This window comes from Malus domestica, chromosome 02 (genome assembly GCF_042453785.1).
Source record: "Malus domestica chromosome 02, GDT2T_hap1".
Lineage (NCBI taxonomy): Eukaryota > Viridiplantae > Streptophyta > Magnoliopsida > Rosales > Rosaceae > Malus > Malus domestica.
Genome location: NC_091662.1, coordinates 29,375,338 through 29,517,742, shown reverse-complemented (window position 1 = coordinate 29,517,742; position 142,405 = coordinate 29,375,338). Strand labels below are relative to the sequence as shown.

The 142,405-nt window shown below is 37.9% G+C and overlaps 10 protein-coding genes, 2 long non-coding RNA genes and 1 pseudogene across 18 annotated transcripts; 6 read left to right on the top strand and 7 right to left on the bottom strand.

Moving 5' to 3' along the window:
• Window positions 1–28,948: 28,948 nt before the first annotated feature.
• LOC103408282 (protein ROOT PRIMORDIUM DEFECTIVE 1-like) lies at window positions 28,949–43,252 on the bottom strand. 4 transcript variants are annotated; one of them, XM_070808973.1, is made up of 5 exons: window positions 43,123–43,252; window positions 40,898–42,446; window positions 31,186–31,423; window positions 30,727–30,896; window positions 28,949–30,637 (listed from the first exon to the last, which is right to left on the bottom strand). In XM_070808973.1, exon 2 carries the CDS (start codon window positions 42,362–42,364, stop codon window positions 41,102–41,104), a length of 1,263 nt encoding a protein of 420 aa, XP_070665074.1. In that variant the 5' UTR covers window positions 42,365–42,446; window positions 43,123–43,252; the 3' UTR covers window positions 28,949–30,637; window positions 30,727–30,896; window positions 31,186–31,423; window positions 40,898–41,101. The 4 variants fall into 4 exon arrangements, with proteins under 4 accessions (XP_070665074.1, XP_028949879.1, XP_070665076.1 ...); XM_029094046.2 differs by having other exon boundaries at window positions 28,949–30,896; XM_070808975.1 differs by lacking the exon at window positions 31,186–31,423 and having other exon boundaries at window positions 28,949–30,896.
• Window positions 29,112–31,040, top strand: LOC103418463 (probable CoA ligase CCL5). The gene is made up of 3 exons (XM_070808980.1): window positions 29,112–30,589; window positions 30,698–30,803; window positions 30,889–31,040. The coding sequence occupies exons 1-3, from the start codon at window positions 29,112–29,114 to the stop codon at window positions 31,015–31,017; spliced, it is 1,713 nt and encodes a 570-aa protein (XP_070665081.1). The 3' UTR covers window positions 31,018–31,040.
• Window positions 43,253–45,358: 2,106 nt separating the features above from the next.
• On the bottom strand, window positions 45,359–47,257 carry LOC103408291 (UPF0548 protein At2g17695). Its single transcript, XM_008347151.4, has 5 exons — window positions 46,928–47,257; window positions 46,315–46,375; window positions 46,040–46,216; window positions 45,755–45,953; window positions 45,359–45,601 (listed from the first exon to the last, which is right to left on the bottom strand). Exons 2-5 carry the CDS (start codon window positions 46,371–46,373, stop codon window positions 45,413–45,415), a joined length of 624 nt encoding a protein of 207 aa, XP_008345373.1. The 5' UTR covers window positions 46,374–46,375; window positions 46,928–47,257; the 3' UTR covers window positions 45,359–45,412.
• Window positions 47,258–49,147: 1,890 nt separating this feature from the next.
• LOC139190557 (uncharacterized) lies at window positions 49,148–51,579 on the top strand. 2 transcript variants are annotated; one of them, XR_011574862.1, is made up of 4 exons: window positions 49,148–49,266; window positions 49,401–49,530; window positions 50,294–50,352; window positions 51,189–51,579. It is a non-coding gene; the product is annotated as an uncharacterized lncRNA (long non-coding RNA). The 2 variants fall into 2 exon arrangements; XR_011574860.1 differs by lacking the exon at window positions 49,148–49,266 and having other exon boundaries at window positions 49,278–49,530.
• Window positions 51,580–53,197: 1,618 nt separating this feature from the next.
• On the top strand, window positions 53,198–55,684 carry LOC139191690 (uncharacterized). Its single transcript, XM_070812687.1, has 6 exons — window positions 53,198–53,357; window positions 54,034–54,152; window positions 54,504–54,551; window positions 54,664–54,839; window positions 55,045–55,177; window positions 55,283–55,684. The coding sequence occupies exons 1-6, from the start codon at window positions 53,198–53,200 to the stop codon at window positions 55,682–55,684; spliced, it is 1,038 nt and encodes a 345-aa protein (XP_070668788.1).
• Window positions 55,685–56,073: 389 nt separating this feature from the next.
• LOC139190556 (uncharacterized) lies at window positions 56,074–58,247 on the top strand. The gene is made up of 3 exons (XR_011574859.1): window positions 56,074–56,351; window positions 57,104–57,162; window positions 58,003–58,247. It is a non-coding gene; the product is annotated as an uncharacterized lncRNA (long non-coding RNA).
• Window positions 58,248–62,119: 3,872 nt separating this feature from the next.
• Window positions 62,120–76,238, bottom strand: LOC103418462 (acyl-CoA-binding domain-containing protein 4-like). Of its 3 annotated transcripts, none has more exons than XM_029094034.2 (15): window positions 75,862–76,238; window positions 66,474–66,599; window positions 66,224–66,301; window positions 66,032–66,145; window positions 65,812–65,878; window positions 65,635–65,696; window positions 65,259–65,398; window positions 65,042–65,168; window positions 63,990–64,104; window positions 63,769–63,857; window positions 63,374–63,457; window positions 62,944–63,261; window positions 62,805–62,864; window positions 62,504–62,690; window positions 62,120–62,407 (listed from the first exon to the last, which is right to left on the bottom strand). In XM_029094034.2, exons 2-14 carry the CDS (start codon window positions 66,588–66,590, stop codon window positions 62,514–62,516), a joined length of 1,548 nt encoding a protein of 515 aa, XP_028949867.1. In that variant the 5' UTR covers window positions 66,591–66,599; window positions 75,862–76,238; the 3' UTR covers window positions 62,120–62,407; window positions 62,504–62,513. The 3 variants fall into 3 exon arrangements, with proteins under 3 accessions (XP_028949867.1, XP_028949866.1, XP_028949860.1); XM_029094033.2 differs by adding an exon at window positions 67,020–67,073 and having other exon boundaries at window positions 62,120–62,690; window positions 75,862–76,122; XM_029094027.2 differs by having other exon boundaries at window positions 62,120–62,690.
• A 782-nt stretch (window positions 76,239–77,020) lies between these two features.
• On the top strand, window positions 77,021–79,835 carry LOC103408264 (glucosidase 2 subunit beta). The gene is made up of 6 exons (XM_008347124.4): window positions 77,021–77,214; window positions 77,359–77,472; window positions 78,014–78,109; window positions 78,924–79,106; window positions 79,187–79,292; window positions 79,396–79,835. Exons 1-5 carry the CDS (start codon window positions 77,106–77,108, stop codon window positions 79,282–79,284), a joined length of 600 nt encoding a protein of 199 aa, XP_008345346.2. The 5' UTR covers window positions 77,021–77,105; the 3' UTR covers window positions 79,285–79,292; window positions 79,396–79,835.
• Window positions 79,836–80,897: 1,062 nt separating this feature from the next.
• LOC139191685 (uncharacterized) lies at window positions 80,898–88,601 on the bottom strand. The gene is made up of 5 exons (XM_070812681.1): window positions 88,512–88,601; window positions 88,315–88,419; window positions 88,118–88,228; window positions 82,151–82,328; window positions 80,898–81,235 (listed from the first exon to the last, which is right to left on the bottom strand). Exons 1-5 carry the CDS (start codon window positions 88,599–88,601, stop codon window positions 80,898–80,900), a joined length of 822 nt encoding a protein of 273 aa, XP_070668782.1.
• Window positions 88,054–90,270, bottom strand: LOC103407347 (uncharacterized). The gene is made up of 6 exons (XM_070812677.1): window positions 90,129–90,270; window positions 89,860–90,064; window positions 89,485–89,575; window positions 88,512–89,219; window positions 88,315–88,419; window positions 88,054–88,228 (listed from the first exon to the last, which is right to left on the bottom strand). Exons 1-4 carry the CDS (start codon window positions 90,268–90,270, stop codon window positions 88,869–88,871), a joined length of 789 nt encoding a protein of 262 aa, XP_070668778.1. The 3' UTR covers window positions 88,054–88,228; window positions 88,315–88,419; window positions 88,512–88,868.
• A 12,010-nt stretch (window positions 90,271–102,280) lies between these two features.
• On the bottom strand, window positions 102,281–106,049 carry LOC103408273 (uncharacterized). The gene is made up of 9 exons (XM_008347132.4): window positions 105,776–106,049; window positions 105,468–105,672; window positions 104,890–104,980; window positions 104,460–104,605; window positions 103,987–104,230; window positions 103,786–103,890; window positions 103,519–103,701; window positions 103,154–103,355; window positions 102,281–102,860 (listed from the first exon to the last, which is right to left on the bottom strand). The coding sequence occupies exons 1-9, from the start codon at window positions 105,915–105,917 to the stop codon at window positions 102,391–102,393; spliced, it is 1,788 nt and encodes a 595-aa protein (XP_008345354.2). The 5' UTR covers window positions 105,918–106,049; the 3' UTR covers window positions 102,281–102,390.
• Window positions 106,050–110,347: 4,298 nt separating this feature from the next.
• Window positions 110,348–113,318, top strand: LOC139191679 (uncharacterized). Its single transcript, XM_070812672.1, has 6 exons — window positions 110,348–110,546; window positions 110,695–111,203; window positions 111,474–111,768; window positions 112,340–112,449; window positions 112,575–112,696; window positions 112,847–113,318. Exons 1-6 carry the CDS (start codon window positions 110,348–110,350, stop codon window positions 113,316–113,318), a joined length of 1,707 nt encoding a protein of 568 aa, XP_070668773.1.
• An 8,005-nt stretch (window positions 113,319–121,323) lies between these two features.
• LOC103426942 (uncharacterized) lies at window positions 121,324–125,607 on the bottom strand (annotated as a pseudogene).
• Between the last annotated feature and the right edge of the window lie 16,798 nt (window positions 125,608–142,405).

Sequence of the window (142,405 nt, the reverse complement as noted above, 5' to 3'; positions counted from 1 at the left end):
GGACACCCCGAGGGGGTGACTTTGACATAATCAAAGATCAAGGACTTAACCACAAGACAACTGTGATGCCTCAGGTCAAAGGACTACTTTGCATTATCCCAACCATGAGTTCTCATGTGACATGGAATATAAGAACTCTTCATTGATCACGTTCAGTGAACTCATTCTCTATTGAGCACCTACGTACTTGTCTTGATGTCACACACACCAATGACTCGAGACTAATCACTCTCCCTGAGAGAAGACATAATACGTACTGATCTTAACGGACTGTCAACGCCCAATTGGCAATCCTATGATCAGGAACGTTTAGGATGTGTCTACGAAAGAATGGTCTCATGAATCTAACTTCATTAGATTACATTCTCCCAATCACATATTCCTTGGACTTTATCGTTTAAGCATATAACATTTATATGAGACGGCTCAAACAATAATGTATGCCCTTTATATGTAAAACTAGATTAGTTTAACATGTGAAATGTCCGTAAAGTATCATCACATGATTGGCTTTAGGGCACATTTCCAACAATAACTCACCAAGATATTGTCCTCATCCACGAAGTGCAACATAACTCTGTAGACGGATCAAATTGAGAGGAAGGGGTTGCATCTAGAGCAGTAGAAGAAGTCATAGATCTCAGAGGAGGGCCATGACTAGGCAAGGAGGCAGATGCGCCAGCCTAGAAAAACAAAATAGAAGGGGAGAAAAGACTTAGCCATTAGGTCCATAAATTGGAGAGTTATCCAAGAAGTAGAAAGGGAGAAAAAGTACCTCAGCAGGATTGGTCTGGGAGGGGGAAATACTTGTCTTTCGGGCAAATTGTGGAGAAGCCTCGGGCGAAGAGAGCATTTCCTTTCTTGCAGCCTGAGTCAGAGTAATCAGATTTAGAGTTATATGAAAGTAAGAAGTGTACAAAAATATAACATATAAGTCATACCTCGAGTTCTCTAAGGGCGGTGTTTTGCAATTCTTCGGCCTTTTTAAGCATAGAAACTCTTAGTGGTTCCTCCTTAGAAGCAAGGATTGGCCTTTTAGATGCTTGAGGTCCTGTTGATCGATAGAAGAGATAATTAGATAAAGGAGAAAGGTATCAGTTTGATATAGAAAAATAGAAACTCACTTAAAGATTGTTGCTTCTTTCTGCCTGCCTCAGGAACTGGAGCAGATGGGATTGATGACTTAGGAGGAATAGTAATCCTTGCCCTCTTACTCTTTCTAGTGAGAGTTGGTCGTGTGGTTGTCGGAAGTGGTGCAGGATCAGGATTTGAAGTTTTAGTCATAGCCGCTTTCTTTCGCTTGGGTGCTTTAGTGATTGCCTCGGGCGTTTCTTCAGCTCCTGAATCCCCAATGGATTCTGAAACGTCCGTCCCTTCCCCGGCTTCTCGTCTCTCAGCCTGTGCGGCATCTCCATGAAGAACTGCATCATCGGCGGAATCATCCTATGATTCAATGGCTTCTGATTCAATATCCACTAGAGCTGCAGAGTCAAGCAAAAGTAAGGGAAGATGGACATCAGAAGAGAAACAAAATCAGATTGAAAGAGAAGTACCTATTAGAAGTGACCGGTTTTTCTCTTGGATCATCTCTTTCCAATTTTCAAGCTCGCCAGAGCCAGGATATGATTTAAGAGAAAACTGGTTGAAGAGGCGATCGGGAGTCTCTTTCAAATCTCCTCCATACTTCCTGGTCCATTTGTCTTCCCACCAAGAAGAAAAAAGCGAAGTACATTCAAAATTGAGAATGATGGAATTTCGGGCTGCTTGACTCATTACATCAAGACTGCGTCGGGCGGCTCGGAATGTCACTTCAGGTGGAGTTGGTAACCGGAATGAGGTGCCACAATGGATAGAGTCGAAGAACGGGACATGTATGGCTTGCCTAAATCCTAATTGTCTGCTGCAGAAGTTAGGATGGTACACTTCCAAGCCTCGATCATATCTATTGCCCCAGACTCCCCAGGCCAAGTCTCTCGGTTGAATGCAGCTAATAAATTTCTCCCTGCAAAAGGGGGTAGCATCCTTATCAAGGGCATCTTGGAAGACTTGGTCAGAGAACCAAGGATATCTCCTCAAGACTGACGCACCCCATTCTAAATCTGATCGAGTCTTGCAGACTCTGAAAAAGTAAAAGCAGGCAAAGGTGGAATGGTCTATAGGGGCAGCTTCAGCCAGGATTCGGGCAGGGGCCACACCCTCCGGGAACTCCAGATTAGCAGCCCGAAATTCTGGAAAATACCATTGAAGCAAGGTTTGTATCATCCAGATAGGCCCATTCAGGTTGGTCTCAAATGGCTCGTCTCGAGTCATTTAAAAAAGAAGATGATAGAGATGGGAAAGAAGGAATGAACCTGTGGCTACATCATCAAAATTGTGAAGAACCTCTACTAAGGGAATCTATTCAACCCTCACCCCTTTAGACTTGTTGGGGAAGATGTGCTTGTTGAGCCAATATAAAAGGAAATATATGTGCTCTTGATCTTTATCAGCCCGAGGAGAGCCCGCCCCAAAATTCTCCTTTACAAAGGGAATGAATCCTTTGAAGGAGGTCCCATAACTCTTGAAAGTTGCAGAGTTATAGTTCAGAGAAAGGAAGGAGGTAGATGAACTTGAGCTTCCGGTGGTAGAAGACGGAACCCAGTCTTGAGTAACGTCCACTATCCTGCCAGATGGCCTTAACCCAAAGACCTGGGCCATGTCAAGAATGGTGGGAGACATGGGGCCCATACGGAAATCCAAAGTATTTGTTCCCGAATTCCAAAAGAGGAGGGCAGAAGTAAGCAATTCGGGCTTGGGAATAACGGAAGTCTTCGAAAGCATGATTAGTTCATAAATACCGCTGCTCATCCATTTCTTCTTAAAGGTAGGCTCTAATTCGTCAATCCACTGAGCCCAGGTAGGATCGTTCATCACAGGAAAACCTCGACGATATGATGACCATTTGGAAGAAGAGATGCCCGACCTAGCCGAATAGGGATTTGGGGAAAACCAGTTTTCCCTAGGCATGTTGCTTTCCACCACTGAGGGGACCCGAGAGATCCAGGCGGGACCCAATGACTGTACCCCATGCGTCTCAAAGAATAGCTCGGAATGTAAACCTGCCCGCGGGCGATGCAACCCGTTGAGTAGACGGCGCAGAGTGGCGATTCCTTCACCGGACTCGTAAGATGGTTGGGTTTGGCTGGATCTCGAAGCCATTTGGTGAAGATCGAGAAGGAAAAACAAGGAAGATGACGAGGGTGCAACCTTGTCGGGCAATAGAGAGGAATGACTGGGAGAATTAGGAAAGTTTTTAATCGCAGAGGGATTTCTTGCTACGAAACACGGAGGATTGGGAAGTTCAACCGCGAGGGATTCGTGGGTTTAATAAGGAGTTTCTTTCAATTAATATTGGCGCCTGGAATCCTAGGTTTAATATCAATTGAATGGGGCACTGTTTGGATTAAAACTTGACTTTGGGCTCAAGAAAGGAGCTGGCCCAAAAGGAGGCCTGAAGGGATAAATAATCAAGGCTCGGCCGAGGCCTAGGAAGGCAGAAAAGGGCCTGCCCAAGGACCAAGTGGTATAGACTGACCAGCTACACAGCCCATAAAGCACTTTATGGTGGCATTACATGTAAATAGCTGATGAGTCATCACCCTTAAACCGCATTCGGGCAAGGCTGCTGCTACAAGAGGCCAAACCGAGTTGTCTATAAAAGGAGAAAGAGAAGACAGGAATAAGGACACTCAATCAAACAAACAAATGCAAGCACAAACTCTGCTCAAAGCCAGATTTGCCTTCAAAACGAAGCTGTAGTTAGCCCAAGCCTTCATCCCATTCGGGACAAGCCTTTATCCCCCGCGGGATAACCTTTTCTTCAAACCTTTGTAATAGCTTTGCTACCTTGTTCGAACTTGTTGTAGTATCGATTCACTTTTTGTATCTCCCTCTCCCCCTCTCTCCCTCTAAGCTTTCAGACCTTTGACAAAACTACAAAGATAGGGACCTGCAAGAAGATCAGCCTTAACTGATAAGGTTTAACCTTGCCCGACCTTCTTTGCTTTGTCTTTGTCTTTTCATTCTTTAAGCCTAGCAATATGTTGTATACTTCCAATTATATGCAAGTTATTTCTAGCAAAATAATGATGAAAAGGCTTTCTCAGTATTTGGATCCGATTTGAATATATCTTCAGTGTTCAAACCAGATCCAAGTCCTAAGCCCTCGGGCATGTAAATCTGATCAGTTTAAAAGTCATTGGCCTCAAGGCATAAAAAAGAACTTTATGTGGACTTAACCCATCCATGACAGTCCTTGATAAACGAGAAGTCCGAAGTTACTTGGGGCGCAAGTAATCGACCTACGTCTTGGTTTTGTTTCTATTATATTATGATTATCATAGAACACTCAAGTATGGAATGGATTTTGATAGGAAGCCTCAAGGCCTACACTTAAGGCCCTACAAAGACACCTATTTGGATTCATTCCGTTCTACGATCTAGACTGTTCGAGTATAAAAACGAACTCTAATGGGAAGCCTCAAGGCCTACACCTAAGGCCCCACAAAGGCACCTATTTGGGTTTGCTCTACCTCTCGGACTCGGGTAATTAGAAGTATAACAGTTAGAAGACTCCTGCAATCATGAGATCAAATATGATGTGTTCGAGCACTGGTTTAGTTTGATAGGAAGCCTCAAGGCCTACACCTAAGGCCCCACAAAGGCACCTGTCATGTCTAACACGGTTTCTCGGGCATATACATATTTACAACTAAAATCGACATCCATTCTACGTCTGCCATACTGAAGATGGCAGTGGCACGCCTGAGCACCTCAAAGTTAATCTTGATTGTGAGCCTCAAGGCCTGTACCTAAGGCCCCACAAAGGCACCTTTCAAATTAACTCTGTCCTTCTCTTTCAGCCTTGCCCGACGAGCCTTGCCCGAAGAGTCTTGCCCTTTAAGACTTGCCCGACGAGACTCGCCCGACAAAGCCCGATAGGAAAGCAGAAGCCCGACAGCAGCCCTCAACCGGCGCCAACCTCCCGGGGAGCTGTGTGCTCATTGGCCAGGAAAACATCCCCGACGAAAATTCCTGCCACGAACATAGGTTGTTAATACCCATCATGTTTTGCGTGAAACTATTATGTTACAAATCACTTAGTGTCCGTCCGGTAATGTTTCACAAAATGTTTTCTGAAAAACTATTTTGTAAAATATAAACGACAAACATGATTTTGAATTTTTGTAATCTGAGAATGTGTCTGGTAGTTTAATTTGATAATATTAGAGTGAAAACATTGAAAAAGCATTTGATATCAAATGTCAAAAAATAAAAAATAATTTGTGTTTCGTAGTAATGGTGGTGGTGGTAAGGATAATGGTTGAGACGTGAGTTGAATTGGTTGTTGTAGAAGTGATAGTAGTTGTGACAATAAAGGTGTTACTACAAAAAAAAGGGCCATTTGGAACAGTCAAAACGTGTCGAGAAAGCATCTAAAAGCGTCACAATAGCCCTTTTATGATGGGCTTGCAACGGCCAATAACGCGTCACAACAAAGTGGTGTCGTAAATGTTTGGTCTATTATATGCGATGCTTTGAGCATGTCGCAAGTGCTATTTACTATGGGCTTGCAACAGCTACCTACGTGTCGCAAATAAGTGGCCTCGGGTTTTAAAAAAAAATCGGGCGTCAAATGGGACGCCACAATGACATTATTTTAACAACTTCACTAAAATTATTTTATGTGAAATTTACTATAGGTTCCAAATTAAAATAAATTATGTAAATTTCTATAAACTACATACGAATTGTTATTAATAATGAACTATAAATTAGGTCAATTATAATACAATGTATTATCATATAGAAGTACCAACAAAAATATGAAATCAACACTGCACTTGTACTTAAAGTTAGTTGAATGGTCATATCGATTATAGTATTATACACCAACGACATCATGTAGTCTTTATCTAGAACCTGCAACAAGTGACATTTTTGAAACAGATTGCGAAGCTCTTGACACATATGAACACACATCGCTAGAAGTAGATTGCGAAGCTCCTGACACATATGAACACACAACGCTAGAAATAGATCGCGAAGCTCCTAAAACATATGAACACACAACTTAAGTAAAATTATACATGTCTAACTTGTAGGGAAGACGAAGTTGACACTCATATCACCTACTTTGAATATTTCAGCTTTCCATGGAATTCATTGTAATCTCCCTCTTTAAGTACCCTCAAACAACTGAATTTTTACAAGAGGAAACACAACATTTTCTAAGATACTTAAACACTAACATATATTACGATTTCTTCACTTATATGGGACATTCCTATTGCAAATAGTATATCAGATATATCAGGAAAACTGCTACTAGTAGAATTAAACTAGCAAGAAAAATGGCTAACCAGAATGTCAAACATGTCCATTGCATATAAATCCTTGGCAATCCAAATCCAGAACATGCATACAACCAGTTTGCTGCTATGACCCAATCAAACCTTTATATGGTTTCCTCTGCCTCATAGCATTTTCCAATGTGGGTGTGGATAAACGATATGTTGATTGAGTCTCTTCCACCTACAAACTTCTGGAACCAAAATCCATAGTACTCAAGGGCCTTACTCCAGTTTCCCTCATGCTCTAAGGTAATGATTTGAGAGCTCAACCTTCAATACCATCACCACAACACAAGAAAAAAAAACATATCCAAATATAAGAATATTCATATGTTTTGAATATAATTTATCTTTGGGACCTTGGACAGTACTATACAGAGCCATGCTTACAAATAATAGTGTTTACCTACACAGGGACATACTCAAAGCAGAGTGATTAACCAAACTCTCCACCATAACCTGAATGAATTGGAAACCTAGTTGAAATTACACATTTCATCTAACTCTGGGACCAAAAATTGATTATATTTTCACAATGAAGTAAAGAGCATTCTACCCAAGCACTAATTAAATGGAGAATTGAATTTTCCCCGAACTTTTTTCTGGTCCAAATGTTCTTGAATCGAGGTTAACCCAAAGTTTCCGATGATTCCCCAAAATCTCTGATTGAATAGATTAGGCCTCTTATTTTTCAGTCGAATAGGAAAGTGGAAAAGGTGCAGGAAGAGAAGGATGATTCTAGAGAATGAAAATGAAGGCGTGCTGGATTGTTTTCATCTGAAAATAAAGCGCCTAATTGAAAAATTAAAAAATTTAGGCGCTAAATTTTATTTTGTCATTTAGGGTGTCTTGTGCACTGGGTACGACCTTTTTTATTTAGGGTGTCGCAGACTTTACTCAACATCGCTTATATTGTTATTTAAGACATTATTTGCGACGTTACTTATACAAGAGTCGGAAGTACTTTTGAGCTAACATTTAGCGTTCAAATTTTCTTTTATTTGCGACGGCCATGTTATCTGTCGCAAAAGGGCATTTTTCTTGTATAGGCAATGGCAATAGCGGGGTGGAGAACAATGCTGAAGAGATTGATGGTGTGGTGGTGGTGGTTAATGTGATGGTGGTAGAGAATGGTTGTGTTAACATTGGATATGGGAGATGGGTGTGAAATGGTGGTTGAGAGGTGAGGATGATGGTGTCGAAGATGGTGGAGGTGGTGGTGGCCATGGTGAGGGTAGTAAGATGGAAAATGGTGATGGTGGCAGTGGCAATGGTGGTGTGAGATGGTGGTGTCAAAGATGGTAGCCACAATGGCGATGATGGTGAGACAGTGGAGAACATGGTGATGGTGGTGGCAACATTGGTGACAATAGTGGTGGCATATATGTTTTTAGGGACACTTTGGATGCAGTCCCTAACTATTAATATCCTTTGATTGAAACCTTGTTAGTTTTTAGTTTTTGATTGAGGTCCCTAATATTAATGTAATAATGTAAGATACTATATTTTTTTAATTAAAAATTAAAAATTGAAATTTGTAATTGTTTATATTAATGAGATTTTAAATAAAACCCATAATTATGGGATTAAAAATAATAAAATATAAATTATTCTCTCTATTATATTGTGTGTGTGTATATATACATATATGTATGGGTACATTAACCAAAATTAACAAAAAAAGTTATTGTACCAAAACATGGATACATTCTCAAATCAACGAAAAAGAATGTACCCATATAAGTTTAAACATGGATTAAAAAATTTGAATGGATTTTATATTAAAAAAGGGTACATTTTACATATAACAAATTGATATATTTGAGAATGGGTACATTTAAGATTAAAAAAATTGAAAAATTATATGAATGGGTACATTTAAGATTAAAAAATTGAGAATATTTTTATATATAAAAAAAAACTAATAGGTACAAACTTAATTTAATTTAATTTTTTATTATTTTGGAAATGTTTGAATTGAAAATTAATTAGAAGTTTAATAGAGGTGTGAGTATTAAGTTCTAAATTAATTACTAATTTGTATATTAAAAAAATTATATAATAAACATGTAAATTCATTATCACATTAATGCTAGGGACTTGAATCAAAATTTGAGAACTAATAAGGTGTTAGTCAATGAACAATAAAAACTAGGGACCGGATACTAATTTTTCCATGTTTTTATTTTATTTATTAAATGTCTTTGTTTTATAATGTATCTTTTATTTTGAAAAACAAAGAAAACATCAATTTGATGTTCTACAAAACTTAGGCTAAATACTATTTTCTGAATTTATTTCACAAAACAGTCTACTGAACACATTTTTCTATCGTTGAAAACGGAAAACTATTTTGTAAAATATTAACAAACAGAAGCTCAGCTTCTTTGGGACATCAGAAGTTGAATACAAGTATTTGGTAATTTTCGTTTTAACCTTCCAATTGGTTGGAATTCAGTAAAAATGACACCAAAAAGAACATCAATTTTGCAGTAGCATTCCAACAACCAAAGTCCAAGATTTTGGCATCAACTAGTGATGTGGCTCCTACAGTAGAATTTTCCTCTAGTCTTTATATTTGGTTAATTCAGTGTATGGTCAGAATTTCATGAACGTAAACAAAGTGGAGAATTGGACGCAAAAGAAAGGAAAAAGGGTGCATAAACCCAAAGGGGTCTCTCTCTCTCTCTCTCTCTCTCTCTCAGTACCACCACTACTTGTGTGGCTTGTGTTTTCGACATCCCACACTGCACTGTCTCTCTCTCTCAGTACCACCACTACTTGTGTGGCTTGTGTTTTCGACATCCCACACTGCACCAAGACAAGACTATCACCATAACGTTTTAAAATTGATGTTCTAAAGCCATGGATTTCACAAAGGCTACTAATAATAGAAATAGGAAGAATCCACATATGGTTGCACCACTACACATTAAACACTTTGTGCGACAAGGGAGTATTTGTCGCGCAAATTATTTCCAGGTCGCACAAATTATTTCCAGGCCGCGCAAAACCTATGGCGACGCAGAAATCGTCATGCAAAGAGGTCGTGAAGAAAGACCTTGCGCAATGCTTTACTACTCATCTCAAGAAAGGTATACAAACAAAGGTTTTTGTCGCACGATATAAGAGGGTACAAGTGTGCTTTGTGAGGACAAATTCTGGGAACGTCTACGGTTCGTCTCGAAAATGTTTGCACGACGAAACATGGAAGGTGCGCGTGGTTTTGCACGACGACATATCTTCGTTGTACAAGTGTAATTTTTAATAAAAAAAAGAATTTAATGAATAGTATAAATAGAATGTTATTAAAAAATATATTTCATACAATTGACAAAAAAAGAAAACAAATTAATGAATACAAAAACAATTTATTTATAATATAAATAAAAATGTACGTACAAATTAAAAGTTTAATAAGAAAGTGGGAAAAAAAAGCTACGAAAAAAATGAGGCATAATCTATGGGCAAGTCATTTGGAGGTGCTTGGTAATCTTGTTGCTGGAAGGGGGGTTGGGGAAGAGGTCGGAGGTGGACGGGGTCGGAGTTCAATGGGTCTGATTGCTGTGTACGCTCAGTGTGGAGGGGCTCTGACGGCGGTGGTGTAGAAAAATCGAGGAGACGGATCCTGAAGGAACTGAGAGCCTATACAATTAAGGACATCTGAGTCTTGTAGGATGTGAGCTCACTCCTCAACCCAGCGACTTCCTGCATCAAAGCCGTAACCTCGCCCTTCGATTGCGAGGATGAAGTGGCTTCACTTTCTCATCGCCTGGCATTTCCCATCCCCGACAATATGTCCCTAGCCTTCGACCGAAAGTCTGGTCCAACATCTTTGTAAGGATGTGAAACCTCGCATCTTTTGGGGGATCCACAGACTTGATCGGCATGTCCGGGGGAAGCTGGGAGACAGACTTCTGAAGGACCGACTGACCCTTCTCCACCATAGTCGCCTGTGAAATAAAACATGGAATATTAATAGCAAACAATTTGAAATAATTAGTATAAATCTTTAATGCATAAGAAATTAATTACATGAAGGACTCGGTCAACTCATCCTTGGGCCAAACATAAATGTCAACAAAGACGTCGATCTTTGGGAATTTTGAACCCCCCTTGGAATAGAAAAAGATAAGGAAAATGTTAGTACGGAAACAAAAAGAAAATGAAAATTAGTAGCGACATTTTAAAATTGGAAATGAAAGCTTTAATATATACCTTCTGCCGCGCCTCCATCCTATTTGAGAAAGGCCTCGAACCCGAATGGTGGAGAAGAGTCTTATTCTCTCGATTGATCTTATTCGCCTTCGCCTTCTTCTGTTATACACAAAATAAACGTATTAGTTGTAATATTTAAAGAAAATAAAAAAAAAGTATTAAACATTAGTAAAAATTTTAAAAAGTAAAATGAAAGAAGTCCTATTTAAAAACGCACCACATAGCCTGGCTCCTGAAAATGACTGTAGAGCCAAACCCAACTATCTTCTCGATCCTCAAACTCTTTCGAGCAACCCTCCTTGAGAGCGACATGCGGATCATCAAACATCTCAAAATACTGGTGCATGTCACTCTTCCACTGCTTGTAACGTCCGGAGAAGAGCCGATTGGGGTACGGCAACATGTCTTCGTTGATGCTATTGAAATTGTAGTTTGTCTGCAATTTAACAAATATTACGAAAGTATTAGTAATAAAAGACATTAATAAATATAAATATATATAAATTTTACATGAAAAGCTTCAAAAAGGCGATGATACTTACTGACAAATGATTGCGCACCGTGTTCTTCACCTCCTCCAGCATCGCCTTCCAATACCTCTACCGCATAGGGCAAAAGGTCCACACAACGTGCCCAATGTCATGGACCAATGCACTATGCTGCTATGTCGTTGGTGCAGCTCGATGTCGCTCATCGTATCCGATTATGATAGTACCGTTGGTCACTCGGGTGACCTTCGCTGTCTTTAATTGCCGACAAGGTCCCTGGGTGTTTTTCTTCACTGCAAAGAAATGAAAAATTAACGTTAACCCAAAACTAATAACAAATCCTACCAAAATTTCGGCAGAACCTCCCCATAATTAAAACATTTCCCAAAACCTTGAAAATAACATAAAAAATATATGTATCCAACACAATGATCACAACTGTTTAATAATGGCTTTGGAACGATGACAACAATATATATATATATATATATATATATATATATATATATATATATATATACTTTTTAATCCTTAAATGACATAACTTAACAAACTGAACCTAAAATAACAAAACTAAGTTAACATAGGAATTAGAGAGTTAATTAGGATAATATACCTGGCTATGGACCCGAGGCATCGGTTGTAGATCCCGATGACGACATCTGCTCTGGGGTGTAGGGGTGCCGATGAGCACATCGGGCGCTAATAGGTAGCGCCACCGAAGAAGTTGAAGATGCTGACGCCTGTGGAATTGGAGGACCAACTAGGTCAACCAGAATGTCAAGCATGTCCATTGCATATAAATCCTTGGCAATCCATGGCAATACAAATCCAGAACATGCATACAACCAGTTTGCTGCAATGACCCAATCAAACCATTATATGGTTTCCTTTGCCTCATTGCATTTTCCAATGTGGGTGTGGATAAACGATATGTTGATTGAGTCTCTTCCACCGACAAACTTCTGGAACCAAAATCCATAGTACTCAAGGGCCTTACTCCAGTTTCCCTCATGCTCTAAGGTGATGATTTGAGAGCTCAACTTTCAATACCATCACCACAGCTTTCTTCATTTTTTTCCTACCACAAAAATTTAAAACATAATGGCCTATTAAAACAATAATTTCAACCATATCAAATGTAAAACAATTAATTCAACAATAATTTTTTTTTTACCTTTCCCTTCACGAGAGCCTTCTCCCTCCCAACTTTTCGTTGAATCTGAAACCGAATCGGCCATCGTTTGAAACAAAACCTTTGCAAAATAGGGTTTTGAAACTGTGTTTATATAAAACTTGACACACTTTGTGTGATGAATCCTTGGTTGCACAAAGTGTGTTATAAATGCGCGCTATAAATGGGAGCGTTTAATGTGTGGCTGACCGTTTTCAGCAACACTTTGCGCAACGAATATGTAGAAAAACTCGTTGCGCAAACTTATGATGCCAAATTTTATTTACCCGTCTTTTCTTGCACGATGAACAGTAGTAATCGTTGTGTTAAGTCCTTTTGCGCGACAAAATTGTTCATCGCGGAAATTTTTATTTTTATTTTTTGAATTCTTTTGATGTTTGCGTGACGTAAGTATGTTTCCGTTGCGTAAGGTACACTTATGCGACAAAATCTTCTTCGTCGAGCAAGCTGTTTTTTCTACTAGTGTTGATATGTGAAGAAATCTAAAAAACCAGAAAAATTAGTATTTGGCCCCTGGCTACTAATGTTCTTTAACTAAGACCTTATTGATTTTTGGATATTATTCGAAGTCCTTGACATTAATGGATTAATGAATTTACTTTTCAATTACATAAATATTTTTTAAATTATTATTATTAATGTAAAGAAATCTAAAAAACTAATAGTCAGAATTTGGATGACAATAAACTCCTGCACACTACTTTAGTCAACTACTATAATCTGACGCAAGTGGCCCTCTACCATATTGGCGGAGAGGAGTGATGCCCTTGTACCATGAAGTGGGTTCGAACCCCCCGACTCCCTAATCTAACATCTAATATAACAAATCTATCATTTGAAAAAAAAAAAAAACTACAATAATCTAACTCCTACAAGTTTGGATTACAATAAACCTATAAGACCAACTGCAATGGTTGGGTTAAAATTCAAATTTTAAGTTTTAAACCCGCCCAAAGTTCTCCAATCATTAGGCTAAAAAATGTTTTGGGTTAAAATTTATTATTGGGCCAAATTTAACCCAGAAAATGAGATAAGGTTAGTGGCTGAGTCCTAGTTGCTGATGATGTAGGCCTCTTGGGGAAAGACCAAAGACTATCTTCTTTATCAAACGGCCCAAGTGGTGGGACCGTCGGTTGAACCAATGGTTCATGTTCAATTTTTTTTTAAAATCAAATTTATAAATACATTAAATCTAACGATTGAGATCGAATATAAGCAAATCTAACCATAAAAAGAAGGTCTATAAACCCAAAATAAATCCAACGGCTAAAACAATTAAAACAAATATTTAAATCAAAACTCACCAAAAAACTCTATAAATACCTATGTATTTGTTCAAACATCCACACAAATCCACTTTCGTCAAACAATTCTTTTTTTTTTTCTTTCTATCCACCTATATATTATTGTGTTTAAGAATGAGTTGTGTAGTTTCCATGTTGTTTCATGTGTCGTATATATGTAAGAATGTGGTAAATATAATGATTTTTCATTATGTATCGGAAAATTTTCATAAAAATAAATTAGGATAATCTACATAAATTTTAATTTTTTTTAAAAGTTACTAAAAAAAATTTGACTAAAATTATTTTTTAATAATTTCGGGCTAAAAATTTAAGCCAAAACCATTAGAGAATAAAAGCTAGGGGTGGGCAAACGGGCCCTAGGCCTGCTGGGTGGGCCAGTTCCATGAGTTCGGGATGGGTACGGGGCAGGTCTAAAATTTGTAAAGACAAAACGGGGCGGGTCGAGGCAGGTTCACAAAATTATCGGGATGGGACGGGTGCAAAAGCCTTAGGAAATGGGGCCCCGGTTGGACCCGTTTCTCCCAATTCTCATAAAATTATCAGAATATTTGACACACCCACCTCAAAAGGAGCTACTTTTCTCTGTCTCCTTTCTTTGTCTCCTTTCTCTGTCTCCACAAACCTCAAAATGAGCTCCTTTTCTTTCTTCATTGGCTCTCTATTCCCTTCTTTTTCCTTGCACTTTCCCCGTCACTTTTCAATTTTGCTTGCTTTTTCTCCCTCCATAGAAAGGTGCAACTCTAGCCACTGAAGGGTCCAATGAAGAGGATGAGGACGAGATTGACTTCGATTCTAATGATTTTGAAGGTGATTCTCTTTCCTTATAGCCTATGTAGTCTTATGTTGATGAGACCAAAATCAGTCAAATCACTGAATTTTGTTATGAAGGAAATGCTTTGTTTTCACAATTTGATGAAGAAACCATCTTGTCTTATGGTTAATGGCAGATGATGAAGACAATATGTTGGAACACTATTTGGCTGAGAAGTCGGACTCATCAACCCACTCTTCGAAGAGAGTCACCAACTAGATCTAAAAACAACTGAATGAGAGCACCGTCTGATGAATAGATGGGTTATTGGAGGATTTACTCAAGACGTCGGCGAAGACGTTGGGGAGGGGAACGAATAGGATGACGAAGACCAGACTTAGGCATGAGTGAAGATTTGGACCCGTCGGAACCGGTCCATTTCAACAGGCCAGGTTAGGTCCATATCCTATTTTGAAAAATCCAAAACTCACTCTGTCTTGTCCCATTTTATTTACAAACGGATCCGGTCCGGTTCCTTCAATTTTGGGCCCGGCCCGGCCCTTGCCCACTCCTAATAAAAGCTTTCTAGGTTAGAACCTAAATTTGGAGTTGATTAAGATTGATGCTTTTTATTCTGGGCTAAAAAATTAGGTTTTAACCTCAACCATTGGAGTTGGTCCTCAGGAAGGAAAATATCTACATAATCAAAATATCAATCTCAAATCAACTCCTAATTTGGTGGAATGTAATTGACGTCTCAACACTTTTCTCGAGTTGGAGAGTGAATATCAAGAACTCTCAACTTATGTAATATAACTAAGAAAACAAAATTCCTACGTTTCTGTGAACAAATTTGCTAGTTGGTGTGGTGAAGCAACGTACTTGTACCATCCAACAATCTTGCACGCTATCTCTAATGATCTAAAAATCAATCTCTATATGTCTAGTTTTTTGTCATTGAAAACGGGATTAGCAACAATATTTAAAGCTGCTTGGTTATCACAATTCCATGTCGCAGACCAAGGATGTGGCAAGTTCAAATTCTTCAAAAGATATCGAAGCCAAGACAATTCACACGAAGCGCCTGTCATGCACAGTTGCACTCGGTAACTACCAGGGTTTAATGCATATCACAAACTCACTAAGCTATCCATAGGACAACTGTGATGTGAATGATGCTTCAAGTCAAATGACTAACTCTGCATGATTACAGCGGTCAAAATCTTATTAACATGAGTATGTATCTAGTGTACACACAAAAAAGTTTGTGTTTGATCACGTGTAGTGAACTTAACTATTTGAGCACTTACGTATTTGTTTTAGTCTCACTATACAATGACACGAGATAAATTATCATGTACCCGATACATACTGGTCTTTGCAGATAGCCAACACCAAATTGACATTCCTATGACTATAAATAATGAAGAAATATATGTCATATGGGGTTTGTCTCAGCAACCTAAATATATTGGTTTGCAATCTGAAACGAATAACAAACAATAATCTTTGCTCGTTACTTTAAAAATAAACAGTTCTCTAATGCATGGAGTAATTTCATAAACTAATTACATTTAATTGGTTTTATGAGCATATTAATTTCTACTTAATTCTTGTATCAGCCTAAACGGCTATAAAGGAAAGAAGTATTTACTAGGACTGAAGATCCTGGGAATGGAGGGGAAGTCCTCCCCTGCATGAAACTCCCAAGCTCTAGAGGCCTCGAATGTCTACTTCTTCCAATCCTTGATGGAATTGGGAAGCGCTTCGCCAGCATGTCCCCACTTCTTGCCTGAACTTGGACATGACTGCCCTGCTTCCAAACCTCGTAAACTTGGAACACCTCTGTCAAGTTACAACTCCTGGCCTGTAGTTGGACATGACTATTTGACACTCATTTTGTAGGGTCGAGTTCGCAACTTTTTTTATTAATTATTCAAACCTTTATTTTTTTAATATATTTTTTGAAAGATCATGTCTATAAAAAATTGCCCACATTTGAAACCATATGATTTTTGGATTAAACGATAATCACCTTAGTGTCTCTTTGCAAACCCGTATTCGTCCAGTTTTGTATTTGTCTAATTTTTTGTAATGATGATTTATGGATGATGAATTGAAATATAGACGATTCAGATCATTAAAAAAAGTTACATATAAAATACGTGTCAAATTAGGTGATAAAGAACACTAGGTTTTTTCAAACAGCAGCAATTATTCGAAAGAAACGAAACGAAATTAAGAGGATAAAGGACAATAATGGGTTTTGGTGGAATGTGGGTGAAGGACGTGAACAAGTTTTTGCCCGGGAATTTAAACTGTGTTTTTCTTATGATTATCCTCCTTCACCCGTGGATATTTCTTCTTGTGCTAAAATTATTACCCCTTGCATTGATAATAGTCAAAATGAAATGCTTCTTAAACCTGTGGAGGACGTTGAGGTTTGGGAGGTAGTGAAAAGCATTGGTGCGGTAAAGGCACCAAGGCCTGATGGTATTGGTGCAAGTTTCTACCATGAATGCTGGGATATCATTAAAGATTCAGTTAGTGCAATGGTCAAGGATTTTTTCTTTAATAAGTCCAGTCTAAGATTGATTAATCATACCAACATAGCTCTTATTCCCAAAGTGAAGAATCCAGAGGTGGTAAGTAACTATAGACCAATTAGCCTTTGTAATGTTAGTTACAAAATTATTATGAAAATCATTATCAAAAGGTTAAGACCTTTGCCCGATTTGTGAATATCTAACTGCCAAGGGGCTTTTGCCCCAGGACGTTCTATTCATGATAATATATTGATAGCTCATGAGATGTTTTCTAGCTTTAAAGTAAAAAAAAAGGAAGGATTGGAGCAATGGGAATTAAATTAGATCTTGAAAAGGCCTATGATTTCCTTAATTGGGATTATATTGAGTATGTGCTTTGGAGATTTGGTTTTGCGGTAAGGTGGGTAAACTCAGTTATGTAGTGTACTAAGTCCTCTTCATTCTCGGTTTTAATAAATGGCTCTACCCATGGTTATTTCTACCCAAAGAGGGGGATTAGCTAAGGGGACCCTTTATCACCTTATATTTTTATTCTTTGCATGTAACATGTAATTAGACATTTTAACAGTATGACCAATAACCCTAAGTCTCATATTGGTATTTTATCCTCTCCCGGGGGATTTAGAATTTCTAATCTAGTGTTTGCGGATGACTGTCTTTTGTTTGCCAAAGCAACTACTAAGGGTGTGCGGAATGTCCTCCAAATTCTTAATATGTTTGCTAAAGCATCTGGTCAGCATGTAAATTTTCATAAATCATCTTTATACTATTCAAACAATACTAGTGCTCAAACTAGAAATGCAATTGTCAATATCCTACATAATTAACACAAAACAACAATTGGTAAGTACTTGGGTATTCATAACATTGTGTTCTGGAAAGATCCAGTTAATGAACAAGAATTATTAAGAAGAGTGAAACTTTTAGTGGAAGGCGAATACTCTTTCTAAAGCAGGTAGATTAACTCTTATTAAGTCTAATCTAATTGTTATGCCTAACCATATAGGGATTTCTTGCTTTAAGTGTCCCCCTCGTGTAACAAAGAATGTAAACAAGGAATGTAGGGATTTCTTATGGGGAAGAGATAGGAAACTTTATCCTTTAGCTTGGAATAAAGTTTGCATGGCTAAAGAACAAAAGGGGGGGGGGGGGGTTAGGAATTAGAAGAGTGGATCATTTCAATAATGCTTGCCTGGCTAAGTTAGGTTGGATAGTTCTAAAAAATGAGAACAATTGATGGGCGCAAGTGGTTAGAAGGAAATATTTAAGGAATAATGATTTTTTAAGTTGTAAGGTTAGACAAAACTATTCTATAGCCTATAAAGGAATTTAAAATAGTAGATGTGTTATCCAAGTGGGAATGACATGGGTGGTGGGTAATGGTAGGGACATCTTTTTTTGGACCCATTGTTGGTTTTTTCCTTATCCGCTTGTCCACCTCATTCCAGTTAATCAGCTTCAAAATATTAATTGGGAAGCTAAAGTTTGTGACTTAATTTATAATGGGAACTGGGACAAAGTCCGGCTTTCTCAAGTATTAGGTTCAGATATTGTGAAGAAAAAAAATCTGTTTGGTAACTGTTCCCTTGCAAAATAAGGAAGATTACTTCATTTGGGATCATTCATCAACTGGTGAGTTCTCAATTAAATCAGCTACTTGGATTTAGAGTAATCATAACCATGAAGTGATGAGACAAAAGCTCCTTAAGAGGATGTGGAGGTTAATCATGCCACCTAAGGTGAAAAAATTTGCATGGTTGCTTATTCAAGAAAAATTGCATACTAAGGTAAGATTGATTAAATTCATTCAAAATGCTAACAAAGATTGTCCGTTATGTGGCAAGGAGGAAGAAACACAAAATCATCTTTTATTGAATTGTGATTTTACAAAAGAAGTCTGGAACCGATCGCCATTAAATAAACAATTGAGTAATGTTGGTTATACAAATGATTTTTTAGATTGGTTAGAATCAATTAACAATGATGAATGCAGTGGTCTGAGTAAGGTTTTTCTAAATTGTTGGCAAATTTAGAATAATAGGAATAATAAAGTTTTCAAAAGCATAAGTCCTCATCCTGTTAGATTGCCCCTAGAGAGGGTTTATCTTATTTTGAGGCCAATTGCAAAAGAACTAACAAAAGCAACCTTTGTAATCAAGAAAACATTCGTTGAAAGCCTCCGCCTTAAGGTTTTGTAAAGTTAAATTTTGATGGCTTGGTTTGTTTAAATAAAACGGCTGCTGGGTTTGTTTTAAGGAACGAGGTTGGACAACCTGTTGGAGCTGGTACTTTCAATCTTGATGGGGCCATCATCTCGCTCGCGAAAGCCACTGCTTTAAAGGATGGTCCTTCTTTTGCTAGGCGCAAAGGAGTGAGAAAGCTTGTGGTGGATGAGGATTCCAAACACATCATTCAGGTGGTGCAGGGGGCATGGAAACCCCCATGGCATCTTATACTGATCATTGAGGACATCAAGTAGCTAGCGTCGGGATTTCTGTGCATTAGATGACATCATATTTTTAGGGAAGCAAATTTTGTCATAGACAAATTAGCTCACATGGGCCTTTCATTGACGAATCCATTGTTGACATGTGGCTCAATATAAATCTTGGTCAATTACCTTGTATTAGTTATCCTTATTTTTCTCTTCATCACAAACTTGTTTATGGCTTTACGTATTAGAAGGCAAACCATTTGTTTTGTAATAAAGGAGCTCACGTAGAAATAATTTGAGTGAGCCAATTTGTGAGATTCTTCTTTGTACATTTGTTATCTCAGTCAGTTAATAAATTGAGAGTTATTTCTTTCATTTTATTTGTTCCATTTGGTGCTCAAGCACAACAATTGGTAGTCACTAGGCTCATCCGTATCAAAGTTTGTATTTGAAACCTACTTGACAAAAATGGGTGATCAATCGGAATCAGGAGACACGCATCCTTTGTCGAAATCACACGCTTCGCGTTTGGCAAAAAAGACAGTTCAAAATGCAAAGTTTAAAGTTGAAAAGTTCGATAGAACAAATAACTTTGGTATGTGGCAATGTGAGGTTAAAGATGTGTTGGCTTAACAAGATTTGGATATGATGTTAGAAGACAAGCTGGAGGATATGGAAGAAGTTGAGTGGAACAAGTTAAATCGAATGGTTTGTTCTACATTTCGCTTATGTCTTGCAAAACCTTAAAAGTATTTTGTCATGCGAGAAATATAAGCTAAGTCGCTATGACAAAAATTGGAGGACAAGTACATGACAAAGAGCATCGAAAATCGCCTCCATTTGAAAAAGTAGTTATACCGATTCCAATACAAAGAAGATACGAAAATGATTACACACCTTGATTCATTTAACAAATTAATCATTGATTTGTTAATTTTAGATGAAGATGTCAAGGATGAAGATAAAGCCTTGATTTTGTTAAATTCATTACCTGAGGTGTATGATCATTTAGCTACTACTTTAATTTATGGTAAAGACACCATAAATTTTGAAGATGTGTCTAATGCATTGATGAACCATGTAGTTAGACATAAAGATAAGCAAGTCCAGAATACAGCATCAGATGCTTTGTTTATTAGAGACAGAATGAATGAAAGACGGAGATTCAATAATAGAAGAAGATCTCAATCTCGACCACAAGGTAATTCACAAAATAGAAAAATATTAGACAAAGATGAATGTGCATTTTGTCATACAAAGGGACATTGGATAAAGGATTGCCCTAAGTTGCAGAAGAATAACAGAAACACCAATGCTAATGTTGCACTTAGTGATGATGAATTTGATTATGCTTTGGTTGTTACTTCTGCTTGTGATTCTGATGTATGGATTTTGGATTCTTGTTCTCATCATATATGTCCAAATCGAGATTGGTTTACTAATCTAGAAGTTGTAAGGGCGGGAATTGTTTTATTGGGTAATGATTATGCATGTGATAAAAAGGGAGTAGGAACAATTAAGTTGAAACACCATGATGGCATCGTTAGAGAGTTGTCCAATGTGTGGTATGTTCCTGCTTTGAAGAAAATTTTAATTTATTTGGGTGCCTTGGAAAGCAATGGGTTTAATGTAAAAATGTCAGATAGTGTTCTAAAAGTTACTAAAGGTGCTTTGGTTACGATGAAGGGAATCTGAAAGCAGAATATATATTTCCTGCAGGGGAAAACAGTTTTAGGTGGTGCAACCACAATTTTTGAAAAACCAGATACTGACGACACCAAGTTATGGCATATGAGACTTGGACATACTGGTGAAAAAACTCTTCAAGCCCTTGTGAAATAGGGACTGCTGAAAGGAGCCAAAACTTGCAAGCTTGACTTTTGCGAGCATTGTGTCTTGGGTAAGCAAACCAGAGTTAAATTTGGTACTGTTGTGCATCAAACTAAAGGAATCCTAGATTATGTGCATTCAGATGTTTACGGTCGTACCAAGACTACATCATTGAGTGGTAAGCATTGGTTTGTAACTTTTGTTGATGACTACTCTAGAAGAGCTTAGGTTTATACAATGAAACACAAAGATGAGGTGTTAAATATTTTCTTAAACTAGAAGAAAATGGTTGAAAACCAAACTGGTAAGAAAATTAAAGTTTTGAGGTCAGATAATGGTGGTGAATACACATCTGATTCATTTTTCAAAGTTTGTAGAGAAGAAGGTATAATAAGGCATTTCACTATTTGTGGTACTCCCCAACAAAATGAAGTTGCTGAAAGGTTAAACAGAACGTTACTCGAAAAGGTTAGATGCATGTTGGCTCAATCTGGTTTAAGTATGGCATTTTAGGCAGAGGCAATTACGTATGCTTGTCACATTATCAATCGTTTACCTTCGTTTGCAATTGAAGGTAAACTACCTATTGAGAAGTGGACTGGAAAACGAGCTTCTGATTATGATTTTCTTCATATTTTGGTTGTCCGTTTATTTCCATGTGACTCAAAGTAAACTTGATCCAAGAGCCAAGAAGGCTATTTTTGTGGGCTTTAACAACGGCGTCAAAGGTTACCGTTTGTGGTGTCCAGATTTGAAGAAACTTGTAATCAGCAGAGATGTGACTTTTGACGAAACTTCTATGTTACAAAGTAACTCAAAGACAAGCATTTGAAAAGATTGCTACCACTACTCCACTGCCTGTTTTGATTGAACAAGAAGTAAATGAAGGTCAAGAAGATGAAGATGTCTTTTCCCAAGATGAAGAAGAGGCTCATACCCAATAGCCTCAAGTTATAGAGTGCATTGCTACAAGCTAAGGCAAAAGAAACACAAAGAGACCAACAAGATATAGTGATTATGTTGCTTATGCTCTTCCTATTATTAATGCAGAAATCCCAGCAAGTTATAAAGAAGCTATGAACAACTCTAAAAATACAGAGTGGGGTAAGGCTATGGATGAAGAAATGAATTCTCTTGTGAAGAACAACACTTGGGAGTTAGTTCAATTGCCTCCCAGTAAGAGAGCTATTGGCTGCAAGTGGATATATACTAAAAAAGAAAGTTGTCCAGGAGAAGACAATGTAAGATTCAAAGCACAAGTGATAGCAAAAGGATATGCACAAAAGGAAGGTATTGACTAATGCAGTATTTTCTCCTGTTGTGAAGCATTCATCTATTCGTATTATGTTAGCTTTCGTTGCACAATTTGATCTTGAACTAGTGCAACTTGATGCTAAGACGACTTTCTTACAAGGAGATCTTGATGAAGAAATTTACATATCTCAACCTGATGGGTATCAAGTAATTAGAAAAGAGAAATGTGTTTGTAAATTGAATAAGTCTTTGTATGAATTGAATCAATCTCCAAGACAGTGGTATTTGAAGTTTGATGAATTCATGAGAGGTCAACACTATTTAAGAAGTCAATATGATCATTGTGTTTATTTCAAAAAGTTGCAAGATGGGTCCTTCATTTATTTATTATTGTATGTTGATGATATGTTAATTGCATCGAATAATGTTAAGGAGATTGAAAAGTTGAAAGCATAGATGAAGAACAAGTTTGAGATGAAAGATGTTGGTGAAGCGAAAAATGTACTCGATATGGAAATTACTCGTAACCGAGAAAAATGCTTGGTGTATCTTACACAAAAGCAATATTTGTGTAAATTGCTTCAATGTTTTGGTATTAATGATGCCGCCAAACCTATAAGTACTCCAATGGCTCTTCACTTTAAGTTGAGTGCTTTGTTATCTCCAAAAAACAATGAAGAGAAGTTGTAGATGAAGAATATTCCATATTCTAATTTGGTTGGTGGCTTGATGTATACTATGGTATGTTCTCGACCAGATATGCTCATATCGTTGGTTTGCTATATGCACAATCTAGGAAAAGAACATTGACAAACAGCTAAGTGGATTCTAAGATACCTACATGGGACTAGAGATGTCAGCTTATGTTTTCAGCAAAGTGATAGTAGTTTTGAGAATTTTGTGGTTGGATATGTTGATTCTGACTATGCTGGAGATTTGGATAAAAGAAGATTGACTACTGGCTACTTATTTACCATGGCCAAAGGGCCAGTTGTTGGAGGTCTACACTACAATCCACAGTCACTTTGTCAACAACGGAGGCCGAATATATGGCTATTGCAGAAACTGTAAAGGAAGCCATTTGGATACATGGACTGATAAAGAATCTAGGAATTTATCAAAAGCAAGTGGAGCTACAATGTGATAGTCAAAGTGCTATTCACTTGTCTAAATACCAAGTTTATCATTCGAGGACAAAGCATATCGATGTTCGGTTTCATTTTATTCGTGAGATTTTGTCCAAAAGAAAGATTATTCTTCAGAAAGTTCCAACTGCAGACAGCCCAGCTGATATGTTAACTAAAGTTCCAACTGTAGACAACCCAGCTGATATGTTAACTAATGTGCTCGGACCTACCAAGTTTGAGCATTGTTTGAACATAGCTCATATACTATGTGCCTGAATATGTTTGTGATTACGAATCTCGCCAAGGTGGAGATTGTTGACATGTGGCTCGATATAAATCTTGGTCAATTACTTTGTATTGGTTATCCTTGTTTTTCTCTCAATCACAAACTTGTTTATGACATTACGTATTAGAAGGCAAACCATTTGTTTTGTAATAAAAGGAGCTCACATAGAAATAATTTGAGTGAGCCAATTTGTGAGATTATTCTTTGTACATTTGTTATCTCAATCAGTTAATAAATTGAGAGTTATTTCTTTCATTTTATTTGTTTCATTTGGTGCTCAAGCACAACATCTATATTTTTGAGATTATTGTCTACCTGCTTCGGCCTTGTATGTTTCTAGATTTGATTGTTTGGGAATCGGTTGTACTAGAAACATTTCTGTTTAATGAAATCTTTTTTTTTCCTATCAAAAAAAAAAAGTGTCAAATTGTGTGTTCGATGTCCCCCCGATTCTATATATATATATATATATTATTCATTTAAAAGGGTTTTCAATTAATTATGTTTTTTGTTTGTTTGCGTGAATCCATAGATAAGCAAGTCCAGAATACAGCATCAAATGCTTTGTTTGTTGGAGACAGAATGAATGAAAGACGGAGATTTAATAACAGAAGAAGATCTCAATCTCGACCACGAGGTAACTCACAAAATAGAAAAATATTAGACAAGGATGAATGTGCATTTTGTCATACAAAGGGACATTGGATAAATGATTGCCCTAAGCTGCAGAAGAATAATAGAAACACCAATGCTAACGTTGCACTTAGTGGCGATGAATCTGATTATGCTTTGGCTATTCTTCTGCTTGTGATTCTGATGTATGGATTTTGGATTCTTGTTGTTCTCATCATATGTGTCCAAATCGAAATTGGTTTACTAATCTAGAAGTTGTAAAGGCGGGAACTGTTTTATTGGGTAATGATTATGCATGTGATAAAAATAGAGTATGAACAATTAAGTTGAAATACCATGATGGCATCGTTAGAGAGTTGTCCAATGTGTGGTATGTTCTTGCTTTGAAGAAAATTTTAATTTCTTTGGATGCCTTGGAAAGCAATGGGTTTAATGTAAATATGTCAGATAGTATTCTAAAAGTTTCTAAAGGTGCTTTGGTTACGATGAAGGGAATCCGAAAGCAGAATATATATTTCCTGCAGGGGAAAACATTTTTAGGTGGTGCAGCCATAATTTCTGAAAAACCAGATACTGACAACACCAAGTTATGGCATATGAAACTTGGACATACTGGTGAAAAAGCTCTTCAAGCCCTTCTGAAACAAGGACTGCTGAAAGGAGCCAAAACTTGCAAGCTCGACTTTTGCGAGCATTTTGTCTTGGGTAAGCAAACCAGAGTTAAATTTGGTATTGTTGTGCATCAAACTAAAGGAATCATAGATTATGTGCATTCAGATGTTTGGGGTCCCACCAAGACTACATCATTGAGTGGTAAGCACTGGTTTGTAACTTTTGTTGATGACTACTCTAGAAGAGCTTGGGTTTATACAATGGAACACAAAGATGAGGTGTTAAATATTTTCTTAAACTAGAAGAAAATGGTTGAAAACCAAACTGGTAAGAAAATTAAATTTTTGAGGTTAGATAATGGTGGTGAATACACCTCTGATTCATTTTTCAAAGTTTGTAGAGAAGAAGGTATAATAAGGCATTTCACTGTTCTTGGTACTCCCCAACAAAATGGAGTTGCTGAAAGGTTAAACAGAACGTTACTCAAAAAAGTTAGATGCATGTTGGCTCAATCTGGTTTAAGTAAGGCATTTTGGGCAAAGACAATTACATATGCTTGTCACATTATCAATCGTTTACCTTCGTTTGCAATTGAATTTAAAACACCTATTGAGAAGTGGACTGGAAAACGAGCTTCTGATTATGATTTTCTTCATATTTTTGGTTGTTCGTTTATTTCCATGTGACTCAAAGTAAGCTTGATCCAAGAGCCAAGAAGGCTATTTTGTGGGCTTTAACAGCGGCGTCAAAGGTTACCATTTGTGGTGTCCAGATTTGAAGAAACTTGTAATCAGCAGAGATGTGACTTTTGACGAAACTTCTATGTTACAAAGCAACTCAAAGACAAGTGTTTGAAAAGATTGCTACCACTACTCCACTGCCTGTTTTGATTGAACAAAAAGTAAATGAAGGTCAAGAAGATAAAGATGTCTCTTCCCATGATGAAGAAGAGGCTTATACCCAATAGCCTCCAGTTATAGAGTGCATTGCTACAAGCAAAGGCAAGAGAAACACAAAGAGACCAGTAAGATATAGTGATTATGTTGCTTATGCTCTTCCTATTATTAATGCAGAAATCCCAGAAAGTTATAAGGAAGCTATGAACCGCTTTAAAAATACAGAATGGGGTAAGGCTATGGATGAAGAAATGAATTCTCTTGTGAAGAACAACACTTGGGAGTTAGTTCAATTGCCTCCCAGTAAGAGAGTTATTGGCTGCAAGTGGGTGTATACTAAAAAGGAAAGTCGTCCAGGAGAAGACAATGTAAGATTCAAAGCACGAGTGGTAGCAAAAGGATATGCACAAAATGAAGGTATTGATTATAATGAAGTATTTTCTCCTGTTGTGAAGCATTCATCTATTCGTATTATGTTAGCCTTTGTTGCACAATTTGATCTTGAACTAGTGCAACTTGATGCTAAGACGACTTTCTTACAAGAAGATCTTGATGAAGAAATTTACATGTCTCAGCCTGATCGGTATCAGGTAACTGGAAAAGAGAAATGTGTTTGTAAACTGAATAAGTCTTTGTATGAATTGAAGCAATCTCCAAGACAGTGGTATTTGAAGTTTGATGAATTCATGAAAGGTCAACACTATTTAAGAAGTCAATATGATCATTGTGTTTATTTCAAAAAGTTGCAAGATGGATCCTTCATTTATTTATTATTGTATGTTGATGATATGTTAATTGCATCAAAGAATGTTAAGGAGATTGAAAAGTTGAAAGCACAGATGAAGAACAAGTTTGAGATGAAAGATCTTGGTGAAGCGAAAAAGGTACTCGGTATGGAAATTATTCGTAACCGAGAAAAATGCTTGGTGTATCTTACACAAAAGCAATATTTGTGTAAATTGCTTCAATGTTTTGGTATTAATGATGCCACCAGACATGTAAGTACTCTAATGGCTCTTCACTTTAAGTTGAGTGCTTTGTTATCTCCAAAAAAACAATGAAGAGAAGCTGCAGATGAAGAATATTCCATATTCTAATTTGGTTGGTGGCTTGATGTATATTATGGTATATTCTCGACCAGATATTGCTCATGTCGTTGGTTTGGTTAGTCGCTATATGCACAATCTAGGAAAAAAACATTGGCAAGCAGCTAAGTGGATTCTAAGATACCTACATGGGATTAGAGATGTCAGCTTATGTTTTCAGCAAAGTGATAGTAGTTTTGAGAATTTTGTGGTTGGATATGTTGATTCTGACTATGCTGGAGATTTGGATAAAAGAAGATTGACTACTGGCTACTTATTTACCATGGCCAAATGGCCAGTTGTTGGAGGTCCACACTACAATCCACAATCTCTTTGTCAACAACGGAGGCCGAATATATGGCTATTGCAGAAGCTGTAAAGGAGGTCATTTGGATACATGGACTAACAAAGAATCTAGGAATTTATCAAAAGCAAGTGGAGCTACATTGTGATAGTCAAAGTGCTATTCACTTGTCTAAATACCAAGTTTATCATTCGAGGACAAAGCATATCGATGTTCGGTTTCATTTTATTCGTGAGATTTTGTCCAAAAGAAAGATTATTCTTCAGAAAGTTCCAACTGCAAATAATCCAGCTGATATGTTAACTAAACCGCTCGGACCTACCAAGTTTGAGCATTGTTTGAACATAGCTCATATACTATGTGCCTGAATATGTTCGTGATTACGAATCTCGCCGAGGTGGAGATTGTTGACATGTGACTCGATATAAATCTTGGTCAATTACTTTGTATTGGTTATCCTTATTTTTCTCTCAATCACAAACTTGTTTATGGCTTTACATATTAGAATGCAAACCATTTGTTTTGTAATAAAAGGAGCTCACGTAGAAATAATTTGAGTGAGCCAATTTGTGAGATTATTCTTTGTACATTTGTTATCTCAATCAGTTAATAAATTGAGAGTTATTTCTTTCATTTTATTTGTTTCATTTGGTGCTCAAGCACAACATCCATATTTTTGGGATTATTGTCTACCTGCTTTGGCCTTGGATGTTTTTAGATTTGATTGTTTGGGAATCGGTTGTACTAGAAACTTTTCTGTTTAATGAAATCTTTTTTTTCCTATCAAAAAAAAAAAGTGTCAAATTGTGTGTTCGATGTCCCCCCGATTATATATATATATATATATATATATATATATATATATATATATATATATATATATATATATATATATATATCTATCTATATATTATTCATTTAAAAAGGTTTTCAATTAATTATGTTTTTTGTTTGTTTGCGTGAATCCATAGAGAAGAAGACATACAAACGAGTGGTGGATTGCGTATTGGATGAAGCCTTTGTCTTTAAACTCATATGTTCATAATTTAAGTTGTTTACAAAAGCATTATTATCAACTCACTACGCAAGTTCAACGACTTTTTAATATCTTCCTTAAATTTTGAAATGCCAGCTGCAACCTTAAAACTTATTCCTCTGCACAGTGCTAATGCCAGCTTGATTTCCAAACAACTTTCTTATGGATTCAGGCTGCTGCCGAATGCCATCACAATCTCCAAAAACTCAAATCATCAATATCTTGTTTATCGGACTTAGTCTTAGCTCAATTGACTACATCCGCATATTCCCCTTCTCGCCGCACCCAAGTTCGAAATGACTAGAGCCGTCTACTTTCCCGACTGCACCCAAGTTCAAAACCCCCTTCCTGTAATTTAGGGTTTACAACGCGGATTATGATTCATCAACCCTTTTAATACATTTCTTTTGTTTTTGTTTTTTTTTTCTTTCTGTACGGCCGATATATGAAATCTATGAATGTTTTAAGGCAAAAAATAAAACATAGATTTATTCAGTGAATATTCCGTTGAATTGTTCTGCCGGCCACTGAGAACATATGAATGTTTGAAGCAATTAACGATAATCCAACTTTCATTGACGTTTTTGACAATGTTAAACCTCGAATGTCATACTCAAACAACAATAATATAACCCAAAATCCTGTCCTATATATCTGCATTATGTTGCACCAAACTTTAACACAACACATTCGCCACATATCAGTTTCAAAAGCATAATGTCTCTCCAAGAGTTCTCCGGCGGGGATGATCGAGTCCACATTGCCGGAAGTACTACAAATGGTTTCGATCCAAAAACCGGAATATATCACTCCCCTCTCAACCTTGGTCCCCGTTACAAAATCCCCGCCAAGCATAACCTCGACACGGCCACATTTGTTTTGTCGCAGTTTCCGCCCCATCATGAGGCCGAGTCGCGAGTTGCACTCATTGACTCGGCCACCAACGAACGAGTCACCTATGAACAGCTTCTTCATTCAATTCATGCTCTTGCTTCAGGCTTGTACCAGGCACTTGGTGTTAGAAAAGGGGATGTGGTTTTTCTCTTGTCACCTAACTCACTTTTGTACCCAACCATATGCCTGGCAGTGTTGTCAATTGGTGCAATTTTAACCACGGCAAATCCAATCAACACCGAGTCAGAAATCGGCAAGCAAGTTCGCGATTCGGGCGCCAAGCTTGCTATTTCATCTCCTGAGGAGCTTCACAAATTGGTCCCAACTGGGGTGCCTACAATATTAACATCAAGGCCGTTGAGTGGTGATGACTCACTCACCATTGAACAGTTGATTGAAGGTTATGATCCCATTCCAACCGAGTTAATGCAAGCCCGTCCGACTCAGTCAGACACTGCTGCTATTTTGTACTCCTCAGGGACTACTGGGACAAGTAAAGGTGTAGTTCTAACACATGCAAATTTCATTGCCATTATCACAATGCTCAGATGGACGGTGGACAAAACATCAGCACAGGACGATGTGTTTTTGTGCTTCATTCCTATGTTCCACATCTATGGGCTTGCTTTCTTCGGCCTTGGATTGTTTTGCGCAGGAACCACCACTGTTTTGATGCAAAGGTTTGAGTTCAACACCATGTTGGATGCTATAAAAACTCACAAAGTGAGCAACATACCAGCTGTGCCTCCGGTGATTCTTGGACTAGTAAAGTACGCAAGCAAAGCTGCCTGCGACTTGTCGTCTCTGAGGAGGGTGAGCTCAGGGGCTGCACCGTTGAGCAAAGAATTGATTGATGAGTTTAGAGAGCGGTTTCCTTGGGTTGAGATGAGGCCAGGCTATGGCCTAACGGAAAGCTGTGGTGCAGCAACTATTTTCATTTCAGACAAGCAGGCAAAGGCTCACTCCGCCTCTTGTGGGGTGCTGCTGCCAGGTTTTTCTGCTAAGATAGTGGATATCGAAACCGGGGAGGCCTTGCCGCCATATAAGGAAGGAGAGCTGTGGCTAAAGAGCCCTACTATTATGAGAGAGTATTTGGGGAATGTGGAATCAACACTTGCAACTATTGACTCAAATGGCTGGCTGAAAACTGGTGATCTTTGCTATTTTGATGAGGAAGGCTTCCTTTTCATCGTTGATCGGATAAAGGAGCTCATCAAGCATAATGGATATCAAGTTGCTCCGGCGGAATTGGAGGCCATACTTTTGAGTCATCCTCAAATTCTTGATGCAGCCATTACACCGTGTGTTGCTTACCTCCCTCTTTCTAAATGCGAACAAGCTCCTTATATCTGCATCCATATCTATATCTATATCTATCTGTGTATATAATACGACTAAAAATGATGCAGTGTTGAAGACGAAGAAGCAGGACAAATACCAATGGCATATGTGGTGAGAGCAGCTAGTCCGGATGGACTCACTGAAGACCAAGTCATCCAATTTGTTGCCGGCCAGGTACTTTGAGCTCATTCTGCATCCTTTTTCAGTAGCCACTAATCTTGAGAAACAGTCTTCTAACTTCTGTACTCGAAATTTTCAGGTGGCTCCCTACAAAAAAGTAAGAAGAGTGGACTTTATCTCTGCCATTCCGCGGTCACCAGCAAGTAAAATCTTAAGGAAGGAACTGGTTATTTTACAAAACAAACAGCAAACAGTCTCTAGATTGTAATGCCTTTTTATCTGCCATTCCGGGATAAGCAAATTACAAAATATAAAGTAAGAGTTATAGATTATTGTCGTTTGAATCATACATTTGAGGTTTTTAAATTCAATAAAGATCAATGTTATCCATTCTAAGAACCAATCCATGTTTCTCTAGCATGCATTGCTCACTCACCATATAACCCAAATATGGGAGTTAAAGCAATTCGATGAGAGGTCCTGAAGATTAATGACCTGAATGAGCCACTGAATATGTCGGCACTTTTTGTTACAAAATAATATCAACTTGGAAAATGCCTAGACCTCGGCTCCATAATGTTATAGCCCCCATATATTGGGAAGTAGACATCTTTTTGACGGTACTAGGCATTCTTGTCATGTTGTTTTTAGATAATAGCAAACTGGGGTTATGCCTGTACAACAGATGACAGATCAGTCAGTAAACATTTCAGACAGGGCAAAAAGACTAAATAAGAAACACCAAGTTCTTAAAACTCACTTCAGCAAGATATAGCAAAATATCAACTCGCCCTCCTATAACACCTACTCAGAAGGATACAAAAGCACCGTCGACTGTTATGTCATTCTACCAATTAGATGTTATCTCCTAGGCTCCTACCCCTAGCATCAAACATTATTATAATTCTCTTCTCTTTTTTTTTCTTAGAAGAAGAGATAAAATTTAACTCCGTCGTGTAAGTTTATCTTACATTGCCGGTCCCAAGCCCGGATAAAGGAGGAGGGGGAGGGCGTCAGATAGTCGACAGCCGGCACTCCATGATTACGTCGAATCCTTATGAAAATGAATCCAGAACGAAATCGCGCTAAAGCTAGGGCGTCACCCGTAAGTGGCGCGCTGTGTGGCCCGAGCACAGTGATAAGTGAGCAAGGGTCACTGTATCTCCATCGGCACCCGGATGCAGTGTTAAATGAGCAATGGGGCTATAGAAACTTCTTTTCGAACGACTCCACTCAAAGTTGTTTGGGAGCATATGCTCCTATCAACTTTACACGGGACACACAAAAGAAGTACTTTGATCCTATTAGACGGGGAAGGGTGAAGAAGCTAGGACAGAAGGGTAGAGTTCAAGAGAGCAAAATGCGTTTAGGAACGTGGAATATAGGAACCTTGACGGGAAAATCTATGGAAGTAGTAAAAGTTATGGTGAGGAGAAGGATAAATATTATGTGCCTACAAGAAACTAAGTGGGTTGGGCGTAAGGCAAAGGATCTAGAAAACTCAGGGTTTAAACTATGGTATTCGGGCACAAATAGAACGAGAAACGGTGTTGGCATCATAGTGGACAAGACCTTGACACAAGATGTTGTAGATGTCAAGAGGGTAGGAGATAGAATCATGGCAATCAAGATTGTAATAGGACAAGAACTTATCAATGTGATTAGTGCGTACGCACCTCAAGTAGGGTTGGATATGAGTTCGAAGGAGAAATTTTGGGAAGACCTTGGAGACTTGGTGCAAGGAATTGCTCAGACGGAGAAGTTATTTATAGGAGGAGATTTAAATGGACACGTGGGCAGGGAGACAGGCAACTATGGAGGTTTTCATGGTGGCCATGGTTTTGGGGAGAGAAACGAGGATGGGGAAGCTATCTTGGATTTTGCAATGGCATATGATCTCTTCTTAGCCAACACCTTCTTTAAGAAGAGAGAAGAACATGTGATCACCTACAAGAGTGGGTCGTCAAAAACACAAATAGATTTTCTTCTAATGAGGAAAGGGGATTGTATAACTTGTAAGGATTGCAAAGTTATACCAGGAGAGAGCGTGGCTAATCAACATCGCTTGTTGGTGATGGATGTACATATCAAAAGAGTGAGAAAAAAGAACAAGACTTGGAAGTGTCCAAGGACTAGATGGTGGAATCTAAAAGAAGAAAAACAAGCAATTTTCAAAGAGAAAATAATCACCCAGTGTGTGTGGGATAGAGAGGGGGAAGCTAACCAAATGTGGGATTCCATGGCTAGTTGTAACCGAAAAGTAGCAAAAGAGGTATTAGGAGAGTCCAAGGGCTTTGCCCCACACCAAAAGGAATCTTGGTGGTGGAATGAGGAGGTACAAACAAAGGTGAAGGCTAAGAAGGAATGTTGTAAAGCCTTATACAAGGATAGGACCGATGAAAATGGTGAAAGGTATAGAAAAGCGAAGCAAGAGGCGAAGAAAGCTGTGAGAGAAGCTAAGTTAGCGGCTTATGACGATATGTATAAGCGACTAGATACCAAAGAAGGAGAGTTGGATATCTATAAACTAGCTAGAGCAAGGGAAAAGAAGACAAGGGACCTAAACCAAGTGAGGTGCATCAAGGATGAGGATGGAAAGGTTCTTGCTACAGAGAACGCGGTTAAAGACAAATGGAAAGGTTATTTTCATAATCTTTTCAATGAAAGACATGAAAGGAGTGCTTCTTTAGGGGAGTTGAGTAACTCAGAAGAGTGTAGAAACTACTCTTTTTATCGTAGAATCCGGAAGGAAGAAGTGGTTGTAGCTTTGAAGAAGATGAAGCATAGAAAAGCAGTAGGCCCAGACGATATACCAATCGAAGTGTGGAAAGTTTTGGGAGAGACAGGTATAACATGGTTCACTGACCTTTTCAATAGGATTTTGAAAACGAAGAAGATGCCAAATGAGTGGCGAACGAGCACTTTGGTGCCTATCTACAAGAATAAGGGCGATGTACAAAATTGCATGAACTATAGGTGTATTAAGCTAATGAGTCATACAATGAAGCTTTGGGAGAGAGTCATTGAGCATAGATTGAGGCAAGAGACACGGGTTTCGGACAACCAATTCGGGTTCATGCCAAGGCGCTCAACCATGGAGGCAATCTATCTCTTACGAAGATTGATGGAAAGATATAGAGATGGGAAAAAGGATTAACACATGGTCTTTATAGATTTGGAAAAAGCGTATGATAGGGTCCCAAGAGACATTCTTTGGAGGATTTTAGAGAAGAAAGGAGTACGAGTAGCATATATCCAAGCTATACAGGATATGTATGAAGGAGCAAAGACTGCCGTAAGAACTCATGAAGGACAAACCGAAAGCTTTCCCATAACTATAGGATTACATCAAGGCTCATCCTTAAGTCCTTACCTTTTTGCGTTGGTAATGGATGAGTTAACAGGACATATTCAAGATGATATTCCTTGGTGTATGCTTTTCGCAGACGATATAGTGTTGATAGATGAAACTCAGGAAGGGGTAAATGCAAAGCTTAACCTTTGGAGAGAAGTGTTGGAATCTAAAGGTCTTCGCCTAAGCCGATCAAAGACAGAATATATGGAGTGCAAGTTCAGTGCAATGGAGACCAAAACGAGTTAGGGGTGAGGATCGGAGATCAAGAAATACCAAAGAGCGACCGTTTTCGTTACCTAGGATCTATCTTGCAAAAGAACGGAGAATTAGATGGAGATCTCAACCATAGAATACAAGCTGGATGGATGAAGTGGAAGAGTGCATCCGGCGTGTTGTGTGACCGCCGTATGCCACTGAAGCTCAAGGGAAAATTTTATAGGACGGCAATAAGGCCGGCGATGCTGTATGGCACAGAATGTTGGGCGGTGAAGCATCAACACGTACACAAAATGGGTGTAGCGGAGATGAGGATGCTTCGTTGGATGTGTGGGCACACGAGAAAGGATAAGATTAGGAATGAGGATATCCGGGGTAAAGTAGGAGTAGCCGAAATTGAAGGAAAGATGAGAGAAAATCGGTTACGGTGGTTTGGACATGTGCAAAGAAGGCCTACTGACGCTCCGATTAGAAGATGCGACTATGGGACAGAGGTTCAGGGCCGAAGGGGTAGAGGAAGACCTAGGAAAACTTTGAGAGAGACCCTAAGAAAAGACTTAGAGTACTTGGATCTAACGGAGGACATGACACAGGACAGAACACAATGGCGTTCTAAGATTCATATAGCCGATCCCACTCAGTGACTTGGATTTTCCAAGTCTCCAACCGAGAAGTTATCCTCGCTCGGGAAATTAAGGGAACACTACCTCAACCTACATGCTCCACTCACAAAGCTTCAACATACAAGCTTCAACAAAAGAAAATTCAAAGAACTTAGCGAAGAAGGCTTTGGTGATTTAACACAATACGTTGAAATGAAGGAAAGCTTATTTATTGATATCCCTGATAAGTTACAAATATGTACATATACTTGAATCAAAATAAACAAACAAGAGGAAGTCTTCACAAAGGTTGCTTAGGAGAAGTCTCAGCAGTCGGTAGAGCCCCAGAAAGAGAAGGCACCGGAGGGGGATCATTCGGAGCCTCAGCACTGGACAGAACCCTAGAAGGAGGAGGCATCAGAGGTTGATCATTTGGAGCTTCATTACGCGGTACAGCCCCAGAAGACGAAGGCAATAAATGCCTTTGGAACAAACCCACAAATCTCTGATGATCAAGTAAAACCTGACCATCAGATTCCTTCATCTGGTCAAGCTTCCTCTTCATGTTTGTAGCATAGTCATGTGCGTGCCGGTGTAACTGTTTATTCTCATGCTTAAGCCCTCTAATCTCCTGTTTGAGACTCATCACTTCAGCCGCCAATGATTCAACTTGGCGGGTTCGAGCAAATAGGCGTTGGGCCATATTAGACACAGAACCTGCACACTGAACACTAAGAGCCAGAGAATCCTTAACAGCCAACTCATCAGACCGTTTGGAAAGTAGTCTGTTATCTTTGGGAGTAAGAAGGTTCCTGGCCACTACCGCAGCGGTCATATCATTCTTCATCACGGAATCCCCAACGGTAAGAGGACCAGTAGGGGAGATGAAGGATGGGCGCCATATGTTGTCTGGAGAAGGCGGGGCTGCCTCTTCAACAAGGTTCAAGTCAAAACGACGGTCGGAGGGGCCAGACATTTTCAAAGGTGTTGAAGAGAGAAGAGGTCGGACAAATCAAGATCTTAGAAGTGCAAGAATGGAGCTTCTACTGGTGGATATTCAAGTGTGCTTTGGAACTTAATGTCAGCCCCTATAAAAATCTGCACTCGACGAAGCTTCAGAAATCGAAGAGGCGCCTGCTCAGAAATCGAAGAGGCGTTTGCTTTCTCAAAAGCTGGGCTGCTCAGAGACCACGAGGGTCGATCTCAGAAATCGAAGAGGCGTTTGCTTTCTCAAAAGCTGGGCTGCTCAGAGACCACGAGGGCCGATCTCAGAAATCGAAGAGGCACCTACTTTTCCAGCCTTGTCAGCACCTGTCACACGCACACTCAGCTTTGCGGAAATTATGGGCATTCTGTCGAAGATTTCTGGCGAAGTAGAAAGCACATGAATCGTACTGTTCAATCACCCACTTCCCACACGCAACAGTAGCTCATGGGTACCACATATAACTTTGCCAAAGTTCTCTGACAAAGTTGAGACTACTTTTCCAGCCTTCTCAGCACCTGTCACACGCACACTCAGCTTTGCGGAAATTATGGGCATTATGTCGAAGATTTCTGGCGAAGTAGAAAGCACATGAATCGTACTGTTCAATCACCCACTTCCCACACGCAACAGTAGCTCATAGGTACCACATATAACTTTGCCAAAGTTCTCTGACAAAGTTGAGACACGTGAAGCTTGCACTACATCGCTCTGACCAAGAAGGGTAAAAGAATAGCAAAGAAACAACACTAACAAAGTTTAGACACATAAATTTTGAAGGCCTAGCTACCATATTATTACCCACAAGGGTAAAGGAACAGTACCACTGCTGGATAATTGGAAAGTCCCGGTGTGTCAACCTCTGTGCTTCGTGGCAAGGTAGACTAGCAAACATGCCCAACCTTTACTCACATTCGAGAAAACACTCCCAACAAGATTGCTTGCCCCAAAATCGAAGAGGTATCGCCCTCCGAATCTCGAGAGCCAGACTCCCAACATGATTACTTTCTCAAAAATCGAAGAGAGGGTAAAGGAACAGTACCACTGCTGGATAATTGGAAAGTCCCTGTGTGTCAACCTCTGTGCTTCGTGGCAAGGTAGACTAGCAAACATGCCCAACCTTTACTCACATTCGAGAAAACACCCCTAACAAGATTGCTTGCTCCAAAATCGAAGAGGCACCGCCCTCCGAATCTCGAGAGCCAGACTCCTAACATGATTACTTTCTCAAAAATCGAAGAGAGGGTAAAGGAACAGTACCACTGCTGGATAATTGGAAAGTCCCTGTGTGTCAACCTCTGTGCTTCGTGGCAAGGTAGACTAGCAAACATGCCCAACCTTTACTCGCATTCGAGAAAACACTCCCAACAAGATTGCTTGCTCCAAAATCGAAGAGGCACCGCTCTACGAATCTCGAGAGCCAGACTCCCAACATGATTACTTTCTCAAAAATTGAAGACACCGCTCTTCGAATCTCGAGAGCCAGACCCCCAGCAGGACTGCTTTCTCAAAAATCGAAGAGGCATCGTTCTCCGAATCTCGAGAGTCAGATCCCCGACAGGATTGCTTGTTCGAAAACCAAAGAGGCACCACTTTCCCAACTTCAAGAGCCGGATCTCATTGGATAAAGCTTGTCTGTAATCTTCACACGCAACATCAACTTTCCAGATACCACAAACCACTTTTTCAAAGTGCTCTGACAGAGTTAAAACTTGTGAAGCTGGCAGCTCCCACTACCGTGCTATGACCAAGTAGGGTAAAGGAATAGCATTATTACTTGATGTTAGGGAGACTCCTATATATGTCGACCTCCATTCCCAACGGACAGGCAGATCTGCAAAAATGCTCAACCCTTCCTCTTATCTGAGAGGGCACTCCCAACGAAGCCTTTCGAAATATTCAGCTTTCTTTCCCCCCGATAATACCTCTGTAAACAAGCTATACTAGAGCAAGAATATCTCATATCATCAGGGTTAAAAGCAAGAGTATCCCATATCATGCTTTTTCCCTGTCTTTTCCTTTGGCCTTGTTCTTACCTGCAAGACAAGGAGAAAGAGAGCAATCAGTCAGCACTTGGAATCAAGCTTCCAGCCAGGAACTGACTGCCTGGAACCCCTTACCTGATTACTTACCTGGCATTGCTCTCGAGTACTCATCTTCAACATCTTATGCTTCCAGGGAAGATACCGCATCTGCCTGAGGAACAGATAGGGCAAGTGAGAAGGATACAAGGAAGCATGTGGAGACAAGCGTAACAGCACACGTGCCGATACATCCACTACTCTGTCAAAAGCAAAAGTATCCCATATCAGCAGGGTCGAACGTACTCTAGATTTGATGGACTTGTTTTGACCCTCAAATTCTTCAGTCGGCCTTATACTCTGGAGGAAACCAGAAAACCCTCCAGCCCAGTTCAAGAATAAGCATGTGGAAAGTTACTTCTTCAAAAGCAAAAGTATCTCATATCATCTCTTCTCATTTTTCTTCTCTTTATCCTTCATGCTGCCTACAAGATAGGGAGAATGTGAACAATCAGCCGGAGCTCTGATTGCTTACCTTGTCTGTTACCTTTTTCAGCAGATCCCCTAGCTCGGCGACTTGGGGGACTCCTACTACATGGTTTGTATCGCGCTTGACCAAGCCTGAAACTACAAGTAAGCTTCAAGTGACATTGATACATTACCTTGTGCATCTCCACCAGTTACAGATACCACCCCTGGATGGAGGAAGAGTACTTCCAGAGAAGATGCCACATTTACCTATGAGACAGATAAGGAAAGTCAAGACGATACCACACTCCGGTACTTAGAAGTTTCGTGGTTACGAGATCATTCTCCCACAATATTTCCTAATGTCATTTGTACTAAATCATTCACTTGTACTCCCTAAAGGAGAGCTTGAACCTATGTACTTGTGTAAACCCTTCACAATTAATGAGAACTCCTCTATTCCGTGGACATAGCCAATCTGGATGAACCACGTACATCTTGTGTTTGCTTTCCTATCTCTATCCATTTATATACTTATCCACACTAATGACCGGAGCAATCTAGCGAAGATCACAAAAAGTGACCGTTTTCGCTACCTAGGATCTATCTTGCAAGAGAACGGAGAATTAGATGGAGATCTCAACCATAGAATACAAGTTGGATGGATGAAGTGTAAGAGTGTATCCGGCGTGTTGTGTGATCGTCGTAGGCCACTGAAGCTCAAGGGAAAATTTTATAGGACGGCAATAAGGCCAGCGATGTTGTATGGCACAGAATGTTGGGCGGTGAAGCATCAACACGTACACAAAATGGGTGTAGCGGAGATGAGGATGCTTCGTGGGATGTATGGGCACACGAGAAAGGATAAGATTGGGAATGAGGATATCCGAGGTAAAGTAGGAGTAGCCAAAATTGAAGGAAATATGAGAGAAAATCGGTTCCGGTGGTTTGGACATGTGCAAAGAAGGCCTACTGACGCTCCGGTTCGAAAATGTGACTACGGGACAGAGGTTCAGGGCCGAAGGAGTAGAGGAAGACCTAGGAAAACTTTGGAAGAGACCCTAAGAAAAGACTTGAGTACTTGGATCTAACGGAGGACATGACACAAAACCGAGCGCAATGGCGTTCTAGGATTCATATAGCCGACCCCACTTAGTGGGAAAAGGCTTTGTTGTTGTTGTTGTTGTTGTTGTAGAAGAAGAGATAAAATTTCCCAAATGAAATGACAAACACAAAAGCTTGTATAGTTTCAAGGTCAAAGAAGCTGAATAACCACCAAATACCTTCGGACCTATAATACTACGTCCTAGTATGATCTGCACCATAACATTTTGACTGTCATACACTTTACTGAATTATATTAGATTAAGATATAACCATTGTCATGTTCAAGGCAAGAAGTCAGTTTTGGTATATAACCTTCTAATATAAAACAATTCATCAATGAAGGCATACGAGTATAAAGAGAGTTTACAGGACAAACCTAAAAGCATCAACCATAACAATTTGGACCTCTTGTATCATCTCTTTCCAACCTAGAATCAGTTTTTCCAACCAATTTAACCAGATGGACGGTGTTAATCACTTAATGTTAGAAGGAAGGAAGAAACAATAAAACCCGTCCAGAGTGAGACATCCATGGCTCCATGTAAGCACCATGCCACTACATTTCAAGTTCTTTTGAATACCACCAAATAAGAGAGATACTAGAAAACTCTTAGATAAAGCAATCTTCAATTGGGTTATGTTTTAGTTTGGTAACAAAAAATAATAGTTTTTCAGAAAACCACCCTCTTGTGTCATTAGAATTGGTGAATACAATTATTAAAGAATATATGTTAAGCATTTGAGTTACATCTGCCTATGTAGAAATGTATGTTTTTTCTATAAATGTTATTGATGATCTTAAAAAGGAAAATAGCTATTAAGAAGAAGCAACAGTGCATCACCATAGACGATTTGAAAACGATAACACCTTTCAAATCCAAAAATTAACCTAACTCTGAACCTCTTTTTCCTCTCTGTCTTAGTTTGGACCAAAACAATTTCACATGGATCTATGCAAAAACTAACAAGAAAGAAGGACAGTATTTCCCAAGTAAGAAGATATGACTCGCCGGCATAAATAAAGGTAAATATGGCATGTACAAGTATTTAAGACTTTCTTAGAGTTCACGACTATCTGAGATTCTCATGTTCACACATATCCTGGTTTCAGCACTACATAAATTATGAGATGGATAGGGAATGTGGCATAAATAATCCTCCAAAAGCTATATTGGTGGTTAGCGAGCTATTACTAGAAGAAAATTAATTATACGAATAAACAAGTTTTGCTTAATAGCTAAGAAGGTGCAATGATGCGGCATTGGAACTACAGAGTAAAACTGATCAGACCTAGTAGAAGATCCTTTTTTCGACCACAAAAATGATATATGTTTATGAACATCTAAGACAAAATAAATATCAACAGAGATCTCTTAAGAGGGAAGCGTCATTACCACATCGTCCGCAGGTTCACTCTTCTCAAGTGGTTTGTGAGGGTTCTTCGTTGAAGAGTCCAACTCAAGTTATTTTTCAGATGACACGTGTTTAAAAATATGGATCATCATCAAATGATCAACATTTCCATCCCCCAATAATTATATCCATTCCACTAGTTTCAAGGACTCTCATTGTATATGTGAAACCTTGAATTACCAATTTCAACTTCCATTGTCCAAGTTCTCTAACATTGGAATAACCCAGTCACCATCCATTTTGCGATCCCCATCTACTTTGAACTCCTTAATTTCTTTTGGAGCTGGCATTTGTCTAGTATTTCGACGCCCTAGGAAAATAAGATCTAAAGTTTTCCTCCGAACATCATATATCGGATTGGACTCAATCAGGCACCCCTTACTATAAGCCTCTCTAAGAAAAACAGTTTGACTATTACGTCTGGTTGATATGTAAAATATTCCAGGGTGCTTCAAGATAAGCTCCCGCACATTAACATCCACAGAAAAATCTCTCCGAAAATGAGATAATCTTTCAACCTCAACCATCTTCTCTACTGTCAAACTCAAGAACTCGTGAAGAATACCAACCGCCCGTTTCTCATAACTCTCTATCCCTCCACAAGTACGAATGCGGACAACCTCTTTCCTGTCATAAGGCTTCACGTAAGGAAGCCTTTGCCAATTCTTCAACTTATCTCTAAACCCTGCCTGGATCTCATACCCTGTTGGGAAATTTATAGGGAAGGCGTACTTTGTCTCAAACTCACTCAACCACTTCTCTTTAAATTCCTTCTCTCGCCATTTCTCAATTTCAGCAACACCCAAATTCTCATCTCTACTAATCAGTTCTACAACCTCTAAATCAATCAACCTAAAATCCTTTGAATATTTACCAAGGATAGATTCTCTGAAATCCTCGGGCAATCCAAATTCTCTCCTGACCAACCTCAAAGCATGGACACGAAGAGTGCCACTCACAGACATCATCAACAACTTCTTTACACGATGAACAACTTTGAGTTCCCATTGTTTCATAGCCATTGCCTCTTCCTCTATTAAACCCCACATTTTCTTACTGATCCTGCAACACAAACTGCATCGTACGGGATGTTTAAACACCTCAAAAACATGTGGGTATTTGTGAACAAAGGCGCCAATGCCTACATTAAGCCCCACAAGGTTCCTCCATCGAGACATCAGTTGCAAGGACACAAAGGGTCCGCGCTTCCGACTGGACATGAGGTCATGGAGCTTTAGGATGATATCGAGCTTCTTGAGGTGGGTTGTGAGTTTGTCTAGCTTCGAGTCCCTTGTTTGGTCTTCTAAGCGTGTTCGGGCCGAAATTACAGGCTTTAGCCATCTTTTTTGTACAAAGGAATTGAAGGGGCCAAAAGGGGTCACTTGTGAGCATAATACAGAAGCTTTGAACTCGAAGAGGCTGAGTTTGGAGCTTTCGAATAGTCGCATGGGTCCTGATTTGGTGGGTTAAGATAACCTATTTACACAGCCCTCATCAAGGGTTGTGGTTGGCTTGTACATCTGCCCCTGCCTGCGATTCTCGAAGGCACAAAATGCAACGACTCTATCAGAAACATGGCACATAAATGTATGAGAAATTACAATAATCTGAGTAATAAGAACAAACGATAATAGAATCTGAGTAACATGACAAATAAACAATAATCGGGTTTGGCCTTGGGTTTTGAAAGAGTTAATTCCATGTTGGCTGATTCCAACCGAATCTAAAACTTTCATCATCTATTTTATAAATCACCATCCACCTTAAACTGTTGCCCGATAATCAAATTAAACCTGAAACCTTCAACTGCATCAATGATTCAATATGGCCCCCCAAAACTTGTCAGCATGCTTCAATGGCACCCGCTGCATTTCTTCTCCTCTTTCTATATCCTTAAACCTCCCCATTCCGCAATTTATCGGCCGAGATTTACCGGTGCCAAGCGACAGAGAGTATTAAAGTTAGACAAGAACATTCTTGTTTGGTGATGAAATGCAGATTAAACAAAAACAAAACCAAAAAGAAACGAAAAAAGAAAGGAACCAAAGCAATCAAGGGCGATGCAATTCATAAGCCATGTTGCAAATACTTCACTATCACTTGTCAGAAATACCGATCACGGTACACCCTTAATTAACCACTTTGTTGCTAAAACCCGTATTATTCTATGATACAACGAGAGCTGTCAAGAGAGAGAGAGGCTGACCCGTTATTGGAGCGTTCATGGTCCTGGTGAGCTTCGAAGATCGACGCTTGTGTATTTACAGAGAAGCTCTGCAACCTCAGCAGCGCAAATATAAAATGTTTTCTTTTATTTCGTCCCCAGCTTATAATCGAAACTAACACTTTTCGCGTGAAAAAGAATATTAATTAGCTCTTTTTTTTTGTTATAGTGTACGGTTAATAAATTGACTCTCGCCGTCTCGAGTGGTGTTTTGATCATTTCAATTATTTTCACAAACAATTTTTAGTTTTTTTTTTTCTTTTAGTTTTACATCCGTTCTTAATTTTTGAACGTCGAACTGAATAAATTATACGAATGGGTGGCATTGGATGGGTTGCTAGGGATTTTGCTGGGATTTTTAAATGTGCTAGAGGTATGGGAGATTTATTATGTGGCACTAGTTTGATGGCGGAAGCAAAAGCAATGAGATTGGCATTGATGGCTTGTGTGGAAAAGGGATTCAAGTTTGTTCAGTTGGAGACGGATTTGAAGGTCTTGGTGGAGATGCTAAATGGAGTCTTGGCTCTGGAGGCAGCAATAGAGGGTATCTATGGGATATTCACCATATTCGACAACAATTGAGTTCTATCGAGTTTTTATTTACTCCTTGTGCATCGTGTGGCTTCTTTTGCCACCCGTATGGATGAGAATCATTTGTGGAATTGCTTTGAGCCGGAATGGTTGTTTAATATTCTGGCTTGTCTTTTACTTTTTGTTAGCTGCATTCATTTTCTGGGGACTGGCTAAGTACCCATAAGCGGTAAGATAATATGTTATAGGTCATCTTATCATATTAGATCGTTAATTGGTGATTGTATTAAATATATAAACGCATTGTAGCCAAGTCCCACTTCTCTTTACAAGTTATAGAGTTTAGATATGTTTCTTTTTAAGATTTGATCAAAGTACTTTGACCAATAAACACGTCAAGAGTTTTCAATTTATTTAAATTACATGTCATTTTGTGTTTTTCTAAAATAAAGATAGTATAAATTTAATAATATATGTTTTTAGTTGATTGGCACATATGTGTTTAAAAGTACTTTTAAAATGGATTATAAACACTTTTGAAACCAATACCTTAGTAAAAATGTTAGTGAATCTTCAAAAAGCATTTGAAATGTTTCCTAAAAGAAACACATAACTGATTTCTTCCAAAATGCACTTCATATACTTTTACAACCCAAAAATATTTTCACCAAAAACGTTTTCCATCATTTTAAAAGCACTTCTAAACATGCCCATAATATCCTCCATGTATGCTTAGAAGAAGTGAAAAATAAAACGATTCCTTGCATATAATCATTTCAAATGTATCACATCCAGCTAGTTATTCCATATATAATCAATCTAAAGTTTTCAAATGATCGAATATTGTTTTTGGGTGAGGATTACTGCTTCTCTGCTTCTGCTCAAGACTTGCCACGGACAAGGATCCTCTCCGGAACCTCTTTGTGGGGATCCGGAGATCAATCAATAGTGTCCGCTCATCGTACATCGTGTGGTCAGTTTTCTTTAGATACTATTTATATTCAATTTTAAATTTTAAATTTTAAATAATTTCTAACCGCATGATATACGATGAAAGAACACGATTGATTGATCCTCCGGATCCCCACAAAGAAGATCCGGAGAGGATCCTATTCCACTTTCCACTACCAAATACTTTATCGAGGCTGTGCTACTCTCGCTTTGGCACCCCCACTTCTTGATCAAACCGAAGCTGGACATGCGGTTAGGAGCTTTGACTCCGGGAAACTGATCTCTCACCGTTGTATTCCATACAGACGTAGAGCAACTTGGTTAAAAGAGGTAAGGAGACAATACTCCCAACTCCAAGGAACTCAACCAAATAGAATGTTTCTATTAGCATACGAAAGCAGTAACAACCAAACAGCATTCAAAACCGGTTTGGCTGTGATAATTGAGGGGTAGCTACTATTTCGAAATGAGACCGCATCTAATGTCTCTAATAACAACAAAAAAAGTTCCAAAGACGATGCTTAACAAGAAAATAGAAGTGAAATTCATGTTAAATCAATCAATTTAACAAAAACATACACCAGAGTCAATACGATGAGTCATAATGATATCCGTCAATTAAACTATAAGAAGAAGTGAAATTCATGTTAAATCAATCAATTTAACAAAAACATACACCAGAGTCAATACGATGAGTCATAATGATATCCGTCAATTAAACTATAAGAAGATAAGAAACCGACAATGAAAGCTTTTATTACAAAAGGGATTTCATTAGCATATCAATACACTAGGATTTTGAAGCATTCAGATGTTTCATCATTGCATTAGTAGATTGATGAGCAAAGTACTTCTGCTTAAGCATTACATATGGGTATCCAATGAATGACAACAGGTGAGCTGGTTTCGAGAAGGAAAGTATTTCATACCACACTTGGTTGTTCTCATCCAGTTCAATTGAGAAGCGTTCTTCCCCAGCCTACGTTCCACAAAATTTGTGGACCACAAATCAGTTTGGATTTTCATATAACTCTATGATTTATAATCTTCTCTTTCCAAGTTAAACACCTCTTGATCTTAAATTCACGAAGAAAATATAAGGCATGACTGAACCAAGTGAAAAAGAACTAACCAGCAGATGACCTTGAAGGGTACCACCTCCAAAACGGAAAGATGCCATGGCCTGTTTACTTCTCTTATTTTCATTTACATATACAACCTGGAGAGGCATCATGACCCACGGCAGAAACTCCTTGACGCAAACACAAAACTTGACTCCATTTTGAACTGGCGTCTTCGGATCAACAAATGCCCAATTCAATCCAAAATGCCTGCAAAACCACACAGATTCTGTCATATGATAACGTTTTCCTTTCTCAACTGAGATTCCTTTAATCTAGAAACGACATTGGCTGACCTCCAGTCCTGAAGAGCCATCTTGCCCTTTTCATAAGCGTCCAGACCCGAACCAACCAAATTGCGAGAATGGTTTAACAAGAAACCATCTTTTGAGAGCCCTTTATCTTCTTGGAGGGAAGACAGGGACTTAGCAGTAGCTCCTTTGAATTTAGGGTCATAGTTAAAGCTGCCTGACCTGGTTATAAGCATAACGCACAAATGCATAAATAAGGCTTCAATTCCAATTCGTCGGTAGCAGAAATGAATATATATATTAAGAGCAATGTTGTTTACCTGTCAATGCAAGCTTTTTGTTCCTGAGGAGTTGGCCTGCCCCAGCTCAAGAAAACCATGCCTGCCAAACGCATCCGCAGTAGTAAAAATGAGTCATTGAGCAAAAGAATGTTTGTGCTCATGGAGTTCGAGCAAACCCCCCATCAAATTCAAGCAAATGAAAATTAAAGAATGCAAACAAATCGTATTTCGACATACAAATGGCCATTGTTATTTCGACAACATAAATATTTAAAATGCAAAATGAAGTAAAGAAAAAGCAAGCTTGGCCAACAAATAGAAGTAGCATTCTCCGAGGAACAACACCCACCAAAATTATATCAACCCCCTAACCGCAGGAAACGTATTCATCGCTAATCTAATGAACCTAAAACTATAAATTCTTTAATTTTCTGAAATTCGGGTTCGTAAAAAGTTTAATTCTTCAAACAATTCAAACAACAACGGCAAAAGCCCAAATGTCATATCTCAACTTGGAAACGCAAAGGTAAGAGCAGATGAAGTAATCCAAATCAGGGTTCACGAATCATGAGGAGCTAGGGTTTTGAATCAGAAGCCTGAATACATAACCAAATAATTATATAAAAAATGAGGAGGAGGAGATGAAACTGACTTTGGTTGCGGTTGCGTCCAAGTCTGAAAGATTAGTCGAAATCTGAGGTGGAATTGAGAAGAGATGGTGGCGCCGCCGTCGCAGCTGCTTCGAAGCCGTCGAAGTCGCCGGAGACGGACTGGTGTGGGGGTTTATCGCGTTGGGCTTGAACTGAGAAGGGGACTGGTCTCTGCGTTTGGGTGCAGAGAGACCAAGTATCTCAACACAGGGCATCGGTTGGGTTGGTCGGGTTAGATCCGTTGGCCAATCCAATATATGCTCAATCCCAAATTTATTGTCACCAGAAAAATTGGCAGTATAAGGACAGCTCGTGTCTTGAAACTAATCTTTTTTCTCAGTGGGGTTACCGAGGCCATATATAATAATAATGTGTTTAAATAGTGCATTATTTGTCACTTAGTATTATGATTTAGTGTTAGTATTCTTCGTTTGTAATTTAGAGATGTTAGATTCGATTCTCGTCAAAAGTACATTTGAGCTATATTATTGTTGGTCAATTGTGAAACTAATCCTCATTCCTTTAGTATAGATAATATCATTTTTTCCAAAGGCAAAAAAAAAAAAAAACACTACACTATCTTGTATAAAAGAAATCTATTATATATAAATAGAATGGAAAAAGTGAATACTGATTTGGTGTCACCATGCTTCAATAAAAATATTTGGACAAAAAAGTCCCCAAAACAAAAAACTTCAAAGGCATTCCAAAATAATACATCCAATAACGTAGGGTCATTTTCGTCATTTTAACAGTATTTCTTTAATAATTCACTTTTTTATTTTTTTTAAATTAGTACCTTACAATAAGCTAGCAATAATGTGATTCAATTTCTTTATTTTTAAACACATTCAAAACATCTTAAGAGGCGTGTAATGCCGGTTATAAAAAAGGTTTTTCGCACGTGGATAACAATGTGATTAAATAAGTTATCAAATGATTTTTTTAACAAACGATATTATCTATACTAAGGGAAGGGGGTGGGCTTAGCCTCACAATGGACTAGCAATAATGTGATTCAATCAGTTATTTATTAAATATCATTTTCTCTATTTTTAAACACGTTTAAAACATCTTAAGAGGTGTGTAATGTCAGATATAAAAAAGATCTTTCGCACACGGATAATAATGTGATTAAATTAATTGTCAAATGATTTTTTTTTAAATTTAGCCTCACAATAGGCTAGCAATAATATGATTCAATCAACTATTTATTAAATATTATTTTCTCTATTCTTAATGAGTATTTATCAAGTATAGCCAAATATTAGACCCTAATTTCAAAACTGTTAGTTTTTATAAAAACTTTCAAATATATCCAAAATATCACTTAAATAGACACAAATACCCATAAGCTTTAAACCTAATAAATTAAAAAACCAAAACCCTATTCGATGAAAAGATCTCACAGCTAAACCTTAAAATTGGAGGAGACCTAGTGAAGGCATCGACTGTTGGTGAAGAATTATCACCCCTACACGAAGATGAGTGTAGATGGTTATTTTTTGCACTTTTTCTTGTCTATGTTTTCTCTTTGCTTTTGTAGTTTCTTCCATCGATTGAATATTTATGGAAGAATGAACTATCAATTCTTGCAACATTATTTATCTCAATTTTCCTTTGTATTATACGTGCTTCATTTAATTTTTCATCTTTGCATTATTAAGGGTGTTGTCTATGTCCGGATTTTGTTTTGAAGGTTATCATTGACTATGGTAGTGAATCAAGAGATTTGTTGTGTTCTTAGAAAGCGCAAAAAGCATATTTTAAGGTTTACGGAATAGAAATTCTTCAAGTGCATATTAGAAAAATTAGTGAAAGCACCACTTGATTATCGCACAAGAATCTTTTAATCAACAACTAGTTATTTGAATGAATTAAGGGTATTTGAGTCTATTTAAGTGATATTTTGGATATATTTGAAAGTTTTTATAAAAACTGACATTTTTGAAATTAGGGGCTAATATTTGGCTATATTTGATAAATACTCAGATGTCACAGCCCGTCCCGAGATTTTATTCATCGAGGATGTCAAAAGACGGAATTACCCTTGACGGGTATTAAGGTATGTGTGTGTATGATATATTATTTGGACTAAATATACATTCCTAAACTTTTGGAGAAAATAAATTAAGTTGGATTAAATTGGATTGTATTTTGTGTGGTTAGGGATTAAAATTAGTATGTATGGTTTTGGTTGGACCACACACCCAGTCAACCCTTCTCTCTCTCATCCCCGTGCTTCCCTCTCTCTTCCTCTCCGTTCAGTCTCCCTCCCTCACTCTCGAACGTACGGACAACCTAGGAACCTCCCATTTCTTCACGGATCGAAGGTTCTAAGGTAAGATTTGAACTCCTAGTAAGCTTGTGAGTTAGTATATGTGATTTTTGGAACTTAAAACCCTCAGAATCATCGTGAAACCATAACCCCAAAAATGTGCACTGTTCATGCATACGTAAAATCTTGCATTTTAGGGAATTTCAAGCTCACAGTGAGCTTAAGGAGATCCTCACGAGCTTCGGGGTACTTCGTTGGTAGAATTTGGACGTCGGAAGACCGAGATCGGAGTTTTTCAAAATTGGCCGGATTATCGTGCTTCCTCAGGTAAAATCTAGTGGATTTTGGACCTTGAAACTAGTTTATTGTGATTCTACATGTTGAGGGCTTCAAATTGATATATTATACGAAGAAAACGGTTGAGAAACGAAGGAGAACGAAGCATTTGAAAATTCCCCAGTTTTCTGGCCACCGGAAAAACCAGTCCGGTGAGCTCGCGAGGAAGAAGGTGCGCGTGGGCGACCGTGGACCCGTGCCTTCCTTGGCGCGTGGGGGCGCATGCCACATCAAAAAATTATTTTAAAAATTTTTCGACGTCCGTGACGTCGAGTAGGTCAATGTGGTATATTCATATACCCAAATTGAGCACCGTATGAGAAGTTATTAAGAATTGTTAGTTAGGTGCCTTAAATAACGTTTTATAGTTTTCGCATTTAGGTGAAAATGTGAATTGACGATCCGACCGTTGGATCGTCACCAAACTTTGATGCGTTGTAATACGTAATATTTGAGGATTATAGGAACTTACGGATTGGGAATCCGAAATGCGGATCTTCCGGAATTGGAGTTGTAAGTCCATAATATAGAATGTTAACCGTCACTTGGTTTTGATAATTGACGGAGATTCGACCGTTGGATGGTAATGAAATTTTAGGATGCTGTCCTAGAGGTATATTGTGGACCTCTGGAAGTTATGGATTTGAAATCTGAGTTGCAGATCTTCCGGATCAAACTGCGTAGTGACGTGTTTTATATAAGTTATATATTTTATCGATATGATTTCTGAGATTGGATTTGATTATTGTTTTAGGCGCCGATCATCATGACGCCTTGACGTATTGTGCTAGGGAGTTGTAGGGCGAACTCCAGGTGAGTGGGCAGTTTTGTTTTCGTATTACCTATATACTATTGTTTTTCCCAGAAAATGCGTTTATTTGAAAATAATGATTTAAATTGCCATGCATGCAATTGTTGAGATATTTGGTTTGATAATTGATGCATATATACGTGAATTGATGCGGTGGATGCACATGTGAGTTTTTATATTATTCAGACGATTTATTTATGTGATTGCGTTGTGAGCTCATAAACTGCACATTTGGTATTAGTGCTTATAGTATTCACCACACCGCACGCTCGCCTTGGATCCAAGTAGATGGATGTCGTACAGACCACTAGAGGTGGTTCCGACATGCCAGTCGTACAAACCATTAGAGGGGTTCCGACTGGTGGGTGACCTTAGATATGCGCGCCGATGATTGATGAGAAGCACTAGAGCGTATTATTTCACCATCTTAGTTGTACAGACTACTATAGGTAGTTCCGACTTATGTGCAGTGTAGTGCCGTACAGGTCACAGTTGGTGACTCCGGCTGGTTGAGACATTGAGCTATAGAATCAGCCGTACATGACCATTATTAGGGTCTCCGGTTGATTTATTATTTCACCTGATTTATATTGTTGCATCCTTATTATATTTTGACATGGTATGGCATATTCTTTCTGAGATGGTATATTGATAGTTGACGAGCTGAGTTTTGATGATATATATATATATATATATATATATGTTTATATACAAATATATACTATTTTCTGGGAAATTATACAGGTTTTACGGAGAGGGGTTAGAAATGTTTTAAATGAAATGTTTTCGAAAAACTTTGTTTTACTGACCCACTCAATTTTGTTTTTCGCCCCTCCAGGTTCAAGTTAGCAGAGCTTTGGTGGCTACGAGGAACCCAACGGCGTTCTGACAGAATTCACAAAAGTAGGACTCACCCTCGGGGGTTTCCATTTTAGTAATTGTATTTTAAAAGCTTCCGAACTGTGTAAATGGTTACGTCACTCTCACGTGACGGCCAGCATGCCTTCCTTCGGGATGGGGTGTGTCAGTTGGTATCAGAGCCTAGGTTGCAATTCTGGACATCTTGAGAATTTCCTAGTGTCTTCTGTCAGAACTATACGGCCTCGTAGCGAGCCACGTAGTTCGGATGAACCTAATTTCCCTGATATAGTAGTTTGGGGGGAAATTATTGTCATTATGATTCAGTCTATTATCTAAATGAACCTTTGAGACTGGTTATAAGTTAAATTTGAATCCCTTTAGGGATATGAATGACCTAAGGGAGCAGATTGATGGCTTAATCATTTGGGAAAAGGCGTTTCAGATTATGCAAAGTCAAGGGAATCTTCCTCCCGACAGGTGGGTCGAGATGACTACCTAGTTTTTTAGTGTTGAATCTGCATTCTGATGGAGATAGGAATGTTATCCGATGATATCGGAAGGACAGCTATTTGGAAGTTGTTTAAAGAATTGTTTAAGAAAAAGTTCATTCCTTCGGCATATTGTGATGGTAGTAAGCAAGAATTTGCAAATGTGAGACAAGGAAAATGACGATGGATGAATATTATAGAAAGTTTACAGACTTGCCTTGTTTCCATTCGGATGTTGTTGTTAATCCGGTCGAGGTGTTATGTCGTTTTTGGCTGGATAATAAGAAGAAGTGGCATTCTTTGGCGACCACTATCCAATGTACTATTTACCAAGAATTTACGAGATGTTGTTGAGAATTGAGGACTCTGAGAGCATGATCAACGAGAGTAAAGAAGAATAAGAAAAGAATGGTAATTAGAGGAAAGACAATAAAGTTAAAGATCCGTCATATCAAGGACATCCAAAGACTCAGAACTTCGAAAGAAGTGAAGTTAGAACTAATTCTTCCAGCTTAGGTTTTAATGCCACTGGTCAGAGGCGAAGTGATAGATTTACTGGTGATCCCAAATCTTAAAGACAAGGTGACTCGAGTAAGGGAAATGTACCTTTGTGCCGTAGGTACAATATTAGACACTTTGGAGAGTGTGGGAATCAGTGAATGTGTTCATGTGGACAGATGGGACATAGAGTTATAAATGGTCCCTAGAATCAGTTGTTACCCAGCAGTCTTCCCTGACACCACAATATCGATCCAGCAGGTTTATGAACTTAATAGTTTGGTCAGATGGGCCGTGGGTACAAGGATATTTGATGAGTTATAAGTCCAGCCGTACAGGCCACAAGAGGTGAATCCGGCGGACATATTATTTGGAAAATTGATGAGTAAGTCATACAGGTCACTATAGTTGACTCCGACTTATGTGCTAGCATGGATGGTTGAGCTAGAGAATCAGCCGTACAAGTCATTCTAGCTGACTCCGGCTGATATATTTCTTATTATGGACGATGTTGCCCAAGAGAGTAATGTTGGAGCACGATCGAGGCGTATTTATGTATTTCTAAGGAAGAACAAGATGATAATATTACACCTTCAGGAATTGTTACTTACTTATCGAGACAACAGTGAGTTATTTGTATTGCGCGCTGCAGACCGTAATATTTATAACTTATTTGTTGGATTCGTTAAGCAAGTAAACAGGTAGGGCACTCTATGTTGATTTGGTTTATTCAGGATGCCTAATGATGGTGGAAGATATAGTTATGCCAGTGAATCTTATTTCGTTGGACATCGTGGATTTGGATGTGAATTTAGGCACATATTAGTTGCGTTATAATTATAACAAGATAGATTGCTACGGGAAACCAGTTACCTTCCACCAATTTGGATGACTAGAGGTTACTTTTGTGGGTATGCAAAGTGGTTTGAGTTAGGCCGTTATTTATGCTGTGAGAGCAAAGAGATTGTTATCGAAAGGCTGCCAAGGATACTTAGCTCATATGGTGCTAAATGATGTTGCTTCTAGTAGTTTGGGAGATGTAAAGGTGGTTAGACATTTTCTTGATGTTTTCCCTGAGGAATTACCTGGATTGCCGTTAGGCGGAGATATGGAGTTCATTATTGATTTGTCTCCAGGCACAAATTTTATGTTAAAGATTGGTTCATGATGAGTTAAGGGAATTGAAAATTTGGTTACAGGAATTGGTTGATAAAGGTATCATTTAAAGTACATCACGTTGGGGGGAGCACCAGTTTATTGGTGAGGAAGAAAATGGATATTAAGGCTATGTTTTAATTATAGGCAATTGAATCGGGTAATGATCAAGAACCGTTATCCATTGTTGCGTATTGATGATTTGTTGATCAACTTAGAGGTCTGCGTATTTCCTAAGATTGACTTAAGGTCTGGTTGTTACCGATTGAAGAGTTAATAATAACGTTCCTAAGATTGTGTTCAGGACTCGTTACGGTCATTATGAGTTTTAGTGATGTTATTCGGATTGATGGATTCTCTTGCTGTTTTATAAGTTGATGGATAAAGTATTCCAGGAATGCATTGACAAGTTTATTATTGTTTTCATTGACGATATTTTGGTATACTCTAAGCCTAGAGCAGAGTATGTTAGATATTTTAAGTTGATGTTACAAAGATTGATGGAACGTCGATTGTATGCTAAGTTTAGCAAATGCCAATGTTGGATGAATCAAGAAGCATTTATGAGATAAGTTATATTTGCTAAAGGTATTCAAGTGAATTTTTAAAAGGTAGCGGAAATTGAGAATTTGGAACAACCACGAACTGTGATTGAGATTTGAAGTTTTCTTAGTTTGGTAGGCTATCGTGGATGGTTCGTGAAAGATTTCCCAGTCATTGCTTTGCCACTGACGAGATTGACGAGAACAGAGGTTAAGTTTGAGTGGATAATAATTGTGAGCAAGGTTTCAACAGTTGAAGTATTTCCTCCCTCATACACGTATTTTAGCACTCCCAGAAGATAGCGGTAATTATGAAGTCTTTAGTGATGCTTCTTTGGTTGGTCTTGGATAAGTGTTAATGCAGCAAGGTAGGGAGATTAACTATGCTTCACGGCAATTGAAACTTCATGAAATTAATTACTCTACTCACAATTTGGAGTTAGTAGCTATCATCTTTACTTGGAAGTTTTGGAGACATTACTTTTATAGTGAAAAGTGTAAGATTTTTACGAATCAAAGGAGTCTCCAATGTCTACTTACTCATAGGTATTTTAATCTTAGGCAACGAAGGTGGATTGAGTTACTAAATAATTATGATTGCACGACCAGGGTGATCGTGAAATTGTTGCGACTGATGCACTTGGTAGGAAGGCTCCAGTAAGAATTAATGCTTTGTATGCTTGTTGTGCTTTCCCTTCTTGCGGATTTGGGACCCTAGAGTGAAACTTAAGGTAAAAGTTGAGAAGAAGCTTTATTGACTAATTTTCAGGTTAGACCAATTTTAGTTGATTGTATACTTGATGCCCAGAAATTTGACGAAGGAATTCAAGAATTAACCGAGGCAGAATTGGGTGGTATGTTTATGCAAGAGAATGGGACGTATGTGCCAAATTATGTGGAATTAAAGAAAGCAATTTTGACGATGTACACTGTTAAGCTTTTTGGGTATGTTGGTTACTTCTAAGTTTTGGATAGCGTTCAGGAAGCTTGGTTACCAAGTTACCTTATAGTACAACTTATCGCCCTCAAATAGATGGTTAATCAGAGAGCACTATCCAGACTTTGGAGGATATGCTGAGATCTTCAGTATTGCAGTTGGCGACGCTTAGATTAAACGGTTGGATTTGAGGGGAATTGCCTACATCTATAGCGTTCGTTCGAGCATGGGTATGAGACCATTTGAGGCACTTTTTGGTAAAGATTGTAGTACACCTTTGTGTTGGACAGAAATTGTCAAAAGAGTTCTTGCGGGCCCTGAGGTTATGGATGAGTCTACTTGGAAGGTTCGAGTGATTAATTTTAACTTGGGAAGCGGCCCAAGATCGCCAGAAAAGTTTAACAGACAGACTGATTGAGTGTACAAGGTAAGTGATTGGGTATTTATGAAGTTATCACCGTGGCGAGGTGTTGTTCGATTTGGAAAGAAAGGTAAGTTGAGTCCTAGGTACACCGGACCTTATCAGATCACCGAGCGAGTCGGTGAAGATGTTTACAGGCTTGAATTACCGTCAGAGCTGTCCAACGTACATAATGTGTTTCACGTTTCGGTGATTCGACATTATGTTACAAATCCGTCGCATGTGATCCCTCTGCAACCCTTAGAGTTTAACCCATATTTGTGTTACGAAGAGGAGCCGGTGACGATACTTGATTGGAAAGACAAGGTTCTAAGGAATAAGACAATGAGCTTGGTAAAAGTATTGTGGAGGAACCACTCCGTGGAAGAAGCTACTTGGATGACCGAAGATCGGGTGAGAGAGATGTATCCGAGGTTATTTTATGAGTATTAAGTGGATTGGTAGGTTGTATGAATTTCGAGGATGAAATTCTATAAAGGGGGAAGATTGTCACAGCCCGTCCCGAGATTTTATTCATCGAGGATGTGAAAAAACGGAATAACCCTTGACGGGTATTAAGGTATGTGTGTGTATGATATATTATTTGGACTAAATATACATTCCTAAACTTTTGGAGAAAATAAATTAAGTTGGATTAAATTGGATTGTATTTTGTGTGGTTAGGGATTAAAATTAGTATGTATGGTTTTGGTTGGACCACACACCCAGTCAACCATTCTCTCTCTCCTCCCCGTGCTTCCCTCTCTCTTCCTCTCCGTTCAGTCTCCCTCCCTCACTCTCGAACTTACGGACAACCTAGGAACCTCCCATTTCTTCATGGATCGAAGGTTCTAAGGTAAGATTTGAACTCCTAGTAAGCTTGTGAGTTAGTATATGTGATTTTTGGAACTTAAAACCCTCAGAATCATCGTGAAACCATAACCCCGAAAATGTGCACTGTTCATGCATACGTAAAATCTTGCATTTCAGGGAATTTCAAGCTCACATTGAGCTTAAGGAGATCCTCACGAGCTTCGGGGTACTTCGTTGGTAGAATTTAGACGTCGGAGGACCGAGATCAGAGTTTTTCAAAATTGGCCGGATTATCGTGCTTCCTCAGGTAAAATCTAGTGGATTTTGGACCTTGAAACTAGTCTATTGTGATTCTACATGTTGAGGGCTTCAAATTGATATATTATACGAAGAAAACGGTTGAGAAACGAAGGAGAACAAAGCATTTGAAAATTCCCCAGTTTTCCGGCCACCGGAAAAACCAGTCCGGCGAGCTCGCGAGGAAGAAGGTGCGCGTGGACCCGTGCCTTCCCTGGCGCGTGGGGGCGCGTGCCACATCAAAAATTATTTTAAAAATTTTTCGACGTCCGTGACGTCGAGTAGGTCAATGTGGTATATTCATATACCCAAATTAAGCACCGTATGAGAAGTTATTAAGAATTGTTAGTTAGGTGCCTTAAATAACGTTTTATAGTTTTCGCATTTAGGTGAAAATGTGAATTGACGATCCGACCGTTGGATCGTCACCAAACTTTGATGCGTTGTAATACGTAATATTTGAGGATTATAGGAACTTACGGATTGGGAATCCGAAATGCGGATCTTCCGGAATTGGGGTTGTAAGTCCATAATATAGAATGTTAACCGTCACTTGGTTTTGATAATTGACGGAGATCCGACCGTTGGATGGTAATGAAATTTTAGGATGTTGTCCTGGAGGTATATTGTGGTCCTCTGGAAGTTATGGATTTGAAATCTGAGTTGCAGATCTTCCAGATCAAACTGCGTAGTGACGTGTTTTATATAAGTTATATATTCTATCGATATGATTTCTGAGATTGGATTTGATTATTGTTTTAGGCGCCGATCGTCATGACGCCTTGACGTATTGTGCTAGGGAGTTGTAGGGCGAACTCCAGGTGAGTGGGCAGTTTTGTTTTCGTATTACCTATATACTATTGTTTTTCCCAGAAAATGCGTTTATTTGAAAATTATGATTTAAATTGCCATGCATGCAATTGTTGAGATATTTGGTTTGATAATTGATGCATATATACGTGAATTGATGCGGTGGATGCACATGTGGGTTTTTATATTATTCAGACGATTTATTTATGTGATTGCGTTGTGAGCTCATAAACTGCACCTTTGGTATTAGTGCTTATAGTATTCACCACACCGCACGCTCGCCTTGGATCCAAGTAGGTGGATGTCGTACAGACCACTAGAGGTGGTTCCGACATGCCAGTCGTACAGACCATTAGAGGGGTTTCGACTGGTGGGTGACCTTAGATATGCGCTCTGATGATTGATGAGAAGCACTAGAGCGTATTATTTCACCATCGTAGTCGTACAGACTACTATAGGTAGTTCCGACTTATGTGCAGTGTAGTGCCGTACAGGTCACAGTTGGTGACTCTGGCTGGTTGAGACATTGAGCTATAGAATCAGCCGTACAGGACCATTATTAGGGTCTCCGGTTGATTTATTATTTCACCTGATTTATATTGTTGCATCCTTATTATATTTTGACATGGTATGGCATATTCTTTCTGAGATGGTATATTGATAGTTGACGAGCTGAGTTTTGATGATATATATATATATATATATATATATATATGTTTATATACGAATATATACTATTTTCTGGGAAATTATACAGGTTTTACGGAGAGGGGTTAGAAATGATTTAAATGAAATGTTTTCGAAAAACTTTGTTTTACTGACCCACTCAATTTTGTTTTTCGCCCCTCCAGGTTCAAGTTAGCAGAGCTTTGGTGGCTACGAGGAACCCAACGGCGTTCTGACAGAATTCACAAAAGTAGGACTCACCCTCGGGGGTTTCCATTTTAGTAATTGTATTTTAAAAGCTTCCGAACTGTGTAAATGGTTACGTCACTCTCACGTGACGGCCAGCATGCCCTCCTTCGGGATGGGGTGTGTCATCAGATTTTCTCATTCTTAATGTAAATTCTATAGAGACCGATTTTATTATGTGAATTCAGCTGCTTTAATTGGTTTATGAGGGATTTCTTCTAGCAAGATCTAAAATTATTCATTTACTTCAAATATTTGACTTTCATTTTGTCAATTTATGCATATAAATACATTTAAAACATATAAGTTGCGAGTAGCACGCCGTAATTCAAAAAATGTCTTCTGCACGCACGTGAGCGCGTGCATGAAGGCTAGTGTATCTTAAAAGAGAGAGAGAGAGAGACTGTATGTAATGACCATTGTTGCAACATTAATATTTGTAACTCACAACGTACACATAAATGGTACTGTATGAAATATTTCACATGAATTTATATTATTAACATCACTTTCATATGTTACTTAATTGTTTGACTATTCACAATCCTCATGTTCTCTTTTCTTTTTCTTTTTTCAAAAATAAAATTATCGTGTTCTTCTTTTTGTTCATGTAGGAATATGAAAAATTCTAAGTTGACTTCAACAGATCAAGTATGAAGGGAAATGATAGGAGCAATATATCATAGGTTGTCGTCTTAGTTGCGTTTCTACTCTTTTTATTAACTGAAATTTCAGTGTTTTGCTGCTTAATGTTTCAATTTTTATTTTTATTTTTTTTATATTAGTAGGGTTCATTTACTTTCACACAAAAAAACTTTTTTTTTTTCACTCGGATCAAAATACATAAGACCTAAACCTGCATTTTGGTTGGAGATTTTACAATTGCACCTTCGTTTTTGTTCAATATGATTTTTTTTTCCTTTTTTAAAAGAACTAAAATTCATTCTCTTTTGCAATTTTTTTGTATAGGTCAGCAATAACGAAGTTCGATTGGGACAAATAAATGTTCACAATTGTCAAGAACAATCACATCAAAGGTTTCGTAGGAGCAATCAACAAAGACAAAAACACCGAGTTGCAAATTCATCACAAGGAGCTCAAAATTCAATGCAACGACGTGCCAATTATCAAACTTGATTGAACTCCGTATTATCAAACTTGATTAAACTCCGTAAATATTATACAAAATCAAATGAAAGAAAACCAAGAAACAATAGGATCAAAATCAACGAGTAACTATGATTTCTTTCTTTTGGACCCTAGTAATTATATATTTGTAAATTCATCTATGAATATTTTTGTATGAACTATTAAAATCATCTTATTACTCATCATCCATTTAATATTTGTGTTATGTATACAAAAAAATTCTAATTTATGTACGTACTTAGATAATATTATATGCTAACTACATTTTTCGTGCACCATTACATTTCTTGGTTTAGAGCAACAAAATGCACATATTATTGATGAGAGAGAGCGCCAACGAGAACAATGGCGGGATCATCAACGTAAGAGGCGAAATTCAATGACTTCAAGGCAAAGACACAAATGTTTAGCACAACGAAGATCCAATTACCGGGTTCAACAAATTCAACGCTCATGCATAGTGTCATTTGGTGAAGGTGATACTATTAAACCAAATATAAAAGAAAATAAGCTAAACATTTACTAGTAGAAATACTTCTCAAAGAGCAAATAAATAAAAAACAAAAATTAAAAATCTGTCGATAAAATACATCAACATGACATGCATCAAGATATGAAATCGGTCCTACAGTTTTATTGTCAAAAATTAAACTCAAGGTTTTTAATGTCGTTTTTTTCTTGCGAAAAGATTTCGAACTTTCAAGCTGTAGTAATGGGTTGTCGTTTATTAGAGATGCTTTTCTTTTCCGTGGCTGACGATGAGCTTGCTTCCTTGTTATTTTGTGTTTTACTACTCTTTACTTTTCCGCTGCTTCTTTACTTAGGTTCATTATCAACTGTATAAAAGGACAGAATGTCAGAATTTTTTCCTAAAATGTTGTAATTCAATTCCGACGCCATTGTTATCGCAAATTTTTCCACTCCATATAAGGACACAGTGTGCTCTACACTTTCTCTTTTTGTTTAAATCTCTAACATGTCATTGATACAATGGAATCCCTAACCTGAAGTTCCTCAATTATATAAACGGACGATCCTCATAGCTTATTTGATTCCAAAAAATAGATTGCTTATTTCAACGAGCTAACCTTTTCCCCCTCTATTGATCCTTCTATACAAATTAAATTATTTTCAGAGTGGACCTTTCTATATATTCATCGCTTATTTTCCTTGCAGATGGTTGATCTGTTGCTGGGTTATTGTTCGGTACATGACAGACTTGTCATTCCCTTGTATGGGTGGGCATGGTTGAATTTTGTCTGGTTTAGCATAAAAACCGAACCGAAGAATTTTCATGGTTCGGTTTGGTCGATTGATGAACAATAGAAGCCACAACATACATATATCTAAGAGAGAAGGAGATCTCCGGGAAGCACTTTTTCAAGATTGTACTATTTCTTGATATTATAAATAAAATCAGCTATCATTTCTTCTTAAGAGAGAGAGAGAGAGAGAGAGAGAGGGATCTGTCTTTTGTTCGAACATAAATATTAACTTATTATTAAAGTATTGTAAACTACTTTTATTAAATTAAAACATATATACTAAAAATTCAAACTAAACTTCCACTAGTTCAAAAACTCGTCAAAGAGAATCTACAAATAAAAAGAAATAAAACAAAAATACGTCGAAGTTTGTAATACTTCAACATGTCGATGCATCAAGATATGAAATCATTCCTACAATTTAATTGTACCTAAAATTAAATTCAATGCTTCTAATGTCGTTTTTCCCTTGCTAAAAGATTCAGACGTTCAATCCTTGGTAGGGGATTGACGTTTATTAGAGTTGCTCTTCTGTTCGGTGGCTGACGAGGAGGTGACTTCCTTGTTATTTTCTGTTTTACTACTGTTTGCTTTTTCATTGCTTCTTCTCTTAGGTCCATTGTCAAATGTATACAAAGATACAATGTCAGGAACCTCCCCTGGAATGTTGTAATTCGATTCCAAAGCCATTATTAGCACAAAATTTTCCACTCCTTCGAACCAAAGAATTCGACTTAAAGATCAAAGTATTGCGTGCCTTGTATTGTTCATGAAGGAGGTATTTATACTAGTAAGAAGGACTCCTAACTCCTTGTTTAAGCGGGACCATGTATACTTACTCGTTTGCATCCCAATATCAATGAGGAGAAGGGGGAGACAAAATCTGGTTACTTCAGGAGAGGTTCGTTGTAGATTATTTCCTTTCCTTTTTCATGTACTGTTTTGCATTGATATCTTTCCCACTGGTCTTAGTTCATACTCTTTAATCATTTGATTTTTCTTTCACTTTATTCACTTTTGAAAGTCATAGTACAGGCACTGTTCTAAAAAATTTCGTTAGATCCCGTATAAGCTGCTGATCACCGTTCCGATTAATCTCTAGGCGGCTGGCCATTGTCCTAAACCGGCTTTCTTTTTTTTCCTTTTTTTTTGAAAAACTAGATAATCATGACCAGGGACGAAGCCAAAGGAGTAAATAGAGAGCCCAACGCAGGCTAACCAACAAAGAAAATAGGAACAATGAGAAAATAAGGGAAATAAAGAGAAAAAAGGCGACAAGTGCCATAAAGTCATCCCGTTACAGACTCCACTAAATTATACAAAAAATCGACAACTTTTATGTTGCATTCTATTTTTTTTAATAAAATGTAAGAAACTTGTTGAATACTTATATGAACACTCATTATATACTTGTTTCCCATGTTTTCAATATGTTCTAACACTTTATAATATATATGCCATTTTATTTTGCAAGTGCCAGTGCCATTGGTAGTGTCTAAATCACGGTTCGGTGTATTTGTGCTGTTTGTTGATACTTGTATTTAGCAGAACCCTCCTCAAGCTAGGGTTTCTGTCATGTACCAAACTTGTATTTGACCCCACCCCTGTTAATGAAATGTTCATTCTCCAATGGCCATGAAAATTAAATATCAATCACTTTTTTCTGATACCACGAGAACATAAAGAATTTGAACCGTATCATACATACAAATCCAACTACTCTATCAATTTAGACATGAAAATAAATCGAACGACGCAAAAAAAGATCAAATGACTGTTCATGAATCCCAAACAAACAACGTTTATATAAATCCTATAACTCAGACTGTAATTTTCATCCCTTTTACTGGCTATCTTAGTAAGAATGCTTTCTGTAGGCCACCGCTTCCGGTAGGCTACTGCTGGGATCCGCCTCAGCTTCTGGAGGGAGCTGGGACAGATAACCAGGTATGTGAGCTTTCCATTTAAATATTCCGGCACTGACTTATATCATTTTCTCTTTTTTGTCAAGAATTCATGCACTGACCTTGCGACTTTTATGAGTCGCCACCACCCCCAGCAATCCACCGCCAAACCCCACCAGAACCTTGTCTTTGAACAGATGAGGCAAGCTCATCCCGTTCGAATGCAGATTTTTGACCCCGAAGTGCCTGCACCTCATCCTCAATGGACTGCACCGATTCTAATTTCTTTTGCAGTTCACTGATTTGAGCCTAGGAAAACAATATAAGAAAAGAATCAGCTGCTACATGGAACGCATTACATTCGTAGAGGACACGTCAAATGACCCAACCGAAATAAATTAAACAAGTTATGAAAGGAGAAACCTCCAATTGAAAGCATCTTGATCTCTCAGCTACTAGTTGCCCTTGGACTGAAAGAAGTTCCTGAAAGGGAAGGTTGAAAGGATGAGAAACTCAAAAACACAATAATCACCTTAGTAACCAGTGTCTCTAAGGAGCATACCTTGGACAACTCAGCATGAGTATTGTTGACTTCTTCAATATTCTGCCCGATCCTGGAATTTCCTGTCCTGACTTCTGCCAGCGACAACTCCAGCACACTTTTCTCCTCTGTAAGGGCCTCTATCTCAACCGTGAAATCTTGTTCATAATGATGGCTTTCAGGTCCCTTGGAGTTCAGCTCTGCTGTTTTGAAATCCAAATTTTCTATTTTAGATAAGGCATATGCAGCAGTAACAGAAGCTGCTGCAGCAGCCGCTGCTGGTGACTGGAATATCTTGCGTTGCGATGAGTCCCTCGGTTTGGGCATCATTACAAAAACCTGTAAGAAAAGAAAGGCAATGAACAATATAAGGGAATGCACAACACACCTCATGCGATGCAACATAGGCTTCTGAATAATAGGATACGAAACCTGGCATTGAGTAACATACCTCATTGCTATACTTCCCATTATAGCCACCGAAGGCAACCAAATGCTTCTTTCCATCTATAGTCACTGAGCAGACACTGAGTCCCTGCTTCCAAATCATATTCATTGCTCAAGTACAAACCAATAAACTAGAAATGTATACTTGTAAAAGGGATGATCCTAAACGATATTCAGTTACACCGGGAGCAAAAAACCTTTTATGTAACAAAGCTGGATAACAGTAATGACAATACGTCACAAGTATATTTTCGGTCCAGTATATTACTAACTATGAAAAGTGCCATTTTCTTTTAGTATTTTATTGGAACTATATGTCAGTGGATGACGCAGTCATCAAAATTTCTTTCGGATTGAAACTTCTTGGAAAAACATATATAATCAAAGAAAGGAACAGACCTCACTAGCGAGTGCATCCCTTTGCTTCACACTGGTTGAGACTGACCACACTAGCTTAGACATATTTAACACCAGAGTTTCGGGGCAGCCTGTAAAATTTTACAGAATGTATCACAGAAAGCTAGAAAAGTACATTTATCCAGTAGGTAAAAGCCACATTAGTACATATTAAGGTGCACATAGTTTCATTATAAGATTTAGTAAGCAATAATTATATATACCATTTTTGTTATCTCCACCGCCAACTATATACCAGTTTTCATCAATGGTTATACCAGCATGACCAGCCCTAGGAGCCACTAGATCACCCTGAATTTGTGGTTGGGACCACTCCCTCTGAAAAGTAATGGCAAATTGTGGGCAAGAAATATAAGAAGAGAAAATAAAACAATTAACTGGAAAATTGTGCAGCTTAAAAAGCATGGAAAATCAGACTACTAATAATGATTCAGTTTTCGGTTACAACAAAAAGTAATTTTTCATTCAGCCTCTACTTAGAACAGGTTATTGTTAGTATAGGATGATATAATTATCTTTCAAGGTATGACGAAAAACCTTCAAAAATTATGCTCCTGAAACCAGAAATGTTTAAGTTCACCAAAAACTCATAAACATTCCATGATGTGTGGCATATGGTAGAAGGCAAATGGACAGACTCGGAAAGTAAATACTTCGCTCTGCATCATAGCCAATTTCTCTTATTGTGTAAAAGCCCACGAATCCTAAAGTCTATTTGATACATGCAGTCCTCTACTTGTTAAAATGAAGTATGAATCTTCTGACCTCAAGGTTGAAAGAGAGCATACAGATACACAAAATAAAAAAGCAAAAAACAAAAGTAAAACAAAACAAAAGAAGATGTTCCTAGCTCACTCAACTGAGGCCTCTAGGTTTACAGCAGGATGGAGGCAAAAACATGAGATGCTCATTAATGCATAAAAAGGAGCTCTTACAATATATAGCACTTTCGGTAAAAATCTAAAAAGGTGAAAGAGAGATCTTTTAATTTCATAAATATAAGTTGCAAAATGGTCTCAGAAGCTCAGAAGCGTTGATAAAAGTTGTTGCCTTCATTGGAAACCAACATATTAAATAACAACTAGCTATATTCTGCGTTAGTTTTCATTAATCACTTCAGTATGCTTCTAGCTCAGAAATCATCTGGTGAACTGAAAATTAATAAATTAAACATTTAAATAATGCACATGTATGTGTATTTGAACAGACTGCACAATTTGTAAACTAGTTCTGATGTATTCAGTAAATCACTTACTGCTTGCAAGTCAAGTACATGAAGATCATTGAAGAAAGTAGCATGAGAACAACCACCAAAAATTAGAAGGTAGCGTTCTGCATGTACTGCAGCTGTGTGATCGAATCTGGGAGCCGGAGGTGTCTGCCTATCACAACATAAAAAAGTAATGCAGAACTCATAAAAAAAAAAAAACGGCACAGAAGTTGTTTCGAAATAAAAGTGTATGGATACTTACGTTGCTTCCATCACATCCCAAGTCATTGTTTCTAAATCAAGAACATTAACATCATTCAACAATCTTCTGCTCCTGTCTTCTCCACCAAACATTATCAGTCTAGAACCAACCAGTGTGGTGGACTGGCCCCCACGAGCTACCTGAAAAATAATTTGCATGCATACCAAACAGGTTGAATTACCACAGAACAATGGATCAAATATTTAGAGCAACAAAATTAGAGAAGGGATATCATATATGGAAACCCATTGCATTGTGTGGTTTTGCTAATATCAGTTTCCCAACCAGAAATTACTTGGATGAATGCATACCAAACAAGTTAATTAAACAGTTGAAAGCACAAAGCACAAGGAAAATAGGGATTCAGCCATCATACCGGAACATTTCCTGAGGCCTCGATGATGCCACAGACATGCGTTTCCAAATCGATGAACCAAACTACAAGTCCATTAACATTGCAAAAGGTTTTAAACGCCAATTAAAGTGCACTTTCAAATGTCTCACAAGAAAATATTATCCATGAACTAACAAAATGGCTGTTTTAGTAACAAACCTATTATTCTATCAGACGATTTCTTTGAATTTCCACCAAGAAGAAGAAGTTTATTTCCCCACCTAACCTGCCAAGACATAAACACAAGTGTTCAACCGGATAATGAAAACCAATTGGAATCATAAATGAAGGGGATGACGGCCAGACAAAACGCGAATAGGACGTATACAAACAAATAATATGAACAGACAAACACAAAATAGTACTCATGAACATTTACCATATTGTGAGCAGAAATTCCTGGAAGAACTTCCTGTAAGCCGCTGTCTTCAAATTTATCCAAATTGGGTTTCAGTTTAATGTTAGACCACAACAAATTTCTAAAGTCAAAGACCTGCAAGAAGAGTCCAGTACTACATTACACAAAAAAGACGAAGCTCAAAGTCAAAAAGTACATGAGCATGTACAATACCTGAACATCAGATAGGTTCCGACCATTACGACTCCCACCAATAATGTATAATTTTTCATCCACGACTACAGCAGCATGCTACAGTGAAAAGAGAAATAGCATGGTCATCCACGACCACCAGTTTGATTTTGCACTGACTTTAATAAAAATGACTTTAGGAATCACAAAAGAAGAAAAAAATGTGAACTTAACAAAATATTTCTCTATGGTTTTAATCTAGAGCTTATCTAAACTTAACATATATGCGTACCTTATACCGAGCTGGTGGTCGTGGACCAGAAACAGGGAGTGCTATCCACTGGTCATAGGCCAAATCTGTTTGCCAATTGCTGGTATCAACATCTTTCACAATCCCTTCGATTCCCATAGAAGCTGTCTGCAGGTGAACCAATTTATTTAAAGTATTAAATCACCAAAAGAAAGAACTAGCAAAATAAACGGACATTACTTCCACCAACTTTTCATAATAAAAACAGTTCCTGTTTGAGAGCATAAACAAAAAAACATCACCACTAAGTACAATTTCAGAAATACTATGATAAAGACCCACTTGATATTGTAGCCTACCAGAAGGAATATAATGTAGCTAGTTACTGACAGCACAGAAATTCGAGAAGTGCAACATAAAAATTACTAATACTAGATTAAAAAACAAAAAATCCTGTGGAACCTAGAGTACAACATGTGAAAAGAATGACGGAAAGGCAACTACAGTGGTTTGAACATGAGCATGAAAGACCTGTTACAGTTTGTAGAGGCAGTTTTCTGTAAAGAGAGTGAAACTTTATACTCTTACCAGCCTTCCGATTCGCTTCAGTACCCATCTTGTCCTCAGTAATATCCAATTGTACTGTTCACTGATATTAGTTTCCATTCCATTTCTCATGTAAAAAAGGATTTACCATATACATTATGAAGACTCCAAAGAAAAAAAAAAAGAATGTGAAAATATTCGAAACACCAAGAAACAGATTAATGATCTGAGCTAACACTCGTATCCGAAAACTGTTTAGCTGCAACCAATCTTCTTCCCTTCTGTTTTGTTTTTTCTCAATTTAGTTCAATCGCACAATTTGCCTAACGAGTATCAGTTTTCAAAGACAATAACAGAAACAGCGAGCAAATTCGGTTCATACGAAGAATTTATCAACAACAACAACAACAACAAAGCCTTTTCCCACTTAGTGGGGTCGGCTATATGAATCCTAGAACGCCATTGCGCTCGGTTTTGTGTCATGTCCTCCGTTAGATCCAAGTACTCTAAGTCTTTTCTTAGAGTCTCTTCCAAAGTTTTCCTAGGTCTTCCTCTACCCCTTCGGCCCTGAACCTCTGTCCCGTAGTCACATCTTCGAACCGGAGCGTCAGTCGGCCTTCTTTGCACATGTCCAAATCACCGGAGCCGATTTTCTCTCATCTTTCCTACAATTTCGGCTACTCCTACTTTACCTCGGATATCCTCATTCCCAATCTTATCCTTTCTCGTGTGCCCACACATCCCACGAAGCATCCTCATCTCCGCTACACCCATTTTGTGTACGTGTTGATGCTTCACCACCCAACATTCTGTGCCATACAACATCGCTGGCCTTATTGCCGTCCTATAAAATTTTTCCTTGAGCTTCAGTGGCCTACGACGGTCACACAACACGCCGGATACACTCTTTCCATCCAGCTCGTATTCTATGGTTGAGATCTCCATCTAATTCTCCGTTCTCTTGCAAGATAGATCCTAGGTAGCGAAAACGGTCGCTTTTTGTGATCTTCGCTAGATTGCTCCGGTCATTAGTGTGGATAAGTATATAAATGGATAGAGATAGGAAAGCAAACACAAGATGTACGTGGTTCACCCAGATTGGCTACGTCCACGGAATAGAAGAGTTCTCATTAATTGTGAAGGGTTTACACAAGTACATAGGTTCAAGCTCTCCTTTAGTGAGTACAAGTGAATGATTTAGTACAAATGACATTAGGAAATATTGTGGGAGAATGATCTCGTAATCACGAAACTTCTAAGTATCGGAGTGTGGTGTCGTCTTGACTTGCCTTATCTGTCTCATAGGTAGATGTGGCATCTTCTCTGGAAGTACTCTTCCTCCATCCAGGGGTGGTATCTTTAACTGGTGGAGATGCACAAGGTAATGTATCAATTTCACTTGAAGCTTACTTGTAGTTTCAGGCTTGGTCAAGCGCGATACAAACCATGTAGTAGGAGTCCCCCAAGTCGCCGAGCTAGGGGGTCTGCTGAAAGAGGTGACAGACAAGGTAAGCAATCAGAGCTCCGACTGATTGTTCACCTTCTCCCCATCTTGCAGCAGCATGAAGGATAAAGAGAAGAAAAATGAGAAGAGATGATATGAGATACTTTTGCTTTTGAAGAAGTAACTTTCCACAGGCTTATTCTTGAACTGAGCTGGAGGGTTTTCTGGTTTCCTCCAGAGTATAAGGCCGACTGAAGAATTTGAGGGTCAAAACAAGTCCATCAAATCTAGAGTACGTTCCACCCTGCTGATATGGGATACTTTTGCTTTTGACAGAGTAATGGATGTATCGGCACGTGTGCTGTTACACTTGTCTCCACATGCTTCCTTGTATCCTTCGCACTTGCCCTATCTGTTCCTCAAGCAGATGCGGAATCTTCCCTGGAAACATAAGATGTTGAAGATGAGTACTCGAGAGCAATGCCAGGTAAGTAATCAGGTAAGGGGTTCCAGGCAGTCAGTTCCTGGCTGGAAGCTTGATTCCAAGTGCTGACTGATTGCTCTCTTTCTCCTTGTCTTGCAGGTAAAAACAAGGCCAAAAGAAAAGACAGGGAAAAAGCATGATATGGGATACTCTTGCTTTTAACCCTGATGATATGAGATATTCTTGCTCTAGTATAGCTTGTTTGCAGAGGTATTATCGGGGGGAAAGAAAGCTGAATATTTCGAAAGGCTTCGTTGGGAGTGCCCTCTCAGATATGATGAAGGGTTGAGCATTTTTGCAGGTCTGCCTGTCCGTTGGGGATGGAGGTCGACATATATAGGAGTCTCCCTAACAACAAGTAGTAATGCTATTCCTTTACCCTGCTTGGTCATAGCACGGTAGTGGGAGCTGCCAGTTTCACATGTTTTAACTCTGTCAGAGCACTTTGAAAAAGTGGTCTGTGGTATCTGGCTCCCGAGATTCGGAGAACGATGCCTCTTCGATTTTTGAGAAAGCAATCATGATAGGGGTCTGACTCTCGAGATTCGGAGAGCAGTGTCTTTTCGATTTTTGAGGAAGTAATCATGTTGGGAGTCTGGCTCTCGAGATTCGGAGGGCGGTGCCTCTTCGATTTTGGAGCAAGCAATCTTGTTGGGAGTGTTTTCTCGAATGTGAGTAAAGGTTGGGCATGTTTGCTAGTCTACCTTGCCACAAAGCACAGAGGTTGACACACAGGGACTTTCCAATTATCCAGCAGTGGTACTGTTCCTTTACCCTTGTGGGTAATAATATGGTAGCTAGACCTTCAAAATTTATGTGTCTAAACTTTGTTAGTGCTGTTTCTTTGCTATTCTTTTACCTTTCTTGGTCAGAGCGATGTAGTGGGAGCTGCAAGCTTCACGTGCTCAACTTTGGCAGAGAACTTTGGCAAAGTTATCTGTGGTACCCATGAGTTATTGTTGCGTGTGGGAAGTGGGTGATTGAACAGTAAGATTCATGTGCTTTCTACTTCACCAGAAGTCTTCGACAGAATGCCCATAATTTCTGCAAAGCTGAGTGTGCGTGTGACAGGTGCTGACAAGGCTAGAAAAGTAGGTGCCTCTTCGATTTCTGAGATCGGCCCTCGTGGTCTCTGAGCAGCCCAGCTTTTGAGAAAGCGAGCGCCTCTTCGATTGATTCGGAGAACGATGCCTCATCGATTTTTGAGAAAGCAATCATGCTGGGGGTCTGGCTCTCGAGATTCGGGGAGCAGTGTCTTCGATTTTTGAGAAAGTAATCATGTTGGGAGAGTGGCTCTCGAGATTCGGAGGGCGGTGCCTCTTCGATTTTGGAGCAAGCAATCTTGTTGGGAGTGTTTTCTCGAATGTGAGTAAAGGTTGGGCATGTTTGCTAGTCTACCTTGCCACGAAGCACAGAGGTTGACACACAGGGACTTTCCAATTATCCAGCAATGGTACTGTTCCTTTACCCTCTCTTCGATTTTTAAGAAAGTAGTCATGTTGGGAGTCTGGCTCTTTAGATTCGGAGGACGGTGCCTCTTCGATTTTGGAGCAAGCAATCTTATTGGGAGTGTTTTCTCGAATGTGAGTAAAGGTTGGGCATGTTTGCTAGTCTACCTTGCCACGAAGCACAGAGGTTGACACACAGGGACTTTCCAATTATCCAGCAGTGGTACTGTTCCTTTACCCTTGTGGGTAATAATATGGTAGCTAGACCTTCAAAATTTATGGGTCTAAACTTTGTTAGTGTTGTTTCTTTGCTATTCTTTTACCCTTCTTAGTCAGAGCGATGTAGTGGGAGCTGCAAGCTTCACGTGCTCAACTTTGGCAGAGAACTTTGGCAAAGTTATCTGTGGTACCCATGAGCTATTGTTGCGTGTGGGAAGTGGGTGATTGAACAGTAAGATTCATGTGTTTTCTACTTCCCCAGAAGTCTTTGACAGAATGCCCATAATTTCCGCAAAGCTGAGTGTGCGTGTGACAGGTGCTGACAAGGCTGGAAAAGTAGGTGCCTCTTCGATTTCTGAGATCGGCCCTCGTGGTCTCTGGGGAGCCCAGCTTTTGAGAAAGCGAGCGCCTCTTCGATTTCTGAGATCGGCCTTCGTGGTCTTTGAGCAGCCCAACTTTTCAGAAAGCAAACGCCTCTTCGATTTCTGAGATCAACCCTCGTGATCTCTAAGCAGCCCAACTTTTGAGAAAGCAAACGCCTCTTCGATTTCTGAGCAGGCGCCTCTTCGATTTCTGAAGCTCCGTCGAGTGCAGATTTTTATAGGGGCTGGCATTAAGTTCCAAAGCACACTTGAATCTCCACCAGTAGAAGCTTCATTCTTGCACTTCTAAGATCTTGATTTGTCCGACCTCTTCTCTCTTCAACACCTTTGAAAATGTCTGGCCCCTCCGACCGTCGTTTTGACTTGAACCTTGTTGAAGAGGCAGCCCCGCCTTCTCCAGACAACATATGGCGCCCATCCTTCGTCTCCCCAACTGGTCCTCTTACCGTTGGGGATTCCGTGATGAAGAATGATATGACCGCTGCGGTGGTGGCCAGAAACCTTCTCACTCCCAAAGATAACAGACTACTTTCCAAACGGTCTGACGAGTTAGCTGTTAAGGATTCGCTGGCTCTCAGTGTTCAGTGTGCAGGTTCTGTGTCTAATATGGCCCAACGCCTATTTGCTCGAACCCGCCAAGTTGAATCATTGGCGGCTGAAGTGATGAGTCTCAAACAGGAGATTAGAGGGCTCAAGCATGAGAATAAACAATTGCACCGGCTCGCACATGACTATGCTACAAACATGAAGAGGAAGCTTGACCAGATGAAGGAAACTGATGGTCAGGTTTTACTTGATCATCAGAGATTTGTGGGTTTGTTCCAAAGGCATTTATTGCCTTCGTCTTCTGGGGCTGTACCGCGTAATGAAGCTCCAAATGATCAACCTCTGATGCCTCCTCCTTCTAGGGTTCTGTCCAGTACTGAGGCTCCAAATGATCCCCCTCCGGTGCCTTCTCTTTCTGGGGCTCTACCGACTGCTGAGACTTCTCCTAAGCAACCTTTGTGAAGGCTCCCTCTTGTGTGTTTATTTTGACTCATGTATATGTACATATTTGTAGCTTATCGGGGATATCAATAAATAAGCTTTCCTTCATTTCAACGTATTGTGTTAAATACACCAAAGCCTTCTTCGTTAAGTTCTTTGAATTTTCTTTTGTTGAAGCTTGTATGTTGAAGCTTTCTGAGTGGAGCATGTAGGTTGGGGTAGTGTTCCCTTAATTTTCCGAGTGAGGAAAACTTCTCGGTTGGAGACTTGGAAAATCCAAGTCACTGATTGGGATCGGCTATATGAATCTTAGAACGCCATTGTGCTCGATCCTGTGTCATGTCCTTCGTTAGATCCAAGTACTCTAAGTCTTTTCTTAGAGTCTCTTCCAAAGTTTTCCTAGGTCTTCCTCTACCCCTTCGGCCCTGAACCTCTGTCCCATAGTCGCATCTTCTAATCGGAGCGTCAGTAGGCCTTCTTTGCACATGTCCAAACCACCGTAACCGATTTTCTCTCATCTTTCCTTCAATTTCGGCTACTCCTACTTTACCCCGGATATCCTCATTCCTAATCTTATCCTTTCTCGTGTGCCCACACATCCAACGAAGCATCCTCATCTCCGCTACACCCATTTTGTGTACGTGTTGATGTTTCACCGCCCAACATTCTGTGCCATACAGCATCGCCGGCCTTATTGCCGTCCTATAAAATTTTCCCTTGAGCTTCAGTGGCATACGGCGGTCACACAACACGCCGGATGCACTCTTCCACTTCATCCATCCAGCTTGTATTCTATGGTTGAGATCTCCATCTAATTCTCCGTTCTTTTGCAAGATAGATCCTAGGTAACGAAAACGATCGCTCTTTGGTATTTCTTGATCTCCGATCCTCACCCCTAACTCGTTTTGGCCTCCATTTGCACTGAACTTGCACTCCATATATTCTGTCTTTGATCGGCTTAGGCGAAGACCTTTAGATTCCAACACTTCTCTCCAAAGGTTAAGCTTTGCATTTACCCCTTCCTGAGTTTCATCTATCAACACTATATCGTCTGCGAAAAGCATACACCAAGGAATATCATCTTGAATATGTCCTGTTAACTCATCCATTACCAACGCAAAAAGGAAAGGACTTAAGGATGAGCCTTGATGTAATCCTACAGTTATGGGAAAGCTTTCGGTTTGTCCTTCATGAGTTCTTACGGCAGTCTTTGCTCCTTCATACATATCCTTTATAGCTTGGATATATGCTACTCGTACTCCTTTCTTCTCTAAAATCCTCCAAAGAATGTCTCTTGGGACCCTATCATACGCTTTTTCCAAATCTATAAAGACCATGTGTAAATCCTTTTTCCCATCTCTATATCTTTCCATCAATCTTCGTAAGAGATAGATTGCCTCCATGGTTGAGCGCCCTGGCATGAACCCAAATTGGTTGTCCGAAACCCGTGTCTCTTGCCTCAATCTATGCTCAATGACTCTCTCCCAGAGCTTCATTGTATGACTCATTAGCTTAATACCCCTATAGTTCATGCAATTTTGTACGTCGCCCTTATTCTTGTAGATAGGCACCAAAGTGCTCGTTCGCCACTCATTTGGCATCTTCTTCGTTTTCAAAATCCTATTGAAAAGGTCAGTGAGCCATGTTATACCTGTCTCTCCCAAAAGTTTCCACACTTCGATTGGTATATCGTCTGGGCCTATTGCTTTTTTTATGCTTCATCTTCTTCAAAGCTACAACCACTTCTTCCTTCCGGATTCGACGATAAAAAGAGTAGTTTCTACACTCTTCTGAGTTACTCAACTCCCCTAAAGAAGCACTCATTTCATGTCCTTCATTGAAAAGATTATGAAAATAACCTCTCCATCTGTCTTTAACCGCGTTCTCTGTAGCAAGAACCTTTCCATCCTCATCCTTGATGCACCTCACTTGGTTTAGGTCCCTTGTCTTCTTTTCCCTTGCTCTAGATAGTTTATAGATATCCAACTCTCCTTCTTTGGTATCTAGTCGTTTATACATATCATCGTAAGCCGCTAACTTAGCTTCTCTGACAGCTTTCTTCGCCTCTTGCTTCGCTTTTCTATACCTTTCACCATTTTCATCGGTCCTCTCCTTGTATAAGGCTTTACAACATTCCTTCTTAGCCTTCACCTTTGTTTGTACCTCCTCATTCCACCACCAAGATTCCTTTTGGTGTGGGGCAAAGCCCTTGGACTCTCCTAATACCTCCTTTGCTACTTTTCGGATACAACTAGCCATGGAATCCCACATTTGGCTAGCTTCCCCCTCTCTATCCCACACACATTGGGTGATTACCTTCTCTTTGAAAATGGCTTGTTTTTCTTCTTTTAGATTCCACCATCTAGTCCTTGGGCACTTCCAAGTCTTGTTCTTTTGTCTTACTCTTTTGATATGTACATCCATCACCAACAAGCGATGTTGATTAGCCACGCTCTCTCCTGGTATAACTTTGCAATCCTTACAAGTTATACGATCCCCTTTCCTCATTAGAAGAAAATCTATTTGTGTTTTTGACGACCCACTCTTGTAGGTGATCACATGTTCTTCTCTCTTTTTAAAGAAGGTGTTGGCTAAGAAGAGATCATATGCCATTGCAAAATCCAAGATAGCTTCCCCATCCTCGTTTCTCTCCCCAAAACCATGGCCACCATGAAAACCTCCATAGTTGCCTGTCTCCCTGCCCACGTGTCCATTTAAATCTCCTCCTATAAATAACTTCTCCGTCTGAGCAATTCCTTGCACCAAGTCTCCAAGATCTTCCCAAAATTTCTCCTTCGAACTCGTATCCAACCCTACTTGAGGTGCGTACGCACTAATCACATTGATAAGTTCTTGTCCTATTACAATCTTGATTGCCATGATTCTATCTCCTACCCTCTTGACATCTACAACATCTTGTACCAAGGTCTTGTCCACAATGATGCCAACACCATTTCTCGTTCTATTTGTGCCCGAATACCAAAGTTTAAACCCTGAGTTTTCTAGATCCTTTGCCTTACTACCAACCCACTTAGTTTCTTGTAGGCACATAATATTTATCCTTCTCCTCACCATAACTTCCACTACTTCCATAGATTTTCTCGTTAAGGTTCCTATATTCCATGTTCCTAAACGCATTTTGCTCTCTTGGACTCTACCCTTCTGTCCTAGCTTCTTCACTCTCCCCCGTCTAATAGGATCAAAGTACTTCTTTTGTGTGTCCCGGGTAAAGTTGATAGGAGCATATGCTCCCAAACAACTTTGAGTGGAGTCGTTCGAAAAGAAGTTTCTATGGCCCCCTTGCTCATTTAACACTGCATCCGGGTGCCGATGGAGATACAGCGACCCTTGCTCACTTATCACTGTGCTCGGGCCACACAGCGCGCCACTTACGGGTGACGCCCTAGCTTTAGCGCGATTTTGTTCTGGATTCATTTTCATAAGGATTCGACGTGATCATGGAGTGCCGGCTGTCGACTACCTGACGCCCTCCCCCTCCTCCTTTATCCGGGCTTGGGACCGGCCATGTAAGACATAGGCGGAGTTATACGAAGAATTTATCAAACACTGAAATTGAAATTGATTGAATTCAGTTACCATTAAGCATGACACAACTTTTATTTACTTATTTTTACCCCAATCAAAAGCAAAGGACCAAGACTAAATCCTTTGACAAAATTGCAACTGCCCAGTTCACATTTCTGTATTCCGAAACCAACCCATCATAATTCACGTGAAATTAAGATTGAATTTCTAATTTTCTCTCTCAAAAATCTCAGCAACTAAACAAAAATGTGCGTCCACCTTCATACATAAGTTTACAAACGGACAATTCAATCAAGGGGATAAACCGTGAACCAAATTAATGAAATGAGGTCATATTCTGATACGAAAAACGAGGGAAGAGACGATTATGCACCTTGAATTTGCGAGGGAAATGCTATTGTCGAGAGGAGATCAGGGAGGAGATGGGCGGCCGGAGAGTTGAATCTGAAGGACAATGTTGAGGAGATCGGACGGTGGAGATTCAATAATTGGGAGGGAAGAGTAAAGTGCCACCGTTAAGATCTGTTTCTGTATCCCCAGGCGGTCTGGCTTGCTCTGTCTGCGAGTGTCTCCGTACAGACCGACGGAATCAGTACAAGATTAAAGTCGACGTTTGGACTTTGGGGTTGTATCAATCCGAATTTTAGAGATTTTAATCGACTTATGAATTTATTTATGAATGTTTATGGAGTTTTTATTAATTTGTGGAGATTTTATTTTATGTAAAAATTTTAATTCAATCTTCTAAAAAATTTTATGAAAAGTTTTGAGATTTGGAAATGATTAAAATGGAGTATGAAATTTTTAATTCTCTCAAATTATTTAAAATTAAGTTTTAATTAAATACAATATTGCATTTTTTTCTTAATTCTAATTAAATACATTTGAATTTATAAAAATAAACTATCTCAAATGTGACATCCCACATCGTCTAGGGGAGTGGTCCTTAAATGTATATTCACATGCCTACCTAGCACAATGCTTTTTGGGAGCTCACTGGCTTCGAGTTCTGTAGGAACTCCGAAGTTAAGCGAGAAGCTGAGGCCAGAGCACTCCCATGATGGGTGATCCATTGAAAGTTGCTCGTGAGTTTCCAAAAACAAAACCGTGAGGGAATTGTAAGCTCAAAGCATACAATATCATGTTACGGTGGTAGAGCGGGCCCAGGATGTGACATCAAAGCCCTTCTTGAATACACTTTAAAATTAATAGAGAATTACTTGAAATCCTGATTGAATACTCTTAAATCCATTACAAAATTTAAAATCGCTCAAAATCTAGACTGAATACATCTCTTAAATTAAATAATGTTTACGAATAAGAAAATACAACATTAATTAATATTTAAATAATAATTCAATCATTAACTTTTATACAATTTTTTTATAAAATTTAGCTTACATGTTTAATTTCTTTAATATTATCTTTCCGTTCTTTTTTTTGTTTCGTGCGTGAATGACTTTTGATGTTTCCGAAGTGTCAAGGGTGAAAACGAGAAAAATAAATTTCGTGGTCAATAAACCTCTTTTTCTTGGTCAATACCTTCTTTTTGGCAAATTAAGAAAAATATCCCTTTGAAGAAACAAAAAACAAAGAAAGGGTTTCTGGCAGAAAGACATGGAGACGAGTTTCATCCGTCTTGTCTCCGTGTGTTTCCTACTCACCTCCTCCTTCACCTCTCCCCACTCTCTCCCCATCCCACCTCTTCTTGGAGTTCACCCACTCGGTCTCTCTCTCTCTCTCTCTCTCTCTCTCTCTCTCTCTCTCTCTCTCTATATATATATATATATGAAAATAAATAAATAAATAAATATATATATATATATATATATATGAAATTTAAATAATTTCTTCTCTTTTGTGGATGCAGATGAAAGCTACTATGGTTCAGAGGTGATCAGCTGCAGGGATCACTCCAAATCCTTCACTAGAGACCGTCTCAATGATGATTTCTGTGACTGCCTTGACGGAACCGATGAGCCTGGTACTCACTCGCTCTAAACTCTCAATTATTAATAACCCCTCTTTGAATTTTTGTTTCTGCATTGGCCTCTTTAAACTTTTCCATTTATCTTCCTGTCCCTAATTTTGAATTGGGTCACTCATTTATTGGTGAACGCCCAAATAGAAAACACAGGCACATAAGGAGATTGCAATTTGCAGGGACTAACTTTTGTAACTCTACTGACAGGAATATTTGATCGGAAATGCCGGAAACTTGCAGTCACTTAGGAACTTTTAGGGTTCAAATAGGGTAGAAAATATGACAATGTGACCTATCTACAAAAAAAAAAAAAAAAATCGAAATGGGGTGGAAAGGAAAGACTAATTTTTCTGGTGTGTAAATAAAAAAGAAAGTATGATAATTGGAGTTGGAGTAAACTGTAACTACACCTTAATAATATTAGTTTCGGTTCTCATTTCCAAGTGTTTCTTCCTACTATAAAGTTTTGTTTTTATGCTATGCAGATAATCCCCCTGTTTGTGTCCCCAGTAGTCATTTAGGCTTCTTTTGAATTTTTCAGGGACTTCCGCTTGCCCTGCAGGAAAATTCTATTGTTTGAATAGAGGAAGTACTCCGCGCTTCCTATTTTCTTCTCGAGTTAATGATCATGTTTGTGGTAAGTATCATATTTATAGTTACTTCTTTGCTTGAATCGCATATTTACTTAAGGCTTTTGTTAATTAATTCTATGGAATACATGGTTCATGGAGCTTGCAGCTTAATTTTTTCAACGAGATGAATTGATGTTGTAACATCCTAGAGATAAATAAGGGAAAACGGGATATCACTTCCCTTGTAGAGGAAACTTGCTTTAAAGCAAAAAGGGAAAACTCAAAACAATTTAGCACCCTCCAGAGGTTAATGAAAAACTTAAAACATAACTTTAAAAAATGGGTAACTGTATTAGTAGGATACGGCGGGGCCTAAGTCGTAGTTTACATTTTTATTTAAGTTGTGTTCTTTGATATTATTCTTTAAACACTAGTCTCCTCTATGAGGAAGTGACATCTAGTTTTCCCTTATTTATCGCTGGGGTGTTACAGATGCCTTGCTTTGTGGTATTGCTATACTAAAAAAAATGTTTTCAGTTGCTCATTGTATTTGAATAATTGAATTCTATACGTTTTTCTCCAGCTGTTAGCTTGTATATATGAACACACTTGCACACTCGTTTTGCTGTAATATTTCTTTACATGGTTTAAATATATGACTGCATCCAGTGTTGAGGATGGGCTTTCAGTCTGAATTCCGAAGCTCTCTAACTTTTGGCATGATATAGTCCCATTATCTCTAAGCTCTGACATCAGAAAATCCATGGCACTTAATTCTAAGCTCCGGTCTGGTCTAATCATGTGTTTGCTTTCCATATATAGTTCCATTATGCATTTAGATTTATGATGTTTGTCTGTTGCCATCCACTATTTACATAGATTGTTGCGATGGAAGTGACGAGTATGATGGTAGTGTCAATTGTCCAAACACATGCATCATGGGCGGGAATATTGAGTACAAAACCATCCATAGCTTCTCAAGAGTAGGTGGTCTTGGGCAAATTGACAGAAAACAATCCAAAAGTGGAGTTAATTTGGACGACTTGATTCAGAAGCTTACAGGTAATCTCTTCTTTCTTACTTGTCTTAGTATAAGCTAAAAATTATGTGTGAACAAAAGTTGGGGCTTTTCGTGTTTCCAGGTTTGAAGATATTAATCATCATACAAGTAGTTCTCACTATTACTGTCGTGTTTTTCCGGATTCTCCGCCGTCGTACCAGATCTAAAAGAAGACGTTAGCCTTGATGGTAATTCACTTTTTCTATTTTCTACTTTGGATAATATGATTCGCGACTAATCTTGTTGTTATCTCCTCAATACCTTACAAACATGGAATCAATATTTTCTCAGGTCGTATTGCCATAAATTGCTGATTTTTAATGGGATACTCCAAATATGTTCGAGGATTTCAATACACGAACTTGGCTTGCCTTGGGAGGGTTTACTAAGAGCCCTATATTAAGAGAGTTTATGGAAGCTTCACACTTATCCAGTCGTTCTACGGCAAGAGTTGCACTGCACATCAAATTTTCGTCCGGCAGGTGCACACTAATGTATCTGAAACTTAAACATGCAGTAGATTATGCTGTAGGGGTTTCTGTCATTGCTCAGAGTTGCGTCTAGCTTGTAAAGTAGAAGTACTCCTTGTTCCATGTGTATTTGTAGGCGCAATCTTTTTGTTCTCTTGAAAATTTTTGACCGGACAAAACCTTCGCCTTAGGCAAACGAATTGTTTACATAATGTCGTGTGGATAAGTATATGAAATGCTCTGTAAAGATTTACTTGTAAATTGCAATAAGCAGGTGAAACCCCTGAACTGTAGTCTCAAACTCTCAGGAGGTTTGTGTAAGGTACATAGTGGAAATTATGAGAATGCGGAAAGAAATCAAAAGAGTAAAAAGGTAAATTAAAAGGCATCCCATTTCATCCTGGTCGACTTGTATGCAGCTGAGATGCCAAGTCGGCGGGATTTCAAATCTATCTTCCTTTCGTGTCAACGTGACATCTTCTTATTGGACTGCCCTACATTTGACCGCGTGGCGCTCGTAGCAAAGATATTGTCGATGATACGGAGACATTGGCATAAAAAAAAGATGCATACATGAATAAATTGTGGTACTTTAATGCGTAAGCGGAAGTGAATTCTGATAAAGTACTACATATCAATGTCGTAGGCGAAAACTAAAACAAATAAGAATGCAAGAGATTTAACCTGGTTCCACACAAAATCTACGTCCACTAGTGAAGCACGACGATGAATTTCACTAAACAGACGATATTACAAAAGAGTGTTTAACTTTCACAACCCAAATGCTACAAACTACAAATCCTAAACCAAACGAGTAGAGAACTCAAAACAAATAAATGGACAAGATTCTCCCAAATTGTTCTCTAACTCAAAATGATTCTTACCAAATTCCCAAACGAATGAGCCATGAATTTGCCACACACTCATGACTCCAAATGGTGACCTCCACACAAAACCCAATTAGAGAAACTTCTCTAAACTAATGGTGAGGCACACAAAATAAACCAACCCCAAGGTCCTATTTATAATGCATAGGACTTAGGTTACAATAAGAATCCTAAATCTAAGTGGAAGTAAATCCAAATCCAAATCCCAATCAAATAGGTAATTAACAAAATCTCTCCACCAAGAAAATAATTCAACCAAGAAGTCAAATCCAAGCACAAATAGGACACCAAATAAAATAGGTAACACAAAGCTAATTTCTGCATCATCCTAATTTTGAGCCGTAAATCCCAACATAAATGTTATGCTAAAACCAGTTCAATAAACTCAGAATCAAAACGTAAAACAGCATTATCTTCAAATCCTTTGGTGCAAACATTACTCCTTATTGAATGTCATCCCAAAGCCAAGCGGATATAAAGGGTCTGCAGCATGCATAGGCAGTAGTTCAACCCTTTTAAACCATGTCACCCGGAGTCTACCCTCGAAGTCAAAATCTCCAAAGATTGCATCTACAATTCCTTCTCCTTCAGTACCAGGGAGCCAAGCAGCAAGAAGAGCATCCATCATTTCCAAGAGCCAGGGCTCTAAAACTAAGGTTCTTCCGGAAATCAGAATTGCCAAAACGGGAATTCTGTCAGCAATCGAGCTTATGACATCCATTCCATTGAACGGGATCATAAGTTCCGAACTGTAAGCCCCTAATGCATACGGAGCTTCACCAACAACCACGATCGCAAAAGAGATATCTTGACGCGCTAAAGTGTGACGGATATTTCTCATAAATTATTTCTGTATCATCTCCAACTGCTTTCTTAATAGCTTCCAAGATGGTTGTCCCTAAACATGTACATGTGCTAATAAGTTAGGGCAATAAAGGCATTGAGGGTAGACCTGTAAACGGGTCGGGTTTATTGGGTTTGGGTCGGGTTCAACCCGACCCGTTAAGTTAACGGGTCATCCGAACCCAACCCGTTAAGCTAATGGGTCACCCGAACTCGACCCGTTAAGCTAACGGGTCACCCGTTTCACCCGTTAACACCCGTTAACAATTATTATTATTATTTTTTTTTCATAAAGTTTATTTTTTGTTATTAAGACTTTACTAAAATTACTAAAATATCCTCAACTAACGGGTGCTAACGGATGTTAACGGGTCCTAACGGGTCTAACGGGTTGACCCAAAGTGACCCGTTATTTAACGGGTTGTTAACGGGTTCACCCGTTAGCGACCCGACCCGTTAAGCATCCACCCAAATACAAATATTAACGGGTTGGGTCGGGTCGGGTTAACGGGTTGGGTCCAAAATGCCAGGCCTAATTGAGGAGATATAACAATGCTGATTTACAGGCTATCAATTTAAGCCTAATTAAGATTATAATATCCGTTAAAAGTAGCAATATATAGCCAGATTTCTTCAAGCACAAGAAAACACAACTTCTACGTAGGCTGTTGTAATGGTTATTGAAAAGTTGAAGAATTCTGGTTCGAAACTTGAGAATTTAAAGTTCTTAGAAAGGGAAATCGTAGTCTTGTTAAGTTATATTGATCACAATTAGTCTCTCAATTATAAAAAATTAATGGAAATAGCCACATGATTCCATACCAATAGTAATCGGGCCGCTGCTACCTTGTCTTGTAGCCGTCCATCCTCCACATTGATTTCCAAGATCATCGGCATGTGTTTCAGCAACAAGTATTCTGTTAGCATTTCTTTCTAATGGAAGAAAAGGTTTCATTGGGTCCTTTCCGTTCTTCAAAAGAACCAATGACTTGCGAACTGCTTCACGTGCTAGATCTCTGTGCAGCTGCGCCCAAGAATCATTGAAGTTAAAATTAATTCACTAGTACTAACTTGATTCAAACTGGTTTTGTCAGATGTTCACTGATCATGCACTTTCAAATGGTAACAGGCAAAGCTTGTGGAATGTGTTAGGTTTTGAACTTACACATATCTTGATAAGGATACCTAAATGTGGTTTAAATTGATTGTGTGGCCATATGAACAAACTATTTTCCTATTATTTAGGATTTGGGATCGTGATACAAATGAGGTTAGTCAGCCTCATTCGAACGTGTAAATTAATGGGTATTAACTGATCCCACGATAGCTGGGATCACGTTAGGAGTATACTCTATAAATACGAATGTCCCTGCTCATCAGACACACATTCACTCGGTCACTAGACCATCACTAGTATTGGACATAAGGACTGTGTGAGTAGAAGACGTTCTGATTGTTTTCTCTTCGGTGCATTCATCTCATATATATATGATTATTCAATCACAATTGACCGACACTTATATGAATGTTGTGATCCAAGTCTGAGACTAAATTCTAATCTAATATTTGGTATCAGCGCCAGAGAGCGGGCTTGTACGTACTGTCACGTGATGGGTGGGTCCCCTTGTCCCCGCGCAATGATGGTGGGTCCCTTGGCCCTGCGTGGTTGCCGATGTGTGGATCTCTCATGTGTGACCCACAAATTAGGTTCCACGTGAGGGGATGTGTCAAATCCCACATCGGTCATAGAAAAACAAAAGTAATAGTTTAAATATTTTAATCCCACTCTAGCTAATACCTAGTCATTTTGAGATAAAACAACAAACCTGATGGATTGTGCAGGTGGTAATTATCAAGTTGAGGATAATATCGGTGTTGTTAAAAGTGGGACTTCGGCCCATCTCTCTGATATTTTACATGGTACCAGAGCCATATTAGTCTCACTTGGATTTGTTTTCATTATTCCAATTTATATCAATACATCACCGTGCATCACCTGTCTCAAACTACATCAAAATGGATAAAGGAAAGATCTCGGAAAGACTCTGTGATTGCACGAAATTGTGATTCATCCATGATAACGTGCATATATTTCCTTTGAAAGAAGGGAATATTTTGAGTGTTCGATTTGTGAATTTGAACATAGTATTTGGTGGAATGTTGAACAAATTCGATTCTTTTAATTACTATTGTCGTTGATTATATTTTGATCTTGGGCAATATAATTCTTCAACTAATGTGTGTGAGTTTTCTTTCCTTTTCTGGGATGGATTGCTGTGTTTCTGTGGTTGATGGATTGAATTTGGGTTTTGGATCTTGTGAATTCGAGTTTCAAATTCCCAAAGCTTCTATTGCCTTCTTCCCTAGAAAGCCAGCAGAGCTTCGTAGAGAGGAGGCACGCGTTTCCTGGGATGGAGTTGGTCGTCCGAAAATTTCATTCAATCAGTTGAATGCCAATTAAATATGGCCTGGGACATTTTCGTTCAAAGTGGTTAGTTGAACACAGGCCATTGATTGAAGGGCGTCACTGTTTTGAACTGGGCAGGTATTTCTCGACTGTTTCACACCTCCATTTGTGTATGCAATCATATACTGCTGCAAGATGGATGGAGCAATGGAATATCTAATCTTTCTGTGTTTCCACTATATGTTTGCAATGCACGCTTATATATATATATATATATATATATATATATATAGGGTAAATTACACAGTAGCCCCTTTAGTTTTGAGATCTATTACAACCACATACAACATCTTTAAAACATTTCACTTTCATACCTGAAGTACTATTTTATTTCAATATAATACATCCGTTACATTTTTCATCAATTAATCTGTTAAATGCTGACGTGGCTGACAAATGTGTGCCACGTGGCAAAAATAATAATTTTTTAATTTAAAAAAAAAACCTAAATCTTCTAAATAAATTATAAAACTAAAAAAAAAAAAAAAAAAATCAAAAACCAAAGCCCACTTCGTCTTCCCTCCCTCCCTCCTCCCCCCCCCCCTAAAAAAAACCCAACCTGCAACCTGCAACCCAAAAGAAGAAGAGGAGGAAAAAAAATAAAAAATCATCTTCATCTTCCCTGTGGCACCCATCGCGCACCCACCCCCTGCACCCACCCTCTTCCCTCCTCTACACACCCCACTGCACCCATCTTATTCCCCATCTTCATCTTCTCCGCAACCCAGAAAAAAAAAACGTCAGAGACACCTCCCTGCAATCCCTACCCCTGCAAACCAAAACCCAAAAACTTTCCCACCCTTCCCCCCACCACGTGACCTACCTCAGCCATTATCCCCCAACCCCCCCCCCCCCGACCCTAACGAACTCGACCACCACCATCCTAGCCCAACCAGAAAAAAATTCACTCCCTTCTTCCCACCCTAAATCCACCACCATGAACCTGAACTCTCCGACCTCGTGCACTGGAAGCTCGCCAATGCAAATGGCTACCCCCAAGGCTGCATCTTTTGAACCCCCTTCTTCTCGATCTGGTCACAGCCTCCGACCCACCGCTCCTAATTGACTGGAGCTCACAGGCCCCGCTCCGAATCGACTGTGTTCCCGACTGGCTTGGGTTTAATTGGCATTTCTGAATTTTTTGTAAAGATGTGAAATTGGTGTTGCTTTTGTTTTGTTTGATGGATTTGGATAAACAAAGCAGGGGGTTTGAGGAGGAAGACGGCGGCGGCGGCACACGGGTGAACTGGAGAAGAAGGGTGAGGGTGACGGTTTGTAAGGGATGGGAGGTGTGGGTCTGGGGAGAGAGAAGGGATGGGAGGGTGAAGAGGGAGGAGATGGAGAAGTAGATCGGGGTTTTTTGGGTTTGTATGGTTTTTGAATTTTTTTTTAAGTTTTATAATTTATTTAGAAGATTTAGGTTTTTTTTTTTTTTTTAAATTAAAAAAATTATTTTTTTTGCCATGTGGCACACATTTGGTAGCCACGTGGCACAAATGTGGCAGTCACGTCAGCATTTAACAGATTAATGGATGAAAAATGTAACGGAGGTATTATTTTGAAATAAAATAGAACGTGAGGTATGAAAGTGAAATGTTTTAAAGATGTTGTATGTGGTTGTAATAGACTTTAAACCTGATAGGCTACTATGTAATTTACCCATATATATGTATGTATGTATGTATGTATGTAACCTTGTTCCCTAATTGTTTGTAATCCTTGATTATGAGCTAACCTTAATAAAGTTCCAACATTATGTACCAAGTAGGCAGCTATGCATGGTCCATCAGTTGGTGCTGTTGAGAATGGCATCATTGATGATAACCCACTTTAAGATAGCCATGTAAAGGGAGTGTGGATTAGCTCATACAATTATCTTTGTTATGGATGAGTTTGACTTGTTTTCTCTGGGAAAAACAGAGATTGCTTTATAGTTTACTTGATGCAATGCGGTTAGTTATATCTCAAGCTTTTGTCATTGGTGTGAGCACTAATTCTGATGAGGGAGGTTTATCGGAATTGAAGGCTAATGCTTGAGCTTCTCCGTACTTATCATTGCTTATTCATGGATGGAACAAAAGAAAGCATTCAGTGGCAAGACATTATACAAATGAATGAGGTTTGTAGTAATTATGGCAAGACATTATACAAATCAATGAGGTTTGTAGTAATTATGTGATAATTAAATATTGGTTCTTATGTAATGCGTTGGTCAAGTGGTTATGTTTATAAGGAGGTGATGAACATATGAATTTTAAAGGCATGTGGAATTCATTCAAGGCTAATTTATGGCATGTATTGGAGATGTTTCCTTAGGAAGAAAATAATTTTTTGATACATTTTTTGAAATAATATATTAACAAGTGTTTGCCCAAGTGGGAGAATTAGTAAAAGAAAATTGAGCTTCACACTCATTAACTTATTTGCAATAAGTGTATAAGTTCTAAAAACTTAATGGGAGTTGTTCTTGGGTTATTCTAATCATATTGTTAAGAAGGTTTTGGGCATTAAGTTATCAAAGGGTTATTCTATCTTAATCTATTATGATGGTTGTACAGTAAAGAATTAAGGCGGTTTAGGTCTCTTGTTCAAAAGTGTGACATAAATATGCATGATCAAATGAACTTGTTTTCACGACTGAATGAGTTTTGAGGCAATTTTGAGTTAAAGACTGCTTAATTGGTTTTGACCAATGATTATTTTATGATCGGTAGGGTTTGGGGTTTACCTCACTGATGTTTATTGGCTTCTTCAGATGGTTGCAATCATAGCTATAAAGTATTTTGCGATAATATTTTGTTCACTGACCTTTACTTCTTCAGGAAAAATCTTTTGAACGAGATTTGTAGTGCAAACTTGTGTACATATGTTTTTCACCAAAGTGAAAAGACTTCAGGAACTGGATTATGTAAATTATGGTTTTAAAACTTGTAACATGTCAATATTCTTTTCCAAAGAGAGAAATACATAAATGGTTTGAGATTTTTTAGGGTATAACATTTTCAAGAGAATTAAATTGACCGCTTTCTTGTCCAAAGACTTGAAATCTTGTCTGTTTTCTTAATCTTTTACATGACTGTTATAGATTAAGGTTACATAATCTATTTTCAAAATGATGGTTGTTTATGTTTCTTACACAAAGGTGTAACATAAACATGTATGAATGATGGACGTGAAATATTTGTCCATAAAGGAAAAGGTGAAGGCAGGAGTATCCTCTCACGAAGCCCTTGGCTGTTGGAGTGTTCAAAGATCATGTCATGAATATGAGAGTCATTGACTTATTTGATTCAGCTGCTATGTGGTAGTAAAGGTTGTTCCTTTCATCTCAATTTTCCATGTGTTTTGAATAAGCATGGACTAATGTACGCGTATATTTATATTATCATGGCAATTGATGAGAATTGATTGTTTCAGTTATTGTATGTGAATACAAATACATATACGTGTGTGTGTGTTGAAATAATGAAACTGAGAGCAGACCAAGGATTAACAAGCTGAATTATTTAAGCTTTTCATTGGAGCCAAATGAAGGCTTTTCAATGATGTTTGGTTTGATCAGTGGGAGTGTATAGGATGGACATTTTAATATGTTTGTCTGCTCCATTAATATCATGCATGAATAGTTTTGGAGGATGTGATCTCAGAGTGTTAGTACAATTTATGAAGTACAAATTTTCTGGGGTTCAAATCTTTGAAATTATTCATGGCGCATGAGTTGTTATATGGTTGATTTGACTCATGTGATCACAAGGGATTGGTTTAATACATTGCACAAGGAACATGATAAGTGAAAGTTTAAAGTGGGAAAATGTTAGGTTTTGAACTTACACATATCATGATAAGGATACTAAATGTGGTTTAAACTAGGAGTCGTGGCCATATGAAAAAACTGCTTTCCTATTAATTAGGATTAAGGGAACGTGATACAAATGAGGTTAGTCAGCCTCATTCGAACGTGTAAATTAATGGGTATTAACTGATCCCATGATAGCTGGGATCATGTTAGGAATATACTCTATAAGTACGAATGTCCCTGCTCACCACACACACGTTCACTCGATCACTAGACTGTCACTAGTATTGGACATAAGGACTGTGTGAGTAGAACACGTTTTGATAGTTTTCTCTTCCGTGCATTCATCTCATACTTCATGGCTTCCTCAGGTACGTGTATATGTATATGATTATTCAATCATAATTGACTAACACTTATATGAATGCTGTGATCCAAGTCTGAGACTAAATTCTAATCTAACAGAATGTTCAACGAGAAGATTGTAAGACGTACTGAGCTCAGAAGATTACCATGCAATCAACTACGTCCTGCAAAGTTTAAACTTCACTCTGAGTATTCTTGCAATAGCATCATCTATCCTAGACATTGGTATCTCCCTGGATTCCACAAGATATATTAATTCCTCGATGAATTTTTCATATCTGAAATGCACCATGACCTGCACGCATACCTACCCAATCAGACAATGTAAAGATCAAGGAAAGTGAATAATTGTTTTGGCCAATAAGCTTGGAGTGTTTATACCATGTCTATTCCTGCGTTAATGGTTAAGGAAATGCATAAACGATAGTCTGAACCTTCAGGTTCGCAAAGTTGGTCAATTCCTTCCCAGTCAGAAATCAAAATTACCTGCAGCAACAGTAGATGCCGATGTTTACATTTAATAACGGTCCAATTAAACTTTGAGATGAGAAATTATGCAGATTATATGGTTTCCTCACCTTAAAACCTAGCTTATCTTTCAAGATTTCTGTAAGGAGAAAACGGTGACCATGTACTCTATCTCCATTCCAGCTGTTATAGGAAGCCATAATAGCAGTACAAACTCCTTGAGAAATACAGTCCAGATAAGGTTTCATATGAATCCTCTCTAAATCCTCGTAAGATAATACAGCATTCCCCTCATTGATTAGCAGTACAAACTCCTTGAGAAATACAGTCCAGATAAGGTTTCATATGAATCCTCTCTAAATCGTCGTAAGATAATAGAGCATCCCCCTCATTCCCCTCTTCCACAACATAATGCATGGCACATGCAATAGTGTTGTTGCTGAAATATAAAACGAATTAGGAGAAAATTAAAAATATTTAAGATTATGGTAGGCATAAGAGTGAGTGTCAGAGTGAAGAAATGACCTCAAACATGTCAACGTTCTTTTTCCAAATTCTTTGGAACAGAGAAAACGTACAAGTGTGTAACTTATCAAACTGAGATAAATGCAAAATGTTCCATGAAAAAGAAGCATGAATAATAAAATATCGACTGATATAACTCCTCTCTCCCTTCCCGCTATAAAAGGGTAGCGCTCTGGATGTCCTTGGGGAGGCTGCCCCGTTAAGCCTGAAACGATAGATGTCATCTTGCATACAATTTCAGTGTCTTCACTGTAACTCTCGTAGCAATTTCCCCATCTCGGATCTTTGCATACCTGTCAAAACTCTCGGAATCCATTCAACTGAATTTCTTCACAAACCCATCCAGTTCATGCCTCATTATCATGTCTAATATATCTTAAAATGAGCGATTTCAAAATTCATATATATTTGAAAATTAAAATCCAAATTCTAAGATCCAAACAGAGCCTGGGTAAGTACTTATATATTGCAAATTGACACTAAATTCCCAATCTGATAAACTGCATTCTGAATATAAAACAGATAAACGTAATTAGTACGGAATCTATAATGACTTACAGCCACACAGGGAGCGATAATATACTGAAAACCACAAGCCCTGGCTTCAAGAGCAGTTGCCACACCAATCCTTCGAACCAAATCCGCATCTCTATAACACAATTCAAAAGTTAAACTAGAGGAAATGAAGGAGGACTACCGAAGACTCATCCCTTTCATTTTGGTTTAACCAAAATATGATTATGAGTCTACAATTCAGTAATTTAAACCAAACTATAATCCATTTGTTACAATATAGCTAGGTCAGGGGAGCGAGGTGTTTATAGAGTTGACAAATTAAACTCGGGTTATACCATGGGTGGTTCAGTAACACCACGTAACAATATTACAACATTGAGGAAAATTTAAAACAAAAATGAAAGACAAACTAATTACCTGGTGGCGCCAAGACCAACGTTGTGAGGGAATATAGTAGCACCATAAACATTGCCGTTGCCATGAACCGCATCAGTCGCATATATGAGAGGAATCCCAGGCCTCGACGTTAGCGCTGACCTCTGAAGCCCATCCACCATGTCCGCCCATTCTGACGGCGAAGCCTTTTCACAGGGCACGTTGCCTGGAGCACTGAATGTACTCCCTGCCAACCCCATAATATAAATAGCCCTCCATCAATTACTATATATATATATATATTTGTACACCTATGAAGTGGTCTCTAACTGCAGCGGAAGTGGCGACCTGGCGCTCGATTAGGGTCATCTGGCCAACCTTGCCTTTCAAAGTCATACGAGGCAGGAGTTGTTTGACGCGAGCTTCAACGTGTTCCTCTGCTACTTTCGCCATATTCAACATCTTAGCTAGCAAACCTTCAACTTAGATGTAGGTTGGTAAAGGCAGTTCAGACCCGAAATATAGCTGTACTAAGCTAGTTCGATGTTCTATATATGCAAGGTGCTCGTACTTCAGTGAGCTTCGGTGTTGAGAATGGTGGTATAGACTATATATAGTACTCAAACTTTGTGAAATTTTACTCTTACTACTGGGAAAACCAACGGCTCAAAAAGTCAAAAGGCGGCATGTCTCCTGTCTCCGAATGCATGTCCCCATCCGTGTCTTCTATCTATTTGTTCTAGGAGTAATGCTAGGAAGATCAAATTACAAACCAAATAATGTGTCATCAATATGAAACAAGCACGTTAATCGATATTTAATTAATAATTCAATTATCTACAACCACGTCATTTAATTTGCACATTTGATTTAAAAAATTTATTCTCTTTAGCATTACTCTTGTTCCACACATGATCTTGCATTTAACAAAGCACTGACATTGTTAAGCCTTATTAAAATATAATAAAAATTAAAAAAAAAAATCTCATATGTAGCCACTTAGTACTACGGTCTAATAGTATTTCTCTTCATTTGTAAGCGAGAAGTTTTATGTTCGATTTTTGCTAGCTCATTGTGAGGCTAAATTCATCCCCTCCCCCTTAGTGTAGATAATATTATTCATTCAAAAAAAAAAATCTCATCTATAACCTAGTTCACCAGAGCATCTCTTCACTTGTAAGCGAGAAGTTTTAGGTTCGATTCTTGCTAGCTCATTGTGAGGCTAAACTCATCCCCTCCCCCTTAGTGTAGATAATATTATTCATTCAAAAAAAAAATCTCATCTATAACCTAGTTCACCAGAGCAAAAAATAGGACAAAAAATCTTGAAGATGACATGTGGATTTTTTTTTTCTTCTGAAGAAGACAAGAATGCCTCAATAGATGGGCAGGGCACATAAATATTCTCACGTCCAACATCTTTGTAGGCTTGAGCAGAAGACTATGATACCACCAAGTTTCCTACCAGCGGCAAAGAAGAAATGTCAAAGACATTAAAGATAAGAATAATTGTCAAATCCTATCTTTAATACTCTTCAATAGAGATGTCAAAAGATAAATGTCAAATGTTAATTTGATAGTTGACGTAGCAATGTTAGATTTTCTCTTCCTCCAACCCATATGTTTTTTTTTTGTTATAAATGATATTTGTAGAACCTATTTTTATAATTAAATAAATAAAAATAAATTTTCAAGATCTATAATTGGTGTACTAATGAGACGCACACAATAAAATGATTACAAAATTATTTTACAGCACATGTTCTCATATGTCAATCCACATATGATTGACATATCAGTTGGAGTTTATTCCTACCTTCAAATTTGATTTCATGACATTCCACTTAGGATTTGACATCTTCTTTGGAAATGGTATAAGGAATCTTCATCACAATCAATCAAGGATGCTACCAACATCATTTCGAGATTTTATCTCATAATGTTTTTTGGATAAATTTTTCCTCATCCATCCTATGGATGACTCACGTTGGCCAATGAGAAGCCGCCATGTGTAGGGCGATCTGCACCTAGGTCAGCCACCTCCCTATAAATACTTTATCTCCACCAATTTTTGGTAAGTTTTCGCTACGCAATTAAGATGGAAAATTTGGAAAAATAGCCAAAATTTTGATCTTATATAGAATGATAGCCACCGTTTAAAATTTATAATAATTATAACCAAAAGTTGATATAAAAGTAGGGGTGCAACTCGGGTGGGTTGGGCGGGTTAGAAGGTCAATCCAACCCTAACCCAACTTTTACAATTCGGGTTTGGGTTCGGGTTGGGTTTTAATCGGGTTTATTCGGGTTCGGGTTTAATCGGGTTCGAGTTTACTTGGGTTGGTTTCGGGTTGCCCAACTTTTTTAAGTTTTAATCGGGTTCATGTGAAGTTTGGATTAAAATACAAGAAATACCAAAGCTAGTACCAAAAGAAAAAAAAAAGGAACACTTCATTGTCCAAAGCTAGTACCCAACTCAAGTCTTGCCTTTCGAAGCTCCGGCAGAAAAACAAAGCTAGTACCCAACTCAAGTCTTGTCCTTCGAAGCTCCTGCAAAAAAATCAAAGTGTGGCTACCAGAAAAACAATTGCTTTCTGCAACTCCATGCACTTTTCTATCATAATCCATCAAAAGTCACTATTGAATCCTCCACGAAGGTGCAAGGGTCATTGAGAAACATGTTGCACAGCTCAACCCAATCGGGTTGGGTTGCACAAATGATCAACCCAACCCAATCCAATCAATGAACGGGTTGAAATCGGGTTGGGTTTGGACAGGTTATAACTTAAAAAACCCGCTTGTTCGGGTTTAAAGTTGGGTTGAACATGAGCGGGTTCGGGTTGCCCAATCCAAGTTGCACCCCTATATAAAAGTACTAATTAATATACCTTTAATGATTAAAAATTTCCTGTTGATCCTTTCTTCAATCCCACTTGTTTTCATTGTTTCTCAATGAATCAAAATCTTTTTTTTTTTTTTTTTGTTTTTTTAAATTTTTTTTTTCTTATGTTTTTTGGGTTTTTTTGTTGTTGGAGCATCAATAAATCAGGAACTGAACCAGCAACCATCTCCTTAATTTCTTAGTGTGGTTCATATGCGATCACTAGTATTGCGTTCGGAATGTAGTTTTTCCGTGTAATCCACGATTTTTGTTGGTTTTCATTGAAATTAATGTCTGCTTTTACTTACGGGCAGAACAAAAAATAGATAAGGTATATGCTCAGATCACTTTGCATCTAGATGCAGATGTGAGAGAAACATGTTTTATTTTTTCCCTTATTTATTATTTTGCTTCATTTCCTTTGTTTAGTTGCTTAGAAGGAAGATAAAAGAAGGGTATCACTAGGGAGACCCAATTTAGAAATTAAAATTACAAACTAAATGATGTGTCACCAACAAGAATAAGCACGTTTATCAACATGTAAGTAATAAACCAATTATCAATTTTCATGTTCTTTAGTTTTCAAAACTTTGCCCACAAATTAGTCTCCCTAACATTACTTATAAAAAAATATGAAGTCATTAACGTTAGTCTTTTCAAATCAGTTGGGATATTATCTGAAAATGAATAAGGAAATTTCATATTTCTTTGTACTCATCTTCTTTCGGTTGGTATTACATCAAAGTGAACCTACAAGGCTACAAGTCCCGATCCATGCAAACCGGAAGCTCCAAAGCCGACGGTTCACTGGTTTTTGCTAGATTTTGACAGCTTTCGATACAAGCACCCATGGAGGGTTCAGTCCTTCGAAAGCATGCCACCGAGTGCTTACCTCCGTTGGTTAAATACTCACGTTTTCATACATGGTCAGTCAACGATATCTTTTCATATTTTCCTGTGTACTGGTATTTTTATTTTATTAGGACATGAACCAAACAACTCCAACTCAGTGAGCTAATCGCCGAAACATTTGCTTTTTGGTTCTTTTTTTTTTTTAAGGAGTGTGCTATCTACGCACTCATTTTTACTTCTCATACAATTGTAGTAAAATTTTGTTCTTTAATTTTTTTCAATTGAACTTTTTGAACAGCCGAAAATTAGAAAGGTGTGTGAAAAGTAAAAATGGATGTGTGAATATCACATCCCTTTTGGAAAATCTTAATTAAGAATATTTTAGTACTTTCATATCAACTTTTGATTATGATTATCATAAACTTAAAATAGTAGCTATAATTCTACATGAGTTCCAAATTTTGATTATTTTTCTAAATTTTCCAATTAAGATCTAAATATTCACTATTTTTCAAAGAAACTAACTTAGGCAATCCCCCAAACTTCGTGGGCGCGTTGCTGCCATGGTCTCGTGGTGCTCCAAGTAGAAATCCACTCTTTACCGTTCCGATTCTGATCTTCTTAGAAAAGCGTGTTTCGGTTTTATGAGTGTACAAGTGGTTCGCAACGCCCGAATCGGCATAAACAAAGATTAAGCAATATGATCAATTGCAATTTCAAATCCAATCTAATGCTATCCAAATCCTTCTGAATCATCATTGCATAAATATGGAATTCTAATTTCATTCCTTCGGAATAGGATCCTCTCTGGATTCTTTTTGTGGAGATCCATATGCTCAATCAATCGTGTATGTTCATCGTACATCGTACGATTAGAAATTATTTTTAATTTTTAATTTAAAATTAAATATAAATAGTATCTAGTGAAAATTGGTTGCATGATGTATGATAAACAGACACGATTGATTAATATCTGGATCCTCACAAAGAAGATCCTGCCCCATTCCTTCAACTAATGCCATCCAATCCTTCTTAATCATCAATTCCATCCAATCCTTCTGAATCATCATTGCATAATTTTAAGATATTGGTTGAAGGTTCAATGATGTTTGACGACATCATTTAGATTTACGATGTTGCCTTTTCAGGCTGTGTGATGATACGTTGAGGAGGGGTTACAAAAAAAGAAGGTGTTTTTCGGTGGTATCGAGAAGGTGGTTGCATTGGCGAACTAGGTTGGAAGACAATGAGGAGTTTTTATTTTATTTTTAAGGTAGATTACTTTTTTTTTTTTAAATAAAATAATATGTTATCAATAGGAATTAAAAGTATCAATATCCTCTTAAGTGTAAAGACACATGTCAAAAAATAAGGTAGAAGAAATTAGGAGGTACATGCATTCGGAGACATCAGACTTGCATAGGCTTAAAAGGAATGCGTGCCTAAAAGGCTCAAAAGTTGGCAAATTGTTGGGGGAATCAAAACCCAAATGCGTTTATTTAACTTTTTCTTAATGATGATTATGCGTGGCTCTTCAAAATTCCTGATGACTGATTTATAAAATTTTAATCATTTCTATTATTAAATTACATTGTAAAATTTGAAAAAATATTAATTAAAAATAAGATCATTTAGTCAATCAAATATAGTAAATAGATAGAGGTTTGTAATGCTTTTACCTTATTCGGCTAGTTATTTTTACCATATGGTGGCCGCGTACGTTCTTAAGCATGGTTGGAGTTATGGTTGGGATGAATTAGGACCTCAATTTTTATTTAATATTCTAGCTGAAGATGCAAATGTTTCCATTCGTATTTGACTTTTAATACATTTCTATCCTTTGACAAAAAAAAAAATGACTAAACGAACTCATTTTTATTAAGTTTTTGCACAGATGATCTTTACAAGTGATTAATAATATGAACAGTTTTGATCATAAACATAAAGTTTCGTGAATTGTTTAACATGAGATAGACGATGAATCCTTATGTCAAATACTAGTTACATCCATAACTTGATACGATTTGCAAGTAGGTAATCTTTCATCACACTTCTAGAGTTGGTCAATATCCAATGAACTCAACCTCATAGATGCGCACTTTTATGTATTCCAAGTCATAACTACACTTCTTTTTCTAATTTATTATTATTAAGAGAGACGATTCTTAAAAAAACTCTCCACCTGCTTGGAGTTGCACTTCCTCATGAAAGACCTAAAAAATTTGGTAGTGGGTGGAGAATTAATTGGGGAAGTGCAACTCCACGTGGGTAGAGAGTCCTTTGAGAATCACTTTGGATGCAAGTTCCCTTGGCAATTCTCTCAAAACTATTACAATAATCGAGGAGAAAGGTGGAGTTTTGAACATAGGATGCATAGGTAGAAACTTGTTACCCTATCCACTAAGATACTGGACTACATCACCACACGTCTGGGTTTGAGATTTAGTACTTAATACGACATAAACCGACCTTGATTTGCGAATTATTTTGTATTTAGTAAGGTTGTCCCTAGTATTTTTGCCTCCTTTTTAGGCTAATGTTTGACTAAAAGCTTGTTTGAAAATGTTTTTAAAATGACCTAAAACACTTTTGGAGAAAATATTGAGTTCCTAAAAGCATTTAAAGTATTTCACAGAAGAAGCACCGGTTATGTGCTTCTTTCAGGAAAATTTTAGAATTTACTTGAGTTTTTACTAAGGATTTGTTCAAAAAATATATTCACTAAAAGCGCTTTCAGTTATTTTAAAAGTACTTCCAAATAAGTTCTAAATAATTATTTTTTTTTAAAATAAAAAAGGGGACTACATGCTAATAGCTCAAATAAAACTATTCAATAGTAAATTGATTGGGACAAATCAAGTCGATTCTCACGAACAAAATTAACAGAACAAGGAGGATTATCAAAGTAAAATTATCCAAATCTAAATCAAGACTATAGGCAGTGACGAAACCAGATATAATCGGGGAATGGATCAAAATTTATAACAATAAAAGGCACTAACTTGTTGTATTACGAGCCCTTTAGCTTAATTTTCAGAAACCAAATAAAAATGCCAACTTGTCTTTGTATAGCTAAAAATTATGTGTGAACAAAAATTGGGGCTTTTGTGTTTCCAGGTTTGAAGCTATTAATAATCATACAAGTCGTCTTCAATATTATTGTCGTGGTTTTCCGGATTCTTCCCCCATCGTACCAGATCTAAAAGAAGACGTTACCTTGAAAGTAATTCACTATTTCTATATTCAACTTTGGTTAATATGATCGATACCTTACAAAAATGGAATCAACATTTTCTCAGGTCGCATTGCCATAATTGCTGATTTTCAAATGGGATACTACAAATATGCCTGGGGATGGTTTACTAAGAACCCTATATTAACAGAGTTTTTGGAAGCTTCACACTAATCCAATAGTTCCATGGCAAGAGTTTAACTGTACATCAAATTTTCGTCCGGCAGTGTACGCTAATGTGTCTGAAATTTAACATGCAGTAAAATATGCTGTAGGGGCGTTTCTGTCATTGCCCTGAGTGCATCTAGCTTGTAAAGTAGAACTAGTCCTTGTTCGATGTATATTTTGGAGGTGCAACTCCTTGTTTTCTTGAAAAATTTTGACCGGACCAAGCCTTCTCGTTAGGCAAACGAATTATTACAATATATCGTGTGGATAAATACATGAAATGCCCTGTAATGAGTTGTAAACGTGAATTTTTTGTGACAAATCAAATAGAATACATGTACAAAATAATATTTGTATTAATGATTTGACTCTATCTATTAATATTTGATTTAATCAAATAAAAATCATATATCAATCTTCCCCAATTTGGTATTTTCATTTGTTTTAAATTTAAATTTATTAATTTATTTAATTAAAAATTAAAATCAAATAATTTCTTAATTACTTTCCGCCAAGTATTGACACGTGCCCCTCTTGATGACTCGTCAGATTTTGATGAGTCACATGCCATGTGTACAATTTGTAAGACATACATGTCGCATGCCACATAAGTCTTGGCATGTCAAAACTTTAATGTGTTAGTGAACATTTACTTTACCAAAATTTCGATATCTACAAATTTCCTTAAAAATTGCAATAAGCCACTTGAAACCCCTGAACTATGCTCCAGGTTTGTTGTCCCCAAAAGTGTGTCTCATTTGTGTCTCCTTGCTAATATGTTGACACATGTCCTTTAACTTAACTTAAAATTTAACTCTGTTAACTTTATTTATTTAACATTTAAATTTATAAAAAAATCCAAAATAATAATAAAATTGTTGGGTTAACGAGGTAAGCAAACCCAAATAGGATTCTTCATCTTCTTTTACGTGGCTGTTCAGTGCACAAACTTATCTGTTCAAGCTTTCTGGTAGAACTTGATGATGGCGCGTGGCTTCTTGCCGGCAGGCGGAGGAATCACCATACAAGATATGAAAAGCCATATTTGAAATAGAATTCTTCACTTTCTTTCCATGGGTGTTGAGTTGAACAAGGATTAATGAAGACAAAAATGATTCTAGGAGTTAAGGATTAATGAAGACAAGGTCGTGGGTGTAGATCGGAGCTCCAGTGACTGCGCGGTTATGGAGAAACCTTTGGTGGTGCTTGATAAAGGCACCATCTGCTCATCGTGGAACTACTCTGGCCAGAGATTAGCCAGTGGTTCCGCCGACGGAACCCGCGCCATCTTCGACTCACGCGACTCATGTTCTTCGTCCTTCTCCTGCACCTCAATATCCAAGGTGCACAAGGGAATTGTGAAAATTGCTTGGGTTCCACCCAAATTGTTTGGGTTTGCTCATCTCATTAACCCAACAGTTTTTTTTATTGTTTTGTATTTTTTTAAATTTAAATGTTAAATAAATAAAGTTAACAGAGTTAAGTTTTAAGTTAAGTTAAAAGACATGTGTCAACATATTAGCAAAGAGACACAAATGAGACACACTATCGAGGATAGCAAACCTGGAGCCCTGAACTATAGGCTCGATTTCAAGTTGGAAGCATGATGTTAACTCTCAAGAGGTTTGTGTAAGCTAGATTATGAGAATGCGGAAAGAGTCAAAGAGAAAAAAAAAAACACATAATGGAAATTATGAAATGTGTAAAGAAATCAAAGTGAAAAAAGGTAAATTAAAAAGTATCTCATTTCATCATGGCCGTTTCCTCTCAAGAAATATAAAACTTGTATGAAGCTGAGATGCCAAGTCAGCAGGATGTCAGATCAATCTTACTATCGTATCAACATGACATTTTTTGATTGGACTGCCCTACAAGTCTAACCTAGACCTGGCAGTTTTTGACACGACACGGTGACACGACACGAAAACGACACGAAAATAACGGGTTTCGGGTCAACACAATAACTTATCGGGTCACTATCGGGTGACCCGTTAAGAACCCGTTAATAACGGGTTCTTAACAGGTATACACACGGGTAACACGTGGGTAACCCGTTTCGACCCGTTAAGAAAAAAATTATTTTAATAATTTTAAAGTTTAATTACTAAAAGATTTATTATAAAATACAATAGTCATATTAATATATACAATATATTCTATATTAAATATATAATTTTGTATTATTGTTCTATATAAATTATAAAAAAATAAAAAAAAGTTTTAGTCATTATTTATTTTTATTATGAGAGTTCCTTATTATCATTACTAGGATAAATTTTACATAACATATTCTTGTCCAAAATTAAAATATACTAGTATAGTATTTGTATATGCAAGAACTAAGAAGACATACATACAAGTATGAAAAATGTGAAAGAATATATAAACACTCGTGATTTATCATTATTCCTTCACGAATAAATAATTGTTACACTTATATTATCGTTTAGATTTTTAAAATCCTTCAAACCCTCATGAATAATGTTTTTTATTTGAGGGCAAAATTAATAATAATTATTGTAGAAGTGTAAAAAATGTAAAAAAATATATATACAATCACTCATATATAAAAAATGTAAATACTTTAAATTAAAGATCAAATTTATTCATTACATTCTTATAGGGTCGAGGAGTGTATATGTACTAAATCATCAAAATCGGAGCTAAAATAACCGTTAAATTGTTATTTTTCGTTTATAACCGTCGAAAACTTTTGTTCTGTTACGTAATCTCTGAATGTTTGTTTTTTACAATTTTTTACGTTTGCAATCTCGGAATGTGTACAAATAAGTTTGACGGTTGGATCGTTGAAAAACGTTTCGTAGAATGCATATTGCATCAAAACGGTAGATTAAACAAACACTTAGAGTTAATATTATACTTCTATTAAGTATAAAATAAGTTTTTGTGGTATCTACTAGTGTAAATACTTTAAATTAAAGATCAAATTTATTCATTACATTCATATAGGGTCGAGGAGTGTATCTGTAAAAAATCATCAAAATCGGAGCTAAAATAACCGTTAAATTGTGATTTTTTTGTTTATAACCGTTGATAACTTTTGTTCCGTTACGTAATCTCTGAATGTTTGTTTTTTACGATTTTTTACGTATGAAATCTTGGAATGTGTACAAATAAGTTTGACGGTTGGATTGTTAAAAAAAGTTTCGTAGAATGCATATTGCGTCAAAATAGTAGATTAAACAAACACTTAAAGTTAATATTATACTTCTATTAAGTATAAAAAAGATTTTGTGGTATCCATTAGTGTAAATACTTTAAATTAAAGATCAGATTTATTCATTACATTCTTATAGGGTCGAGGAGTGTATCTGTAAAAAATCATCAAAATCGGAGCTAAAATAACCGTTAAATTGTGATTGTTCGTTTATAACCGTCGAAAACTTTTGTTCCGTTACGTAATCTCTGAATGTTTGTTTTTTACGATTTTTTATGTATGCGATCTCAAAATGTGTACAAATAAGTTTGACGGTTGGATCGTTGAAAAAAGTTTCGTAGAATGCATATTGCGTCAAAACAGTAGATTAAACAAACACTTAGAGTTAATATTATACTTCTATTAAGTATAAAATAAGTTTTTGTGGTATCTACTAGTGTAAATACTTTAAATTAAAGATCAAATTTATTCATTACATTCTTATAGGGTCGAGGAGTGTATCTGTAAAAAATCATCAAAATCGGAGCTTAAATAACCGTTAAATTGTGATTTTTCGTTTATAACCGTCGAAAACTTTTGTTCCGTTACGTAATCTCTGAATGTTTGTTTTTTACGATTTTTTATGTATGCGATCTCGGAATGTGTACAAATAAGTTTGACGGTTGGATCGTTGAAAAAAGTTTCGTATAATGCATATTGCGTCAAAACAGTAGATTAAACAAACACTTAGAGTTAATATTATACTTCTATTAAGTATAAAATAAGTTTTTGTGGTATCTACTAGTGTAAATACATTAAATTAAAGATCAAATTTATTCATTACATTCTTATATGGTCGAGGAGTGTATCTGTACAAAATCATCAAAATCAGAGCTTAAATAACCGTTAAATTGTGATTTTTCGTTTATAACCGTCGAAAACTTTTGTTCCGTTACGTAATCTCTGAATGTTTGTTTTTTACGATTTTTTATGTATGCGATCTCGGAATGTGTACAAATAAGTTTGACGGTTGGATCGTTGAAAAAAGTTTCGTAGAATGCATATTGCGTCAAAACAATAGATTAAACAAACACTTAGAGTTAATATTATACTTCTATTAAGTATAAAATAAGTTTTTTTGGTATCTACTAATGTAAATACTTTAAATTAAAGATCAAATTTATTCATTACATTCTTATAGGGTTGAGGAGTGTATCTGTAAAAAATCATCAAAATCGGAGCTAAAATAACCGTTAAATTGTGATTTTTCGTTTATAACCGTCGAAAACTTTTGTTCCGTTACGTAATCTCTGAATGTTTGTTTTTTACGATTTTTTATGTATGCGATCTCGGAATGTGTACAAATACGTTTGACGGTTGGATCGTTGAAAAAAGTTTCATAGAATGCATATTGCGTCAAAACAATAAATTAAACAAACACTTAAAGTTAATATTATACTTCTATTAAGTATAAAATAAGTTTTTGTGGTATCTACTAGTGTAAATACTTTAAATTAAAGATCAAATTTATTCATTACATTCTTATAGGGTCGATGAGTGTATCTGTAAAAAAATCATCAAAATCGGAGCTAAAATAACCGTTAAATTATGATTTTTCGTTTATAACCGTTGATAACTTTTGTTCCGTTACGTAATATTTGAATGTTTGTTTTTTACAATTTTTTACGTTTGCAATCTTGGAATGTGTACAAATAAGTTTGACGGTTGGATCGTTGAAAAAAGTTTGTCATTACGAGTGTTTATATATTTTTTCTATATTTTTTTACACTTCTACATTAATTAAAAAACTATTAAAGACTTTAGGTAAGCGAAAATATACTTAAAACAAAATTGCGTTTTTATGTTTTGGATGTGATAATATGAAATGTATATACTTATTTAGTATTATGTTTTTCATTTGATTATTTATTGGTTTAAAATATATTTTCCTTAACGGGTAACGGGTCAGGTCATATTACCTGTTAATATTATCGGGTCGATTTCGGGTCGGGTCATTTTACCCGTTTATTTTAACGGGTGTTACATGACACGACCCGTTAAGATATCGGGTATGACACGAAAACGACACGAACACGGAAAACACGACACGAATGCCAGGTCTAGTCTAACCGCATAACGGTCCAAGCAAAAATTTCCTCGTGATACGAAGACATTGGCATAAAAGAGGGTGCATTCATGAATAAATGTTAGGCAAAAAACGGTGCAATAAACTCAGATTCAAACAATAAAACAGCATTATCTTCAAATTCTTTGGTGCAAAGATTACACATTATTGTACGTCATCCCAAAGCCAAGAGGATATAAAGGGTCTGCAGCATGCATGGGCAGTTGTTCAACCATTTTAAACCATGTCACCGGGAGTCTACCCTCGAAGTCAAAATCTCCAAAGATTGCATCTACAATTCCCTCTCCTTCAGTACCAGGGAGCCAAGCAGCAACAAGAGCATCCATCTTTTCCAAGAGCGAAGGCTCTAAAACTAAGGGTCTTCCAGAAATCAGAATCGCCAAGACGGGAATTCTGTCAGCAATCGAGCTTATGACATCAGTTCCATTGAACGGGATCACAAGCTCTGAACTGTAACCCCTGCCTTCTGCATACGGAGCTTCACCAACAACCACAATCGCAAAAGAGATACCTTGATGCGCTAAGGTGTCTGCTGATGGATATTTCTCGTAAATTATTTCTGTATCATCTCCAACTGCCATCTTAATAGCTTCCAAGATGGTTGTCCCTAAACATGTACATGTGCTAATAAATTAGGGTAATAAAGGCAATGAGGAGATGTAACAATGCTGATTTACAATCTATCAATTTAAGGCCAAGATTACACTATCCGTTAAAAGTACTAATAGCCAGAATTCTTCAAGCGCAAGAAAACACAACTTCTATGTAGCCTGTAGTAATGGTTTTTGAAAACTTTGAAGAATTCTGGGTTCGAAACTTGAGAATGTCACACTGATCACAGTTAGTCTCTCGATTATAAAAAAATAAAAAAAATATGGATATGGTGACATGATTCCATACCGATTGTTATCTGGCCGCTGCTACCATATTTTGTAGCGGTCCATCCTCCACATTGATTTCCAAGATCATCGGCATGAGTTCCAGCAACAAGTATTCTTTTAGCATTTCTGTCTAATGGAAGAAAAGGTTTCATTGGGTCCTTTCCGTTCTTCAACAGAACCAATGACCTGCGAACTGCTTCACGTGCTAGATCTCTGTGCAACTGCACACAAGAATCATTAAGCAAAACTAATTCACTAGTACTAACTTGATTCGAACTGGTTTTGTCAGATGTTCACTGATCATGCACTTTCAAATGATAACAGGCAAAGCATGTGAAATTTTCAACAAGGAGAATGTAAGACGTGCTGAGCTCAGAAGATTACCTTGCAACCAACTGCGTCCTGTAAAGATTTATCAGCGAAGGGATGTTCGAAAACACCAGCAACAAACTTCACTCTCAGTATTCTAGCAACAGCGTCATCTATCCTTGACATTGGTACCTCCCTGGATTCCACAAGATATATTAATTCCTCGATGAATTTTTCATATCTGAAAGGCACCATGACCTGCACGCATACCTTCCCAATCAGACAATGAAAAGATCAAGGAAAGTGAAGTTGTTTAGGCCTATAAGCTTGGAGTTTTTATACCATGTCTATTCCTGCATTAATGGCTAAGGAAATGCATAAACGATAGTCTGAACCTTCAGGTTCGCAAAGTTGGTCAATTCCTTCCCAGTCAGAAATCAAAATTCCCTGCAGCAACAGTAGACGCCGATGTTTATATTTAATAACGGTCCACTTAAACTTTGAGACGAAAGAGAAATTATGCAGATTATATGGTTGCCTCACCTTAAAACCTAGCTTATCTTTCAAGATTTCTGTAAGGAGAAAACGGTGACCATGTACTCTATCTCCATTCCAGCTGTTATAGGAAGCCATAATAGTACAAACACCTTGAGAAATACAGTCCAGATAAGGTTTCATATGAATCCTCTCTAAATCCTCGTAAGATAATACAGCATTACCCTCATTTACACCTTTGTCTGTACCCCCTTCTCCAACAAAATGCATGGCACATGCAATAGTGTTGTTGCTGAAATATAAAAAGAATTAGGAGAAAATTAAAAATATTTAAGATACTGGTGGGCATAAGAGTGGGTGAGAGTGAAGAAATGACCTCAAACATGTCAACGTTTTTTTTCCAAATTCTTTGGAACAGAGAACGTACAAGCGCGTAACTTATCAAACTCAGATAAATGCAAAATGTTTCATGAAAAAGAAGCATGAATAAAAAACTATCGACTGATATAATTCCTCTCTACCTTCCCGCTATAAAAGGGTAGCCCTCGGGATGTCCTTGGGGTGGCTGCCCCTGTAAGCCTGAAACGATAGACGTCATCTTGCTTACAATTTCAGTGTCTTCACTGTAACTCTCGTAGCATCTTCCCCATCTCGGATCTTTGCATACCTGTCAAAACACTCGGAATAAATTCAACTGAATTTCTTAGCAAACCCATCCGGTTCATGCCTCATTGTCATGTCTAATAAATCTTAAAATGCTTGATTCCAAAATTCATATATATATATGTACATACATAAATTTGAATATTAAAATTCAAATTCTAAGATCCTAATGGAGCCTGAATAAGTACTTATATATTGCGAATTGACACTAAATTCGCAATCTAATAAACTGCATTATGAATGTAAAAATAGATAAACGTAATTAGTACGGAATCTGTGATGACTTACAGCCACACAGGGAGCAATTATATAGTGAAAACCACAAGCCCTGGCTTCAAGAGCAGTTGCCACACCAATCCTTTGAGCCAAATCCGCATCTCTATAACACAATTCAAAAGTTAATCTAAAGGAACTAGGGGAGGACCACTACCAAAGACTCATCTCTTTCCGTTTGGTTTCACCAAAAAATGATTTTGTCTACAATTCAGTAATTTAAACCAAACTTTAAATCATTACAAAGAAATTATTTTCTTAAAAAAGGAAACAAGAGACTGATAACTTGGTAGACACTGGTGTAATTGTAAACCAACATTATGAAAATGTACTTTAATTTGTTTTCATAAAGTACGGAATTCACATTTTCAGAATTACAAATTCACTTAATTTTGACACATCCTTTTAATGGAAAATATATTTTGGTATAATCCATTTGTTACAATATAGCTAGGTCGGGGAGCGAGGTGTTTATGGAGTTGATAAATTAAACTTCGGTTTTAACATGGGTGGATCAGCAGAGCAGTACCACGTAACAATATTACAAACATAGAGGAAAAATTTAAAACAAAAATGAAAGACAAACTAATTACCTAGTGGCGCCAACACCAACGTTGTGAGGGAATATAGTAGCACCATAAACATTACCGTTGCCATGAACCGCATCAGTCGCATATATGAGAGGAATCCCAAGCCGCGACGTTAGTGCTGACCTCTGAAGCCCATCCACCATATCCGCCCATTCTGAAGGCGAAGCCTTTTCACAGGGCACGTTGCCCGGGGCACTGAATATACTCCCTGCCAACCCCATAACATAAATAGTCCTCCTCCATCAATTACTACATGAAACAAAAAATCGAGAGAGAGAGAGAGACACACACACACACATATATATATATACCTATGGAGTGGTCTCTAACGGCAGCGGGAGTGGCGACCTGGCGCTCGATTTGGGTCATCTGGCCAACCTTGTCTTTCAAAGTCATACGAGACAGGAGTTGTTTGACGCGAGCTTCAACGTGTTCCTCTGCTACTTTCGCCATATTCAACAGCTTAGCTAGCAAACCTTCAACTTAGATGTAGGTTGGTAAGGGCAGTTCAGACCCGAAAGATAGCTGTACTAAGCTAGTTCGATGTTCTATATATGCTAGGTGCTCGTACTTCAGTGAGCTTCCGTGTTGAGAACGGTGATATAGACTATACATATAGTACTCAAACTTTGTGAAATTTTACTCTTACTACTGGCAAAACCTTAAACGGCTCAAAAAAGTCAAAACGGGCGCATGTCTGCTGGCTCGGAATGCATGTCCCCATCAGTGTCTTCTATCTATTTGTTCCACACAAGTTCTTACATTTAACAAAGCACTGGCACTGTTCAGTCATTAAAATATAATAAAAATTTTAAAAAAAAAATCTCGTCTTGCCACTTAGTAATACGGGTTAGTGGTATTTCTCTTCACTCGTAAGTGAGATGTCTTAGGTTCGATTCTCGCCAAAGATGAATTTAAACCACATTATTGCTAGCACATTGTGAGGCTAAGTCCATCCCCCCCCGCTTAATGTAGATAATATCATTTATTTAAAAACAAATTTTGTTTGTAACCCAGTTCACCACTGTGGAGCTAAAAACCTTGAAGATGACATGTGGTTTTTTTTTTCGGAGAAAACAAGAATGCCCACAATAAATGGACAGGGTACACAAATATTCTCACGCACAGTCCAATATCCCTGGAGGCTTGAGCATTAGACTATGATACCTCCAAGCTCCCTACTAGAGACAAAGAAGAAATGTCAAAGACATTAAAGATAAGAATAATTGCCAAATCTCATCTTTAATACTCTTCAATGTAGATGTCAAAAGATAAATGTCAAATATTAATTTGATAGCTAACGTGGCAATGACAGGTTTTCTCTTCCTTCAACTTATATGTTTTTTTGTTATAAATAATATTTGTAAAACCCATTTTTGATAAAAAAAAATTAATTAAAATAAATTTTCAAGATCTATAATTGGTGCATTAATAGGACCCACAAAATAAAATGATTAAAAAATTATTTTACAACACATTTTCTCATATGTTAATCCACATATGATTGAGATATCAATTGGAGTTTACCCTACCTTCAAATTTGATTCCATGACATTCCACTTAGGATTTGACATCTTCTGACACACCCCGACCGAAGTCGAGACGTGCTGGCCGTCACGTGAGGGTGATGTAGCCATGAGCGCAAAGCGGAAGCGATAAAGAGTAAGAGAAATACTAACAATTTAAAACCAAGCGACTAACAATCCCAATTAAGAAAGGATACTAGTGAGAGGTTAAGTGTATAAATACACTTTCAGAGCAATAAGAAAGTCTAGTTGCAGTCAAGTAGGACAATTACTAAGATATAACACCAGATGGTGAATCCTACTTTTTCGAGATCTGTCAGAACACCGTTGAATTCCTCATGGCCACCAAACTCTGCTAACTAAAACCTGGAGGGGCAAAAAATGAAGTTGAGTGGGTCAGTAAAACACATTTACATGAAAACCTTATTTTCCTTTGAATATACTAACCTCTCGCCGTAAAACAAGTATAATTTTTCCCAGAATTAATATGTAAGAATATACATAAATATATATATATATATATACATAAATATATATATATATACATAAATATATATATATATACATAAATATATATATATATACATAAATATATATATATATATATATATACATATATAAATATATATATACATAAATATGTATATACACATAAATATGTATATATACATAAATCCTTCAAACGAACGTCCTCGAGCCTCGCATGGACCTCCTAAAGCTTCCTAGAGGCTTGAAAACTCCTATAAATTACGTGTTAGAAAGTGCATGAATAGTGCATATCTCAGAGGTTAAGGATTCTACGTGAAATCATAGGTTTCCTTACCTGAAATTGGTACCAAACGATTCGACTGAGCTTCAGGAACATAATGGTTCCCTTTTCCACTTCGATCCATCACGATTACAAGGGTTTTGGGTCTCGTCTGTACAAGAGAGAAGAGAGAGAAAGTGTGAGTATGAGAGAGAGAGAGTACGGGAGGGTGAGAGAGAGAAAATGGTACTTGTGTGTGTGTGTGTGTGGTTTACAAACAACCAACCAATCACCACCAATTTCCTTTAGTTCCAATTGGTCCCAAAAACTTGGAATTTAACATATTAGTCCACTTCCAATTGCATGTCACACACAACACCTCTCAACGCCTAAGGGCATTTTAGTCTTTTTCACATCAACGATAATTATTTCTTGGGACGGGCTGTCACATCTTCTATGGAGATGGTCTAAGGAATCCTCATCACAATCAATCAAGGATGCTACCAACATTATTTTGAGATATTATCTCATAATTAATGTTTTTTGGATAATTTTTCCTCATCCATCCTATGTTTGACTCACTTTGGTTGATGAGAAGCTACCACATGTAGGGTGATCTACACCTAGGCCAGCCACCTCCCTATAAATACATTATCTCCACCAGTTTTTGGTAAGTTTCACTACGCAATTAAGATGGGAAATTTGGAAAAATAACCAAAATTTTGACTTTTATAGAATTATATATAGCCACCTTTTAAAGTTTATAATAATTATAACCAAAAGTTATATAAAAGTACTAATATACGTTTAATGATTAAAAACTTCTTGTTTAAATCCTTTCTTCAATCCTAATTGTTTTAATTGTGAAAATCTTTTTTTTTTTAATTTGTTTTATTTTTTGGGTTTTTTACGTTGCCTAGTTTTTTGTTGTTGGAGCATCAATAAATCAGGAACTGAACCAGCAAACATCTCTTTAATCTTCCTTGAAAGATCCTTTTGTAATATGATTCATATGCGATTACTAGTATTGCGTTCAGAATGTAGTTTTCCCTGCAATCCACGGTTTTTGTTGGTTTTCATCGAAATTGAAGTTGTTTGGGCATAGCAAGGTGCTAGGGTCCTTGTAAGGAGGGAGTTACATGCATAGCAAGGTGCTGGGGTTAGGGTTTCAAAAGTGTGACGGTGCTGGGACGGATCGGGGGGTTAGGGTTCTCACAAGTGTGTCGGCGCTGTGTCGGATTAGGGTTGGAGTAGGGAAGCATGGGCATGCAGAACATGGAGGCACTGATAATGAAGTTTGTAGCGGGGTTATCCTTGTCTGACAAGGAAAAAGGTGGGGTTTGAATTGGCAAAAAGGCTGTTGAAGGTGCTTTGCTGGGTTTTCAATATAGTGTTGTTGCTGAAGTGTTCACTTCCAAAGTTGTCAATGATAATGGATTCATTGATCAGTTTACTAATCTTTGGAGAAGGAAGGATGTAGTTTCAATTAGGGCACTAGGTGGGGCTCGGTTTATGGCTTGTTTTGTCGGTCGAAGGGATATGAGTCGTGTTCTGGAGGCGGATAAGCCATGGATTTTTAGAGATAATCTGGTGTTGGTTGTGGATGGTGCTCGGTATAATCGTAGGTCAGAGCCTCTTTACTTGGCTGATATATGGGTGTAAGTACATAATGTACCACCCTTTTAGTATGACAGAGGCTATTGCTATGGAAATTTGAGGGCTGATTGAAACAGTGATTAAGGTGGATAAGGATGAAGGACGAGATTGTATTGGTAGGTTTTTACGAGTTAAGATTTTTCTGGATGTTCATGAGTCACTTATGAGGGGTACTAATGTTGAATTCCAGATGATAGGTGTGTATGGGTTGACTTTCGTTATGAAGGTTTACCAGGGTATTGTCTAATATGCGGCAAGGTAGGGAATGTCACTGGTTGTTATAGGGAAGAAAGTGTTGGCGAGGAGGCTATGGAGATGGGCATGGAGGAACGTTTTGCTTTTAAAGGTCTTGATGCGAAGTTTGATTTGAAGAGGATTTTGCTTCTAAGGAGAAGGGAAACACAAAGGGGACAGAGGGGGATGACTAGTTCGTCTTCTTCATCTACCTGGAGGAGACGGGAAAGTTCTGGGGCGGGGCATCGTGCTCCAAAGGAAGAGGAGAGGGAAAGACAAAGGAAGGAAAGAGAGAGAGCGTTTGATGCGGGGCTAATTGGTCCGGGGGGTGCTGTGGCTGTCGAGGCGGGGATGATAGTGTTGAATGATCCTCCGGAAAAGGTTGTTGACAGGGGAAAGATTAATGAGGTCTTGCAGCCGAGCATTGGCTTTGATCTTAGTTTACCTATTACTCTTGATCAGGAACAGACGCAAGATGGGCTCCATGCTGGAGGGGTTTTAAGGATTGCGGGAGAGGACGGGGTGTTGTCCCAAGACTCAGACCCCTTTGATTTGTTACCTATAATTGAGGCTGGTTCAAGACGTGGGATGAAAAGAACCCGTAAGGTTGACAATGAGGTTGTGGATAGTTTTGTTAATGGGATGAGCCGTGAAACTAAACATCAGAGGTCTGAGTTGGACCAAGAGAAGGCTACCTTCGAGGAGTCTTCACGCTTGCAATGAAAATTATATGTTGGAACTGTCAGGGTATTGGGGGAGACCTGACAGTTGACGATCTATTGGAGCAAAACAGGCTCCATTCCCCCGAGGTGGTGGCGGTATTGGAAACTAAAAACCATAGTAGGCGGTACCGGTATTTGAAGCGTAGGCTTGATATGGCATGCATGCATGTAATCGAGCAAAGGGGTATTGCAGGAGGTATGTGTGTGTTTTGGCGTGATGCGAAGGATGTTGTTTTGGTTAAGTATGGCTATTTTTTTTATTGAAATTTTGGTCGATGACGTGTCTAGGAATTGGAGATGGAGAATTGTGGTTGTGTACGCAAGTACTAATGATTGTAAAAAAGCACAACAGTTGAGTGTGTTATTTGATCGTATTGCTGGGTTTACGGAACCTTGCTTTTTGATGGGTGATTTAAATGATGTATTGTCGGACTCTGAAAAGGAAGGTGGTAATGTGAGAACGGTAGCTAGTATACGGACTTTTAGGAATTTTGTTGCACAAGCACAGTTGTTGGACTTAGGGTTTGAAGGTTATCCATATACATGGAGGAATAGGCGAGAAGAGGGATTTATTCAGGAACGGATTGATTGTGCGCTTGCATCAAAGAAATGGGTGAAAGGTTATCAACAAGTGATAGTTAAACATGTGATTTTGGAAGGGTCTGACCATGCTATACTTTTGCTATCAACGGAGGTGGACCAACCTAGGAGAAAAAGGAGATTTATGTATGACCCCCGTTGGAATCAGGAGGCTCAATGTAATGAAGTGGTGCGGTCTTGTTGGGGAAACAGGCTCGGTGGTGTTCCGGGCAACATCTTGGTGGATAACTTAAAACGTGTTCACCATGGACTGGTGAGGTGGAGGAAGACGGTGGGCCGTAATGAATAGAAGGAAATTATTCGTTTGAAGAAGATATTTGGTGAAGAGTATAAAAAGCCGGTTTTTAATGGTAAAAAAATTCGAGAGTTGGAGGCCGAGCTTACTATGACGATAAGGAAGGAGAAGATCTATTGGCGTACAAAGTCTAGAGTGTAGTGGTTACAAGAGGGTGATAAAAATACTCGATTTTTTCATGCTCAGACTTTGAAAAGGAGACGAAGGAATGCTATTCGTGGGTTGTAGGATGAGGATGAGGATAACGTGTGGTGTACAAATGAACAGCGCATGCATAATATTGATGTTCGATATTTTAATGCATTGTTTGCTACGGATCAGCCAGCTAATGTGGAAGAGATTATGCCTTTTGTGCCGTGTAAGGTAGGGCAAATGGAGAATAATTTGTTGATTGCTCAGGTGTCAGATGTGGAGATTGAAAGTGTTGTTCATCAAATGTATCCAACGAAGTCCCTTGGTCCTGATGGATTTAATGCGGGGTTCTTTCAGCATCATTGGGAAACGGTGGGGGGAGTGGTTCTAGGTATGGTTAAATCTTTTTTTTCAATCGCAGTGGATGATATGTGAGTTGAATCATACTAATATTGTACTAATTCCTAAAGTGGATAATCCAACGAAGATGGCTCAGTTTAGACCGATTTCTTTCTGCAATGTGGTGTATAAGATTATTTCTAAAGTCCTTACTAATCGGTTAAAGCTAGTTCTCCCCAATGTGATAAGTCAGAATCAATCGGCGTTTGTAGCTGGTCGGTAAATTTCTGATAATATATTGGTTGTTCATGAGTTATAATATTCTATGAGGAGTGGTTCTGATGAGGATATTAATTATATGACGCTCAAGCTGGATATGGCAAAAGCCTATGATAGGGTGGAGTGGCCGTTTTTGAATGCCATGTTACATAAATTGGGTTTCGATTATTTATTTTGTCAGTGGATTATGGAATGTGTGCAAACTGTATCTTATAGTGTGGTTATTAATGGTCAACCCAAGGGATTCATTAAACTGAGTAGTGGCCTTAGACAAGGGGGTCATTTGTCGCCCTTTTTGTTTCTTATTTGTGCGGAGGGTTTTTTGTCATTATTTTTTCATGAAGAACAGGTTGGTCGTATTAATGGGATATCTGTTAACCCTAGTGCCGAACCCATTTCTCATGTTTTCTTTACTGATGATTCGGTTTTGTTCTGTCGGGCCACAGAGGTTGAGGTATGAAATGTCAAACAGTTGCCCATTATTACGCTGGAAGGTCAGGACAATTTGTTAATATGGATAAGAGCTCAATGCATTTTAGTAAGGGATGTTCCCATCGTTTGAAGAGTATGTTATCACAGGAGTTAGGTATTTGCCATCAGGAAGGCTTTGGGAAGTACTTAGGTATTCAAGCAGATTTTGGGGCATCAAAGAAGAAAGTGTTTGAAGATGCTCAAAATAGATTAGACGACATAATAAATGGGTAGGTTGAGCAATTTTGGTCTATAGCTGGGAATGAGGTCTTAATTAAGAGCGTGGTGGCGGCTTTGCCTAATTATACAATGTCGTGTTTTCAATTACCAATTTAGTTGGAAAAGGAAATTGAGATGGTCATTGCTCGGTTTTGGTGAAGAGACCAGAAGACCAAGAAGGGTATTCATTGGATGGCATGGAATAGAGTAGCTAAAAAGAAGTCATTGGGAGGGGGGTTAGGGTTCAAGGAAATCATTGCGTTTAATGTGGCAATGCTTGCTAAGGTGGGTTGGAGGATAATCTGTAAACTGGATTCTTTACTTACTAAAGTGTTGAAAGAGAAGTATTTTCCTTCTTCTACTTTTTTGGATGCGACAGTGGGTAGAGGAACATTATGGGGATGGAAGGGCATATTACAAGGTAGGAATGTTTTAAAAGCTGGTCTTAGGTGGAGAGTTGGGGATTGCAGAAGCGTTAAGGTGTTATCGGATCCGTGGTTACCTACTCCGAGAACGTTTAAGCCTCTATCAAGACATGTTGACATGCCTACAATGGTTTCGGAGTTTGTGGCTCAAGGGGGGAAATGGAGGATGGAGCTGGTGAAACGGTGTTTTAATTCAGATGAGGCTTGACTGATTTTATATATGCCGCTAAGTCATTTTAGTTGTGATAACCGTCTTATTTGGCATTATACTCAGAATGGGATTTACTCGGTGAAGTTTGGGTATTTAGTTGCTTAAGAAATGTCTATGAATGGGGAGCTTGGGCGTAAGGGTATTGGTCAATCAAGCAGTGATACTACTCAGGATGCTGCATGGAAGGAAGTATGGCGTTTGAGGATTCCACCTAAGCTGTTTCATTTTATTTGGAAGGGATGTCGAAATGTCTTAGCAGTTCGCTCTAACTTAAGGAGATGGGGTATTCAACTAGAGACTTGTTGTCCTTTATGTGAAAAGGAAGAGGAAACACTAGTTCATTTGTTTTTTCGATGTTCGTTTGCACGTGTGCTTTGGTTCGGTTCTTCGTTGCAGTTGGACATAGGGACGGTGGAGGGTGCTGATTTTATGCAATGTTGGAAGGGTTTATGCACTAGATATGGTGAGAAGAATGAGTCGGACCAGTTGGTACGATGGGTAGTATGTGGACTATAGAAGATATGGAAATGCCGTAATAGTGTAGTATTCGAAAAGGCAACGTGTGACCAGCGTGCTGCATTGGATCTATTGCATCTGCATTGGTGGGAGATAATGGAGAGTCAAAAGGTTACTAATCTGTGAAGGTGTAGGTAGCATGTTCGTATGGATGTGGTGCAGCAGAGGTGGATTAAGCCTTATTTTCGAACTATTAAGGTTAATTGTGATGGGGCTTGGTGTAAGCAAACGAATAAGGGTGGTATTGGATGGGTTGCAAGGGATTTTGCTGGCATTTTTCAATGTGCAGGAGGTATGGAAGACTTATTGTATGGATCTAGTTTGATGGTGGAAGCAGAAGCGATGAGATTGGCTTTGAAGGCTAGTGTGGAAATGGGATTTGAACGTGTTCAGTTGGAGACGGATTCGAAGGTTTTGGTGGAGATGTTGAATGGTGTCTTGGTTCCGGAGGCATCAATGGAGGGTATTATATGAGATATTCTTCATCTTCGACAACAAGTGTGTTCTGTTGAGTTTTTGTTTTCTCCTCATGCCTGTAATGAGGCTGCGCATCATGTGGCTTCTTTTGCCATGCGTATGGGGGAGGGGGGCAACATTTGTGGATTGGCTTTGAGCTGGACTAGTTGTTCAATATTTTGGTGTTGGATGTAAACATTCCAATTTATCTTTAATAATATCTACTCTTTGACAAAAAAAAAAGAGTTAATTGCCGAAACATTTGCTTTTTGGTATTTTTTTTTGAAGGAGTGTACAATCCACATACACATCCCGTTTTACTTTTTACACATCTCTTGTTAATTTTTGTTCTTTAATCTTCTTCAATTCATCTGATCTGACAGCTGAAAATTAGAAAGATATGTTAGAAGTAAAAAGGGGTGTGAATATCACATCCCTTTTGGAAAATCTTGTTTTAAAGGTATTTTAGTACTTTCATATCAACTTTTGGTTGTGATTATCATAAACTTAAAATAGTGGCTATAATTCTACATAATTCCAAAATTTGGTTATTTTTCTAAATTTCCCAATTAAGATATAAACATTCACTCATTTCAAATAAACTAACTTAGCCAATCCCCCAAACTTCGTGGGCGCGTTGCTGCCATGATCTTGTTGTGGTAGAAATCCACTCTTTACCGTTCCGATTCTGATCTTCTTAGAAAAGCATGTTTTGGTTTTATGAGTATACAAGTTGTTCGCAACGCCTCAATCCACATAAACAAAGATTATGCGATCAATTGCAATTTCAAATCCAATCTAATGCCATCCAATCCTTCTGAATCATCATTGCATAATCTGGAATTCTAATTTCATTCCTTCAACTAATGCCATCCAATCCTTCTAAATCATCAAATCCAATCTAATGCCATCCATTCCTTCTGAATCATCATTGCATAAATTTAGGATATTGGTTGAAGGTCCAATGATGTTTGACGACATCATTTAGATTTAACGATGTTGCCTTTCCGAGATGTGTGATGATACGTTGAGTAGGGGTTACAAAGAACGAAGGTGTTTTTTGGTGGTATCGTGAAGGCGGTTGTGTTGGCGAGCTAAGTTAGAAGACAAGAAGGAGTTTTTATTTTGTTTTTAAGGTGATCAAATTTTTTTGCAAACTAAATGATGTGTCACCAATAAAAAATAAGCACGTTAATCAACATTGAGTAATAATCTAATCATCAACAAACACTTCATTTAGTTTAATAAAAATTAACAGTGTCAATGTTCTTTCGGTGTAAAGACACGTGCCAAAAAATAAGGTAGAAGAAATGAGGAGGGGAACATGCATTCGGAAACAGCTGACCCGCAAAGGCATAAAGCCTAATAGCCTTTATTCGAGGTGTTTTTTTTATGAGGAATCGTGCCTCAAAGGCTCAAAAGGCTCAAAAGTAAAGCAAATTGTTGGGTGGGGGTAATCAAAACCCAAACGCCTTTATTTAACTTTTTCTTAATGATGATTATGCGCGGCTCTTCAATATTCCTGGTGACTGATTTATAAAAGTGAATCATTTATATTATTAAATTACATTGTAAATTTTGAAAAAAATAAGATCATTTAATCAATTAAATATGGTAGATAGATAGAGATTCATAATGCTTTACCTTATTCGGCTATTTTTTTTTTCACAAATCAATTACTAAACGATCTCATTTCATTAATTTTTTGCACAGATAATCTTTACAAGTGATTAATAATAGGAAAAATTAGGTTCTCATCCTTCATTTTGCTATTCCATTGATTAAAATCCTATTCTTTTTCAATTTTTGATCAAGGTCCTTGGGTATTAATAACATCATTAATTATTTCAATAATAAAATATATTTTTTTCTAAATATATTCATTTAATGTTAAAAATGTTACAATTAGTATATTTATATTTATGACTAAATTTTTTATCATATATTTTTACTTTTAGTTTGTACCCATTTTTAATTTGTAATTCTTTTTTAACTTGTACCTATTTTCTTTTCAATTTTAATTTGTACCCATATATTAATTTCTTTTTGTGCCCATATTTTTAAAAGTTTATTTGTATTTGTACCCATATACTTTTTTTTATTTGTACTTTTTATTTTGCTAAATGTACCCATGATAATTATATGTACCCATTCATGTAAAAAGTTTTAATCTTAAAATGTACTCATTCTTAAATATACCAATTTGTTATACGTAAAATGTACCCGTTTTTTTTATATATAAAATCTTTTCAAATTTTTTCTAATCCATTTTTAAACTTATATGGGTACATTCTTTTTTCTTTGATTTTAAAATGTATCTATGTCAAGTTTAATCGAAGAAATTTAATAATGTTATTAAGCCTAATATCTTTTTTTTTTTTTTGTGATTTTGAAGAATGTACCCCATGTTTTGATAGAATGTTTTGGTTAATTTTGAGTAATGTACCCATGTACACACACACACTAGTATATTTATATTTTAATATTTTTAATCCCACAAATTATGATTTTTTTTATTTAAAATCTCATTTATATAAACAACTAAAATTTCTAATTTTTAATTTAAAAAATATAGTAACGTACATAGAAATAAATTATCACATTAATTTCAGGGACCTCATCATTCAAAAATTAAAAACCAACAAGGTTTCAATTAAAAAATATTCGTAACTAAGGACCGCATCCAAAGTCTCTCTTAATAATATGAACAGTTTTGATCATTAACATAAAATTTCGTGAATTGTTTAACATGAGATAGACAATGAATCCTCATGTCAAATACTAGTTACATCCATAACTTGATTCGATTTGCAAGTAGGTAATCTTTTATCATACACTTCTAGAGTTGGTCAATATTCAATGAACTCAACCTCCTCGATGCACACTTTTATGTATTCAAAGTCATCACCACAATTTTTTTTTAAATTTATTATTATTAAGGTAGGCGATTCTCAAAAGACTCTCCACCCACGTGGAGTTGCACTTCCTCATGAAAGACCTAGAAAATTTGGTAGTGGGTGGAGAATTAATTGGGGAAGTGCAACTCTACGTGGGTGGAGAGTCCTTTGACAATCACTTTGGAGGTGAGTCATTTTAGCATTTCTCTCAAAACTATTACAATAATTTAGGGGGGGGTTTTATCACAAATGGTCCCTGAAATTGCTCTTCACCATCAAGATGGTTCTTAAAATTAAAAATCAATCAATGTAGTCCCTGAAAATAGGTGTTGCAAATCAATATGGTTCTTTCGTCACAATTTTGTTAAAATTTTCATTAAGTGATGATGTGACACATAAATGAGCCCACAAGATTTACGAGTTTTGATCACAAATGATCCTTGAAATTGACTTACACCATCAAGATGGTCCCTGAAATTGAAAATCGATGAAAGTTGTCCTTGAAAATAGTTGTCGCAAATCAATATGATCCTTCTGCCACAATTTTGCAAATTTTTTTGTTATGTGCTGATATGGGTTTAACAATTAATCTAGAAAGGACTTACACCGAAGAGAAATCTCTTCCATAAATTCTCAAAGCACAAGGTTTAACCAAGGCCTAGGAGGGGAATTTGCATATCTTAAAGCTTCTGTATTGGTTTATCTGGGATGCCAAATTTTAGATGAAAAATTGTGTCTGTATTTTTAATCTCTAAGCCAAGGAGAAGCGTGTCATTCCACCCATTACTGCAGAGGTGGCTGGTATTCCTGCTTCAAAACTATTGGCGAACAAGAAAGGAGACCAAAAAATAAAAACTATTCGCTAACCCAGTGGCTAGTGCAGTTATGCGGTTACATGATAAACACGTTCAGGACTTTCATTGTCGCTCACTTCTTCCACGTCGATCGTATCATTTTCCATTGATCAGAAAATTGGAAGATATCGTCTCAGAGCTTTGCAGGCCGACAATAAAGGTTTCGATGCCCGTTCTCTGTCTGTAAAACTAGGCTACAACAGTACAACTGCTGTTTGTTATGTTCTATGCCGAAAACTAATGTACTCAGTTTTTTAATATTAGTTTTTTGATGTGGAATTTGGTTTTTTGTTTTCTTCTGTTTTTTGCTTTGACATGAGATTATTTGTTTTGAAAGGTGAAGTTTGGTGGGTTTCTTTCAGACATCTTAATCACAGTGGCACCAAAGTAAACACTTTTGAATTTGACTAAACGCTAATTTGAAAATATTTTTAAAATGACCTAAAACACTTTTTGAGAAAATATTGAGTTTGTAAAGCATTTAAAGTATTTCATAGAAGAAGCACCGGTTATATGCTTCTTCCAGGAAGCACTTTAAGTTATTTTTTTCAGAATTTACTTGCGTTTTTATTAAGGATTGGTTCAAAAAATATATTCACCAAACCCGCTTTCAGTTAGTTTAAAAGCATTTCCAAACGAGTCCTAAATCTTTTTTTTTTTTAAAAAGGGGACTAAAAGCTAATAGCTCAAATAAAACTATTCAATAATAAATCCACTGGGACAAATCAAGTCGATTTTCATGAACAAAATTAACTGAACAAGGAGGATTATCAAAGTAAAACTGTCTAAATTTAAATCAAGACTACAAGCAGTAACGAAACCAAAAATAATTAGGGAATGAGACAAAATTTATAACAGTAAAAGGCACCAACTTGTTTTATTACGAGCTCTTTTGCTTAGTTTTCAGAAACCAAATAAAAATGCCAACTTGTCTTTGTATAGCTAAAAATTATGTGTGAAAAAAAATTGGGGGTTTTGAGTTTCCAGGTTTGAAGCTATTAATAATCATACAAGTCGTCATCAATAATATTGTCGTGGTTTTCCGGATTCTCCCCCATCGTACCAGATCTAAAAGAAGACGTTACCCTTGAAAGTAATTCACTATTTCTCTTTTCAACTTTGGTTAATATGATCGATACCTTACAAAAATGGAATCAATATTTTTTCAGGTCGTATTGCCATAAATTGCTGATTTTCAAATGGGATACTACACATATGCCTTGGGAGGGTTTACTAAGAACCCTATATTAACAGAGTTTTTGGAAGCTTCACACTAATCCAATAGTTCTATGGCAAGAGTTTCACTGTATATCAAATTTTCGTCCGGCAGTGTACGCTAATGTGTCTGAAACTTAACATGCAGTAATATATGCAGTAGGGGCGTTTCTGTCATTGCCCAAAGTTGCATCTAGCTTGTAAAGTAGAATTACTCCGTGTTTGTTTTGATCCCACATCGGCTACATAAGAAATTGTGTAGTCAAGGGGTCCTCCCAGCTATTGGACTAGTCTTTTTGGGTTGGGCTCTTCCCTTGGGCTTGAGTACCTAACATTGGTATCAGAGCCTAGGTTCCCGACGCTGCGGAACTTGACAAGTGGTGCCACCTTGGGAGTATGGGTTCCCAAGGGACTTGGCAACTGGTGCCTTCGTGGGCATTGGGTCTTCCAAAGGGTGGTGTAATGTTATAATCCCACATCGGCTACATAAGAAATTGTGTAGTGGTACTTAAGTGCAAAGGGTCCTCCCAGCTATTGGACTAGTCTTTTGGGTTGGGCTCTTCCATTGGGCTTGAGTACCTAACAGTGTTCGATGCATATTTTGGAGGTGCAACTCCTTGTTTTCTTGAAAAATTTTGACCGGACCAAACCTTCTCGTTAGGCAAACGAATTATTACATTATGTCGTGTGGATAAATACATGAAATGCCCTGTAATGAGTTGTAAACGCGAATTTCCTGTGGCAAATCAAATAGAACACATGTACACAATAATATTTGTATTAATGATTGTTTAGCGTTACAATATCTGATGGGGTGTGATATCCACACACCCCATTTTACTTCTCACACACCCTTTTAATTTTCGGCCGTTGGATTGAATGAATTAAAGATTGAATGAATTAAAGAAGATCAACGGACAGAAATTAACAATGGGTGTGTGAGAAGTAATTTGGGGTGTGTGGATAGCACACCCCTATCTGATTACAAATTTGATCTTCGGGATGCAAAGTTTTTGTGTAGGAAATGTTGGTATGAGACTCGCAATGACTTGATATTGGATGAACAGATGTCGCAAGGTTTTGGCTAGTGGCGATAGAAGAACTGGCACGTATAGTTGTGCTTGATGATTCTCAAGGGTGTGACGAAGAACGCATAGAGCTTTCTGAGTCTTTTGAGTGTTCAAGATTGTTTAAGGCTTGAAAGTTTGAGCGTCTGGGCGTGAGAATGAATTTTTGACCCCTTTCTTTGTCTTGGAGCCTCGTATTTATAGGCTCTCCAAGTCTTACCTACGACTTTGGCTTTGATTGTGGACTTGATTAATTGATGAAAGAGTCAAGACATAATTTGTGACTTGGATCATGATTTGACTCCATCTATTAATATTTGAATTAATCAAATAAAAATCATATATCAATCTTCCCCAATTTGGTATTTTCTTTTGTTTTAAATTTAAATTTATTAATTTGGTTAATTAAATAAATCAAATAATTTCTTAATTACTTTCCGCCAAGTATTGACACATATCCCTCTTGATGACTCGTCAGATTTTGATGAGTCACATGCCATGTGTACGATTTGTGAGACACACATGACACATACCACATAAGTCTTGGCATGTCGAACCTTTAATGTGCTGATAAACATTTATTTCATCAAAATTTCATATGTCTACAAATTTCCTTATAAATTGCAATAAGCCAGTTGAAACCCCTGAACTATAGGCTCGATTACAAGTTGGAAGCTTGATGCCAACTCTCAAGAGGTTTGTGTAAGGTAAATTATGAGAATGCGGAAAGAATCAAAGAGAAAAAAAAGCACATAATGGAAATTATGAAATGTGTAAATAAATTAAAGAGAAAAAAGGTAAATTAAAAAGTATTTCATTTTATCGTGGTCGTTTCCTCCCAAAAAAATATAAAACTTGTATGAAGCGGAGATGCCAAGTCAGCAGGATATCAGATCAATCTCACTATCGTATCAATATGACATCTTTTGATTGGACTGCCCTACAAGTCTAACCGCATAACGGTCCAAGCAAAAATTTCCTCGGTGATACGAAGACATTGGCATAAAAGAGGGTGCATTCATGAATAAATGTTAGGCAAAAACCGGTGCAATAAACTCAGATTCAAACAATAAAGCAGCATTATCTTCAAATTCTTTGGTGCAAAGATTACACCTTATTGTATGTCATCCCAAAGCCAAGAGGATATAAAGGGTCTGCAGCATGCATAGGCAGTTGTTCAACCCTTTTAAACCATGTCACCGGGAGTCTACCCTCGAAGTCAAAATCTCCAAAGATTGCATCTACAATTCCCTCTCCTTCAGTACCAGGAAGCCAAGCAGCAACAAGAGCATCCATCTTTTCCAAGAGCCAGGGCTCTAAAACTAAGGGTCTTCCAGAAATCAGAATCGCCAAGACGGGAATTCTGTCAGCAGTCGAGCTTATGACATCAGTTCCATTGAACGGGATCACAAGCTCTGAACTGTAACCCCTGCCTTCTGCATACGGAGCTTCACCAACAACCACAATCGCAAAAGAGATATCTTGACGCGCTAAGGTGTCTGCTGACGAATATTTCTCGTAAATTATTTCTGTATCTTCTCCAACTGCCATCTTAATAGCTTCCAAGATGGTTGTCCCTAAACATGTACATGTGCTAATAAATTAGGGTAATAAAGGCAATGAGGAGATGTAAATGCTGATTTACAATCTATCAATTTAAGGCCAAGATTATACTATCCGTTAAAAGTAGTAATAGCCAGAATTCTTCAAAAACCTTTCAAGAATTCTGGGTTCGAAACTTGAGAATTTAAACTTTTTAAAAAGCGAAATCCTAGTCTTTTAAGTCACACTGATCACAGTTAGTCTCTCAATTAAAAAAAAAAAAAAAAAAAAAGATATAGCGACATGATTCCATACCGATTGTTATCTGGCGGCTGCTACCATATTTTGTAGCCGTCCATCCTCCACATTGATTTCCAAGATCATCGGCATGAGTTCCAGTAACAAGTATTCTTTTAGCATTTCTGTCTAATGGAAGAAAAGGTTTCATTGGGTCCTTTCCGTTCTTCAACAGAACCAATGACCTGCGAACTGCTTCACGTGCTAGATCTCTGTGCAACTGCACACAAGAATCATTAAGCAAAACTAATTCACTAGTACTAACTTGATTCGAACTGGTTTTGTCAGATGTTTACAGATCACGCACTTTCAAATGATAACAGGCAAAGCATGTGAAATTTTCAACAAGGAGAATGTAAGACGTGCTGAGCCCAGAAGATTACCTTGCAACCAACTGCGTCCTGTAAAGATTTATCAGCAAAGGGATGTTCGAAAACACCAGCAACAAACTTCACTCTTAGTATTCTTGCAATAGCATCATCTATCCTAGACATTGGTACCTCCCTGGATTCCACAAGATATATTAATTCCTTAATGAATTTTTCATATCTGAAAGGTACCATGACCTGCACGCATACCTTCCCATAAATGGGGGTAAGGCTAGCCGACATTCACCTCTCCCAGACCCTGCGTAAAGCGGGAGCCTTGTGCACTGGGTACGACCTTTGAAAGGTACCATGACCTGCACGCATACCTTCCCAATCAGACAATGTAAAGATCAAGGAAAGTGAAAAATTGTTTAGGCCTATAAGCTTGGAGTTTTTATACCATGTCTATTCCGGCATTAATGGCTAAGGAAATGCATAAACGATAGTCTGTGCCTTCAGGTTCGCAAAGTTGGTCAATTCCTTCCCAGTCAGAAATCAAAATTCCCTGCAGCAACAGTAGACGTCGATGTTTACATTTAATAACGGTCCCATTAAACTTTGAGACGAAAGAGAACTAGCCAAAACGAGACTAAATATTGTTGAGTATGGGTAGGTCTTCAGTGTTTAGTCTACCTTGCCAACAACAAATTATGCAGATCATATGGTTACCTACCTTAAAACCTAGCTTATCTTTCAAGATTTCTGTAAGGAGAAAACGGTGACCATGTACTCTATCTCCATTCCAGCTGTTATAGGAAACCATAATAGTACAAACTCCTTGAGAAATACAGTCCAGATAAGGTTTGATATGAATCCTCTCTAAATCCTCGTAAGATAATACAGCATTCCCCTCATTTAAACCTTTGTCTGTGCCCCCTTCTCCAACAAAATGCTTGGCAGATGCAATAGTGTTGTTGCTGAAATATAAAACGAATTAGGAAAAAGTTCATAATGTTTAAGATTATGGTAGGCATAAGAGTGAGTATCAGAATGAAGAAATGAACCTCAAACATGTCAAAGTTTTTTCCTTATTCTTTGGAACAGAGATGATTTAAAACGTACAAGTGTGTAACTTATCAAACTCAGACAAAAAGCAAAATGTTTCGTGAAAAAGAAGCATGAATAAAAAACTATTAACTGATATAACTCCTCTCTACCTTCCCGCCATAAAAGGGTAGCCCTTCGGATGTCCTTGGGGAGGCTGCCCCTGCAAGCCTGAAACAATAGACGTCATCTTGCTTACAATTTCAGTATCTTCACTGTAACTCTCATAGCATCTTCCCCATCTCGGATCCTTGCATACCTGTCAAAACTCTCGGAATCCGTTCAACTGAATTTCTTCATAAAGCCATCAAATTCATGCAGGTATAATATATCTTAGGTTTTTAGTCAAAATAGTATTTGAGATTTGTATAACTTATCACTTTTGTCCTTGAGATTTAAAATAGATAGAATTGGTCATTGAGTTTGTCAACAATCAATCATTTTGGTCATTCTGCTAAAAATCTTCTTAAAATAAGAATAAAATGACAAAAATACTCTCAATTTTGCTCAAATCATTTTGGTCAATTGTTTATTAAATTGAGGGTAATTTTATCATTTTGATCCTTATTTAACATAATTTTTCACCAAGGACCAAAATAATTGATGGTGGACAATCTCAGGGACCACTTATATTGATTTCAAATCTCAGATACCAAAGTAAGGAATTATGCAAATCTCTATTTTGGCTCAAAAGCCTATATCTTAAAATGCTCAATTTCAAAATTAATATATATTTGAAAATTAAAAATCCAACTTCTAAGAATCAAATGGAGCCTAAGTAAGTACTTTGTTTTTCTTTTAACAAAGCCTGAGTAAGTACTTATATGTTGCAAATTGACACTATGTTCACAATTTGATCAACCACATCCTGAATAGAAAAACAGATAAACATAATTAGTACAAAATCCATAATGACTTACAGCCACACACGGAGCGAAAGTATAGTGAAAACCACAAGCCCTGGTTTCAAGAGCAGTTGCCACACCAATCCTTCGAGCCAAATCTGCATCTCTATAACACAATTCAAAAGTTAAACGAGAGGAAATGGAGGAGGAAGACTACCAAAGACTCATCTCTTTTCGTTTTGTTTCACCAAAAAAAATGATTCTGAGTCTACAATTCAGTAATATAAATCAAACTATAATCATTACAAAGAAAATGTTTTCTTAAAAAGAAAAGGAAGAGATTGACAACTTGGTAGATACTGGTGTAATTGTAAACCAACATTATGAAAATGTACTTTAATTTGTTTTCTTTAAGTACGGAATTCACATTTTCAAAAGTACAAATTCAATTAATTTTGACACATCCTTTTAGTGAAAAATATTTTGGGGGTATGGTAATCCGTTTGTTACAATAAACTCGGGTTATAACATGAGGGTATCGGTAGCACCACGTAAAAATTAAAAACAAAAACGAATGGCATAGTAAGTACCTGGTGGCGCCAAGACCAACGTTGTGAGGGAATATAGTAGGCACCATAAGCATTACCGTTGCCATGAACCGCATCAGTCCCATATATGAGGGGAATCCCAAGCCGCGACGATAGCGCTGACCTCTGAAGCCCATCCACCATATCCGCCCACTCTGACTGCAAAGCCTTTTCACAGGGCACGTTGCCCGGAGCACTGAATATACTCCCTGCCAAAGCCATAACATAAAAGTCCTCCTCCATCAATTACTACATGAAAAAAAAAAATCGAAAGAAACAGAGAGAGAGAGAGAGAGAGAGAGAGAGAGAGAGATACCTATGGAGTTGTCTCTAATGGCAGCTGGAGTGGCGACTTGGCGCTCAATTTGGGTCATCTGGCCAACCTTTTCTTTCAAAGTCATACGAGACAGGAGTTGTCTGACGCGAGCTTCAATGTGTTCCTCAGATACTTTCCCCATAATTAACAGCTTAGGTAGCAGACCTAGATGTAGGAGGTAGGTAAAGGTAGTTCAAAGCTGAAAGACAGCTATACTAAGCTAGTTCGATGTTCTATATATGCTAGGTGCTCGTACTTCATTGAGCTTCAGTGTTGGAATTCCCAGACCAGCTTACCCGTTGTATCCCTTTGGCTTATGAAATATATCGTTGCTTTCAAAAAAGACTCAGAAATTTTAATCTTTTAATACTACTGGGGAATCTTTAAAAGGCTCAAAAGTCACGGTGACAGGTCTGCTGTCTCCGAATGCATGTCCCCATTCGTGTCTTCTATCTAATTTTCCACGCATATTCTTATATTTAACAAAGCACCAACACTGTTAAATCTTATTAAAATATAGTAAGAATTTAAAAAAAAAAATCTATCTCTAGCCAGTACTATAATCTACTAGTACTCATTTTCATTTATAAGTAAAAGATCTTAGGTTCGATTTTCGTCAACGATAAATTGAACCATATTATTACTAACTCATTATGAAGTTAAAGTCACCATCTCCCTCTTAATGTAGATAATATTTTTGTTCACCACCATGGAGCAAAAAATAATTTAAAAAATCCTAAAGATGACATGTGGATTTTTTTTTCCTAAGAAGACAAGAATACCGTCAATAAATAGGCAGGCACACAAATATTCTCATGCGTAATCTAACATGTGTGGAGGCTTGAGCAACAGACTTTGACACCTCCAAGCTCCCTTGCTAGCGGCAAAGAAGAAAGGCCAAAGACATTAAGGATAAGATTACTTGCCGAATCTCATCATTTATACTCTTCAATGGAGATTTCAAAAGATAAATGTCAAATGTTAAATGTTAATTTGATGACTGGTGCGGCATTGTCATATTTTCTCTTCCTCCAACCCATATTTTTTTTTGTTATAAATGATATTTGTAGGACTCATTTTAAAAAAGAAATCAATTAAAATAATATAATTAAAAATGATAATTGATGCATATTAATGAGACCTACACAATAAAATAATTAAAAAAATATTTTACAACACATTTTCTCATATGTCAAATTTGATATATTAAATTCATATGTCAATTCACATAGGATTGATATATCATATATAGGTTGGAACTTATTCCTACCTTCAAATTTGATTACCTGACATTTCACTTAAGATTTGACATCTCTTTTGGAGATGGTTCAAGGAATCCTCATCACAATCATCAAGGATGCTACCAACATCAGTCCAAAATATATTATCTCATAATTAATATCTTTGGGATTATCTTTCCTCGTCCATCCTACGGAGCACTCACCTTGGTTAATGAGAAGCTGCCACATGTAGGGCAAAACTCTACACCCACCTCCCTATAAATACATCATCTCCACTGATTTATGGTAAGTTTTCGCTACACAATTAAGACCAAAACACTCACATTTTTCAAAGAAACTGACTTAGCCAACCCCCCGAACTTCGTAAGCGCGTTGATAAAAAATGTGTTTGTTTATTTGTTTGTTTTGTAGGTATAATCTTGTCAAGACCTAAGATGGCAAAAGTTTGCTACCACAACAGCAATTCTCCGTTCTGATTCTGTTAAGCCGGTTTGCTGCCATGGTCTCGTGGTGCTCCAAGTAGAAGCATGTTATGGTTTTACGAGTATACAAGTTGTCCGCAACTCCCCAATCTGCATAAACAAAGATTATGCAATATGATCAATTGCAATTTCAAATCCAATCTAATGCCGCCAATTCCTTTGAATAATCATTACATAATCTGGAATTCTAATTTCATACATTCAACTATTTCTCCTTTTTAATTTTAAGATATCGGTTGAGGGTTCAATTAGACCTGGTAATTTCTTACACGACACATAAATTACACGAAAATAATAGGTTTTGGGTTAACACAATAGCTAATTGGGTCGTTATCGGATCACACAATAAGAATCCGTTAATAAGGGGTCCTTAACAGGTTTACACGAGGGTGACACTTGGATAACCCGTTTCTACACGTTAAGAAAAAAGAAAGATAGTTTGATGATTTTAATTTTTTTTAAACTATTAAAAAACTTACTATAAAATATAATAGCCATAGTGTATATGTATATATTGTATATTAAATATATATTATTGTATTAATATTCTATATAAATTTTAAAAAAATTAAGTTTTATTTATTTATTTATTTATTTTTATAGCATACTATAAGCAAAGAGTGAGATTAAAAAAATTATAAAATACATTAAAACTAAAAATATCAAATAATTTAAACATACTAAACACATTAAAAATATTATAATACTTAAAATTTACAAGCACAAAAAATGGGTAAAAATATGCAAACACTCGTGATCGCATCCTCTACGTTCTGAGGATGAGTACATCGTCATTTGAAATTTTAAAACCATACAAACCCTCATGAATAGTATTAATTAAGGGAATTGAAAATAAATAAAATTCATAATCATTAATGTATAAGTTTGAAAAATGTGAAAGCATATATAAACGCTCGTGGTTGCATCCTCTACACTTAGACAATGGTTACATGGTCGTTTAGATTTTTAAAACCCTACAAATCTCATGTATAGTGTTTTCTATTTGAGTGCAAATTAATAAACTTAATAATAATTATTGTATGAGTGTGAAAAATGTTAAAAAAAAATATAGAATCACACGTACTGACAAACTTTACAACTTTTGTAAAGGGGTCAACTCCGAAATCCGACACCATATATAATCCATAAACCTTAATAGGTGTTATATGACACGCCATGTTAAGATATCGAATATGTCACGAAAACGACACGAACATGAAAAATACGACACGAATGTCAAGTCTAGGTTCAATGATGTTTGATGACATCATTTAGATTGATGACGTTGCCTTTCCAAGTCGTGTGATGATACGTTCAGTAGGGGTACAAAGAACGAATATGGTTTAAATGTAAGACTTGGTTTTTTTATGCTCATATTTTTGTGTCACTAATTTCTTTTAATATTTTCTCATTTATGCTCATTTATAATTTAAAGAACTAATATGTGCATATTAATAAAATTCCCATTTTAATGTTGAGATATTAAGTAAAAATACACATTAAATATCAAAAACAGAATATAAATTTAAATAAAAGCAAGGTTCTAAAAGACGCTAGGCGCTAGATGGGCGGCGAGCTGGGGCCTAGCGCCTAGGCGGCTAGGCGGACTAGACGAATTTAAGTAAATCTATTATATTTCGTGTAAATAAGTGTCTGCTTATACTTAAAATATATATAATTTCATTATAAACTACAAAGTAGAATGACATATATATTAGGAAGTATTGAAACATAATGAAAACATGGGGAACATGCATATAATGTGTATTCATTTAAGTATTCAACAAGTCTCTTACAATTTATTGAAAAAAATAAAATGCAAAATGAAAGTTATCTATTTTCTGTATAACTGAGTCGAGGCGGGTGCTTAGGCGGGCCTGGACGGGTTAGGAGGGTGCCTAAGCTGTCTAGGTGGGTGCCTCAGCAAGTCTAGGCGCCCTTTCTTAATTTTCAAACGCCTAGGCATTAATCAGGACGGTAACCAACCGCATAGCGCCTAGGCGGCGCTAGGCGGGGATTTTTAGAACAGTAAGTACACTTCACGGGATTATTGAAACATAATGAAAACATGAGGAACATGCATATAATGTGTATTCATTTAAGTATTCAACAAGTCTCTTACAATTTATTGAAAAAAATGAAAGTTATCTATTTTCTGTCTAACTGAGTCGAGGCCGGTGCTTAGGCGGACCTGGACGGGTTAGGAGGGTGCCTAAGCTGTCTAGGTGGGTGCCTCAGCAAGTCTAGGCGCCCTTTCTTAATTTTCAAACGCCTAGGCATTAATCAGGACAGTAACCAACTGCATAGCGCCTAGGCGGCGCTAGGCGAGGATTTTTAGAACAGTAAGTACACTTCACGGGATTAAATTGAATATGTAATCTAGTACCAAGGTTTGTTTTAAATTTTAATCTTTTATAAGGACTAATGTTCAAAAACCCCAAATTTTAATTATTTAATACTACTGAAAAAGCCTCAAAATGCTCAAAAATCGCCCTTATTCGAGTTTTTTTTTTCAATGATTTAATCTTAAGACTACTGGGGGATTATCAAGAATCGCCTTTATTCGAGTTTCTTTTTAATGATTTAATCCTTAATACTACTGGGAAATCCTCAAAATGCTCAAAAGTTAAAGCAAATTGTAGAATGGAAATGATCAAAACCCAATCGCCTTTATTCGAGTTTTGTTCAATGATTTAATCTTTTAATGAATTGCTGGTGTTTTTGTGGGGGGGGGGGGAGGGGGGGGGAATGATCAAAACCCAGCCTCTATTGGAGTTTTTAATTTTTAATTTTTAAATGAGGAATCAAAACCCAGCCTCTATTGGAGTTTTTAATTTTTAATTTTTAAATGAGGAATATGTGGCTCCTTCAGATTGAGGAGTTTTAGTGATTGATTAAAAGAAATCATGTTTATGATTAGAATCGTTCATATTATTAAATACTTTGTAATTTTTTGCAAAAAATCAATTAAAATAAGGTCATTTAGTCAGTTAAATTTAGCAAATACATAGACGGCTCGTAATGCATCAACTTATCCATTTATTTGTTTTTATACAATTCGATGACTAAACGAGCTCATATTTATTTATTTTTTGCATAAATGATATTTACAAATGATTAATAATATGAACAGCTCTAATTATAAACATGAAGTTTCGTGAATTAGTTATAAAGCATCTTAAGGAGGAACACCTCCTCATCCATTGAAGTGCCAACTTAATTCCCTTTTTATTATTTATGCATACGTAAATAATTTATGTATGAGAGGTCACTATAGGACTTTGCTAAGTTTGAGAGCTTTGAGTGAGGCTAAATATCATATCCATTGAGACAGTGATGCCTCATGTCAAATAATTAGTTACATCTATAACTTAATATGGTTGACAAGTAGGTAATCTTTCATTCGTACATTGCTGGAGTTGGTTAATGCTCAGTGAACTCAACTTCATAGATGTACGCCTTTATATATTTCATGTCATCACCACATGTCTAGTCCGAGATTTAGTACTTAATACGAAATAAACCGACCCTCATTTGTGGATTATTTTGTATTATTAGGGTTGTCCCTAGTATTTTTGCCTTCTTTTTAGGCTAAACGTGATGAAACCTGAATAATTGGATATATATGGTTTTATTATCAGGTGGGCTAAAGCTTGTGAAGCTACATAAGCAATTTGAGTTTTGATTTGTAGAGTTATATTGGACTTAATATGTTTGTATTTTCACTTACACTAATCTTCTTGTTTGACATGCGTGGTGGATTTGACCAAGTATGGAAGGGAGGGAGGCTGGTGCTACTTTGGAGATTGCAGATGTTTCTTCATGATGGGGCAGGAGCTGCATGTAATTCAATAAAATTGGCATATCTTAAAGTTTCTGTTTTGGTTTATTGGTAGTTATGTATCTTCTGTATTGTAATTGTTCTTGAAACAGGGGGTAAATAGATGTGTGAATGCAGCATGCATTGGCTTTATGATGGCACCCAAGTATCATCCAGCAATGCATATTATCCGCCCCGTCGGGAAAAAACTGAAAGTAAATACTACATATTAGTGTTGAATCCAGCAAGAGGACCTTTCGCTGTTGTTGGTGTGTACAAGGATGGCTTGGTAAGTGTTTATTCTTAGAGTTTTAGTATTATACGTAATTGGTTTGAATGTAAGACATGGGCATATTCTTGATGCATTTGTACGTTTCTTTGATTTCTATAACAAAATAAAAATTAGATCAAATCCCTCTTTTTGCTACTTCATTGATTAAAACTGTTGTGGCCTATATTTTACAGAGATGTGCGGCAAAGAGAAGAAGAGAGATTGGAGAATAGACTTGAGGAATTGTGTGTTAATTCCCCAGTCCTTGTGCCTTTATTTATAGTAATTAGGAGGAGAGAAACTTGCTCTCCAAGTAATACAAAGTATATTAGGAAAGATCTTCTAGATCCCAAAGGATTCCTATTTTATCTCTACTTAGGATTTACACAATCACATATTGATAAGAACATATGTCACAACACTCCCCCTTGAGTGTGCAAATACTCAAGTAGATGGCGCATCAGATCTTCAGGCAAATGTAGAAGTAGTGGATGAAATCGTCTCGTTTAGTCGGCACAAGTAGCGAATGCGAGTCTCAAAAGACGGAAGAATGCAGGAGTGGTAAAACTCACAAAACCTTACTATGGCAAAACCCAAGGTGGGAGAAAAGCCTATAGGCTAAGGAGAAAAGTGAGAAGTTGCATTAAGTCAAAACTATACGTCTTCTGGACGCAAGTAGAAGAGCTCACAAGGGTATGATCAGCCCAGGATGGGTGCCTCGTTAAAACCTAGTTAGGTAGCAAAAACCCAGTGGGAAAAATGCTCCTAATCGTAGGGAAAAAGAGTACATTAAGATCAAGTGAGTATACTTCTAGATACTCCCCCTGAGTTTGACAAAACTTCCAAATGAAACTACAAGCATCGCAAATGAGAAAGTTACGCATACCAATTCCTTGGACAAGCTTCTGGAAGGTAGACTTCTGTAGTGACTCCGTGTAGATGTCGGTAAGGTTGTCTGGGATTGGACTGCTTGACTTCAATCTTCTGATGCTCATGCTGATGTAGACACAATATGCTTGGTGTTGACTTGTTGGATGTATCATGATCTGGTCGATACATACAGCGTTGTATTCATGGATCGTTGTTGGGACTCAACGATGGATGAAAATTGCAAGAATTTTTTAATATGCTCAACAAGAGTTCTCGACTACACCTCTCACGTGATGAGACATAGTGAGTCTTGGAACGATTCAAAAAGGTTTTGCAACAAAAGGTCTATCTAATTAACCTCCAAGATATTGCAGTGTTCCTTAATGGTAAAGACATAACCATGCGGGAACGTACCTTGTGCGGTCAGACAAATGGTCTGATTCAGCGAATCCCACAAGGTAGGCATCATTCCGAAGATCAAGGGGGTGTGATCTATTCTGAGATGCATAGGGAATAAGCCCAAATCCGTAGTAACAGAAAAACGTCTTTAACACCAAATTTGGTGGTGGCGTGTTAGGCGCAGTGCTGCTTTATGCCAAAAGATTATCAGCACATAAGATGTCTGATCTAGTGCATTTGAGCTAAGTACAACAAACGCCAATGGTACTTAGATATGGCTGCCTCACGTTCCAATATGGAACCTTATGCTCCATACCCTCCGTAAAGGTCTCATTTGCATCTAGCATACAGATGATCAGGATATACTCAGACGTAACACCTTCTGGGTCTAGTTTGAGTGGTGGACCAGAATACCATCAAAACTAGCTCGAAACTTCAGGTCGAGGTAATGTCAAGTTCTCCCAAGATCATTCATCTTATAGTCCGATATGCGAGTTAATTTTCTCAACTTTAGCAATTTCGGATTTTATACACGCAGGGGCATATATCCCTAACTGATCAAATATTCACTTAGACGGGTATACCACATCTGCCCGGATAGTTCTGCATCCGTAAAGTGAAGGCCGCTTGAGAATCAAGAGGATGTTCTTGTGGTCTAGAACTATTTGAATCAGTACATGTAAGTCCTTTGGAAACTCCATGTAGGTTTATATCACGATCCCAGAGATACTACAACCACGTTTGTAATGCTGCGATCAATCACATGGCGTATGAGAGAAACCTTGCGCCACAAGGCGTCATATTGCACTATTTCATTCATCTCATTCGTCATAGATTGATTCTTTTAGTTGACCAATCAGTTCTACGTTGATATTAATCAACGGAACGCGGTTCGTTATCGTCGCTTTTCATTTATGTCGGTACCATATAAATGAAACATCATTTATGATAATCTCATTCCAATTCCATATCTCATCCAAACTAGTATACTGGACCAAGAACTTCAGGTCTCGGGAGTAATCCGGATTTAATCTCATGAGATGAAAAGGTCTGAGACAGCGATCGAGGGGCGGATTCATTCGTGCCACGTTCCTCCTCTTTTGGGGAGGTGAATCCTCGAACCGAGTGATCTACCATGCTTCTGGCATAAGATAGATTGATTGGCTAGCCGCCAATGTACAAGGGTCGACCATAATTGTGGCTTTCCTACTTTCAGGACAAAGGTCCGAAGTACATTTGGTACACATCTTTGCAGGCACATTTGCAGCTGGTATATGTGATCTCGTCACTTTTACTAGATCAGAGGAAATGTCTGGTTAAACTCTGACGATCTAGATTGGGATCGATATGAGACATAGTGGGGACGTCCACGATAATTCGCATTGTTCTTTAGGAACGTTGACGTGCTTATCTCCCCCTAACGACGGGAAGACTGTCTCATAAAAGTGACAATTCGCAGAATGAGCGGTAAAGAGATCGCCTGTCAAAGGTTATGTAGTAACGAATATTAGAAGGAGAATCATAACCGACATAGATTTCCATCCTTCCCTGAGGACCCCTTTGTTTTTGTGTACGTAAGGGCGGCGCAAAATGGCACATAGACGGCACAACCAAAGACGCGCAGATGCGATATGTCGGGTTCGTATCTGGTAACCAACTGACACGCGCTTTATAAGGTTGGGTCGTGACGGGCCTCAGGCAGACCAACATGGTTGCTTGCAATATTGCATGGCCCCAAGCAGAGGTCGGGAATTGTGGTACGTATGACCAGTCGACCACGCAATCATTTGAAGGCGTTTAATGAATACTTCTGCTGGGTCGTTCTGGGTATGAACATGGGACTGGATGTTCAACTTTCAAAAAACCCAACCGACATGCAATATCCATCGAGATTTAAATTGTTCGATGTAAATGTCGATGTAAATTCTCCAACTTATCCAATCAAATAAATTTGATCAGATAATCAGGGTGGTGAGCCCTGAGCTTATTAATCTGAGCTACCAGTGTGGAGAATGCAACTTGTGGACAACAACCACACGTGTGACAAACGTGTAGAAGCATCAACCAATACTATAGAATATTTAAATGGTCCGTAGGGTGGTTGAATCTATCCACAAATGTCCCATTTGAATCCTTTGTAAAAAGATGGAGGGTGCTAAGGTAGAATACGTGTCCAGGTATGATTTCTTTACTTCTGGTAAAAGGATGCCCAAAACGGCGCATCACGAATCATCCTAGATATCCCAAACGTACATCCATAGCGAAAATTCCTTAGGAATCGCGGGCTTCTGGCCGGGCACATAGTGGACTTGAATGGATGTAATCCATTCGTTAAGCGTTCCATCTTCTCTAGAATATGCATTTAACTATATTCGTAAGAAGTGCAAAATGGTAATATGCCAAGGAATTTTACTCCATTTTTCTACATTGGTTTCAATATGGTAATAATACTCTCGAATATCCTTAAAGCTCAAAAATGCGTTCTTCCGGAACGAAGTGAGTATAAGGCTTCCCTTTATGGTAAAGTTAATACCATTGGACAATATAAGGCAGTGCCATGCCCCACAATCAGGTTGGATAAGCCTGAAAGGTTGTCGGGGGATGATTAGGTATGAAGTTAGCATAGAACCAGACAGCTAACTTCCCCACAAAACATACCTAAGCATGAGTTAATTGTAGTCACATGTGGTAATCTTCGTTAATTAACTCTTTTATTCGAGAATAATGGTGACATCCAAACACTAATCTTAAATCCGAGAACAAAATAAATTATTCACAAAATAAACCAAAAAAAACAATGGGGTTCGGCCAATAGGCCGTCCATGTCAAATTTCGCTCTTCCAAATGTATTAGGTGGAGCAAAATGAGTCTCACAAATGGACTACGAGAATTGTACCTATTCATGGACGTAACAGTTTCAATCATGTTTTGCTTCAGGCAAAAATTCATCTTTGCATGATATGAAACAGTCCATAACGGATTTGAAGAGTCATGGAGTCCTCAGCAGGGAGGTACTTCCATTGGATATGCTTCAGGCATAATTCTTCGAATAAGGATCATGGCGGATGCTTATTCACGTCTTGTATCCACATAAAGTAGTTTACTATTCGAAACTTCCAAATCAGTGAAATCGAACTTGTTACGGTTCGACAATACGCTGAATGGAGGAAACAAGAATGTGATTGGTGTTTTAGGAAATAAAATTTCCATAAACAACAAATTTAGAACATTCAGGTTCTAAGACATGGTTTGGTTTAAACGGATTTAAGCATGGAGAACTTCGGGTCTCAACATGAGTGTTGCGCATTAAGAAACTTCAGGTTCATATGGCACTTTTCCGAAACTTGGGGTTCGGAAGTATGAATTTTAAGTTCATAATATCTGCAGACAAACACACACACACACACACACATATATATATATATATATGCAAGCAAATATACAACAAGGATATACAAAGATATAACTTCAGGTTTATAATTATAATTGAATTAATTTATTTGGACTTCGGGCGAAATTAAAATGTGGGTGAAAAAATATATAACCCATTGGGCCTAAAATAATTAGGCAAATAAAATTCGTGGCCCAAAATAAGTCCTCGAGTGGCTATATATAAATCTTGCCATGTGACCTAAGCCCAAAATTGGGCTAGGTTTAGTCTCTGGCGGGGCTGCAGGCCCATGGGCAGGAGAGAAATAACTAAGGGGGGGTCATGGGTGAGCTGCAGGCTCACGGGGAATGGGTTGGGCTGCTGCTGGCAGGCCAAAAAAATGTTTTTTTTTTCTTTTCACACGGGCCGAGGAACTGGAGCCCAATAGGGCTCGGGTTGAAGAAAACCAGAACAACCCAGCGTCGCTGGGTGTCAGATACGAACCGGGGGAACACCGGTGTCGCTTCTGAAGACTGTCCTCGGGGTCTATGGCAATGCAAAGCTTGGGGGTTCAACTGGGGAACCCGAGTTGTAGACGGAAACTTTGGTTTCAACGTCAGAGGTCCGAGAACGATTGGGGTTCAAAGAACCCGTCGATGTTCATCGGGTTTCTGAAAAAAAAAAACCATCGTCTTCGACAATGGCGAGGTCCCAATCACAACTGCAGGTGTGATTGCCCAGCAATAACGGCGTTGAAGCCGTGGCAGACTTCGGGCGGTACCTTGTGTTAGGGTTTGATGCCGAAGGCGTTTTTCAGATGGAGCAAGGGTTTTGCTCCAGTGCTTTGCAATCTATAGTGGGCTCGTGTGAGCCCAGTATTGTTGGGGTCACGGGGAGGGAACCCTAGGGTTCTTGCGGCTTTTGCATAATGCAAAGGCATGGGTTCGAAGAACCCTAATTTTCCCGTTTCCAATTTTTTTTTTTCAATTCAATTATATTCATAAATAATTCAATTGTATATATATTTCAATGAATCACGTATTTACTTTGATGCATATGCAAATAATAGTTTCAATGCATGTACATATGTAAGATTCAATTCATGAAAAATATCAAATTCACATAATTGTAGCAATTTTGGTTATGAGGCATACACAATTTATGTAGAATCTAAAATACGTTAAACGTAAAGTTGGGTCATGCATCATGGTGAATGTTCATGCGATCAGGGCTTCAAAAATATCGAGTTAAAAACCGTTGTTTTGGAAGAACCTAATTGCGTGATGATATGAATGAACTGGTTTGATGCAGAAAAATTATTTCTTCAATTTTGGCTTTCATCTTCAAGCTTGTATCACGTTCAACATAAGAAGAAAAATAAATTGAATCAATAACAATATATGAATTCAATAAAATCAAGATTTAATCAATTAAAAATAATTGAAACGTAATACTCCCCTGATTGTAGACGAATAAATTCTCTTTAAATTCTTCTAAGCACAGCGTGAAGAGCGTGCTGATAACGTGTTGTGGCCTATATTTTACAGAGATATGCGGCAAAGAGAAGAAGAGAGATTGGAGAATAGACTTGAGGAATTGTGTGTTGATTCCCCAGTCCTTGTGCCTTTATTTATAGTAATTAGGAGGAGAGAAACTTGCTCTCCAAGTAATACAAAGTATATTAGGAAAGATCTTCTAGATCCCAAAGGATTCCTATTTTATCTCTACTTAGGATTTACACAATCACATATTGATAAGAACATATGTCACAACAAAAACCTTATTCTTTTTCAATTTTTTATCAAGGTTCTTAAGTTTTAATAAACGTCATTAATTGTTTCAATAATAAAGTTTTTTTTTTAATTTGTACCCATTTTTAATTTGCAACCCTTTTTTAATTTGCACCAATTTTCTTTTCAATTTTAATTTGTACCCATATATTAATTTCTTTTTGTGCCCATATGTTTTTTAAAGTTTTATATGTATTTATACCCATATTTTTAAATTTATTTATACCCATTTTTAATTGTACTAAATGTACCCATGCTAATTATATGTATTTATTTTATGTTTTAAAATATATCAGTAGTTATTTTTTAAAATACGTTAATAAGTATGTGTGTGGATGCAAATTTCTTCCTCCTTGATCTTGGACAAAATTGCACCTACAAAACAATTAACACCTTAGGTCAAGGCCAAGAGCCTCACGCGCCCACAATGAATGGGGGGGGGGCTTTGGCTGAAGAACCTCCGATGCCAAAGTTAGAGTTTTGAGAGAAAAGTGTTTGAGAGCTTTGGAGAATTTTAGCAAGAGTGAGGACCTAGGTTTTTGGTGAGAATGAGAGCCTATTTATAGGGATAGGTTATTGATTTAGGTTGAATTTAGGAGTTATGGGAATAATTGACAAATTAATTTAGCAAATAAAATCATTGCCAAATTAACTAGCTAATTAATGTGATAAAATAGGTGAATATATGGGTACAAATTAATTAGCTAGTTAATTGGCATAATGGGTCATTTAATTGGTGAGTTAAAGGATTAATTAGCATAATGGGTCATTTAGCAAATAAAAATCATTGCTCGTACGTAAGAATCCCGGTATGCCTCAAGGGTATTGTTGTCCTCTTTTATCCAAAAATCCAGGTGTCGCCTTATGAATATTTTTGGCTCCACAAATGCCCCCACACCTATTGGGCTGCTCGTAGAAAAGGGCAGCAGGTGTAGAGATCATCTTGCTTTAGGAAACGTAGGACTGCTTCCTATTTTGATGTAGATTCTCTCTTTAATAGGAAATTAGGTCATTCTAGGAAAGGGAAATAAATTTCTCTTAAAGCCTATTTAAGTCCACCTTAAGTGGGTTATTAAATCAACGTTGGAGAGCGATTTATTATACCCTACAAGAGAGAGAGAGCTTAGAGAATATTTGTTCCCCCTCCTCTAGCAATCTTCTACATCTTGCCCGTGCAAATGACCGTCTTTCGTTGATTTCTTCGTCTTCTCTGTGCTGCACCGATGTAAGAAAAATTTAATTTTTTTCTTGTCTTCTTCTTGGATAGTGCTATTGCGAGGCAGCCGTCGGGGTGGTGCAGCACGTCGGATGGCAGGGGCTAGGAGTCGGCTCGGCATCGGCCGATGAGGCATTATGGTAGAGGCCACTGGTTGGGTTGTTTGGCTTGGCTAGAGCCAATGGCAGCTTATGCGGCTGGGGCTACGGATTGTGGCGTTAGGGAGCAATGCTAGGCGTGTCACATGACTCATGTCCTTTGGGCTCTTGGACCTTACTCGAGCTAGGCTAGGGACTGAAAGAAATGAGGAGGTCGTGGGCCTCATGGGTTGCTGGAATGATGGGCATGCATACCTCCTGCCTACTAGAATGTTGGGTTAAGCTCCTCTGCTGAGTACCGTGAATGGCGTTGACTGCTTAGTTCTTTTTACCGAGAGAAAAGTGGGCTGCTCCCAAAAGAAGAGGTAAAGAAGATTAAGAAGATCATGGCGGATGCATTGGCTCGTCTAATCGTTGTCGTGGAGCCTACTATGAATGAAGATGGAAAGAAGAGATCTTCCCCACCTACTCAAGAGATGCCGATCGAGAAAAATTGAAGACTTTCTCCACTGCTGCTCATGATAATCTGTCTGCTGTCGAGAGGCCTGTGATTGACATGACTTCTTCTAATGGGAAGAAAAATGAGGTTGCTAGATCTGAGCATATGGCTCATTCCATGTTGAGTTAGTACAATTGTTGATAAGATTGCTCAGCGTAAAGGTTTTATCATGCCTCTAGTGTCAAAGTCTGTACCAGGACGTTTGTTTGGAGCCAAGTCTGGTTCACCTTTGGATAGACTTGCTATTATGAAGAGTGGTAAGGTGGACTTTGCTGCTAAAGTGGAGCCAAGGCCCACTCCCTTTGCTGCTGAGACTGATTCGCCTGCTAGGAAAGAAGATACTGTTTGTGTGGGCAGCTGTGAAAAATCCACTAAGCCTGCTTCTGGGGAGGCTGCTGAGATCATTGTGCTTTTGAAACTAGATCTGCTTGAAGACATGGACGCTTGTGCCAAGTTTGATAATGGTGGTAGAAAGGTTGTTTGCCCAAGTTCCTTTGCGAAACATACGACCCAATATAGAAGGACTGTTTTGCTTGCTATGATGCATATATAGCAAGGCTGTCAAGGAGGTGGCGAAGATTATGACAGCTGTAGCTTATTCCTCAGCCGAGGAGATCAAGAGGTTGGATTATGATCTTGTTGCTTTGAAGGGAGTGGATGAGCTGCAGCGCGTCCGTGTTAGTCTGCTTGAGAAGAATGAGCAACTGAAGGCTGAGAAGGATGTGCTTAAGGTTTCTCTATTTCTTCGGAAGACTTGCTTACTTTTACTTTTGAGGCTTCCATTGGTGAAGTAGTTGGAGATGTTAGTTCCCAGGCTTGGGCAGCCGGGGTGAAGTGCCAGATGATGCCGCTGCTAAGAGGGTTACGGCTGCTGAAGGTGTGGCGACCGAGTAGTTGTGGGATGTCCAAGCTACTGTAGTGTAGTATTTTAGGTAGCCTTTAGGATTTTCTTTGTTTTTCCTTGTAGCTCTTGTTTTGCTTGAACTTTTTCGGCCTTTGCTATTTGTTTATAAACATGTTTTCCTTCTCTTTTCTTCATCTTCACTTCTTTTGTTCATGCCCTAACCTTTAGACTTGATAGACCAGTGGCAGGCATGCTACTTTTTTTATAAGAAGACAAGCTCGCGTAGCCTATGCAGCCGTAGGTGTTGGTGTAGAACTTTGCAAAGTTGTTAGCTATTGGGTTGGCAGTCGGATGCCTTACTTACAGAAGCAAACAATTCCGCGTAACCACTAGGCTGTTAACCTTGAATTTTTCCAATTCCTTAGGTTGCGTAACAAGTATCACAACACTTTAGGACTTGGTGTAGGTTGTTCCGCGCTTTGCAGAGGTGAAGCTTATCGACTACGTAGCATGTCGGCACTGGATAAAACTTCGTATATGCTCGCTAGCTTGTTTAACCTTTCACAAGAATATGCGGTTTTATAAGTCTAACGCGGCTTTACTGCTCGAAGGGCAAGCCGTAGGCAGTCTTCCGGAATCCGTAGGCTACCTTAGTGCACTCGGTAGCAGCTTTAGGGTTCCAGGGCAGCCGTCTGTAGGGCGTACTACGTAATGCAGCCGTCTGTAGGGTGTACTGCGTAATGTGCCCTTTCCGTCTCTAGGGCCCGGTTCCCCATAGATTAGGCCAAGAGACCCAAAATCCTTCAGTTAGCTAAGCCTTGACAAATACCATTGTGACTACTTCTAAGAATCTCGGCGCAAGCCATCGTACATCTAGTTATACTAGGGCAGCCAGGCTCATCCACGTCTGGATATTCGGAGTGTAAAGTTTATCTTCCCGTCTTGGAGGGCTGACCCATATAGGTGTCGGGAAATTGGTTTACCCTCTCGCACTGAAGAGCATGGTTGGTCCCTCGGGGGGCGCAATTCCTGCAATAAGTCCCTAAGAAGGGCGCAGTCTTCTTTTGAAGTGCAGGAATGATTAGTTGTTGTAAGCATACAGCCGAGTCAAGTTGTGATTACTTCTAAATTCCTCATTGAAAAACGAGTGAAACGAATGAGAACTTAGCTGTAAGGTAGGAACTGCATAACAACTGGATAATCCTCAACTTGTGTGGTGGTGCCCATCGAGCTTCTTGAGTCTTCGGGCTTTGATGTAGTGGGAGGTCACACATGGCACCTCTTCATATTGTAGGTGCTTTACTGCTTTTAGATCTTTTTTTGTTGTGTAATTACTCTTGCTGCCTACTCTGCTAATCTTATATAGACCTTCCCATATGAGATTCATCTTTTTGGAGCCTTCTCTGCTGGCAGTGATGAAGGCTTTTCTTAGGACTAGATCTCTAGGCTGAAACTGTCGGATCTTGGCCCTTTTGTTATGGCTGGAAATGAACTGCTGCTGGTAAGCTACGATGCGGGTGATAGTCTGCTCGCACTTCTCCTCTGCCAGATTTAAGCTTGTGACCATCTCATTTCGATTGCTTGTCTTTTGGTTGTGCGATGTCCCATAGACATCTAGGGAGTTCGTCTGGCCATTTTCATTTCTTATTGGTGGGGGATTTCTTGTGGCAGTCAAGGATCATCTTAGTGGATGTTTTGGCCCTCCTATTGCCTTGAGGATATCTTGGCATAGACATGTGCTGCTTGATGCCATATTTTTGGAAGAACTTCGCCAAATCTTTTCCCACAAATTGCGGGCCGTTGTTGGTGATGATGGATTAAAGGATTCCAAATTGGTAAATGATGCTCCTTCATATGAAGCGCTCTATGTCCGTCTGAATTGTGATAGTCATGGGCTCTGCTTCTACCTATTTGGTGAAGTAGTCGGTTGCCACGATCATCATGCCTTTGCCCCTAATAGTCTGGCTGGTGATTAGCTAGGAATCAGAATGAATTGAAAGCTTTTTCACCACCAAGTCTTTTGTCACTCGAATGCCTGCTAGTGGGGTTTCGTACTCTGCTTCGTTGTTAGGTGCTTTGAAGCTTAGAGTGATCGCCTGCTTAAGCATTAAACCATTTGGGGTGGCAAGAACCACGGTTGCTCACGAGCCTTTGTAGTTGGATGTGTCGTCGACATGAAA

What these genes read in the sequence shown, in the direction of transcription:
- LOC139191685 (XM_070812681.1), bottom strand. Translation starts at nt 88,601, where the DNA reads ATGGCTTCCTATAACAGCTGGAATGGAGATAGAGTACATGGTCACCGT. An exon ending in TTAACGCAGGAATAGACATG is followed by an intron (nt 88,229 to 88,314) that starts GTATAAACACTC and finishes GTATGCGTGCAG; the next exon opens with GTCATGGTGCATTTCAGATA. An exon ending in CTATTGCAAGAATACTCAGA is followed by an intron (nt 82,329 to 88,117) that starts GTGAAGTTTAAA and finishes TCTTGGGCGCAG; the next exon opens with CTGCACAGAGATCTAGCACG.
- LOC103408291 (XM_008347151.4), bottom strand. Translation starts at nt 46,373, where the DNA reads ATGGTTTTCTTGAGCTGGGGCAGGCCAACTCCTCAGGAACAAAAAGCT. An exon ending in CAAAAAGCTTGCATTGACAG is followed by an intron (nt 46,217 to 46,314) that starts GTAAACAACATT and finishes GCTTATAACCAG; the next exon opens with GTCAGGCAGCTTTAACTATG. An exon ending in ATGGCTCTTCAGGACTGGAG is followed by an intron (nt 45,954 to 46,039) that starts GTCAGCCAATGT and finishes GTGGTTTTGCAG; the next exon opens with GCATTTTGGATTGAATTGGG.
- LOC103407347 (XM_070812677.1), bottom strand. Translation starts at nt 90,270, where the DNA reads ATGGCGAAAGTAGCAGAGGAACACGTTGAAGCTCGCGTCAAACAACTC. An exon ending in GTTGGTCTTGGCGCCACCAG is followed by an intron (nt 89,576 to 89,859) that starts GTAATTAGTTTG and finishes ATTGTGTTATAG; the next exon opens with AGATGCGGATTTGGTTCGAA. An exon ending in TTATCGCTCCCTGTGTGGCT is followed by an intron (nt 89,220 to 89,484) that starts GTAAGTCATTAT and finishes GAGTTTTGACAG; the next exon opens with GTATGCAAAGATCCGAGATG.
- LOC103408264 (XM_008347124.4), top strand. Translation starts at nt 77,106, where the DNA reads ATGGAGACGAGTTTCATCCGTCTTGTCTCCGTGTGTTTCCTACTCACC. An exon ending in TCTTGGAGTTCACCCACTCG is followed by an intron (nt 77,215 to 77,358) that starts GTCTCTCTCTCT and finishes TTGTGGATGCAG; the next exon opens with ATGAAAGCTACTATGGTTCA. An exon ending in CTTGATTCAGAAGCTTACAG is followed by an intron (nt 79,107 to 79,186) that starts GTAATCTCTTCT and finishes TCGTGTTTCCAG; the next exon opens with GTTTGAAGATATTAATCATC.
- LOC103418462 (XM_029094027.2), bottom strand. Translation starts at nt 66,590, where the DNA reads ATGGGAATCGAAGGGATTGTGAAAGATGTTGATACCAGCAATTGGCAA. An exon ending in GACCACCAGCTCGGTATAAG is followed by an intron (nt 66,302 to 66,473) that starts GTACGCATATAT and finishes TTTTCACTGTAG; the next exon opens with CATGCTGCTGTAGTCGTGGA. An exon ending in GGGATGCACTCGCTAGTGAG is followed by an intron (nt 63,458 to 63,768) that starts GTCTGTTCCTTT and finishes ATTTGGAAGCAG; the next exon opens with GGACTCAGTGTCTGCTCAGT.
- LOC139191690 (XM_070812687.1), top strand. Translation starts at nt 53,198, where the DNA reads ATGGTGCTAAATGATGTTGCTTCTAGTAGTTTGGGAGATGTAAAGGTG. An exon ending in GCAAGGTTTCAACAGTTGAA is followed by an intron (nt 54,153 to 54,503) that starts GTATTTCCTCCC and finishes TTGCACGACCAG; the next exon opens with GGTGATCGTGAAATTGTTGC. An exon ending in TACACTGTTAAGCTTTTTGG is followed by an intron (nt 54,840 to 55,044) that starts GTATGTTGGTTA and finishes CTACATCTATAG; the next exon opens with CGTTCGTTCGAGCATGGGTA.
- LOC139191679 (XM_070812672.1), top strand. Translation starts at nt 110,348, where the DNA reads ATGAAAATTATATGTTGGAACTGTCAGGGTATTGGGGGAGACCTGACA. An exon ending in AACGTGTTCACCATGGACTG is followed by an intron (nt 111,204 to 111,473) that starts GTGAGGTGGAGG and finishes CGTGGGTTGTAG; the next exon opens with GATGAGGATGAGGATAACGT. An exon ending in TTAGACGACATAATAAATGG is followed by an intron (nt 112,697 to 112,846) that starts GTAGGTTGAGCA and finishes GTTTTGGTGAAG; the next exon opens with AGACCAGAAGACCAAGAAGG.
- LOC103418463 (XM_070808980.1), top strand. Translation starts at nt 29,112, where the DNA reads ATGTCTCTCCAAGAGTTCTCCGGCGGGGATGATCGAGTCCACATTGCC. An exon ending in CTTGATGCAGCCATTACACC is followed by an intron (nt 30,590 to 30,697) that starts GTGTGTTGCTTA and finishes AAAATGATGCAG; the next exon opens with TGTTGAAGACGAAGAAGCAG. An exon ending in TCCAATTTGTTGCCGGCCAG is followed by an intron (nt 30,804 to 30,888) that starts GTACTTTGAGCT and finishes CGAAATTTTCAG; the next exon opens with GTGGCTCCCTACAAAAAAGT.
- LOC103408273 (XM_008347132.4), bottom strand. Translation starts at nt 105,917, where the DNA reads ATGGCGAAAGTAGCAGAGGAACACGTTGAAGCTCGCGTCAAACAACTC. An exon ending in CGTTAGAGACCACTCCATAG is followed by an intron (nt 105,673 to 105,775) that starts GTATATATATAT and finishes TGGGGTTGGCAG; the next exon opens with GGAGTATATTCAGTGCCCCG. An exon ending in TTAATGCAGGAATAGACATG is followed by an intron (nt 103,702 to 103,785) that starts GTATAAAAACTC and finishes GTATGCGTGCAG; the next exon opens with GTCATGGTGCCTTTCAGATA.
- LOC103408282 (XM_029094046.2), bottom strand. Translation starts at nt 42,364, where the DNA reads ATGCGACTATTCGAAAGCTCCAAACTCAGCCTCTTCGAGTTCAAAGCT.